Raw genomic sequence first — 124,604 nt, forward strand, 5'->3', positions numbered from 1 at the left:
GACCCATCTGGATCTCTGTGAGTTCAAGGCCAGCCTGGGCTACAAGAGAGAAACGGAACCAGGCAGTGGTGACACAGGCCTTTAGTCCCAGGAAGTAATATGGCAGAACACAGAAAGGTATCTAAGGTGTAAGGAAACAGGAACTCGCTCTCTTGAGGCTGAGGATTTCCTAGATGTAAGCTAGTGGCTGGCTGTTCTGCTTCTCTGATCTTTCAGCTTTCACCCTGATATCTGGCTCTGGGTTTTTTATTATAAGACCTTTTAAGATTCGTGGTACACACACATTCTTCCAAAAATCACTTCCATCCAGCAATGGTGACACGTGTCATTAACCCCATGACTAAAAGTTCAAGGCCACATTGGCTACGGAGTGAGACTATCTCTGAGAATGTCTATTGAGTAGCCTGTGATGTCTAGGAAGAGGCTTCAATAAGGTTGAACTGTGATATTATCCTGCCATCTTGTGGTAATCACATAATCAGGATATTTATTATTTGTTTGTTGTTTGTTTATTTGGACTGGAACCTGGACAGTCACTTCTTTTTCTGAAAAGAACAAACATTCAGTCTTCCAGGATTCTTTACTAATAACCATTGTACTCTATGAAGAACAGATTATTCAAACAGCAATTTATAGCAGAATGTGGCAGCACATACCCATAATCAGTGGTGGTATTGTGTTCCCCAAAATATTGTGCACCCTAATAAACTTATCTGGGATCAGAGACAGAACAGCCACAATATTAAACATAGAGGATAGGCAGTGGTAGCACATGCCTTTAATCCTAGCATTCCAGAGGCAGAAATCCATGTGTTCAAGGATATAGCCAAGCATGGTGACTCATCACGCCTTTAATCCCAGAAAGTGAGCCTTTAATCCCAGGGAGTGGTGGTAGAAAGCAGAAGGGTATATAAGATGTGAGGACCAGAAACTAGCAGCATTTGGCTGGTTAAGCATTTGCCTGGTTAAGCTTTCAGGCTTTTGAGCAGCAGTTCAGCTGAGATTCATTCTGGATGAAGACTCAGGCTTCCAGTCTGAGGAAACAGGATCAGCTGAGGAATTGGCAAGGTGAGGTAGCTGTGGCTTGTTCTGCTTCTCTGATCTTCCAGCATTCACCCCAATGCCTGGCTCTGGATTTGTTTTAATAAGACCTGCTAAGATTCATGCTACAGTAATCCCAGCACTCAGGAGACAGTGGCTTGTCTGAGGCCAGCCTGGTCTCCATAAGTGAGACTTTGTTTCAAAACAAACAAACAAAAAAACAAGCCTAGTGGTGGTGGTGTACACCTTTAGTCCTGGCACCCGGGAGGCAGAGGCATGCAGATCTCCGAGTTCAAGGCCAGTCTGTTCTACATAGTGAATTCCAGGAGAGCCAAAGCTACACAGAGAAACCCTGTCTCTAAAAAATCAAAACAAACAAACAGCAAGTTATACTAGGATCAATTTTTTAGTACATATATTTTTCTTTTATTTGCATGGGTGTTTTGCCTGCCTGTATGTACCGTGTGTGTGTGTGTGTGTGTGTGTGTGTGTGTGTGTGTGTGTGTGTGTGTGTGTGACCAGTGGAGGCCAGGAGAGGGCATCAAATTCCCTGGGACTGGAGTTATAGACAGTTGTGAGCTGCCAAGCAGATGCTGGGAACTGAACCCAGGTCCTCTTGAAGAGCAGCCAGAGCCCTTAACAACTGAGCCATCTCTCCAGCCTCTTAGGCCAATCTTAAAGCCGTGAATGGGGCTGCACACTTAGAGATGGAGGCAAGAGGCTCATGGTTTAAGGCTAGCCTGGGCTACACAGCATGACCTTGTCTCAAAACCACAAAGGTCAGTCTTGGTGCTGTGTGCGTGATGACCTCAAATATTCAATAACTGTCCATTTGCTGTGTGTAGCAATGTTAGGCTTCCAGAGGAAATAAATACAATCCCTGCTCTCAGTGAGCTTAAACTAAGCTGAAATAAGGACAATTTGTACACACAGTTACACCTACTATGGTGGCCTGGCACACTCCTATAACCCCAGCAATAGGAAGATGGAGATAGGAGCTGTTCAGTGGTGGCGCACGCCTTTAATCCCAGCACTTGGGAGGCAGAGGCAGGCGGATCTCTGTGAGTTCGAGGCCAGCCTGGGCTACAGAGTGAGTTCTAGGAAAGGCTCCAAAGCTACACAGAGAAACCCTGTCTCTAAAAAAAAAAAAATCTAAATTGCAAGACCAAAAGCATGTGTATGCTATATAAAGAGATACTTTGAAAATAGGGCGGTACCGAGGAATACGGCATTGGGTTCTAAGGGAATCACCACGGCCTCCTTTGAGAACAGGGGCATGGTGGTACTTGCTTGAAACCCCAGACTTAAGAGGTTGAGGCAGGAGGGTCAGAAGTTCAAGGCCAGTCTGTGCACATAGTGAGTTGGAGGCTAGCCTAGAGTACATGAGACCCTGTCATAGAAACAAAACAAAGTCTCACATAGGAGGGTCCTGCGGCAGAAAACCTCTGGGTTGGCACAGAAGCTTTTGATTAGGGAACCACTGTCCCTGTTAAAATAGTTTATTTGTAAAACACAGCGCGTGTAATTTAAGACACGGATGGAAAGGAAGATATTATGACGACATAGTGAGAGCAGTAGCCCTGGGGTTTTATTTCTGCATCCCATAGGGTTGTCAGTGTTCTACACACACACATACACACATAAACACACATAAACACACACATACATACACACACACATAAACACACACATACATACATACACACACACACATAAACACACACACACATAAACACACACACAAATACACACATACACACACATACACACACACATAAATACACACATACACACATAAACACACACACATAAATACACACACATACATACACATACACATAAACACACACATACATACATACACATAAACACACACACACATAAACACACATACATACATACATACATACATACACACATACACACACATACATACACACATATACACACACACATAAACACACACATACACACATATACACACACACATACACATACACACACATACACACATACAAACATACACACCTAAAGGCACACATACACACATATAAGCACACACACACACACATAAACACACATATACACACACATAAACACACACATACATACACACACACATAAATGCACATATACACACACAGAGTAAGATAAACGAATATAAACATGGTGAAACGTACACTGAAAGTGAACACAGGAAAGGCGGGCTTCTGAAGAAGAGCAGGAGTTTGCTCTGTATAAACTGGGCTCTCAACCTCAGCAGGTCCTGTTTGTCTGTCCTTGGGAATCTGAAAATTTAACTATGGACTCCAGGAAAACATCCCAGTAGAGCCGAGTGTCTGAGTGAGAGGTGACATCAAACTGGAGATCCGTGACAGGGTCCAGGATACGCAAGGGAAAGAGAACAGGCCTCTGGACATGCTGCTGCCTCGGGGAGATTGCAGCCTGAGGGTGAGCTCTGAGGCCTTCCATCAGGAAGTGTCTTGACCGGGAGAGCCCACCTGAGAACACCTTAGCTGTTTCACCCAACTATGGTGGCACATGCTTGGGATCCCAGCACTTAGGAAATGAAATCAGGAAAATCAAGAGTTCAAGGCCATTCTCAACTCCATTAGGGAGTTTGAAGCCAGCTTGGGAAACTTACAGCTGCTGGGATTACAGATACACGCTACCACGGCCCGTTTACACAGTCCTGGGGCTCGAGCCCTGGGTTCCATGAACACTAGGAAAACGGTCTGCCACCTGAGCCACACCCCCAGCTCTAAGTGGACCAGACTCCCTAAAACATCTCTAGCAGCTGTAGGTGGGCTAGTCTGGAGGCCAAGACCAACAGTGGCTGTCCTGATGCTACTTTGCTCTGCCTGTGTGGACCCCACTGTTCTAGAGACACCTCTAAATCAGGGACTTCATCCATTGCTCTACCTGTGTGGACCCCACTGTTCAATAGGCACCTCTAGATCAGGGACTTTATCCATTCCTCTGCCTGTGTGGACCCCACTGTTCAATAGACACCTCTAAATCAGGGACTTCATCCATTGCTCTGCCTGTGTGGACCCCACTGTTCAATAGGCACCTCTAAATCAGGGACTTCATCCATTGCTCTGCCTGTGTGGACCCCACTGTTCAATAGGCACCTCTAAATCAGGGACTTCATTCCTCTGCCTGTGTGGACCCCACTGTTCAATAGGCACCTCTAAATCAGGGACTTCATTCCTCTGCCTGTGTGGACTCCACTGTTCAATAGACACCTCTAAATCAGGGACTTCATCCATTGCTCTGCCTGTGTGGACCCCACTGTTCAATAGACACCTCTAAATCAGGGACTTCATCCATTGCTTCTGGGCCTCACTGGGACCAGTTCTACATATTTGTGCAAGTGATTAACTCCATGCCAGCCCCATGAGTCTTCCCAATACTTTAGGGTCATCTTGCTTCTGTTTTTCATCTGTCAAGCACTGTTCATTCCATAGAAATCTTAGTTAACTTGATAGGATCTTGCCAGAGAAATCGAATGCCTTCAGTAAACACACCCGGATTAGCTGGTCTCCTGTGTGGCTATGAGCCTCCAGGAAGGGGGACTCCCTTGTCAATGATTAAACGGCATCAAAGCCGGTTTGTTCCAGTTGATAAGATGTGTCTGCTTTCTTTCTTTCACCCTAAGTTCCAGTGCTGGGAAGGCCTGAGTCCCATCAATCTTGACAGTCTGCTTAAGATGCCTTCCTTATTCAGTAGGGGGGAATGGTTGGCTGGAGGCCAAGGTCACTAGGAGACTCTCCCCTGGCGCTCAAGTGTCTCCTGCCAAGATTTCCTGTCCCTTTGGTGGCAGATCTGCTATGGGAACAACTTCACCATCTGCATGGAATGTGCGGACAGAAAAGACTCAGGACACAGGGGTCATCAGCTTCCCCGCCCCAGCCCTGCGGGAGCTGAAGCCGTTGCCCCTACCGCATGCTCTTGGGAAACAGGAACTCTGAAGGACTGCTGGGTGCTTACCCTGGAGTGTTTCACCAGCCCTAGGACGGGACTGCTTGACGGCAGAGCGCAGCTCCCAGGTGCAGCAAGAGGCAATGGGCAAATAGGGTGCTTGCAGGGACCATTTTGTGGTGCATACGTTCAGATGCAAGAAAAGTCCTGGCGGTGGAGAGAGAGCCTGGCATTAAGAGCACTCACTGCTCTTCCAGAGAGCTTCCCTTAGGTTTCCAGCACCCAGGTTGGTGGCTCTCAGTGGCCCGCAGCTCCAGTTCCAGGGGTTCTGAAGCCCTCTTCTAGTCTCCATGGGCACTGCATGAAGGTGGTGCACACAAACTCACATGGACTCACACACATATATGTATACACGAGAAATAGTTCTTTAAAAAAAATTAAATAGAACATCGTTTTCCCATGAAAGTGTCTGTAGGTCTGTCCTGGTGGAAATCCTCTAGCCTGGCTTAACAAATAATTTCAGGAGGACTGCAGACAGGTCTGACTCACCTAGACTCACCACAAGAACGCATTATACGGGCTATGGGTGAAGCGCCATTGGTAGAGCCAACTGGGCATGCGCAAGGTTCTGGCTTTGCTCCCAGTACCACACACACCAGGAGTGGTGCACATGCCTATGATGTCAGTACTTGGGAGGCAGAGACAGGAGGGTCAGAAGTTCAAGGTTATTCTCACTACATAGTGAGTTTGAGGCCAGTTTGAGCTACTTGAGACTCTATTTTTTTAAAAAAATAATTTTCCTTTTTTATTAAGAAATTTTCTATTCATTTTACATACCAACCACAGATCTCCCTCTCCTCCTGCCCTCCAGCTTTTCTCCCCAACCTACCCCCCATCCCCACCTCCTCCAAGGCAAGGCCTCCCATGGGGAGTCAGCAGAGCCTGGTACATTCCGTTGAGGCAGGTCCAAGCCCCTCCCGCCTCCTCAAGGCTGTGTGAGGTGTCCCACCACAGGCAGTGGGCTCCAAAAAGCCCACATATGCACTAGGGACGGATCTTGATCCCACTGCCAGGGGCCCCTTAAGCAGGTCAAGCTACACAACTGTCTGGCTTATGCGGAGGGCCCAGTCCAGTCCCACGGAGGCTCCACAGCTGTTGGTGCAGTTCATGAGTTCCCACTAGCTTGGTTCAGCTGTCTCTGTAGGTTTCCCCATCATGATCTTCACCCCTCCCCCCCCTTGCTCATACAATTCCTCTTCTCTCTCTTCAGCTGGACTCCTGGAGCTCGGCCTGGTGCTTGGCTGTGGGTCTCTGCATCTGCTTCCATCAGTTACTGCATGAAGGCTCTGTGATTAGTTAGGGTAGTCACCAGGCTGATTACCGGAGTAGGCCAGTTCAGGCGCCCTCTCCACTATTGCTAGTAGTCTAAGGTGGAGACTCTAAAAAAAAGAAGAAAGAAAGAAATCCAAAGGTGAGATCGTGAACAATACAGAAAAGAAGCGAATTTCTGTTCACATCGGTTAAACAAGTCCCCAGATTCTCAGAACACAAGGTTAACACCAAGTTGTGCTGTCCAGGTTTTGTTGCTGTGGAAAAGTACCGGGGTTAAATCAATCCAGAGGAGGAAAGGTTTATTTTTGCACCCTGGTTAGAAACCCTGCTCTCCTGCACTCCCGTCGGGTGCCCGGGTGATTTATTTGAACTCGCTGACCCTGGTGTGGCCAGTGTGGGTGACAGGTGATGGAAGTGAGTGCTTTGGGCTTACACGGGTAAGATGGAGGAGGAGCATTCGGTGCTGGGCTTGAAGGGAGAGAGTGAGCTTGTGGAAAAGAAGAAATTGAGTCAGAAAGCAGGATTCCAATGGTTAATTCTGTTGTTAATCAGACATGGGTGAACTGGAGCTTGGCACCACCCTCCTCTGGGGACCAAGGCAGGTGGCCCGAGTCCTATGCCCTGATGCCAGCTCTTTCTGCAGGCTCACTGGCTGGATGGCTTGTCACTGCTCAAGGGTCAGAGCTGCCTCTCTAGGTTCCCACACCCTGCCCAACCCTTGAACTGAGTTCTGCAGCTGACGGAGCTCTGTAACCAGGCTGGGCTGGCAGGCTCCCCACTCCTCAGAGTTTCTGCTCTGAGATGAGCTTTCTGAAATGCCTTTGAAGTCTCACGGTCCTGGATACGACTCCAGACCCCTCCACCTCCTTATTCTACATCCTCACACAAGTGGCTCAATCTTGTGGGAAACGTCATGGATAAAGGTCACAATTCCTGGCAGGTATCCTGACTGTCAACCACCCATGCGCCCAGGTTGCTGTTACCTTGAAGAGTTTGACAAACTGAATTGGAGTTGTGATTTGTTTTCCACCCCTGGTTATAGGACCTGTCCAACATAGTTATAAGCAATGCAAGTTATGACATATTATGCTGGATTTATTTCCTTGCTTCAAATTTTAAAGCACCATAGATCTAGGTCATCATGGAAAGATTTAAACGAGATGGGGAAAAAAAACCCACTTTTTTTCCCCCTGCTAAACCTCTGGGGTGGGGCTATGTATTTTGATTTTATACTTAGCACATTTTATTGTTTTTTTTTTCCCTTTAAAGAAAAATAAGACAGGGTTCTAGTCTCAGTTAGCTTGGTACTTGCTGTGTAACCCGGACTGGCTTCAAACCTGAAACCATTCTCCTGCCTCAGCCTTGCAAGTAGCGTGGTTACAGGCGACTGCCACCAGCCCTGGCTTACCTAACCTTTTTAGTTCAATAAGCAACCTCAGTCTCTTGTGGTTTGGATTTGATTTGTCCCTGGAGGTCTCACATGGTAGGAGTTTGGTCCTTAGTGTGGTGATTTTTTTTTTTTTTTTTTTTTTGGTAAAACAAAGTTTTATTGGGGTTCTTACAAGAGTAGAAATGACTCAAAGACAGCTATAGCACCAAGCCCACACCATCATGAGTGACAATTCACAGAATCTGGAGCCTGGAGCTAGTGTGGTGATTTTTAAGATGTGGTGGGATCTATATATTACCATGGGGGCCGGTGCTCAAGGAAGGAATTTATGTAGGGTTCACGATACTCTGCTTGGCTCTTGAGAGAGTGTAATTATAAAGGTACATGCCTGGGCCTGTCTCCCTCCCAGGCTTCCTGTCTGGCCAGATCTTACACACTTTTGCCATGATGTCATCCACAATGGCATCCAGCGAAAAAAACTCCTTAAAAGAGCTGACATTATGCTGGACTATTCAGAAGCAGAAATCTGATAGTCGGACTTGGATGCAGTGGTTCATGCCTGTAACCCCAGAGCGCAGGAGGCAGAGATCTGAAACTCTCTGTGAGCTAGAGGCCAATCTGGAGGTGGGGGAGGGAAGGGAGAGGGAGAGAGGGAGAAAAAGACCTGTGGTGGCCCTTAGGTCAACGCTGTTTCCTCACAGTAATAATCACTGTTTTCTTCCCACTACGTTATTTCTTATGTGGCTTGGGAATTTCAAGCAAAGAGAACCAAGAATTTGCAATTAAAGAAAAATTATGGAAGAGAGATGAAAGGCTTCCATTTCAATGGGATACGTGTGTTAGAGGCACGTGCATACGGCCTCAGTGGTGAGGTGCCTGCTGATTATTTCAGTGGCAGCCTTTTTAATTAGCATGCCACAGTCACACACTTTCCCATCGGCTCTCATAACTGCTCTTCCAACGAGGTTTCCACCAGGGATGCTGTTAGCTGAAATAACAGATGACCCATTTCCGAGTTAATGAAGAGACGGTGAAGGCTCTGGAGCTCACATTAAAAGAGGTCCAGGGAGATTCCCCTCTGCTAGTCCTGTGATCAAAGCATCCCAAGGCGGATGGAAGTGCCAGTCCCTTCTAGCTCTGTCAGCTTCTTGCCCATGCCTGTCATGGGAGAGGTCAGCTTCCCATGGCAGCTCGGATTCTATCTTCCCAGAAGATAATCCTCTCCCCACATCTCTCACACACAGGCTTAAGTGTGCTCAAGGGTTGGAACATCTTCATTTGGCTTAGGCTATCAGCTTGAGTGTGACGGACATTGAACAGTCAACCATAATGTCCTCCACATTCTTCCGTGGGGGTGGAGGGCGTCATCTGATCTGAGGTTGGCAAGCTACAGACATGGGACTGTATCTGGCAGGCTGGCTGTTTTCAAAAGTGAAGTTTTCTTGGCCCACAGCCACGCACATATGCTCACACATTGCTGATGGCAGCTCTCATGCCACAGGGGCAGAGCTGAGGATGACAAAAAACGGTACGCCCCATACAGCCTAAACAATTTATGGTCTGACCAACCCTTTGATGAGTTTGCTCGCCTTTGCTCTGGATGAAGCAAAGGAATTAAGTTAAACAACCAGTCCAAAGTCAAAGGGCTGATAGGAAGCAGAGAAGGGAGTCCAGATACCCCAACCCCAGGTCTGCCAGGGCAGAGACAGGAGCCCAGATACCCACTGTCCCCAGGTCTGCCAGGAGACTTTCTTTGACTGAGCTGGCATTTTTTGCCATGTCTACCGATAGTGCCTAACAAATAGAATACTGCTGACTTAAACTTGTGGGAAAAAAATGGCCGCAACAACTGATCCAGCACTTAGAAACAACTATTTCAGGGGCTGGAGAGACGGCTCAGTAGTTCAGAGTACTTGTTGCTCCTCTGGAGGGCCAGGGCTCTATTTCCAGCACTCACATGGCAGCTGCAGCTCTAATTCCAGGGGCATCTTCAGGCCTCTTCTGGCACCAGTCCTGCACACAGTACAGAGACATACACGCAGGCCAAACATCCAGACACCCACAAGAAAAAGACTCATGTGAGTATGAAAAGGGACTGGAGAGACGGCTCAGTGGTTAAGAGCACACTCTTGCAGAGGACCCAGGTTCAGTTCCCAGCAACCACAGGGCAGCTCACAACCATCCATAACTATGCCAGTTTCAGGGGATCTGATGCCTTCCGACCTTCTTAAGCACCAGGCATGTACACGATGTACAATTATACATGCAGGTAAAACACTCAAACACATAAAATAAAATAAATGAATCTGAAAAGCAGGGAGGCTGAGAGAGGGCAAGAGAAAAGGAAAAGATGTCTACCATGACCCACGGCCTCCACTAATGTTCTTCCTCATTTCATACACGCAGGCTTACATGTGCCTGGTTCTAAGAGCATGGCCCAGAGGTAGGACATCACTGTTTAACTCAGTGACTGGGGCACGGGGGGTACTGACACCCAGTTTTCAAAAGATACAAACACCAACTGGAATGTCGGAGCATTTCAGTAACCAGTGCGATAAAAAGAGAGATAGAAAAAATGACTTTATCTAGGGGTGGTGGCATGCGCCTTTAATCCTGGCAGAGGCAGGAGGACAAATCCAAGTTTGAGGCCAGCATGATATGTAGAGAGTTCTAGACCAGCCAGGGCTACTACATGAAGACACTGACACACACATGTAACATTTTCATGTAGACGAAATGTTGACCCATATTTATTTTGATAGTATTAAAACAATATATAGTCAGTATTAACCACACTTCCAAAAAATTCTTTTGAGATAGGATCTCATGATGTAGACCAGGCTGGCCTTGAAGTCACTGAATTCCATCTGCTTCTGCCTCCTAAGTGTTGAGATTAGGTGTGACTTCCAATTTTGTTTTTAGTGTGTGCGCGCGCGCCCATGAGTGTATGCTCATACATACAGAGGTCAGAGGAGGAGATCTAGTATTTTCCTCAATAAATAATTGAGATAAAATATACACTTATCTCTGTCTGTCTCTGTCTGTCTAACTCTCTCTCTGTCTGGGTGTGTATATGTGTGTAAATATCTGAAGCCTGCCTATGCTGGACAGCCATCAAGCTCCCAAGATCTGCTGTTCTCTATCTCCCAACACTTAGGTTATAGGCACACGTGGCTGTATTAGGCTCTTACATGCATGTTGGGGACTTGAACTTGGGTCCTGTTGCTTTCACAACAAGGACTCTTACCTACTGAGACATCTCTCGAGCCCCTGTGTATTTGTTTTTTAAGACAGGGTCTGGCTACTTAGGCTGGTTCCAAACCCTAATCTCCCTGCCTCAGCCTCCTCAGTGCTGGGTTCACAGATAGGGGCCGCCAAACCCAGCCATACTTTGAATTGGGTTTGGATCTTTTCTCATGCTAGTGAACGTTTCCAAATAAGGTCATAGTGCCGGTTACTTGTTTTTTGTTTTTGTTTTTTTTTTTTCCTCTGTTTTTTTTTAGACAGGGTCTCTCTGTGTAACTTTGAGCCTTTCCTGGGACTCATTCTGTAGATCAGCCTGGCCTTGAACTCACAAAGATCCTCCTGCCTCTGCCTCCCAAGTGCTGGGATTAAAGACATGTGCCACCACTGCCCGGCTAAAAGATATTTTTTGTTTTGTTTTGTTTTTTTTTGTTTTTTTTCTTCGAGATAGGGTTTCTCTGTGTCGCTTTGCGCCTTTCCTGGAACTCGCTCTGTAGCCCAGGCTGGCCTTGAACTCACAAAGACCTTCCTGCTTCTGCCTCCTGAGTGCTGGGATTAAGGGAGTGCACCACCACTGCCTGGCTGCTGGTTAGTTTTTCAAGAATTACTATTATTATTACTTGTCAACTTAATACAAGCTAAAATCATCTAGTAAAAGGGAACCTCAATTAAAATGTCTCCATCAGATTGGCCTTTTAGCATGTATGTGGGATATTTTTCCTTATTATGGATTGATGTGTGTGTGGGGGGTCCAGCCCACCACCCCTGGGCAAGTGGTCCTGAGTTTTATTCATGCACCCCTTTAGTCCCAGCACTTGGGAGGCAGAGGCAGGCAGATCTCTGAGTTCAAGGCCAGCCTGGTCTACAGAGTAAATTCCAGGGCAGCCAGGGCTACAAAGAGAAACCCTGTCTCAAAAAAAAAAAAAATAAATAAAATAAAATAAAAAATAAAAAAAATAAATAAAATAAAATATAATAAAAACAAAAAACCCAAAACAAACAACAATAACAAAGAACCATTAAAAAGGCAGGCTGACAAGCCCTGGGGAGCAAGCCGGTAAGCAGCGTTCCTCCACAGCTTCTGCTTCAGTTCCTGCCTCCAGGTTCCTGCCAACTCCCCTCAGCGATGGAGCGTGACTTACATGAGCTTTACTTTAATAAGCCCCTTCCCTCCCAGCTGCTTTTGGTCAGAATATGTGTAACAGCCACAGCAAGCAACTGATAGTCACCTGACATCCTGGGGCTTGGAACTCAGTGTCACTTGAAGGTCAGTGGAACTTATATATAACATCTGGTTAGGGGGCAAGACTCGAGGAAAAAAGCACCGGAGAATAAGTGAGCTAGTAGGCTGAGGAAAGAGACCTCAAAGCCACTGTGACCTACTTACGATGAAAACTGGATTATGTGGTGACTTGACTCTAAGTCTCCAGGGTTTCACTTCCTGTAACAAAACTCCAAGTTCCTGTCGGGCGGTGGTGGCGCACGTCTTTAATCCCAACACTCGGGAGGCAGAGGCAGGCGGATCTCTGTGAGTTCGAGGCCAGCCTGGTCTACAGAGAGAGTTCCAGGACAGGCGCAAAGCTACACAGAGAAACCCTGTCTCGAAAAACCAAAACAAAACAAAACCAACCAAACAAACAACAAATAAACAAAAGCCCTCCAAGTTCCTAAACACTCTACCGTGCCCCAACTCTTGTCTGTACCCAGTACATTTCCTAGGTCTGTCACAGGCATTAGTCCAAGGCAAGCTGTCCTCCATCTTCAGAATCCTGTGTGTGTGTCTAAGTGTACAGTGTGCATGCCACAGCATGTGGAAGTCAGAGGACAATCTCTCATGTTAGTCCCTGCCTTCCACCCTGTTTGAGGCAGTATCTTGTTAGCTGCTGCATACATCAGGGTAGCTAGCCCACATGCTTCCCAGTAGGAGCATTGGGTTTATAGGTGTGTGCTACTTGGGCCAACTTGACGTGGGTTCTCGAAATTCTAACTCAGTTACTTAACCCAGGGAGGAAAGTGTTCTATCCACTGGGCCATCCTACCATCTCCATTCATAAACTTTAAACGATTTATTACATTTGTTTTGCGCGCGCACACACACGCGCACACACACACTACCAACATTTGTCAGGCTTGGTGGCTAGTGTGATTACCTACCAAGCCATCTCCCTTTCCCTTATTCATGAAGTTTTAAAGATTAAGTTTCCAGTCTTTCTCCTCCAGATAAAAACACTTCCTCTGGGAATCCCTCTGCTTCCTGCAGAAAGAGTTAGAATTATAGGTGGCTGTCTCCCTGCCTTCCCAGTGGGTAATTATTCAAGCGACCTGCCTGGCACACTCGTTCCCTTGTCTGTCTCAAAGCTGTGAGTTTCTCGGGGGGCGTGGCTTCCTGTCTTTGCCACCCCGCAGGCACAGAAACAACATGCTTAGGTCTTCGGCTTGTGGTCGCTCAGGGAGCCCCACGGGCTTCTCTGGCCGAACGACTTCTGCTGTAAATAAAGGAGATGGTGGTGGTCAGTATGGAGGTCTAATGCACTTCTAACTCTAAAGTTTGTGAGCAAGTTTTCTCAGGAGATATCTTCCCCAGATCTGCCCTTGGGAACTCCTGGGTTCCACGATGGGGAGTTTTACAAACTGAGGAACCACAAAAACACAAAACAAACAAAAAACATGCCCAGTACTGATAAGGATGTGAAAAACTGAATATGTCATACACTGCTCCTCAAGATAAATGTCAGAACTGCTACTCTGAGAAACAAGATTTTTCTAGAAACTATAGCTACGCTGTCAACTTCGGGGGGGGGGGCGGGGGGGGGGTTCCTAATTTACCATGTTGATTTGGTATTGTACCATAATTTTATTGGCCTAGAAGTGTTAAACTTATTTTTCCATTTGTACAGGGATAACAGTGTATTAGATATATAAGGTCTTAATTTACATGTATTTGATTATAGATTTACAATTAATTTTCTCTTTTCTGAGACAGGTCTCTCTACATAGCCCTGGCTGTCCTGGCACTCACTCTGTAGACCAGGCTAGCCTCTTGGCCTTGAATCACAGAGATCCACCTGCCTCTCCTCTCAAGTGCTTGGATTAAAGGCATATACCACCATGCAGATTTGCAATTTCTTTTGTGGGAAGTGGTTTGAGACAGGATCTCAGGTACTTCAGGCTAGCTTTAAACAGGTTATAATATAGCTGAGGGTGACCTTGAACTTCCAATTCTCCTATTTCTACCTCCTGAGTGCTGGGTTTATAGGACCGCACCACAATGAACGGCATACATTTTAAAAAAGTGCAATTTCTTATAAAACAACACTCATTTCAGATGTGGGCATGCATGCCTGTAGTCCCAGCCTGAGGTCAAACAGGAGGATCATGGGTTCGAGGCTAGCTTGGGCTACATAGTAAGTTGCAGCTTAGCCTTGGCTGTGCAAAGGTGTTCTCTCAAATATAAACAAACAAATAAGTAAATAAAAAATGTGTGTGCCATGTGGCTCTTGGGTGCCCCAGGTCAATGAAATCTTATGTACCTACAAAAACTTGCATGTAAATATTCACGGAGCTCTATTTGTAATGGCAGGATAGAAGACGATGAATAAACCACAGTGTATCCGCACCATGAGACACCTGCTCAGCAATAAACGAGAATGAGTTACTGACACCTGTGAAAACCTGTGTGAATCTTAATTCTCCTGAGTGGGAAAAGCAAGTCTAGAAAGGCATATTGAAAATGCTATGATTCTACTGGTACATACGTATTTCTACAGAATCGCACTGTGTGTTGCTCAGGCTCGACTCAAGCTTATGGGATGGAGCGATTCCCCTCATCTGCCACTCCTGAGTAGCCGGGACTGCGTGTATGCGCTGCTCATCCTGCATAATGGTTTTCAGAAAACCGAGCCTTAGATATGGAAAGCAGATAGTGGTGAGCAGAGGTTAGAGATGTGGAAGGAGATTGGGGGAAGTGGTCATAAAGGGAGCCTTGAAGGGTTTCAACTGTTTTTTGTGTTGCTTTGTTTGGGACAGAGTCTCAGATATCCCTGCTGGCCTCAGATTCACTATATAGTCAAGGATGGCCTTGAATAAACTCTTGATCTTCTTGCCTAAGTCTCCCAAGTTCTGGGAGTCCAGGAGTGTATCTATCAGAAACACACACACAAACAAAACTGGGGGGGGGGTTGAAAAAGATCTGTAGATATTATTACCACCTATGCCCCAAACTGTGGTTATGATGTAATTTTGTGAGTTGGCACCATTGGGGGAAGCTAGGTAAAGGGTATATGAAAACTTCCTGAGGAAAGGTTTTTGTTGTTTCTTTTTTTTTGGGGGGGGGGCAGGGTTTCTCTATAGCTTTGGAGCCTGTTCTGGACTAGCTCTGTAGACCAGGCTGGCCTTGAACTCACAGAGATCCACTTGCCTCTGCCTCCCTGAGTGCTGGGATTACAGGAGTGCGCCACCACTGCCCGGCCTTTAAAAAAAAAAAAAAAAAAAAAAAATCAATTTTTTTTTTTTTTTTTTTTGGGTTTTTCGAGACAGGTTTCTCTGTGTAGCTTTGGAGCCTTTCCTGGAACTCTCTCTGTAGCCCAGGCTGGCCTTGAACTCAGATCCGCCTGCCTCTGTGTTGTTGTTTTGTTTCATTTTTCAAGACAGGGTTTCCCTGTGTAGCTTTGGAGCCTGTTCTGGAACTCACTCTGGACCAGGCTGGCCTCGAACTCACAGAGATCTGCCTGCCTCTGCCACCATCCCAGGCATGTGCCACCATCCCAGGCTGAGGAAAGTTTAATAACAAATTATTAACTATTTACATAGCACATTTTCAGATATGATGAAGATGCAAACTGTCTCCTTAAACATCAGAGAGCTTGAGTGAGAATTTTCTGCCCTATGACCCAACTGAAACCTGAGTAGAAAACTGAATTCAAGTTGTGTTTCATTTGAAATTTAAAGTCCCCAAAGACAGAATTATTAACAGAAGAGGGCTAGAGAGGTGGCTCAATGCTTAAGAGTACTGGCTGCTCTTCCAAAGGACCCAGGTTCAATTCCCAGCACTCACATAGCAGCTCACATAGTAACTCCAGTTTCAGGGGATCTGATACCTTCACACAGATACACGTGCAGGCAAAACACCAGTGTACATAAAATAAAAATAAATAAATCACTATGAAAGGAACTAGTAGGGGAGTATGTATGAAGATACAGAGGAACTTGATGTGGGTCCCCTGACACAGTGCAGAGAGGTGGCCCAGAAATGGACAGCGTAGAAGGGGCTCACATCTCACAGGAAGCTGTAGTTCAGCCTAATATGGAACAGAAGTGCCTTGTATCAACTGTGCTGGAGCTGGTCTGTGGTTGCAGTAGACGCTGTTGTTAGCTATTTCCTTCCATTGACAAACTCCCTCCTGGAGGAAGGATGGGGCCTCCTAAGATCCAGGAAGCTCTGGTCCTTGCAAGGTTCATAAGGTCCCCACCCCAGGGTCCTCCAATCAGTAAACAGACTCGGGGAGAGGGTTGTCCCGTGGGGCTGCCTGCGTGTTTTTCAGGAAGATCCAGGGATGCAGCTTTCATGGTGGAGTGTGCTTTGTGACGCAGGTCCTTTAGGTAACGCCACTGTAAGTCACCGGCTCTCCAAGATGCACTCAGGTAATTTCTTTGGTTTGTCCTTCAGTGCACTATCTGGGGTGAGTAGACATTTGTTCACATCTCGCCAGGAAAAGTCACACAACAGCCACTGTGTGTAGCATCAAGTCCAGAAGAGATGACCAGCACACACGGGTACGGATGGATGTACCCAGCACTGCAGGAGACCCTCTTCTACGATGCCCTTGGAAAGCTAGAAAGCTTAACATCATATTCCTTTAGGTAAACTAAAAGCAAGTTTACTATCTGCCATGAGGGGTGTATTTGCAGCTGATTACTGGCACATGTGGCTTCAGCAAATGTACTGATTCTCCTGCAAGGCAAAAACTGCTTATTGGTTTCAAGTTCCGAGGTTCCAAGGTTTGAGGGAAGTGGTCAGCAGTGTGGGCCAGGACTTTGATGTTTTCCATTTTGTTACCACTTGGTTGGCTGGTGTTCTAGTTCTGGTTTTGTTACTGTGATAAACCATGACCAAAAGCAATCTGGGGAGAAAGGGGTTGTCTTAGACTTCCAGGTCACAGTCCTTCATGGAGGGAAATCAGGGCAGGAGCTCAAGGCCAGGAGCCTGGAGCAGAAGCCAGGGTTGAACACTGTTTACTGGCTCGCACCTTTGTCTTGCATACTGCAGGCCATCTCCTTGGGGATGGTGCTGCCTACATCCAACGAGCAATCAAGAAAAGGCCCACGGGGCCACAGGCCAATCTGATCAAGAAAGTTCTTTAGTATATATAACACTCTCTCTTGTGTCTTATCCTATTGGAGAAAAAAAAATTGACAGAAGGACCTAGGTCACTGCTACCAAGTCACACTGTCAAGATGGGGCAGCAACCTTGGCTCTGGTTGTATGCATGGCTGTGAAGCAAGGACCTCACACTGTCCATCTGGAGGTGCCGTTTGCGAAGGGGATAAGGGGTTCTGCAGGAAGGCAGCAAGCTGTGCCTGCCCGTTCTCCTCCCCGCTCCATGCTATAGACCAAGATTCTAGTCCTAGCCAGAGGTTTACCAACTAGGAAATAGATGCTGTTGGAGAAGGAAAGGCTGTTGACTCTATTCTCACATTTTCATCCTTTGAGAAAGGGTCTTAATTTGTATCCTTGGGTGGCCTAGTACTAGGTAGTTCAGGTTAGCATGGGAACCTGATGAAATCCTCCTGCCTCAGCTTCCCAAATGTTGGTATTGCAAGCGTAAACCACCATGTCTGGTGACTTAGGTCAGAATTTTTATTGCTGTGATGAAACGGAACACCATGACCAAAAAGCAAGCTGGGGAGGAAAGGGTTTATATGGTTTACACCTCCATATCACTGTTCATCACTGAAGGAAGTCAGGACAGGAACTCAAACAGAGCAGGAACTTGGAGGCAGGGGCTGATGCAGACAGAAGCCATGGAGGGGTGCTGCTTACTGGCTTGCTCCCCATGGCTTGCTCAGGCACCACCTGCCCAGGGATGGAACCACCCACAATAAGCTGGGCCCTCCCACACCAATAACTAATAAGAAAATGCCCAGCAGCCAGCTCTTATGGAGGCATTTCCTCAGTTGGGGTCTCCTTTCAGCTAACTCTAGCTTGTGTCAAGTTGACATAAAACTGTCAGCACACCTGGCTTCCATTTCTCATATTGATTCTGATAGTTTTGGGCTGACAACAGGCATTAGCCAGTATGACCACTTGTTCTGAAAGCCTGATAACTTGAATTTGATCTGAGGAACCCACAGCGGAGGGAGAGAACTGACTCCTGAGAGTTGTTCTTTGACCTCTATGTGTGTGCCATGGCATATTTGTACGCACGCACATGCGTGCACACGCGCATGCGCACACACACTTAAAGGAATCTTATACTTTTTTTTTTTGACAGTATCTCACTGTGTAGCCCCAACTGACCTGGAACTTTTTGTGTACTTCAGGCTAGTCTCACAGAGATCCGCCTGCCTTCGCCTCCCATGTGCTGGGATTAAAGGCGTGCAGCACACCCAGCAAGTTTGTTTTTTGTTCTCAAAGACAGGGTCTCATGTAGCCCAGGCTGGCTTCAAACTCACTGTGTACCCAAGGATAATCTTGAACTTCTGCTGCTCTGGTTCCCGCCTCCCTCCCGAGGTTAGAGGTGTAGGCTACCACACCTGTTTATTGTTTTGAGCCGGGTTTTATACTGTAGCCTAGTCTTGTCTGGAATTCACTGTGTAGCACAAGGTGATCTTGAACTCAAGGCAGTCCTCCTGCCTCCACCCTGGGTGTACTGGGACTCAGATGATAAGAATGCCCACCATACCTTGCTAATCCTGATCCTTTTAATGAAGCAGCTTTCAGCCAATCCTGCAACAAGATGGCTCTTCATCCCAGTGGCCATTTCGCTCTTTGCTCTGAGTCTCTCTCAACTTCCTTTTTCTTTTTCCTTTCCTTTTCTTTTTTCTGGCAGGTTCTGACTTTGCTGCCCTGGCTAACCTGGACTGTAGACCAGGTTGGCCTTGATCTCTCAGAGACCGACTGCCTCTGCCTTCTGAGTGCTGAGATTAAAGAGAGTAGGCCTCTAGATTAGAGGCAAAACTCAGATTAGAATTAAAGGTGTGTCCAAAGACCCAGCAAACGAACTTCGGGTCTCTCTCGGAAGACGAAATTGGTGAGCTGAAGAAAACTGTCATTTCCTGACTGTACAGCCTTGGCCAGGTGGTCAGCTTCTTCAAGACTCACACCAACCGAAGTTAAATGAAGAGAATGAAAGGACCCATGGCACTGGATCACTGTCATCTGCAATGATGGTATCAGAGTGGTTCTGACAGTGAGCCTTCAGTATGGATCGCTGTCATCTGCCAGTGTTTCCACTTTAAGGCTAATTAAATGCACTCTTTTTTTTTGTTTCTGTTTTTTTTTTTTTTTTGTGTGTGTGTGTGTGTGTGTGTTTGTTTTTGTTTTTCGAGCTCTGTGTAGCTTTGTGCCTCTCCTGGAACTCACTCGGTAGCCCAAGCTGGCCTCGAACTCACAGAGATCTGCCTGGCTCTGACTCTCGAGTGCTGGGATTAAAGGCGTGCGCCACCACCGCCCAGTTAAATGTACTCTATTAAAGAGCTAGAGCCTCTAGGAATAGCTAGAATACATTTCCCCCCAAATTTATATTAAATGGACTATCATCTGAACCTGATCGGCTTGAGGAAAGGATTATATTTTATAAGCTCAGGATTTAGCACTGTTTTTGGCCAAAAATAGTTTCCCTCTATTCCCATGTGACTTCTCTCAAGTTAAAGGCCTTGTCTGAAAGACAAGTCTTTCATTTTTTTTTCCTGTGACTTTGCACTCATCTGCCATGTCCTTTCTCTATATTTTCAACCTGCTCTCCTGGGCTCATCTCCAAAGCTATCTCTTCTACACTAAGATTTTTTTTCTTCTTCTCAACTTCTCATTTGGAAAAATAAAAAGTCAAACCTTCAGAAAAGGCGACATGACAGTACAAGGTCACCAATAAGTTTCTCCTACATTGAACTCTAAGCATTTCTTAAGATCCGCTTTCTGTCTATGTGTGTTTCCTAAAGCATTCAAAAGTTGCCAATATTGCGATCCCTCACACTTGGTGTGTATCACCTAAGAACATGGCCACTCTTCTGCACAGCTAAATACAATACCTCACCCCAGACACTAACATTGATGAAATATTACCTACCATATAATTTTCACGGCAAAGCTGGGTACTGAACCCAGAGTCTTACACATGCTAGGCAAGTTTTGTACCACTGAACTACGCCATCCGCCCTCAAATATTTTGAAAAAAATGGTTCACTTATCACCATAGGCAAGGAACGACACATGGAATGGAAAAGTGCTTTGAGAATCTTGGCGGAATCAGCTTCTTCCTCGGTGTTCTGGAATTTTCTTTAAGCTTCTGCTTGAGATTCCGGGTCTTCTGGACACTGTCAGCTTGACAACTTGGGGCGATAGTGTTCCACAGGGGCAACTGTTAGCTTTGTCTGCCCCTGCTACTGCCGCCCCCCCCCCCTTCCCATGAAACTGGGGTGATCTGCCATTTGAGCTGTGTTCCTAGAGTCAGGCCAAAATGGCAGGGGCAAAGGATTGAGCCAGCATAATGATACAGTGGTGGGGTCACCTGGATCCTGAGCCTGCCTGTTTGAGCTGGAGGGACTATTTGTGTCCCAGAGCTGTAACAGCAGAGAGCATTGGGGGAGGGGAGACTTAACAAGACATTTGTTTTCTGGTTTTGGAGGCCAGAAGTCCAAAATGACGGTGCTGGCCGGCCCTGGTTCTCTCTGAAGGTTCAGGAGATATTGGTTCCAGGCTGTTCTCTGAGTTCCTTGGGTTACCAGTGACCTGAGGCATCACCCCTCCCCTGAGTGACATCCTCAGTTTGTTCTCATTGTGTCTGTCTTTTCCCCACTTGTACAAATCATTGGCCATATTGCCTGAAGAGCCCAGCCTATTCTAGTACATTATCTCGGATAATCCAACACAATGCCCTACTTACACACACACACACACACACACACACACACACACACACACACACGCCGCAGTAGAAGGCTTAGGCTCTAATAGCTAGTGGGGGACATAATTCAACTCACAAAAGAGGGTTTTGTGTGCTAACCTCTTCCGGACTTCCCAGTGACAGCATTTTTCTTTTTTGGTTTTGAGACAGGCTTCCTCTGGGTAGCCCTGTCTATCCTGTTCTGGAATTCACTCTGTAGCCCAGGCTAACCTCAAACTCAAATCTTCAAATCTGCCTGCCTCTGCCTCCCAAGTGTTGGGATTAAAGGCATGGACCATCATGCCTGGCATTTCTAATGACTTTTGTCTTACTTTTTTTTTTTTTTTTTTTTAATATTGGGTTTCATATAGCCCAGGCTGGCCTGAAACTTGCTATGTAGCCAAGGATGACCTTGAATGTCAGATTCTCCTGCTTGCACCAGGGCTGGGATTACTATGCCCAACAAATTGCACTAAAATGTTTCCATTTTGGTTCTAGGCTCCAAGTGAGGATGCTGAACTGTTTTTTATTGTCCTACATCTTCAGTCTCCTTTAATTTAGGACAGCTGTTTTAAAATTTTCCTGTGTGTAAGAATTTCCTGGAGCCAGGAGTGATGGCACCTGTAATCCTAGCACATGGAAGGTGAAAACAGGAAACAGATTTCAAGGCCAAAGCTATGCTTGGCTACACAGTCGAGTTCCAGGTGAATTTGGGCTACATGAGAATCTAGCAGTTGAAGTCAATGAAAGTTTGTGAGTCCAGAACCATTTCTGGACTCACATCTGGAGTTTTTAGACAGGGTCTTGGTATGTATTCCAGACTGGCCTTGAACTTTTGATTCTACTTCCCCAGCCTCTTGGAGTGCTGGAATTACAAGTGTGTGCTACCAAAATTGGGCTTAAAATAATGTTTCTATTTTTTTTGTTTGTTTGGTTTTTTCGAGACAGGGTTTCTCTGTGTAGCTTTGCCCCTTTCCTGGAACTCACTCTGTAGCGCAGGCTGGCCTCGAACTCACGGAGATCTGCCTGGCTCTGCCTCCTGAGTGCTGGGATTAAAGGCGTGTGCCACCACTGCCCAGCTTGTTTCTGTCTTTTTAAAAACAATATTTAGGTTTGGGCTAGGCATGGTGGGTGCAAACCTTTAATCCCAGCACTCGGGAGGAAGAGGGAGGAGATCTATGTGAGTTCGAGGCCAGCCTGGGCTACAGAGCAAGTTCCAGGACAGCTAAGACTGTTATACAGAGAAACCTTTTCTCGGAACCCGTGCCCCCCCACCAGAAAAAAAGACTTGATTGTGAACCACCTGCTATGGGTACTGGGAACTGAACCTGGGTCCTCTGCAAGAGCAGGTGCTCTTAACCACTAGCCACCTCTCCAGCCCAAGTTTATTTTATAAAACAGGTACAATAAAAGCAAAGCATACCCATAACTAAAACAACTATAACAGTATATTAATGTTAATGAAATTTGATGAATTATTAATTCTGGAACTTTCAATTTAATTTTTTTTTTTTTTTTTGATTTTTCGAGACGGGGTTTCTCTGTGTAGCTTTGCGCCTTTCCTGGAATTCGCTTTGGAGACCAGGCTGGCCTCGAACTCACAGAGATCCGCCTGGCTCTGCCTCCTAAGTGCTGGGATTAAAGGCATATGCCACCACCACCCGGATCAATTTAATATTTTTAATCTGAAACTGGTAAGGCAAGATTACTCCATTGATTAGGTTACAGTCTTCATGGCCCAATCACCTCTTAGAGTGCCATCACCTGTGGAGCAAGCCTTCACCACCAGAGCCTTTTTGGGGTGCTCCATTAGCTATCCAAAGAAAATGTACTTTGGAGTGATACTTTGAGAGGAAGCAAACTGGTCCACGGTAACTTTTACCATTTTCAGTGATCACCCTTGTTTGCATCAATTGTTAACACTGGAGATGCAGACCCCGAACTTCAGCTTCTAGCAGGGGAGTGCACCTACGCCTCTACCCTCGACTCAAGATGGGTCCTTCTTGATCAGGGACAGGTCATTCTCTTCCATCAGCAGGTAGCTCCAGGAGGGATGCACATGGAGTGGAGAAGGAAAGGGGAATATCTGCCTAGTGAGGTAGATCAGCTGATCAATCAGGTGGTCAATGCAGGTGATATGTCACAGCCAGAAAGTCTTTCCACCCAGGGACCACTTGATAGTCACAGTAGACGTCTGGAGAGATCTGGGCCATACAGTATAGCTTATCTTTTCTTCCCCCTTTTGAGACAGGGTCTCACTATGTAGCCGTGACTAGTCTTGATCTTACAGAGATATGCCTGCCTTTGAACTGTTGGGATTAAATTAAAGGCATATGCCACCACAGCCAGCAGATTTATCTTATTTTCTGTGTGTATGTTTGCATGCTCCCATGCAGGTCAGAGGACTATGTTCTGTCTGTCTGCCTTCCCATCTTATCAGGACAGTCTGTACCTGGACCTCGCCAGGTTCATCAAGACTGGCTGGCCAGCAAACTCCAGGGATCCTTTTGTCTGTCTCTGTCTCTCCACCGGGGTTATGTGTGTTTGCATTCAGCCGCAGACTTTACTGTATGGGTGCTGGGGCTGGAGCTCAGGGCCTCATTCTAACGCAACACTTTACAGTCTGAGCCATTTCCTAGGCCCCACGTTTATTTTACTTTCACTAGGTCACTGGCGTACACAATATGGGCAGATTTATCTGAACATAATAATAAACCTTTAGAGACTGAACTGGTGGTATACGCTTGTAAACCCAGCACTCAGGAGGCTTTAAGCAGAAGGATCTGAATTCCAGCCCTGCCTGAGTCACATAGTGAAGCAGTCTCTGAAAGTTCTGAGTGTCACTTGCTACCCTTTGGTTTACTGTACACGGCATACTGATGCATCGCTGTCGCCTAACTTGATGCAGAGAGCCCTGCTTGGGAAATCACATTTCCACAGAGTTCTTGTGAGGCCCTCCAGGGCGTGAGCCGGAAGCTCCCGTGCAGGATGCTAGCAAAACTGACCTGTTACCCCGCATCGACTTGCAATGCTAAGCAGCAACCTGGGCCTTGCCACCTAACTCCATCTCGGCCACCGTACTGGTCCAGAAGGAAGAAGGGATAGTTAGGAAGCGCCTACGCGCCGACGCAACCAGGGTGCAAGACGGGGGAAACTGAGGTCTGGGCGCTGGGGCGACGCCCCGTACGCCGCCCTGGCCTTGAGCAGGTACCTGGCGCTCGCGCCGGGCCCGCAGCACTTCCTGTCCCGCGCGGGTTCGGTGCTCACGTGACCCGGGGCTGGGCGGAGAGTACCTGAATCAGGACGTCACGTGGGAGGAGGCGGGGCAGGGGCGGGCCGTCCCCGTTCACGTGACGGCCGCGACCGCGGAGCGCCTCCTCGCCGCACTCCCCCTGGGCTTCACTCTCGCTCTCCCGCTCTGCTTGCAGCTTCGCCTCCGCTCCCTGCGGCGCGACCGTGTCCCAGACGCGGCCTGGAACGGCCAGCCGCCGTGAGCCCCACGCCACGAGCGATGCGGGCCGTTCAGCCGGGACCCGTGCCCTCCGGGCCGCGCGTCGCGCTCCTGCCGCCGCCGCTGCCGGTGCTGCTGCTGCTGCTGCTCGTGGTGGCCCCGGCCTCCGCGCAGGCCCAGGCCCCGGCCCCGGACTTGGCCGCTCTGTGCAGGTGGGTGTCCCGCGTGGCGGGTGCGGGCCAGGGGGACACGCAGACGCCCGCCCCTCCCCGCCCCCGCGGGAAAGTTGCCCGCGTGGTGGCTGCGGCGCCGCAGGGCGACGCGCGGGGACCCGCGGCTGTGGCGCTAACCCACGGAGCCCCGTGCCTGGCCACTTGTGGCTGTCATAAGTCGGGCGGCTTTGTGCGACTCCCGCGGCCGGGTCTTCCCCCCCCCTCGGGAAGTTGCAGGGAGCGGAGCATCGGCTGGGCTTTTGTCCCACTGCACGCACGTTTTCATTGAAGTTCCAGCCGCGGGGCTTCGGAGATGTCCCCTCCGGTGTGCACTCTCCAGGGAGTGCGAGCCCACGCGATGGCTTTGGAGTTGGGTTGTGGTGGTTTCAGATTGATCCCGTCTATGGCACTTCTCCTTTTTCCCTTTTTAAAGTCGCTGTTTGTCAGTGGGTGATGCTTTTTCTTCTTTTGATGGGGGTTGAGGGGTGGTCATCTGGGTTGGCTTTCAAGACTTTACCCTTCAGTTCTCCCAAGTCAGCTTCCTGTCTGGTTGCTCGCTCACATGATGTCATTGTCTCCAGAGTGGATTATTCTAGTAGTCTTCTGCTCTGGGAATCAAGGTTGTATAATCTCCAGTCTCCTTGAAGTTTGTTGGTGTTGGACACAGACTTGTGGGCCTAGGGAACTTCCAATACCAGGAGTTAGGGAAGGGCCTCCTTTGTACTCTTTAGGGTGATGGGAAGTCAAACCTTTTCTTGTTTTTAAAACTTGGCTAAGAAGGAAGCGGGCTGGAAATCTTGAAGCCAGCTTCTACCCTTGACTTTCATAAGCCAGTCAGATATTTCTGAGCCAAACTTCAAGTTTTTGATGTTAGTTACAGGCTCCTCTTTCCCCCTTGTATCAGAGAGTTTTGTTCTCACCCGGAGTTCACAACTTGTAGGAATCATTAATGTAGAGCCAACGAGGCAGACCAGACTTCTTTTTCCGTTTTGGAGAGTATTTGGAGGGAGCGCCCGCTGCACTGCGGTTTATAGACCAATTAGCTGCCCGAAGAGAAATTGCTGTCCCTGTAACTTCATAATATGGAGGAAGGTTGCCCCTTAGACAATAGGGGGGCATTTAGAACAGGAAATTTTGGATTAAGGACTGCTGTGACTAAGAATTAACACAGCTGGGCTAGTGCTGTGGAAGTCTTACTAGTTAATTGGAATTTGTTTCTTTTGAGGGGGGTGGTACTGAGGATCGAACCTGGGTCAGGCATGCTAAGCAAGTAATCTACCACTGACCTACAGCCTTTCCTTAGGATTCTATTTTTACATCATTATTTTTAAAGAGAGAGAGAGAGGGAGATGTATCTGCCATGCAGAGGCCCGAACAGGATCTCAGATCCATTGGAGCTGGAGTTACAGGTTGACGTGAGCGGCTTGTCTGGGTGCAGAGAACTGAACTTGGGTCCCCCGTCTCCAGACCACTCTGCGGCTATAGGAGAATTCATTTCTTTAAAAAAAAAATTAAAAATTAAAAATTATTTTGACTTTATTCTGTGTGCATTCGTATTTTGTTTGTGTGTATGTCTGTTGACCACATGCTTTCATGGAGGCGATCAGGTTCCCTGGAACTGGAGTTAAAAATGGCTGTGAGGCGCCATGTGGGTTCTGGGCATTGAACCTGGGTCCTCTGCAAGAGCAGCAAGGGATTTTAACTGCTGAGCCGTCTCTCCTCCAGCACCCTCGAGTTTGTTTCTTTCTTTTCTTTCTTTCCTCCCCTCCCTCAAGACAGGGTTTCCCTGTGTAGCCCTGGCTGTCTTGGAATTCACTCTGTAGCTGGTCCTGAACTCAGAAATCCAACTACCTCTGCCTCCCGAGTGTTGGGATTAAAGGCGTGCACCACCACCTGGCCTAGAGTTTATTTCTTAATAGGTTAAACGTTGTCCAGGAGAACTGATAAGACAGGCACTGGTGTCTCGGGCCACTCTTGTGCACGCCATCTCACCAGCTTGAGCTTTTGGCATTCATCTCGTGGGGGTGGGGGTGGGGGTCCTGGTACTTAACCTGGTAGAATGGCCTTTGTGGCCCCATACCGGGGCCACTATCACTGTGGTATGGCTTTGCCAGTGCTAGCCAGGGTCTAAGGCTTTGTTAGAGGTGCCCGCCATAGTCTTAGACTATCTCTAAGGTGGTTCCTCTAGATTTCCTCAGGGAGGGTGATCTTCCCAGTCCTTCACATCTGTCCCTGCCTGTCACCATGCTCCATTTGTATGTAGAAACTTGCTTGGAACCAATTTTAGTGTCTCTTCCAAACTTAGTATGTACTTTGTCATGTGTGTTCCTGTTTAGTTTTGTGTTCTGGGAGATCAGATCAGGCCTGGGATAAGCTGGGCAGCTGTTTTCTTACTGAGCTATACCCACAGCCCTTTAGAATTTCTTCATGCTTTTAACCACTTCCTGGGAATGTGGGCAGTTACCTGAGTACTGTGAGATAAAGTCGCCTTCAAGTCCCCTAAGGTGATCACATGTGTAAGGAAGGAGGTTAGCAATTCTTTCTAAACCCAGTGTTAAGTCACATCAGTATCAAGGGAGCATGGTGTGTTCGGCCACTGTTTATTCTCTTCCCAGGCTCCATGGCTGAGATGTAAATAGCCCACACGGCTCTCCTGAGTGAACAGTAGAGTCCTGTAGTTGGTCCTCTTTGTGTTTGTTTCTGTCACATGGAGGCGAGGACTATTCCAGGTGTTTGTAAACCAACTGAAACAGACTACCTTTTCCTTGCTAAAATAAATAAATAAATAAATAAATGGACGTGGTATGGTTTGGTGCCCAGGGCAATTCCTGAAGTTGTTATTTCTGTAAAGGTATTGGCGTGCCCAGGCATCACGGGGCTTTCCTAAACTCGAGCCATAGGTTCTCAGCCTCTCCCAAGAGAGGCTAATTTTCAAAGCACAGTAGGGAATCCTGGCCTATTTCTGGGGTGTCAGGTTCTGAGCTTTGAAATGAGCTTGTGCTCTGACCACTGGGATAGGGGTGCAGTTCCTACTGCATTTTAGCCTTGGGGAGGAGCGAAGGGGGACCCAAGTGGAGGGAACATTTAAGCAGCAGGTCTTGGATATTTGCACAGTGGACAGGCCTGCTCTGAGATGTGTGTGTACAGCAGACATGGCAGAGGCACACAACTGCTTTCTCTCTGAAGAGACTGTACGTACACACACTGGTACTGGGCCCTAACTGAACCTTGGGCCTCATGCCTGATAGGGATGTCCTTTATCTGCCAGCTGCGGCCCTTTGCCTTTACCTTTTGAGACAAAGGCTTTCTAAGTTGCCCAGGCTGGTCTTGAACTTGCCATCCTCCTGCCCCGGTAGCCAGGATTACAGGCACTACTTGGCTTGGTTGATAATACATACTTGTCAAATGTCTGGGGGACAATGTGCTGTGGAAGAAGTTACTCAGGGGTCTCTCAGGGTGTGGTGTGCTAGTAGAGAGCTCGTGTATAAAGAACTCCCTTCGTGAGGCCTGTTGGTGGCACTGACCTGGATAGTCTGGTGTAGGGAACATGTGAAGGTCAGTGGGGCAGGACAAGTGAGAACAGGAGAGGGACAGCAGCCAGGCAGTGCAGAACCACCAGACGGGACTGAGGGACGCTCTTGAATATACTTTAAACTTTGCAGGATGCCATGTTACACATGTTCAACGCACGTTTCCACCCTTGATTTAGGTGTTTACAGTATTCTTCATGGGGGAAAGCTTCACAGTTGGAACTGATTATAAAATATGCTTGGTCTAGTGGGTACCTACTTTGAAAAATTTATACAGGATGTGTTTTCTCCAAATTGTTTGGGTATGAATGCTGGAGAGTTTTTATTATATTGAGGACAAGAGAATAATGAAGCCAGCTGGGAGTTGCAGTCAGTTTAGTTGCTATCTCTAGGGAGATTTTTTTTTTCCCCTCCTGCAATTTTTCCAAAAGAACAATGCTTATATGCCTAATTTGGGCCACATGTTAGCCTGGATCACATCCATTTGTGTGCATGCATTTCTTTTAACCATAAGTGTGTGTTAGCTAGGATTGTTAATTATGGTGACATGTTTTTTTTTTTTTTTTCTTTTTGACAGGGTCTCATATGCCCTCACTACAGCTCACTATAGTGTAGTTGGGGGTGACCTTGAACTCCTGGTCCTTTTGCCTCTACCTTCTATCAGATCTTAAAACCCCTTAGCAGTTTGTGTTTATCACATACTTGCAGAAATTTAGGAGTTTCTAAGGTGTTCAGAGTCAAGTCCTTTCTTGGATATGTGTACTGTGTTCCCCCCTTCCTCTCTCCCTCCCCTCCCTTTCTGTTGCTGTGATAAAACACCACGGCAAGACAGTTTATAGCTAAAAGAGTTTATCTTGGCTTGAACTGTAGCGTAAAGGAAAGCCAGCCTTGCTTCCTCCAGCAAGGCCATACCTCCTAAGCCTCCCAAATGTCACCAACTAAGGACCAAGCAGTCACTATGAGAGCCTACGGGGGCCCTTCTCATTCTAATCACAAGACCTGAGAAATCGTGGCTCGTGGCAGAACACTTCACTGTTGGAAGGCCTTCCTGTTAGGCAGCCCTCCTGGCCTGGACCCAGCACGCGCCAAGGCTTTTTACCCTCACCTGTGACATAGAGGAAAATGTCTCCAGATATTTCAGATGAACCCCCTAACTAGGAAAATTTCTCCTTTTGGGAATCACTGGGTACCCCAAGGTCACAGAGATTTTTCTCTAGTGTTTAATTCTAGAATCTTGGTTAAATTTTTTGTGTATTGTGAGGAGAAAGTGAGGGTTCATTTCCCCCTGAACGTGTTGTTGCTGTCCTGATGTGGTATGCTGGCGGAGTCATGCCCACCCCCCCCCCAAGGTTCCTTTGTGTAATGGAAATGGAACTCGATTTGTAGACCAGGTTGGCCTTGAACCCACAGAGATCTGCCATCCAGGTGCTGGGATTAAAGGTATGCTGTAATTTTTCTTTACTGTGTTCTCAACTCATTTTTGTTATCAGGAATATGACAGTTTTATGGAATCAGTCAACTTTTTTTTTTTTTTAAATGCATTGGGATCAGTTTTATGAACTAGACATTTTCTATTCCATACATTTTTTGGTAGAACTTAGCAGTAATGTTCTAATAATCTGGTACTTTGGGGAAGGAGGGGTAGAATATGGGGAGGAGCTTGAATATGGTGTCAGTTATTTATTTATGTGGAGGCAGAGTCTCCTGTGTAAAGTAGCAAGCCTTGAACTTGGGATCCTCCTGCCTCAGCCTCTGGAGTCACAAGCATTTGTTACCTTACCCAACATTTCAGGTTTACATTCTTGTCTATTTAGATTTCCAGTCTTTTCTTGAGCTAGTTTTGATAATCTGTGTTTTCCTGGGGGGTTGGGGGGAGATGGGGAGAGATGAAGAGAGAGGGAGGGAAAGGGCATGTGCAAGTGTGTGCATGTGTATGTATGTGCGTGTGTCTCTATGGTGTATGTGATGTGTCTGACGTGTGTGTGTGTGTGTGTGTGTGTGTGTGTGTGTGTGTGTGTGTGTGTGTGTGCCTGCCTCTATGGTGTTATATGTGTGTGGTCAGAGGACAACCTCATGTACCTTTTATCTTTTCTTTGAGACAAAGTCTCTCACTGAGTGCTACTCTACCCAGGCTAGCTGGCCTCTGAGCTTCCAGAGACCTTCCTGCCTCCTCTACTCCGATCCCCTTCATCTATGGATTATCAGTATGCTGCTGGCTTTTAAAGGTGGGTTCTGGGGCTCTAATTTACCTTCTCACACTTGTAAGGTAAGTACTCTGCTGACAAAGACATCTTCCCACCCTCAGAATTTCTCTAAAAATTAATTAAAGACAGGGTCTTGCTGTCTATCCTAGGCTGTCCAACTTGGAATCCACATCTTTAGTCTTCAAGTGCTAGCAGTCAGTGGTTTTTGTCATCACACCTGGCTTTTTTTAGATGGTTTCAAAATTTGTATGTGTATGAGGTGTCTGTTCTACATATATGTCTGTGCCCCGTGTGTGTTTCATGTCTTTAGAGTGCCTGGAAGAGGGCGTTGGATCCCCTGGGACTGGAGTTATAAACAGTGGTGAGCCATCATGTGGGTGCTGGCAATAGAACCTGGGTCCTCTGGAAGAACAGCCAGTGCTCTTAACTTCTGAGCCATCTCTCCAGCTCCTAAGACATTCTTGACATTAACTTGTGCACATCTTCCTTCACTATATTTACCAAAGGCTTGTTTACATTTTAGTCAATTCAGAAGAACTAGTATCTTAGTTAGGATTACTACTGCTGTGAAGAGACACCATGACCATGACAACTCTTATAAAGAGAAATTATCAAATTGAGGTGGCTTACATTTTCAGAGGTTCAGTCCATTATCATCATGATGCGTACAACATGGTGGCATGCACGAAGACATGGTGCTGGAGAAGTAGCTCAGAGTCCAACATCTTGACTTGCAGGATGTGATCTGTCTTTCTGGGCATAGTTTGAGCATATATTAAGACCTCAAAGCCCACCTCCACGATGACACACTTTCTCCAATAAAGCCATACCTACTCCAACAAAGCCACACTTCCTAATAATGCCATTCCCTTTGGGGGACATTTTCTTTCAGACCACCACATTCCACTCCCTGGCCCCCAAAGGCTTATAGCCATATTATAATGCAAAAAAGTTTAACTTCAAAAGTCTCCATAGTCTATCATAGTATCAAATTTGATTTAAGAGTCCAAAGTTCAAAGTCTCTTCTGAGATTCATGCAATCTCTTTACTGTAATCCTCTATAAAATCAAAATAAAAAGAAGATCACACACTTCCAACATATAATGGCACAGGATATACATTACCATTCCAAAACACAGGGAAGGGAACATAGTGATGGAATACTGGACCAAAGCAAGACTGAAAACCAGCTGAGCAAACTCCAAACTCTGCATCTCCATGTCTGATGTCAAAGTGCTCTTCAGATCTCCAATTCCTTTCATCTTTGTGACCGCAACACACTTCTTTATCTTGGGCTGGTCCCACTCCCTGTTAGCAGCTTTCCTTGGCAGGTATCCCACGACTCTGGGATTTTTAATATCTTGGGGTCTCCAAGGCAATCTAGGGTTCTTCTTCACAGTTGCATGCAATGACCTCTCTGGGCCTCCATTCAGCGACACACCCCTGACACATGCCTGGCCTCAGTGGCTTTCCAAAGTCTCAGAAGCAAATTCCATAGACCCTTTCTTCTATCTTTAATTCTAAAGCCAGAACCACGTGGCTGAAGCTGCCAAGTTCTGCTGCTTCCTATAGGGAGCTGGAACATGGTCCCCTTGTTCAGTTACATCTTCACTAGCTTTCTGTTTTCCATGGTTTCCTTCACTGCCTAAGCTTGGCTGGCCTTGAACTTGCTCTATAGAACAGGCTGGCCTCAAACTCTGCAGCCTCTGCCTTTGTTGAGTGTTGGGATTAAAGGTGTGCACCACCATACCTAGCTGTAAGCTTTTCATTAATTCCTTTTCACAAGTTGGAAATACAGGTGAGTGGGATCTTGCCCTGAGGTCACTACTTCCTTTATTCAATTTCTTTATCTGTTATCTCCTTGAACACAGGATTTAGCTGTTACACTTCCTGGTTCTCCTTTTCTCAATCTGTAGGTTTTCTATTTTTATTTGTTTAGCTTGCTCCTTTTCATTCTATCTTTATCAGAGTTAACACTAATAACCACACGACAGAGTTTATACTAGGCTGTTTTGAGATTTCCTCTGCCAATGGAATTAATCCAAAACTCTTCACTTTAGCCTCAGGCAGACTTTTTGGACAAGGACAAAAAGCAGCCACTTTCTTCACCAAATATCACAAGAATGATCTCTAAGCAACATACTAAGATTCTCCCCTAAAACCTTTTGAACCAGCCCCCCCCACAGTTCAAATCACTCATAGCACCACAGTCTTCCATGTTCCTACTAGGATGGTTCATTAAGCAGCACTTAAATCATTAAACTGCTTTTCTAATTCGTAGTCCCAAGGTCCATATTCCTTCAAACAAAAGCATGGTCAGGCCCATCACAGCAATACCCCACTCCTGGTACCAACTTCTATCTCAGGGTTTCTATTGCTGTGAAGAGACACCATGACCATGGCAACTCTTATAAAGAAAAATTTAATTAGGGCTGGCTTAATACTTTCAGAGGCTTTGGTCGATTATCATCATGGTTCAACATGGTGGCATGCAGGCAGATATAGTGCTGGAGAAGTAGCTGAGAATCCAACATCTTGACTCACAGGAAGTGGTCTTACTGGGCGTGGTTTGAGCATATATAAGACCTCAAAGCCCACCTCCACAATGACACACTTTTTCCAACAAGGCCACACCTACTCTAACAAAGCCACACCCACTCTAACAAAGCCACACCTACTTTAACAAAGCCACACCTCCTAATAAAACCACTCCCTTTGGGGGCCATTTTTTTTTTCAAACCACAACTAGTATTCTGTTTCATGCACTATTATCACCTTTTTTCTGTTTTATTGATGCCCACTCACTAACTTTCTAACTAATATGTTTAATCGAAAACTTAAATCTTTTTTTTTTTTTTTTTTTTTTTTTTGGTTTTTCGAGACAGGGTTTCTCTGTGTAGCTTTGCACCCTTCCTGGAACTCACTCTGTAGCCCAGGCTGGCCTCGAACTCACAGAGATCCACCTGTCTCTGCCTCCCAAGTGCTGGATTAAAGGTGTGCACCACTACAACCTGGCTTGGAATGTCTTTAGGCTTTTAAGAGTGCTTGCTGCTCTTGCAGAGGATGTGGTTTGATACCCAGTAATCACATCAGGCAAACTCACAACCATCTATATAACTCCAACTCCAGGGGATCCAGCGTGGTACCTGTATATACATACACACCTAGGCATGCATACATACACCTAAAATAATAAAATGTAAGAAATGTTAGAAAAAGATCTGTCTTTGTGTTTTTCCCTGAGGCTCACAGCACTCTTAGAGGTTTTAAACTTCATGATTCCATTTTCTAGTATTTAACCCTATACAGAATTCCAAGGGCTGTGCTTTAGATGTAGGTCTAGGTCTCCAAAGCTTCACTGTTGAAATGTAAATACCCATCGTGAGGTGTTAGGAGGGTGGTGTTCAGAGACGCAGCCTCTGGGAGGTGATTAGGGTTAGATGAGATCATTAGTGTGGAGCCTGTGACTGAGGACAGGTGCATGTGTACCCCCATACTTGATGAGTGCGACACTGCATGTACTGGAAACTGGTGCTCTGGCTCAGATCTTCAGAACTAGGAGCCAGAACCTGGCCTGCCTCAGTCACTTCTTTATGGTCAAGTGTGCTGACCAGTCAGTAAATGAATCTTAGGGTTTATTAATCTTTTTCACTGTGGCCAGTGAATGCAGGTCAGAGTTACTAGTTGTGCTGCCCAGCTTCCTCCGCCCTCAGTTATGCCTGCTCTACTTGATCCTTGTTTACACCTTGTTCATGGCTCTGGTGTTTGCCAGTCTCCTAGGGGCTCTGCAACTGCCTGTCATGTAGACAGACTCACAACTTCATATCTTTGATGAGGTCTTGGGTACCAAATCTAGCTTTAAACTTGATATGTAGCTGAGGATGACCTTAAATCTTCTAATCCTCTTGTCTCTACCTACAGGCATTTACCACTACACCTAGTTTATGGTTTTATGCTGGGCTGGGGTCCACGCCTGGGGTTTTGTGCACACTAGGGGAGCACTTTACCAGCCAAACTGCATCCCCAGCCCTTTGCCCTCACCTCATTCTCCTTCCTCCCCCCGCCCCCCCATGCCCTTTTTGAGACAGGATCACTCTACATAGCTTTGGCAGTCCTGGGATTCACTGTATAGACCAGGCTGGCCTCGAACCTACAGAGATCCACCTGCTTCTGCCTCCTGAACATCCCATTTATTTATTTATCATTTGTTGCTTTTTTTTTTTTTTTTTTTTTGAGACAGGGTTTCACGTGTAACCCTTGGCTGTCCTGGAACTCACTCTGTAGAACAGACTGACTCACAGAAATCTGCCTGCCTCTGCCTCTATGTACTGGGATTAAAGGTGTGTGCCACTATCACCCAGTAATTTTTTTATTTTTTATTTTTGAGACCTGGTTTCACTATGTAGCCCATACTGGCCTTGAACTTAGGATCCTACCTCAGCCCCTGAATGTTGGGGTTACAAGCAACTAGTACCATGCCAAGTTTGCCTGGCTCTATCTTTTCCCCTTGGGCCTTTTCTTTGGTTATTATCTTATGCTCATGTTGCCCTGACTCTGGGTGGCTCCTGGTTGTGTTGTTTACTAAAGATCTCATCTTGGACATCTGTTGTCCCGTGCAGCTGTTCAAGGCAGGGCTGGAGCATTTGTTGGAACTTGGCTATAAATTGTTTTGGGGGAGGTGGGAGATGGGTAGAACAAGCCAGGGGCTGGTCCGTCTTTGAGCCCGAGGAGGTCTTTTCTTATTCTCCTGTGGGACACCCACCCAGTAGGGCTGTTCCTGCCAGGAGGCAGCTGCTGGCCCCTGCTGACAGTTGGTAGAGCAACTGGGGCTGCTATTGGCAGTCTGTGTAGGCTCTGCCTCAGACAGTTCTGGATGATGGACCTGGTGCCAGGCCATCTCTGGGTCTTTTTTCCTCCTCCACACACAGTTAGTTAGTTACCTTACTTATGTTTTGAGACTGGCTCTCTTTGTAGTCCCAGACTTGTGATCCTCCTGCCTCTGCATCCTGAGTGCTGGGATTATAGGCAGGAGCTGCCATGCTTGGCTGAAACCACTTTTAGAAGTCACTGTCTCTGTGGTACCCCTTAGTGGCCCAGGAGTTTCTGCCTCAGTTAGTGAGTGCCTGCTTGTCAAAATTTCCTTTTTCGGAAGAAAAGGGTCCTTTCTGAAAAGGTTTTAAACTGTGGGTTTGTGGTTCTGCAGTCCCACCTCACACTCAAGAGTTTGAGATCTGAGTTAGCAGATTGCAAGGCTATTTCCCAGCACAAAACTCCCTGGCACACTAGGTGTGGGGTTGGGGCAGGTGCCAGATCCAGGTGTCCCATGTTGGGCTGGGCCCTGTGTCTTTTTTTTTGCTTTATCCCACTTTCTGGAAGCAGAAGGAGGTGGTGGTTTTTTGTTTTAATTTTTAATTAGTGTCTCTGTGTAGATCAGGGTAGCCTGCCTCTGCCTCCCAAGTGCTGGGATTAAAGGCATAAAGCCCTGTGGTTGTTTATCTATAGTGGGAAGCGGGAAGGCCTGGCTGACTTAGGTACCCACCAGTTGGCCTCTGCCATCAGCTGGACTTCCTGGCTCCCTGGGGGTTGGGATTGCCTGCTTTAGGTAGTGCCCCAGAAGTTAGTTTGAAAATGTTTGTCACTTCACCTAGCCTACAACTGCAAGCCAGCTGTTGCTGGGGAGGTTTGGAGGCCAAAGACGGTGTCATGTTCTATTTTGGTCTCTGATAGCGTGGGGGAAAATGTCACTGTCCTGTCCCCATGCATGTGAAACCTGCCTTCCAGGTCAGCCGCTGGCCTTTGGCAGGAGTTTCCCCTTGCTCAGTCAGTGCTGGAGGGCAAGTTCCTCAGGGCCTGATTGACATGCAGGTGTTGGAGCTGCTGGCCTAGCTGTGATCTAGGGTAGGGGACACCAGGTAAAGTTAGGCGGTGTGCAGCCAGTCAACAGGGGCCTCCAGCTTGCTTCACCTCCAGTGGCCAGAGGTAAGTGCAGAGGTGGGAGGTAAGTCCAAGGTAAGTGCAGAGGTGGCCTTTTCTGCTGAACCTTTGGGTGTGTGCTGTCACAGAGCTTCCATGGGGCTACTGAGTGGGTTTGACTCCATGTAAGATTGTTCTAATTCCAGCTGACTCCAAAACCAGTCTTCACTTTTTTGGGCAATACTGGGGTTTGAAGTCAGGGCCTGGATTACAAGGTGGCAAGCACTCTGCCCTTGAGCTGTATTGCCAACCCCCCCACCCTTTTCTCAAACAGAAACTTTGAGGCAGGGGTCTCACTGAGTTGCCTGAGACAACCCCAAGCCTGTGCTCTCCCTACCTCAGCCTCCACTGCGGTGGTTTTACAAGTCTGTGCTGACAGGCCTGGCTATCAGCCACACATTTTAAAGCAGATGTTTTGTGTGGAAAAACTCCCTACTCCTCCGCCTGGCCTGCAGATAGCACACCAAGCCACCAGACCAGAACTGACACAGAAGAGGGTTTCTCAGAAGTGACAAGGGCAGTACCCACTGAGTCATCGCCATTGTTCCCTGGGCTCCCTCCTCTCACCTGACCAGCGTGGATGTGCTACTTTCCATTCTGAAGCGAAAGCCAACATCTCTTCCTGTTGACTCTTAGAGGAGGCAGTGTGAGCCAGTGGTGGTGTCATGGGCCTTGGCGTTCTTAATAATGTGAGAGAGGATTGAGGGGCCCACAGGGGAGCGGGATCGGCGGGGGGGGGGGGATGGGTGGGTCTGAAAGGGCTCGGAGACAAGGGTCCACTGTGCCTAAGCTCTTTGGAAAGGTGATGATGTAAAGGGAGCGTGGAAGGAAGTGAGGGGGTAACCCGCATCTAACAGGGAAGGAAGAGCCTTGCAGGACTCTGCCTGTTTGACACCAAAGGGGTCAAGTGTGGTGGGAGCAGCCTGCTCAATCCCGTGTAGGTGGGTGCAGGAGAGATGGCATTAGCCTGAGGCTAGGTCCCAGAGGTGACTCTAATGACTGTGGAGCTATTGGGGGATCAAGATGATGTGGAAATTACGAAGCTGGGCACAGTGGCACTTGGCAAGCTCAGGCAGGAGGATTGCCCTGAGTTCCAGGTCAGCCTGAACTGAAAGGAGTGAGTCTCAGAAACAAACCCAAACCCCAAAAGTCTAATGGGTTTGCTTTTGTGCAGAGTGGCTTGTCTTTCAGGTCCCTAAAGCTGGTGACAGTTTGGCTGCCAGGATGCAGTGGGAAGTGGCTATGCTTGGGGCAGAGAGCATGGCAATTCCTTGCTGTGGTTGGTCACTTTCTGATCTGAGACTGCAGGCCAAGTTACATCCAGGCTCTGTAGTTTCACGTCTCTAAGAATGGGGGAGATTGTGTGCTCCTTGAGAAACAATGAGGATTAAGTGATTATGTTCACAAGTCTCGAAGGGCGTGCCCCAGGTGTGTCATTTTGAGATAGTCTCCTGTCACCCAGGCTGGCACTGAACTTGCTATATAGCCAAGGTTGACCCTGAACATCTGACCCTCTTGTTTCCATTTGCCCAGTTCTAGAATTACAGTTGTATGTCACTACTCTTGTTTATACTGTGCTGGGCATTACTGAAACCAGGGCTTTGAGCATGGTAGTTAAGCACTCTACAACTGAGCAACATCCCTAGATTCCTTCTTTTCTAACTAGGATCCTGTGTACCATTTCCCATCACAGATCTTTTTTTTTTTTTTTTGGGGGGGGGGACGCGGGTACTGAGGACAAATCTAGGCTATCACACATTGAGGGAAATGCTCTACCACTGAGCTTTAGTCCAGCTCCATTGCACCCAGATCTTTACTGTCTGGGATGAGAGCATAATCCTAGTTACAGGTGAATGCATTGATTTACACAGACACAGGAAACCAACATGGAGTAGGGCTGAGGACTCAACCCTATCCTGCAGCCTGTATGGTGGAGTTGAGCTGGGCAAACCCATGTTCTGGGCAGTTCCTGGTGGCTTTGTGTCTTGGGGGGCTGGTGTCATTTGTTATAGTGAAAATTGTGAGAATCAGCGTCCTAGCTCCTGTGCTGCTGGGCGGTTCAGGTCTACTTGGCCACTCGGTGGTGGCGGCTGCTAGTGCCTGGATTTCGATAGTTGAGGATTGAGGAGGCCCAGCTGCTGCCCCTGTCCTGAGGAGAAAAACAGGAAGAAGCTGTCTGTCTGTCTCTGTGGTCTGGTGTCTTTGAGAGTGTGTGTGTGTGTGTGTGTGTGTGTTTGGGTATGAAGTGTGTCCCTTCTCCCTTCCCCCCAACAGCTTATGTTTTTGAAGCCTTGGTCTCTAGTGGTAGATGAAGTCACTGAGAGGTGGTTGGTTTATCAGGATGCTGTGGAACAATCTTTGTACACTGTAAATATGTATTGCTCTCATTGTTAATAAAAAGCTGATTGGCCAATGGCTAGGCAGGATTTTCAGGGCAAAGAGAATGTTGGGAAGAAGGGCGGAGTCAGAGAAGTTTCCATCCAGATGGAGAGAAAGCAGGACATGCAGAAGAGGTAAAAGCCATGAGTCTCAGGGTAGCACATTGATTAATGGAAACGGATTAATTTGAGTTATAAGAGCTAGTTAGTAATAAGCCTGAGCTATTGGCTGAACATTTATAATTCATATTAAGTTTCTAAGTGGTAACTTGGGAACAGCTGCTGGGACATAGAAACTCTGCCTACATCAGGGCTTTGACTTCATCAAGGGATTAATTCACAGATACATTCACAATTTCATAGAATGATTGGGAGAGCATAGGAACTTTCAGAGGTGGTGCCTAGTTGGAGGAAGTATACCATTAGGGACACATCTTTAGAGGCCATCTTGTCCCATGCCTGTGTGTCCTGCTATCCCCACTTCCCTCCCTCTGTTTTGTGGATGCCATGAGGTGAGTGAGTAGTTTCTCCCATCACATATTCCTGTTGCTGTGATGTTTGGTCTCAGCTTAGGCCATAGCAGTGGGACAGCTGACCATGTACTGAGACCTTAGAAACCAAGAGCCAAAGTAGATCTTCCCTCTAAAATTATCTCTCCCATGTATGTTACAGTCATGCACAGGCTGACTAGCACTGTATGTGCATGTATGTGCCATGTCTCAGCGCCCCTGGAGTTCTAACTGGAGGCTTAGATTCTTCAGCATACTGGTGGGTGTGGCCCAGGACAAGGGTCTGCCCTTCCTTCCCTCCTCAGCCCCTTGCCGGTGTCATGTGGCAGTTGTCTTTGTGTGTGTGTGTGTGTGTGAGAGAGAGAGAGAGAGAGAGAGTGTGTGTGTGTGTGTGTGAGAGAGAGAGAACTCGGTTCTTAAGCAATCTGAAGCCTTTTGTTACATCACAACTCTCAAGTGCTGTTCCTCATCTAGGTTCCTCCCTATTCGTGACCTTTTGGGTTTGCTTGGTTTGTGGACAAGGAAGTTGGGGTTCAGAGAGTATATGAATTCTACTCCGCCTGCAGGCTGGAGTGCAGGGGCAGGATTCGAGCCCAGGTTTGTGTGGTCTTCATTGTGATTATGGTTCTTTTTCAGAGGTTCCTCTCTCTCACCCTGCCTCTGCTATAACTCACTATGACATGGTTCAAAGACATTATTGGGCCCTGGTTGCCTGCCAGCCCTGGTCCCTTAGCCTCTGAAATGGACTTAGGTGTCATGGTTTATTTAGGGGTTGAGTCTGGATCCTTCCTTACCCTATTGATTTCTGCTTCTAGATCCTGTGTAGCTCTAAAGCAAACTAATGTCTGACACTCCCATGATCACCCTCTTTTTTTTGAGCAGGCTTCCTATCTTGATCCACAGTCTTGTGGTTGGTTAGAATAGGAAGTGAAGTACTTCCTATATGATCCTGAGCCCTGCTGTGTCAAACTCATGTGTTTCCCAGTGTCACCGTCTGGTCAGGGGTGAATCACCCTGCCAGGCCAGATTTTGTCTTTTCAGGTACACAGCCCACAAGGTCCACTTGGGACCATGTCTCTTCCTGATCTCTCAGAAGAGACTTGGTCTGGCTTTTGGGGCCAGTGTGCTGCATGTGTGAGCTGAGACGTGATAAGGTATGGTAAACAGGTGACAGCCTTCACACGCTATTGGAGGATTCGGGTACATACCTCCAAAGCAGAATCACATTTGGAAGTCGAGGTTGGAAAGTTTCCATGAGTCAGACCTGTGCTCACTGTGGATTAAGAAAAGCACCCTAGCTAGCACTGTATGTGTGTCTTGCTGTGTGGATCACCAACTTTTTTTTTTTTTAAATTACAGTTTCATTATGTGCTTGTTAATTTTAGGATCGATTCTGTCATACCTGCTTTGTGTGCTGATAATTATAAGCCAGTGATTAAATATTGACCAGCTACATGACTGTCAAGTGTCATCTCAAGATGCATGGGAGCTGGGAGCTAGGATGATACCCAAATGTGAACGAGGAAGAGACCAAGTGCACAGGAGATGGTACCCGTGAGAAGGCAGAAAGAGACCCACTAAGTCTCTAAGGGATTTTTCACTAAGGGATTGGCGTGCAAACAGCTTGACTATAGAAGTATTAGTGTGCACACACACTAGTTACCCTGTTGTGTTTGTGTGTGTGCAGGTATGCAGATGGAAAGGCCAAGAGAGACACTCGGGTGTTCTTGCCTTCCCTCTTTTTTTTCTTTTTGTTCACTTTGTAGATCAGGATGGCCTCAAACTCACAGAGATCCACCTGCTTCTGCCTCTCAAGTACTGGAATTAAAGGTGTGCGCCACCACGGCCCAGCTTCCCTCTAGTTTTCACAAGGTTCTTGTGTTTCTCTGTTGTGTATACTAGGCCTCTATCTCCTGGAGAGGTGTTGACACTTGCACTAGGTGCTTCTGGGACTTTTTGTCCTAAGAGTCTATCTGTGTGGGGTCGTCCTGCAACGATCCTACAATCAGAGTTTCAGAGCATACTCAGGCCTTGTCTTTGGATCCTTCTTGCTCCTGGGCAGGCATGTGGAATTGGCTCAAGTGCCACCGGGGTAGATTTGCTGCCCTTAGCTGCCTGGCCACCATTGGGTGGGTTTGGTGGGTGGCACTTGCCAGGGTAGTAGGAGCATTTTCCTGTCTTTGCCTTGCCAGTCTGTAGATTGCCAACATCTTTGAGGATATTCTGGAATTTAAACCAAATGAAGTTAAAGTGGAACCTCATAGCCACTTGAGACACAGGTGGCTTGAGACTGCGAGGCAAGTTCAGGAGAGTACTGTTGCTCTCAGACTGAACTGTGCTCAGTTTTTCTAGGGAAGTATGCACTCCGCCCATGTACTTGTTAACCACTCCTGTGGAAGGTGTTTCCAACAGCACATGCACTTTTAAATCAGAGATAGCTCATCAAAGTCGTGTGTGTGCTGTCTGCCCTTCTCCAAGTCCCTGATGGCTGTGTGTATATAGTCCCTCTAAAGGAAGGGGGGCCTGGTGAGTCTGAGGGCGGGAGAGAGGATGCAATCTCTGCTCAGAGTTCCACTAGCGTAGACCCCAGTGACCAGGCCAGAGGGCAGGAACTCTGCTGGGGCGTGGAGTCTGTTGTGTAGTTTGGCAGCTCTAGGCCAGGACCCATCGAGCCTGCTGTTGGCACCATGTGCTCTGGGCTTAGTGTTGCTCCCAGGGTTTCCTCCAGGTCCACATGAGTTTTGACATACACAGGAAAGGGAGTTATATTGGGTGTGCCTATAAAAGGATGACTTTAATGTTGTGTTATTGAATAAAATGGTAGTGTGCATGGTTGGCTATGAGGTAAAACAGGAACTTGGAAGTATCTGTGTCACATCTGTGATCTTAATGGCTTGTGTGTGTGTGCGCACACACATGGGTGTGTGTATATATGTGAGACAAAGTTGAACTCAAAGTTTTAGAGAGCTTTTCAGTGTTGTCATTGAAACTAAATATTTTCTGGAAAATTTAAAATACATTAAAAATTTAGACTAAATGAGGCGGTTGACCCTAGTGACTCAGCTCTCATTCTTGGGGCTCAGCTCCTGGGGTTGCTCCTGGCTTAGCCACTGCATAGCTAGGTGGCACTGGAGGAGGTCAGGCTTTACCCGAGTCTTGTGCTTTGCTTCCTAAGCTGAGGAACTGAAGGGAGTTGAAGATGGAGTCAGTGCTGGGGTGGGTGTCCCTTAGGGTTGGTGCTGTGAGGAGGACGAGCCTTGTACTGACACACAGCCCAGTGGCCTGGTGTCCTCCTCTACCTCCTGTTCCCTGGTACTGAGGACTGGAGGGAGGGCCTCATGGATGCTAGTATGGAACAGGCTCTATCCTTAACGGTCTCCTCAGCCCCCGTTTCCTTCCTAATGTTTCTGTAAGTAGTAGCTCCCTGGAACTGAAGTGCAGGTGACCTTCAGGTGCTTGTGGCAGAACTTAACTGAAGAGAGCAGTTTTTGTATCCCAGAATCAACCTGTTTGTAATGGAGCTATTTGTGTTGAGTTCCTGACTTTATCTCCCACGTGCTGGGTTAATGGGCATGTACTCCCATTCCTGGTTTATATATGGTACTTGGGATGTAACTCAGGGCTTTTGGATTAGTTACTTTTTGTTGCTGTGACCAAGGCAACTTACAGAAGAGTTTATTTCCACTTGGGTTCTAGAGGGATACTCTGTAATGGTGGAAGAAGATGGCAGTAGATGGCTTGAGCAAGAGACATTCCATCTACAGGCATTCCATCTACAGACATTCCATCTACAGGCATTCCATCTACAGGCAGGGAGCTCAGAGAACAAACTGGAAGCTGGGTGTGGCTGTGAACTCTGAAAGCCTGTCCCCCAGTGACATGTTTCCTTCAGACGGCTCCACCTCCTAATGTTTCATTACCCACCCAAGAGCACCACTAACTAGGATCGTATCTTCAAGTGTGTGTGCCTGTGGGGCACATTTTTCATTCAAACCACTGCAGCACACCACACAGTATGCTAGGTAGGCACTGTACCAGCTGAGTGATGGCCTTAGCCGAGTCTGTCCTTTTTCTCTGAACAAGAAATAAATACCAACTATGTTGGAAAAAGGGGTTGTGGATTATTTGTGTCCCTGCCGGCTAGGGTTGCGGAGGCAGGAGTTATAGTCTAGAGAACATGTGTCAGGTCACAGATACTGCAAAGCCATGCTAAGGACCCCACTCACATGCCATTGCCTAACAGTGCATGGGGTTTCTAGGGTTGGGGCTTTCCAGAGGCGAGGGAGCCTATAAACTAGTTTTTACAGTGAGATGGGGAATTGGGGTTTGGCTTGCTTTTCTTAAACTTTTCTTCCTTTTCTTTTTGAACTGATATCTTGCTCTTTAGCCCTGACTAGCCTCAAAATTGTGGCGATACCCTTGCTTCCACTTCCCGACCACTGAGATTGTAGGTGTGCACTGCCCACTTCAGGCACTGTTGCTGATTTTCAAAACCAAGGTTTCTCTAGGTAGTTCAGTGCGCAGAGGGCAGGCAGTTCTCCTTACAGTGGGGTGGGGCAGCGGGCAGATTCCGGGCTGTGTTTTCAGTGGACTGTCTGTATCCCTGGCCTGTCTGTCCCTCCCTGCCCCACCTTCTCACTGCCCATTGAAGTCCCTCGGGTGAGATGGAACTCAGCGAGGAGCCCGTGACTGTGAGTGAACAGTAGAGGAGTTGTGAGCATGGCCCCTGGACTTCACTCCTGTCTGGATGCACGCACTGCGGAGGCGTCTCTGCACTACTCAGGTGTGATGAGACCTCCGGTGAACAGAGCTGATGGCCGTGTCCTCAGAACCTGGACTTCAGCCTAATGGACTGTCCGGCCTGCCTGCCTTTTCTTAGTCTTCACTTGTGTGAACTTGGTAAAGGGTGGACTTCTGGGGGCCTCTCAGCTTACAGTGCCTTTCTTGTTTAGCAGTGAACTGTTGCTGTGGGGTGGAATTCTAATTTTGGCTATCCATATTTGTTTCAAATAGATTTTTTTTCTAAAAGATAAATTTTCACCCCAGTTTGTCCCCCAGAGGTGTAACTGCACACTTAGTCTCCAGTGCCCGCATTCCCAGGTACCTTTGATAACAACCATGCTGATTTCTCAGCTTTTCACAGATTCCACTGTAAGAATGGTTGCAGCCTCAGATACTGGGATAAAAACCTGAAAGAGCAAAGACCCAGGGGAGCAGGCACAGTCACTTCCTACTTCTACCTTTCCTCAGTCTCTCTGGCCTGCCTTGCTATTTTCTGTCTCCACTCCTCCAAATCTCTATGGTTAATTTAGGTCAGCTAGTGGCTGGCTCTGCCCTCTGACTGCAAGCAAGCTTTATTTGTCAGAACACAATCAAAATATCACACAATAATTTATATTCATTTAAGTTTAAAATTTTAAATGTGACTTGGACTGTTTGTTTTCTGCTTTCTTTTTCTTTTTGTTCTTGAGGCAAGGACTCACTGTATAGCCCTAACTGTCCTGGAACTCTTACTGTTCCAGGCTGGCTTCAAACTCAACAGAGATCTGCCTCCCGAGCACTGGGATTAAAGGCATGGACCACTATTCATGGTCTGAAACGGACTCTTAGCTAGTCCAGGCTAGACCAGGCTTCACTCTGTAGCCGATTTTGTCCTTAACTATTGCTTCTCCTTCCTTGGCTGCCTGGGTGTGCATCACTGCACCATCACACTTGTCTTCAAACATGCAGCCCCTCCTTATTAAACACAGCACTGCTTGAAAAGCACTGTCATGTATTCCTACTAGTCTTGGGCTAACTATAAAGTAGTTTTTTTTTTTCTTTTTTCTTTTTTTTTTAAGGGAATAAGAGTTTATTCTGGAGCCAAAAATGAATGACCATGGCCCAGGAACATAGATTTGGATCTCCCCAAATAGCATGGTCCACCATGGAAGCAGTTTCATGAGGTTTTTATAACAAAGAAAGTAACATCAAGGCATTTAAAAATACATTGGTGGAAACATGAGAAAGCTATAGGTCTCTAATAGCATATTTAGCCCCTTGGTGGAGATAAGGTTCTGTCAAGTAGATACATTCCAAAGGTTTTTATCTGCTTATCTCAGGATGTTAGTTCTGACACAGTGGTGTGCAAGGAATGGCTCCTTAGGGGTGCTAAAGATAGCCCAAGATAAGTTTTAATTAGGTTCCGGGCACTGAGGTTTCAGTCAGTCAGTAAGACTTTGCAGACATAGCTTCTTTTCACAAATTCTCCTTCACAGTAGACAGACTATTTTCTGAATCTACACAATCCCCCAGTTGACAGAGATGAACTGGTAAACTCTGTACTTAGGAAATCATTGCTTTGTATTCCTTTCTTCTCCATCTTGAGATAACATCTAATTTTTCTGTCTCTATGAACTATAAAGTAGTTTTAAAGTAATAGTACCAGGTCACATTATCTGTGTGTTAGCTCACTGTCACTCTACTGCAGAACTAGTCTCCTGTGAGCTTCATGGAATGTTATTTCCGTTGAGCGACAGTGCACAGGTGCCAGGCCTGTTGGATTGTTTTAAGCAGCTGTAATGTTCACTGAATTAGACCTTCTCAAGTGCTAACAGCCTGCAGATCGTTTGGTTTCAGTTTAGAAGACACTGTGACCGTTTCTGTGCTCTTAAGTAGTGTGACTAAGCTGAGCTAGCACATGTTCCCAGGAGCTGTGGGTTGAGTTTGATGGCTGAGGACATCTGCTTGGGGAGGGCTGCCGCCTGTGAGCCCTTCAATCAACTCCAAAGAAACTGTTCAAAGACTTGAGTAGGTAATAGGATCTGCCCTCCCTATTTACATCACCACTTCCATTTTGATCAATTTGTATGAAATACAAAAAAGTATGCCTTTCAGAAAGCAGCCTTTTCTCTGACTTGTGTGCAGTTCACTTCCCCCTTTTTATTTCTGTCTGGATTTCTTTAGATTTGATTCTCACTGCTGACTTCTTTTCTGTGGTACTGGTAGGTACTTCAGTCACTGGGCTGTGAGGAGCAGCAATGGTGTCAGGCTAAGGTTTTCCATGAACTGCCTGCCAGCTTGGAAAAACTAATCACAGCTCCCAAATGAGAGATTAGCATTTTCTCTGCAACTCACCATAATAAAAATGTACTAATATCTTGCAAATTACTAGCTAAAAGTTTTAAGGAAAGTTTGTGTGCCGTGGCCTTTGCTCACTTCAGGGCAGGCGTGGCTGTCCCCGCCTGTGGCCTCCCCACCTGCTGCTGACCTCTCAGTCTCCAGCTTTGGCTAAGATGCTCTCTCCTTTTCTTCCCCTTCCATCCCTGAAGCCGCTACTGCTTGTCTGTCAGGGCTCAGAGTAATTTCTCAGCCTGATGGACCTGTGCCATATTCTTAGTGGTCCACTGGCTTTCCTCACCGACTGTTTCCATTAGAGCTTGTCTTGTGCATATGTTCACTTATTTTCCTTCCTTCCTGCCGGAATGGGCCCTCCATGGGGCCCGGGACTCTTGTCATTCCATACCTTGTTGCTTTTCTTATTGAACACTTAGGAAACCCCCTGTGGCTGGGCCTCTGTAACTCCAGCACTGGGGTATAGGGGATACTTAGACAGAAGGATACACTATGAAACAATTTACCACTACCACCCCCCACCCCTAGCCAGAGGAAGAAGGAACAGGCTTTATTGATGATTTTCTCTGGGCCAGCCAGTGTGCTGGAGTGATTTTCTCAAGCATGATCCTCATGTCTATGGAGGTAACTAATCTGTTTGTTGAGTAATCACTGCTTTAAACCCTGACGTCACCCCAAAGGCCTGGCACTTAAGTAACCAGTTTTTCAGGTTTGTAGTAGCTTAGTGGCCACAAATTCCCAGGACACTCTGTCACCTGCCAGATGTTCACACACCCCTGCTTTTGGGCAGGGGGCTCTGACTGGACTCCAGGCCCAAGGTTAAGTGAGTTGCTTGCCCATGATGCTAGGAGTGCTACCTAGCAGTAAATTCTAGTCAGGGAAGGGCACGGACAGTACCAGGTGGCTTTGGGGTAGCCTTTGCCCTGGTGCCTGGGAATGGGAAACCCTAGGCATGTCTCTGGGTACTTCTGTGCGGCACTATTCACAGGGTCACATGGTCAACTGGAAATGAGTGGGAGCTGCCTCACACCTGAACCTCTGCTCTACCTCTGGGTAGGCTTATCCCGGCAAGTCTGATTAGTCTTTCTTCCCCTCTCTCATCAGAACTGTTGAAAGTTAACCAGGGTTTTCTTTGTGTGTGGTCCCCCCGCCCCCCAACAGGGGTACTCTGTGTAACAGTCCTGGCTGTCCTAGATCTCATTCTGTACACGAGATTGGTCTCGAACTCACTGAGATCCGCCTGCCTCTGCCTCCCAAGTGCTGGGATTAAAGGTGTGCACCACCACTGCCCTACGTGTTGAAGCCCCTTCTCAAGAAACTTCTTACCCACTCTCTCCCTTTTCTCTTTTTACCCTTGCTGAGGAAATGAACCCCAGTTTATAAAATGGGCAAAGCATTCTCCTAGGAAAGAGTAGAGGATTAGCATAATTACTTGGGGCAGAACCAAAAAACCCCAATGATTTTGTTGCAGGTGTTGAGGTTGATGATAGCAGACAGTCAGAGTGGGTTCTGCAGAGCTCTCTAGCGTAGTAGCTCATCAGCCTGCAAGTAGACCTTGTCTGCGAGTCAGCTCAGGTCCAGACTGTAATGTCAGAAGCAGGCCTGCTTTACACATTATAGCCAGTTTTAATAATAATAAAAAACTTGAGGTGGGGGTGGAGCTCAGTTGGTGGTGTGCTTGCCTAATATGCAACGAGGGCCTGGATTTGGCCCCTGACCACGTTAAGTCTAGGTGTGGTGGTGCAAGTCAGTGATCTCAGCACTCAGGAGATAGAGACAGGGGCATCAGAAGTTCCACAAAAATAAATAAATAAATAAATAAATAAATAAATAAATAAATAAATAAATAAATAAATAAATAGCTTCAGAGTTAAAGATAATCCCTTGGAAGAACCGGAGAGAAAGCGTAGCAGTTCAGAGCCCTGGCTGCTGTTCTAGGGGATGACCTAGCTAGGTTTGATTCCTGCACCCCATAGTGGCTCCCCAAAGCTTCTAACTCCAGTTCCAGAGGAACTGACGTCCTCTTCTGGCCTCCTTGGACACTGCACATATGTGATACACAGATATGCATGTTGGCAAAACACCCATACATATAAAGTAATAATTCAAAACAAAACACAACAGTCTTTGAGTCTTCAGCACTCTGGGGTGACTGGACTGGCCCCATCTCACATAGTGTGACTCAAGTAGTTGCTCTAATGAATTAATGTTCTTAGAATAAGGATGGGTTTGAGCATTCTGAGGTTTTCCTAGCCAGGTGGCACTTGGTGGATTCTATCCTGGCCACTTTTCAGAATGTTTGCCACATTTGACTTGGTATTTTTAGTTAATGAAAGTGCCTTCTTATGTGTAGTAGTTGAAGCAAATACGGCTAGAATGTCCAACTGGAGAGAAATTGTCAGATCAATGACATTGACAAATTGTCTTTCTTCCTTTCCAGCTACACATGGGAAGCTGTTGATTCCAAAAATAATGCTGTTTATAAAATCAGTGTTTGTGGAAATGTGGATCTTCCCGGGTGTGGGCCGACAAGTGCTGTTTGTATGTGTGACTTGAAGACAAAAACTTTTCGATCAGTGGGTAAGTAAAGCTCCATTACGTAAACATACTACATGGCTACAGCAGTGCACACAACTGTATGGTTTATATATAATATAGACTGTTAATATAGTGTCAAATAGTAGACATTTTCTAAAAGATTATTTTGTCTGTGTTTGCCTGCGGGTCCAGGTTCCTGCTGGGCCAGAAGAGACCTAAGATCCCCTGGAGCTGGAGTTAAGGTGGTTGTGAGTCCCCAGGCATGCATGGGTGCTGGGAATTGAACTTAGTCCTCTGGAAGAGGGCTACGTGCTGGTGCCCGAGCCACTTCTCCAGTCCATAGGTGTGTTTCTGTTGTTTTTCTTTTTTTGGTTTTGGATTTTCAAGACGGGGATTCTCTGTGTTGCCCAGGTTGTCCTGGAACTCTCTTTGTAGACCAGCCTGGCCTCAAAGTTACAGAGATCCACCTTTCTGGGATTAAAAGCATGCGCCATCCATCACTACCCAGATTGTTTTTTTTTCTTTTTAAATTAAAGACAGGTGTTCTCAGGCTGGAGAGATGGTTCAGAGATTAAGAGCACTGGCTACTGGCTGCTCTTCCAGAGGTTCTGATTCAATTCCTGGTAACCACATGGTGACTCATAGCCATCTAGAGTGAGATCTGGTGCCTTCACACCCACACATATATACACACACATACATATACATATATAACGCGCTATATACACACACACACATATATATAAAATGAATAAATACATTTTTTAAAAAAGTGTTCTCCCTGTGTAGGCTTTAACTTTGTGTAACCTGCTGGACATGCTTTCATAGAAAGCCTCCATCTCTTCCACACCCAGGTGAATTTTATAATAGTTAAAAATGGTAAATTTAATTTAGGGTTGGAGAGATGCTCAGTGGTTAAGAACACAATTGTTCCAGAGGACCTGTGTTGTTTGTTTTTTCCCCCAGCATCCATGTTGGATAGCTCACAACCGTATCAGCTTCAGGGGTTGTGAAACCCTGTCTTCCACTGGCTACCACATACAGGAGATACACACAGAATGAAGGTTAACTGCCTTTAGAGGGACTGAGGGATGGGGACACACTCACGTGTGTGGTGCATCTTTTCGGTCCACCAGTCTACGCGCTAGTCTTTTCAAAAAGGTCTGCCGGTCCTCGTGGCGTGGCTGGTGTCTTTAGTCCACCGGTCCGCGGAAAGCAGCTAGTCTCTTTAGTCCACCAGACGGTGCAGCGCGGCTGGTCTTTTCAAAAAGGTCTGCCGGTCCGTGCGGCGCGGCTAGTCTCTTTAGTTCACAGGTCCGCGGCGCAGCTTGTCTTTTCGGTCTGCCGGTCCGCGCAGCGCGGCTGGTCTCTTTAGTCCACCGGTCCGCGCAGCGCGGCTAGTCTCTCTAGTCCACCGGTCCTCGGAACGCGGCTGGTCTTTTTAGTCCACCGGTCCGCGCAGCGCGGCTGGTCTCTTTAGTCCACCGGTCCTCGGAACGCGGCTGGTGTCTCTAGTCCACCGGTCCTCAGAACGCGGCTGATTTCTAGTCCACCGGTCCTCGGAACGCGAGCTGATTTCTAGTCCACTGGTCCTCGGAACCCGGCTGGTCTCTAGTCCACCGGTCCGCGCAGCGCGGCTGGTCTTTTTAGTCCACCGGTCCGCGCAGCGTGGCTGGTCTCTAGTTCATCAGTCCGCGGAACGCGGCTGGTGTCTCTAGTCCACTGGTCCTCAGAACGCGGCTGATTTCTGGTCCACCGGTCCCTGGAACCCGGCTGATCTCTTTAGTCCACCGGTCCGCGCAGCGCGGCTGATCTCTAGTCCACCGGTCCTCGGAACGCGGCTGGTCTCTTTAGTCCACCGGTCCTCGGAACGCGGCTGGTCTCTAGTCCACCGGTCCGCGCAGTGCGGCTAATATTTTTGGTCCGTTGGTCCGCGCAGCGCAGCTAATATTTTTGGTCCGTTGGTCCGCGCAGCGCGGCTAGTCTTTTCAGTCTGCCGGTCTGCGCGCGGCACGTCTTGTCTCGCCAGTCCGCAGCGTGGCTAGCCTCTTATGTCCAGCCTGGTCCCTCGCGGCTCGGCTCTGCCCAGTTCCCTCTCCGCGCTGCTGGCTGCGGCTCAGTTCGTCCCCTTCTTGGAGTCGGCAGAACCCCCCAGAAAACAAAGACTGCTGAAGTACGCAGTCAGCAGAAGAACGTCGTTTAGTCCAGCATTCAGGGGTCTGCCAGGAAGCCCGCAGCCCCTTTTATAGGCCGCCAGGAGGGGTGGGGGGAATGAGGTCATCCTGGACGTGATTGGCTAAGCAAGCAACACTTAAATTTGGTTGGCTCTGCCATCTTTGGACACGTCAGAGCTAGTCGGGGCAAGCTTGGGTATGTCTTAAGAGGGGGTGGGATTGGGGGATATACCCTTTCCTGATTGGCCCAAGCGCTGGACACTGGGAGGCTGGTATTGGACGGTGAGGCCTTCCTGGGACCCATCCCAGAGCCAGGACCGGGCGGGCTGCGGGGCTTAGGAGTGGCCGCGGCTGTTGGTGCTGCCACTAGGCGTCTCACTCACTCGGGACCGGAGAGGCCCGAGACACCCGGGAACAAGTCAGGAAGGGCGCGAATCTAGTGGCGCCAGCAGGGCGGGCTGGGCGGCCATGGAGCGCAGCCGGCTGGGGCAGGCAAGGGTTGGCCGCCGCGTGGTGCTGGGGGAGCCTCCCTGCCCTACGCCTCTCTGCCCTACACAACGCAGCCAGTGCCGAAGGGTGCCAAAGAACAACGTGTCAATTCCGGTCAGGTCCCGACAGCTGCCCGGCCTCGCGGGGGAGCGGGTGGCAGGCCTGGCTCGGGGCAGCACAGCTCGCCCAGTGTGGCTGCTCGGCGAGACCCCTCGCCCGACGGTGGCTCTAGGCCCTATGCCCCTGTCTTAGGATTTCTTTTTCTTTTTCTTTGCATCATGATACTTTTTGAATATTTGAATTTTCATTTTCCATATATATACATCATTTTGAATTTCATAAAATTCCAACCTCATAAATCATGGGTATGAAAGTTCCAGTTTTTTTTAATTTAATTTTTTCTTTCATTTTATATACCAACCACCGTTCCCCCTCCCTCCCCTTCTTCCGGTTCCCCCACCCCCATCCACTCCTCAAATAGGGTAGGGCCTCCCTTGGGGAGTCAACAAAGTGTGGCATACCAAGTTTAGGCAGGTCCAAACCCTTTACCCCCTGCATCAAGGATGAGCAAGGTATCTCACCATAAGGAATGGGTTCCAAAAAAAGCCAGTTCATTCACCAAGGATAAACCCTGGTCTCACTGCCAGGGTACCAACAAACAGATCAAGCCACACATAAATGTCACCCACATTCAGAGGGCCTAGTTTGGTCCCATGCAGGTTCCCCAACGATCAGTCTAGAGTCCGTGAGCTCCCACTAAGTCGCATCTGTTCTCGCTGGTTTTTCCGACCCACCCTTGCTTCTATAATCCCTCCTCCCTTTCTCACCTGGACTCGGAGCTTGGCCCAGTGCTTGGCTGTGGATCTCTGCATCTGCTTCCATCAGTGACTGGATGAAATTCTATGATGACAATTGGGGTAGTCACCAATCAGAGTACAGGGGAAGGCTAGCTCAGGCACCCTCTCCACTATTGCTAAGAGTCTTAGCTGGGGTTAGCCCTGTGGATCGCTGGGGATTTCCCTAGTACCAGGTTTCTCCCTAACCCCATAATGGCTCCCTCTATCAAAATACCTCTTTCTAAGCTGGGCAGTGGTGGTGCACACCTTTAATCCCAGCACTCAGGAGGCAGAGGCAGGCGGATCTCTGTGAGTTGTAGGCTGTCATTTTGTCTTAATGACCATGACCTTTGCCTTACAGAAACGTTTTAGTTTCAGGAGGTCCCTAGTGTGAGATTTCTCTAAATTCTAAATTAGTGCTATGAACTTTCTTTCCTCTTAGCACTACTTTCATAGTGTCCCATAAGTTTGGGTATGTTGTGCACTCATTTTCATTGAATTCTAGAAGTCTTTAATATCTTTATTTCTTCCTTGAACCCGTGGTGATTCAGAAAGCCAAAATCTCCTAATGTTGCCACCCCCTATGAGTTCATGGGGGCCGGTTACATTCAAACCACCACAGTCCCTCTGTGCTGCGAGCTCCGAGGGGTACTTGCTTGGTGATAGATAGGCAGTCCTGTCTGTCCTGTTCCACATTAAGAGTGAGGAGGGATAGATAAATGTTGGAGCCTTAGCAGGTGGGTGGAGAGTATTAAATTCTACCCCAACTGTGCCACTTACTTAATACCCCTCTGCTCTGCCCCACCTCACCTCTCAGAGATTGGCTGGATTTTGTGCTCAATGGATTGGTTGGTTTTTGTGCTGAGTTGGTCAGAGGCAGAGTGTGTTTCTTTCACTCTGTTCTCAGGGTCAGGGTGTGTTTCTTTGGCTGGCCCTTTTACCCTACACCTCTTGACCTGGAGCCTGATGATGCTGGTGGTCTTCCAAGGCTCTTCCACAAAATTGAAAGTGTTTATGTAAATTGCCCACTGAGCTGGTCAGGAAAGATTTGGGGAAAGACCAGAAAATTTTAGAGGCAGAAACTGGTGTTGGGTCAAACTTTGAAGGTCTTACAATTTTAGGCACATTTAAGCAAAACACAATTTAAAAAAAAAAAAGCTTTTTGGTGATAATTAATTCAATCTTGTGTGTACAACAAAGCTTAAGCCATGACTGCATTGAAACCCTTGTAAAGCACAAGTGACCTCTCCATAAAGATGGGTTAATCTATATATTAAGGAAGCAGTCTCAAGGTAAATAATGCTGAGGATAAGGGTCTGGGGGAGCTGGTGTGGCCTAGCCATACAGATAGTACAGAAGTCATCAGACTATTAACCACCTCTGTTCCCAGCCTTCTGGGCCGGAAGCCAGGGTATCTCTCCATTTGAAGAGAGAACCCTGCATGTTTAACACTCGTGATTTGCCTAGTGCTTATCTGTAAGTAGAAGACCCTATGTATGTGCCATATGTGTGTTCACTGTATGTTCATCCTCACCCTCTCCAAATAGGTGATTCACTTTTGAAAAGTTCATCCAGATCCCTCCTGGAATTCAACACCACTGCGGACTGCCGGCCTTCAGATTCACACCACAAAACCCAGACCAGTATTACATTTCTGTGCGGGAAGACCCTGGTGAGTGGGCCCCTCTGCGAGCTTCTTGTTACGAATATTCTCCCTTTCTGGCATGCTTGTTAGAGAAGTCCTGATACTGGAGGAGTAGATGGCCAAAATTAACGCCTAGACACCAGTTCACATTCCCATCACACCACCATCCAGAGCAACACACAGACACCAGTTCACATTCCCATCACACCACCATCCAGAGCAACACACAGACTCCAGTTCACATTCCCATCACACCACCATCCAGAGCAACACACAGACACCAGTTCACATTCCCATCACACCACCATCCAGAGCAACACACAGACTCCAGTTCACATTCCCATCACACCACCATCCAGAGCAACACACAGACACCAGTTCACATTCCCATCACACCACCATCCAGAGCAACACACAGACTCCAGTTCACATTCCCATCACACCACCATCCAGAGCAACACACAGACTCCAGTTCACATTCCCGTCACACCACCATCCAGAGCAACACACAGACTCCAGTTCACATTCCCATCACACCACCATCCAGAGCAACATACAGACACCAGTTCACATTCCCGTCACACCACCATCCAGAGCAACACACAGACTCCAGTTCACATTCCCATCACACCACCATCCAGAGCAACACACAGACTCCAGTTCACATTCCCATCACACCACCATCCAGAGCAACACACAGACTCCAGTTCACATTCCCATCACACCACCATCCAGAGCAACACACAGACTCCAGTTCACATTCCCATCACACCACCATCCAGAGCAACACACAGACTCCAGTTCACATTCCCATCACACCACCATCCAGAGCAACACACAGACTCCAGTTCACATTCCCATCACACCACCATCCAGAGCAACACACAGACTCCAGTTCACATTCCCATCACACCACCATCCAGAGCAACACACAGACTCCAGTTCACATTCCCATCACACCACCATCCAGAGCAACACACAGACTCCAGTTCACATTCCCGTCACACCACCATCCAGAGCAACACACAGACTCCAGTTCACATTCCCATCACACCACCATCCAGAGCAACACACAGACACCAGTTCACATTCCCGTCACACCACCATCCAGAGCAACACACAGACTCCAGTTCACATTCCCATCACACCACCATCCAGAGCAACACACAGACTCCAGTTCACATTCCCATCACACCACCATCCAGAGCCACTAAGTAAGCAGATCTTAAACATGGCTAGAACTGAAGTGAGACTTGAGGCAGAATGAATATTAATTTTGGATCAGCCCATGACTGCTCACTGTACACGCTGAGATCTTAAAATCTCTGTGGCAGCATAAACAGTGGAGGTAATGTTGCAGAGTAAGCTAGCTGCTGACTTACCTCTGTTTATTGCTCTTAAGGGTTTGATATTCACTGTATGAAAAACAGGGTTTGAAGGTGAACCTAGGGCTTTGCACATGGCTTGGGGAGGTAGAAGTTAATTATTGATGTGCAGGGTTACATAGGGTAAACTGATCTGAGTCATCCCTGGCTGCCAGAAGGGGCTGCCTGGGGCAGGGTCTGTGAGTCTACACAGGCTCAGATGCTATGGGCTCCTTAGGGGCCTCCTCACAGGATGTATGAGATCATACTTTCTGGCTTTGATTTTGCTGATTTTTGGTTAGAGAACATTGGGCTCTTGAGAGGAAGCCGGATAACTTCCCATGAGTTTACTCTGCTTGGGAAAGTGGGGCAGCTGGGCAGTCAGTAGACAGGATGTCTGGAGACTCTCCTCTCCCAACTTTTCCATTTGGGGGGAGGTTCTTGGTAACCTTGTTGATGTAAAGCAGTTACACGTCTTCATGTTACACCCTTAGTTTCACTAGGTTTTACAGTATTCCAAGTTTAAAAATAAGCTTGTATTATCAAGTGGTATGGTGACTCTTTTTTTTTTTTTTTTTTTTTTAAATAGGGAACTCCTGAATTTGTAACTGCCACACGCTGTGTGCATTACTTTGAGTGGAGGACTACTGCAGCCTGCAAGAAAGACATATTTAAAGCTGATAAGGAGGTAATGGGTTCAAGACTATTTGGTTATGAAATCTATTCTGGAGACCTTGAGAGACAGAAAGGGTGTGGATTCGAATGGGAGAGTAGGTGGGGAAGATTTTGGAGAGTTGGGGGAGAGGAACCATGATCCGAACATTCCATGAAAAAAATTCTTTTTCAGTAAAAGAAAAAAAACTTCATAGAAGGTTGTGACCGAGGGCAGTGGGAGATTTCAAATATTACTGCAGTCTCTTGGGGGGAAAGCCTATTTTTGTGGATGTTGGGGTCCATTTGCACAGAGATGCTCTGAGATTTAATTGTTAAAGCCGTCTGCCAGGCTGGCTTCTGGTGGTGCACACTCCGCATGTAGTCAGGCCCGCGCTGAGGTTTTGCCCTGCACCTCTGGGGTCCTGGGGGTCTGACTGCTTCATCTTCCCCTGTGCCTGTTCCCTACCCATGGTGATCTCACTTTGATGATTCTTTTCCTGCCAATTTTTATTGCCAGAGTCTTATGTAGCCCAGGCTGGCCCCAGACTTGGTATGTGGCTGAGGAGAACCTTAAACTTGTAAACCTTCTGCCTTCATGGAGTGGTTAAACATGACTGTCTGCTTGACATACTTAGAATTCCCATGGAAATGAGCCTGCTGGCTATGTTTTGGGGGTGTCTAGATTGAATTAATTGAGGTGGGGAAGCAGATCCTAAATGTGGGTGGGGGCATGTGTTTCTTGAGCTTAGTGGTCTGAGCACCAGCACCTGTCTTTCTTTATCTCCTTGCTGTGGATGGGATGCGAAAGTGGCTGCACACTCCTGTTCTCGACAGCCACGAGCTGAGAGCCACATGAACCCCTCCCTCCTCAGGCTGTCTCAACGATGAGGAAAGTCACTAAACCGCTGTACCCCTGAGTGCTGGGACTGCAGATGGGAGCCCCTGCTCCTGGCTGTGTTCCCATTGTTGGAGCTATCTCCTCAGCCAGCGGGTGGCCGGCCCAAATGGTGCCTTTTAGACTAATGCTTCATCCAGTAGGTTCTGGTAGAGGTTTTAAGACAGTTTTCAAGCATTCTGTCTCCGAATCCCCTATCCTAGCACCTTGGGAGACATAAAAATCGCAGAGCCTGGCTAGAGTTTCAGAAAGGGAGGTGAATAGACACAAAACAACACCTACGTGTTAACTCAGTGGGAAGCCTGAAAACTATCTCCTCCCAGGCTGCATGGTGACTGATGGTGTGCATTAGCATGCCTCTATCACTCTGCACAGTGTGGTAATAGGTAGGGTAATAGTTAGGGATGATCCCCAGGAGACCCCTCCGATGTTCTGGCCACGCTCCAGTTCTGGGGAGCACTGCTAGGGTGTCTTCTCTGCCTTGATGGAGTGATGGCTGGCGTCCCTGATGGGAACCTACAGAGCCTCTTGGACAGAACTCCCCTAGGGCTTCTGGGGACAGGTTTCCCCCCAGCCTGACCCCTGCCTGCCTCCCATTCCACTCATTGCTACCTTGTCCCTTTGCCACGGGTTTGTTCCTTTCACCTGGCTGGAGGGCTGCTGCTGGTTTCCCATCCTCACAGCCAATAGCTCGTGGCCCTCCGAGGGACTATTTCTGTGTTCCCTTGCTCGTGTGGTGACACTGGTCTGTGGGTGTAGCTTTGCTGTCCTTTCTGCCTCTTTAGAGCGGTCTGGAATTCATTCTGTAGCCTTCTGAGCACGGGATGTCAGCACCTTGGTTGCTTTCGACTGCAACCCAATTAGGCAACCTTCCTGCTATTTCTTCTAGGGGAATGTGGCGTTCAGCTGCAGTTCCCCTCTGCCTGATCCTCCACCCCCACCCCTTTATCAGAGAGTCCTGGGTCAGAGAAGCAGGGCGGGTATGATAGACTGCTTAAGGTTATCTTTGGCTGGAGTTTGCCACTCTGAAGTGAAGTAGAAGAGTGTGGGGTTTGATATGATCTCTTAGCTCTTTCTGAAATCTCTGAAGTCAAGTCTACAGAAAAGATCAGTGGACAGAACTTTCCTGCAGGTCTGAGAGCTGGGTGTTATGCAGTTAACTGCCGTACATCCCCTGCCATCTAAGAGATACAATTTTAGAAAGTTTTCTTACAGGGAATGTACTTTGAAATGACTGTAGAGAATGTGAATTTTGAGAACATTCCATTGGGCAGTGCATTAGTCTGCTGTCTGTTGCTGTGATAAAGACCATGACTAGTAGCAGCTTGGGGAGGAAAGAGTTACTATTTTGGGATACATTCTTTTCGTGCAATTTCCAATAAAATCTTATCAGTAGATACTCCCTTGGCCTTTTCACTCTTGGGTACATCTCTAGACTTGCATGTTTTTGTTTATGCAAGAGTCAAACTCCGAAGGACAGGATTTTGCTGACAAAAGTGGACCCCTTGATATTTGATTATAAAATTTAGTCATTAGCTCCCAGAGATGAGAGAATGGTGGTCAATGAGACTGGAATAAGGATACCTCAAGCCTCTCTGTCTGAGGGTTTCTGTTGCTGTGAACAGACACCTTCCACCTTTATGTGGGTTCCGGGGATTAAAGGCAGGTCTCCAGCCAGGCTTGTGTGGTAAGCGCCTTCCCCTGACTGAGCGTTCACACTAGAACCACCTCTGCATTTAGAGTCAGAAGATGGTGAGGTTTCCAGGATGCCCCCGGGGTTGGGGATGGAGAGGTGGGGGTGGGGGGCGGTGGCAGGGGGAGGAGCACAGGAAACAGGTTCCTCTGGACAGGCATCAAAGGGAAAGGGAAATGAAGGGCTTCGGGCTATGGTCATTTATCACAGGCCTAAGAAAGGAGCTTCAGATCTGGCAATAGGCAAACTCACCTGGCAGGTATGGCTTTGGTGGGGTGAGGGGCAGGCACTGGATACAACAGTGCTAGGAAGAGGAGACAAAGGACAGGGCAGTTGAGGAATTTTTCTCTTAAGTTGCAGAGATGGGAAGGTAGCTGAGGGGGATTCAGGAATGAGGAAAGACACTTGTAAGGCTGTGGACTCTGTAGCACACTGAAGGAAGTGGTCCAGGACTGGTGAAGATGAGTGATGGTAGGTGAGAGGAGGTAGTTACGGACACACAGCCGAAGAAGGGACAAAGTCTCAACTATGTAGCCCTGGCTGGCCTGGGAACTTACTGTGTAGGCCAGGTGGGCCTGGAACTCAGAGTTCCTCCTGCCTCTGCCTCCTGAGTGCTGGGATTAAAGGGGTGCGCCACCACACCTGACAGAACCATGTTTATTTTGTACTTAAGGGATAGAAATCACTGTTGTGTGGTGTCCATCACAAGTGTGTGATCTTCGAGCCCCACGCTGTGGGGTGCAAGAAGGCTGACCTCCTGTCCTCTGCTCCTCAGGTGCCCTGCTATGCGTTTGATGACAAGTTAAAGAAGCATGATTTAAACCCACTGATCAGGCTGAGCGGTGCCTACCTGGTAGACGATTCTGATGCTGACACATCTCTGTTCATCAACGTGTGCAGAGACATAGGTAAGAGTCTCTTCAGGAGGAAGGGAGGGATTGGTCACTACACGCCCTGGCCCCTTTGACATGCACATCGCCATCCGTTCTCTAAGAAAGCTGTTGTCCTGAAGGTGTCCTCTGGACAGCTGCATTCACCTCCCTCGGCAAGGCCGACCCTACCCTCTTCCAACCCTGCAAATTCCACCCAAGCTGCTGCTTCTGTGGAGGTTTTCTCTGCCAGATACTTGGGGGTCTGGGGCTCCACGGTGAGGTTTGTTTCAGTTTGCTGTGTTTGCTCAAGCCCTGCGGCTTTGAGTGGAGGCTGGGTGAAAGGACTGCGGGATAGCACAGGCTTTGAGAATGTGTCTGTGATGTGTGCTTGGCATGGGAAGGACTTCTGGGTTTCTTTGTAGAACTGCGAGAGGCCAGCATATCTTTCCGTGATAACCAAAGGCTGTAAATGAAGGCCTTTATCTCAGAGGGCTGTACAGTTGTACTGTGTATTTATTTATTACTTGCTACGCCTCCGAACTCGTGTGCTTCCCTCATGGTCTCAGCACTGGGAGCCCTGTAGACCAGGACTGGTCTTTCTGCTGTGCTGGCTGCAACTGTGCCATAAAGAAATTGTACTGCCAGGGAAGAGAAGTTAAAAAAGAAGGAAAGAAGGAAAGAGGCCAGATTTTTCTGTTTTCCTTACGTTTCTTTTCCAATATTTATGAGATGTTGGTCTTAGAAAAATTTTGGGGAAAAAACCAAGTTCAGTACACGACACTTAGTGGGTGGTGGTATATAACTGATCTACAGTTCCTTATATTGTATAAGGACACATTCCCTCTTACTTGTATGCTCTGATTAACAGTTTACAGTAATAATTAGACTCCACCCAGGACTGCCAGTGACCAGTGGCGATCTCAAGTTTTCCATGCGAGGTTACAGTAATTTAAGTTTGGTTGTAAATTTCTGCAACAATGTGATGTTTCAGTTTTGAAAACATTGAAGTTTCTAGTTCTTAAATCCTATTTGGAAAACAAAATTGTGTTCCTTAAAAACAACCCCCTTTGAGTATTATTTTAATTCAATAAATACTTTAGTTTTTCTTTCCAATTTTCTGGCACTTTGGGAGAAAACAGCCTTTATGGTCTTTAAAGGTGGTCTTGTGTCCTCCGCTGCTCCTTCTTCAGCCCCAGGAAATGCCCCACACCAACTTTGAAGGTCCCTAAAGCCTCACGTCCACCACGTTAGCCCCGTGGCTGCTGTTGACTGCCTTGCCGTTCCTTGGCCTTGGGAAGCAGGCAGTCTGCCTGCCATCAAGGCTCTCTGAAGCAGGTTGCCCCTCATGGCAGTTGCTGTGTGTGGAAGCAAGCGGCTGTTTTGATTCCAGCTGGGTTTGGGGAGCAGCCAGGAGGCATGGGATCCAACATCGAGCCCCTGTGATGCAGTAGCCCAGCACAGCGGTTGCTGTGTGTGGAAGTACGTGGCGGCTAGTCGGCTGGGTTTCTGGAGGGCTGGCAGGAGGCAGGGTGTCCCTCCCACTGTGACTGAGGTAGTTGTTGGAGTCCTGGGGAGGTGCTGCTGGCTCCTAACTTGTGCAGTAAGTAGTGTTCAAAACTTCCTATGGCCGGGCAGCAGTGGCACAAGCCTTTAATCCCAGCACTGGGGAGGCAGAGCCTGGCGGACCTCTGTGAGTTCAAGGCCAGCCTGGTCTACAGAGCGAGATCCAGGACAGGCTCCAAAACTACACAGAGAAGCCCTGTCTTGAAAAACCAAAACCAAAACCAACAACAAAAAAAAACAACAAAATTTCCTATGGCTTGGCTACTTGAGTGGTTCGATCAGAGCCTTTATCATCCTAAAGTTTCTGCCTTCTGGAGCTTAGGGCTGGGGAGGAGGAAGTACCTAGTGCAGGAGCAAACACAGTGTGGTCCAAGGTCTGATGGGGAAGGGGAACCGGAGAAGGAGGGAGTGAGGGAGGAATGGAAGGAGGGAGTCACCCTTTAGGATGTGAGCCCAGACCTGCCTGTGGCTTCTTTCTTTCCATTACAGAGTCTTTTAACTTGTCCCTAGAATGCCTCATTTTCTAGCATCTCAAACTTAAAAAAAGGACAATGCTAAAGTTAGACTTAAGGGCACATGTGAACATTCGTAACCACAGGTGACAAAGGAATGTCTGTCATGCGGGCCCCTTGTGTGCCAGGCAGAATAGTGCCTGGTGCTTCTTGGCCCACATACTATGGTGGGAAGGTGACTGGCTCATGCAGAATCTCAGAACATGATGGGTGGATGTGACGGTCCCTTTGTTTGTTTAAAAGCCTGGACCTAAGGATCCCCCTGCGTTCTAGCTTTGTGGCTGTAAAGTGGCCTGTGATGTTTTGCAGACGCCCTTCGAGACCCGAGCACGCAGCTGAGAGCCTGTCCTGCGGGTGCTGCCGCCTGCCTGCTGAAGGGAGACCAGGCGTTTGATGTTGGCCGGCCCAAGGAGGGGCTGAAGCTAGTGAGCCAGGACAGGTCAGTCTGTAGCCACCGTGGCTTATTTTAGGTCCTCAGCAAGAGTCTGCCTTCTAGGGGGACTAATGGAGAAGGGAAGGGGATGGAAGCCTGGTAGTGGGGGTGCTGGCAAGATCAAAGTGTCTGCTGTGTGTATGTGTGAAAATGCCATTGTGAGACCTGTCGTTATGAACAATTAGTAACTGGTAAGTTAATACTGAGAACAGATGAGAAACAGAAAGAACCTGGCCTGTGGGAGCCAGGGAAGCACACCCTCTTTCCAGCAGGCTGGTTGCTCGCTGTCCTGTCTCAAGCTGGTTTCCATGGTGCTCACTTGCTTTATTTACTAGGTGACATCCATTTGGCTTTGTGAGACAGTCTTGCCGTGTAGCTGAAAGTAGCGTGGAATTCTTGATCCTGCTCAGTTTCTGTCACTCGTCAGGTTATCTGTAGCCTTTCTTTTGGAGAAGTAGGTGGGGCAGTTTGCTGCTATCTGGGACGGCGCGCGCCCTCCCCCACCACTCTCTTATGTATACAGGCTCCTTCCTGTGTTGCCCGTGGCCTCACCTTCAGGAGCATGACTCTTTTCTCTGGCCTGTTGGAAGAACTAACTGATGCAGTACTAGACTGCAGACTTGTACTCCTAAAGCAGGACCTGAATTGGAAAAAAGCTGAGAGTTTTCTGTGTCTGTATCAACTTGCTCACATTGCCATAAGCAAATACCACAGAGTGGGGCATTTGAACAGCAGGAATTTATTTCCTCAGCTGCAATTTCAGAGACTAAGAGTTCCAGACAGGTTCCCTCCAACCCCCCCCCCCCTTTTTTTTTCTTTTTTCCCTCCGAGACAGGGTTTCTCTGTGTAAGAGCTCTGGCTGTCCTCAAACTCAGGTTGGTTTCTTATGTGGCCTATCCCCTTGTTCTGTTCGAGGCCATCTTTCCCCGGAGCTTCACAGAGTCCTCTGGTCTGTGTTCTCATATCCTCTCAACAACAGAACTGCAGCATGAGGATCCCATTTGTCAACTTCTCTAATGCCCCTGTGGTCTAGTGATCACCTGTTGGGGCACGTCTGTCAGGGCTGCACTATTTGGAGTTGGGAGGGATTGTCCAGAGTGACAGGGCGGTGATTGAGGGCCCCAGGTGGCGGCTGAGGGCTCAGGGCATGTAGGATTCCACACAGAGCGCGACTTGTCTATAGTCAGCGCTTGTGTGGTGGTGCGTGGCCCACAGGTGAGGCAGGGGCTTGCTGACTACTGCGAGTGCTTGCTTGGTAGAGACGTGGGCTGGGCTTTGGGTGCAGCAGCCCGAGCCTGTGGCTGCTGTGCCCGCCATCTTGACCAGCCGCAGGCTGACAGGGTGACATACAGCTCTTTGTTGGGGAAAGATCATGTGACCTTGTGGGGAAAATGTGTTAGGCCTCTCAGCTGTGTTGATCTTGCTTTATTAGGTCCCTTACAAAAGTGGTCTTTATTATGTAGACAGCTTCCTCTAGGATGTTTAGTTTGCATACGGATCATCATATTCATTTGACTTTCAACAGGAAGAGACTCTGAAGTTTATACTTTCCTGCTTTTTCAAAATGGAACTAGAACAATGCCGTTTTATTATTTTCCTCTGTACGCCATCCCTCAGCTGTACTGACTGCTCAGGGCACTGCAGAGGTTTGAATGTAATCCGCACTTCTGTAATACGATTTCTCCACATGGCTTCTGCAGGCTTGTTCTGAGTTATGTGAAGGAAGGGGCAGAAAAGCCAGACTTCTGTAATGGTCACAGCCCTGCAGTGACGATAACATTTGTGTGCCCATCTGAGCGGAGAGAGGTGAGTGACTTGTCTCTAAGTGACTTTAAAGATGTGATCCTCAGCCAGACTTGCCCAAAGGGTCGTGGGTCTGTGTTTGAGACATGGGGGTGGGTGCCGGGAAGGGAGGCACACTGGAGGACCTTGGATTCTCGGTAGGGAACAGCTTCTAAGAGCTTCAGCTGCCTGTGGCGGCCAGTGTTTTCTTCCTTGTTTGTGTTAGTTTAGAGACAGGGTCTTGTGTGGACCCTCGGCTTCCCAAGAGCTGGGATTACAGCGGTGCACCACAGCGCCTGCCCCCCTGGTCCTGGGATTACAGGGGTGCACCACAGTGCCTGCCCCCCTGGTCCTGGGATTACAGGTGTGCACCACAGCGCCTGCCCCTTTAAAAAGTGGGTTCTGGAGGTGAAAATGGCACGGGGATAACTTTACATGCTGAGCTATTTTCCTAGCTCGGAAGCCTGAGAATCTTGTCGGGAGAGTCGTTGTCACGCCGCAGTCTCTCTGCTCCCATTTCCTCTCCTGCCTGCCATCCCTCCCACTCACAGCCATAAATCTGTCTCTTGGCTGCTTTTAATTTTCATTTTATTTATTTACTTGCTTGTGGCTGGGGTTAAGAGTCAGGGCTTTGGGCATGCCCGCAGCTATTTTACTGGAGAGCTGTTTTTAAATCTTGGAGAGAGGCAGAGAGTCAGGTGTCCTTTTCAGATGCATAGTTTATTGTCCATACATCATAAAAGAGGGGGAGCAACTCAGGTGAAATAAATCTAACAACCTGACAATCCAGCTCTAAGTGAAGACACCGAGACCCAGAGGCAGAGTTCACTCGGGGACAGTTGGGAGAGGTGGTGGCACCAAGCAGGTTGCAAGTCTGAAGGCCCAGTGCCCACAAACCCCCACGGCCACACCCACGGGTGGGCAGGACAGTGAGTGGACGCTGGCTCCACTGCAGATGTCCCTTGAAGGTGTCGGTGGCCAGCTGACACTCAGTTGTGCTTAGTCAGGTCAGCCGGGGTGCTAGACACTCAGCCCCCACAGGGTCAGAGCCAGCCCATCGGCAAGAGATCTGGGGAGACTGGTCACCCGAAGGGTCTCTTGTTGCTAGAGGATGTGTATGGCTCCCGTGTGCTGAGGTGCATTGGAGACCAGCATCCACTGAGCCTTTTGAATGAAACCTGGGTTTTTATGACCCTTCTGAGGCTTGTCTTATCTTTGCAGACCTAATTGGTGTGGGTCACCTGATCCCAGGATGTTGCTGTCAGCACATCCTAATGTCAGGACACTGAACAGGAGGGCCTCCATTTTGTCTTTGTTTTGACCTAAGTGTGTAGTCACTACAACTTGGAATGCCGTGAGTCACTTGTCGGTCTCCACAGGTGTCTGTCTGTCCAGGTTGGTCTGCCAATTGAGTGAGAAAGGAAGGGCTTTCTTTTGAATTTTTTTCTTCCCTTTTGTAGTAGAAATAAGAGGGCTGAATTTTACTGCTGAACACACCTGGAGTTTGCTCTGATTTTCGGCCAGTCGCTGGCCTGCTTGGCACATGCGTGGAGGTCACGGGGCTACAAGCCAGTCGAGGCTCAGCTTACCCTTGAGCACCTCTGTCTGGTTTTCCTGTTGCTCTCAGCTCAGTGCATACCTTTCTGGCCTTCTGAGTGTATGTTGAGGAGGGCTCATGTGCACTTTGCGGTTGTATTGTAGACATGGCATCTTAATCCTGGTGAGATGCTCTGGGCAGCAATGTTGCTAGATTCTGGAAAGAAAGCTTCCACCAGAATGGTCAACTACCAGAAGTCTGCTCGCCTCCATATTCCAAGAGATCCAAGGCATTTCTTGGTGCTGTTTGTGGGCCTGGAGGTGGTTCTTCAAGCTGTTGTTTGGACAGAATGTGTGCTTGTGTTGCCCTTGAGAAGTTTGTTTATGCATTTTTTGTTGGCTTGTTGAATGCTTTGGCAACTGGTATCTAATAGACATTCATCTTAAGTTATTTTTTTTTTAAAAAAAAAATTCACCTGTTTGGTTACACAATTCAATGGATCCTAGTATTTTACATAATTGCGTGTCCTTTATCACAATCTAATTGTAGAAATGCCCCCCCCCCTTGCTTTTGCCTATTAGCAATTGATTATTTTCTCCCTTCTTCTCACAATGTGCATACCACATGAGTCTGCTTTCTGTCTGTGGGTCTACCCTTTTTGGATAGTTCATATGAATGAAACTGTGTAGCATGTAGGTCTCGGGTGTTGACGCTCAGCTTTCAGCTCTGCAGCTCCTTGGCAGGCTGTACGGAGCCTAACGGTGGGGAGAAGCATCAGGTTTTAGTCAAGCCGAGGAGGGTTGGGGCTGCAGTTCTTCCAACTCACGATGTGATCAGTGTGAACCATGACTGGCCTCCCTGAGGTGTGCAAAGGACACTCGAGGGGTTAATGTGCCTGGAGCAGCCGGCACTGGGACCAGTGTTTCCAAGGAAGGAGGTGTATGATCATGAGCTGGGAACCTGCTAGCATCCTCCATGGTTCCCACCAAAGATGAAAGCACAAGATGGCAGAGTACATTTCCTGTGGCTGGGGAAACCTGAGCTTCATCCAGAGCAGCTTCTTAAAAGAATTTTAAAATTGCATTTGGTTAATTGCACATGCCTGTGTAAGGGTCACATGTGGAGGTCAGAGGACAACTTGGGTTTCTTTCCACCATGTGTGTCCTAGAGGTGGAACTCAGGGCATCCGCCAAGCTTAGCAGCAGGCACCTTTACCCGCTGAGCCATCCCACCTGCCCCAGAAGAACTTCTTATTTAAGTGTACATTTTGAGGTATGTGTGTGTCAGCGACAGAGGCATGCATGTGATGTGCGCAGACTGTTGTGTATGATGGACAGAGGACCTGGGTATTGTTCTTCAGGAGCTGTTCACACTGTTATTTTGAGAAAGGATCTTTTACTGGGACCTGAGGCTTGCCAGATTCATCCAGGTTAGCCAACCATTGGGCCTCAGGTCAGGGATGCTTCCTCCTCGGCACTGTGATTACAGAGTGCACATTGTCACACACGGCGTGGTCCATGGTCTGGGCGTTCAGTTCGGGGCTTCTTTCTTCTACAGCAAACACTTTACTGACTGAGCTGTTTCCCAGCCCAGGTTTTGTTCTTTTGAGAGAGTCTTGTCATGTATGTAGGTCAGCTCAGGCAGACCTTAAATGTGCAATGCCTCTGCTTCAGCCTTTCGAGTGCTGGCGTGCGTAACAGGTATGCAGGACCACAGCAGGTCAGAGAAGTTCTGAGGGCAGTGGATAATGGTGCTCTTGCATGGCAGTATTCCCTCAGTTCTACGGTTTGGAACCACCCATAATGCTTACCAGGGTTGTACTGATTCTCCAATGATAGAGTTTCGAGTGGACTTGCTAACCAAAGCTTGTGTGTCCCTCAACGGTCATCAGAAAGAAAGGATGTAGGGTTATAAGTGAGTACAGTTGTTCCAAGTCAAATAGAGAAAAAAGATTAAAAAAACAAGTTTTAGATTATGCTGAGATGGCCCAGTGGGCAGAGTGCTTTCTGTGCATGCAGATCTTAGTTTGAATCCCAAATAGCCACTTCTGTAACCTCAGTGCTGGGTGTGTTAGGAGACAGGTAAGTCCCTGGGTCTCATTGACCAACCAGTCTAGCAGAGCAGCACTCTCCAGGTTGATCTGATATTCTGCCTGCAAAACCCCACAAAAAACAAGGTGTGAATTGATAGAGGAAGACATCTGAAGTTGACCTGTGACTTCCCAATGTGCACACAGGTGAGTGCACCTGCACACATACACACCTCCCTCCCGCCAACCTGAGTTTTAGTAAAAGTAAATGGAATTAGACGTTCAAAATGTGCCAGAGACAAGGAACAGAAAAATACCAAGTTCTAGCAGCCTGTCTTTGGGCTTTCCTAGAACATGGAAGGTGTGATTGTGAACTGCCTCTAACACTCTCTGGTTGCTCCCTGTAGGGCACCATTCCCAAACTCACTGCCAAGTCCAACTGTCGCTATGAGGTTGAGTGGGTCACCGAGTACGCCTGCCACAGGGACTACTTGGAGAGTGAAACCTGCTCCCTGAGCAGCGAGCAGCATGACATCAACATTGACCTCAGTCCCTTGGCCCACCAGGAAGGTATGTGTGTGGCTACCTCGGTTCTGTCTTGTGCCTCACAGGAGGAGCCCGGCTGTGAGAGGGTGGGGAGAGATGGGCTTGGGCTACTTAAAAGAAATGCCACGCTTTCTGACGGGTGTGAACAAACATTCCCTTGTTTGTCCTTTCTCTAGGGTCCCTCTATGTTTCTGATGGGAGAGAGTATACGTTTTACATGAATGTCTGTGGGAACACAAAGGTCCCACACTGCAATAACAAAGATGCTGTTGTTTGTCAAGTGAAGAAGACAGATTCCACTCAAGTCAAAATAGCAGGAAGACACCAGAACCAGACCCTCCGGTGGGTGATTCTCAAGTGCATTGTGTGCACTCGTGGCCCATGGCCCTCCCCTCCCTCTTCCTCTTCCCATTTCCCAGAGCACAAGAAAGTCAGAGCCTAGCATGCCTTCCTGTGAGACGTGGGCAAGTTGCCATTGGTCCCTGAGCAGTTGGGCAGCTTCCTGCCTTTGATAAGGGTACATCTGTTAGAACTATTGGTTTGTAGATGTATTGTTTCTAAGAACTGTATTGTAGGGAATTTAGGTAGTTAACAGTTTGTATGGCTATTGTTTTTGAAATTTTTTTTTTTTTTTTTCGATAAGTCTTCTTTTTTCTTGTTCTTTTTAAAATCTCCTCTGGCAGTTTGAGAACCTGAAATACCATTAGCAGTATAGACAAGTTTTAAGGAGCTAAAACCCTCACTTAATGTAATTCTCAGGACCTTAACTTGGCAGTTGGCTCCCCAAAAGCAGCACGGAGAGGCAGTTTGCTGAAACTGAGTCTTACACCAGGTCTTGTCGAGATGGCGCCTCTGGAAGCTGCTAGCGAGGCTGTTTAACGTGTGGACATTATTCATGTTGCATAAAGTCCCCGAGTGACAGCCAAGGCAGTCTTCTGCTGCCAGCAAAGTGGCCTCCCTCCCTCTGGTCCCTGACTACTTTACAGCAAGAGGCCGACAGCCCGAGCATTTGGAACTCATTTCCGCAGGACGCTTGCCCAGCTGGCTGGGGAACCTGCTGTTTTATGTCAGGAGTGATTTGTGAGTGGTGTGCAAAAGGCCTAACAAAGCAGTTTTTGAAACCTCAGGTTTCTTGGTTCAGTAAAGCACTGTGTGTTCACGAAAATCTAGGTACTCAGATGGAGACCTCACCTTGATCTACTCTGGAGGTGATGAGTGCAGTTCCGGCTTCCAGCGAATGAGTGTCATCAACTTTGGGTGCAACAAAACCGCAGGTGAGTGAGTGTGCACGCCCCCCCCCCCTTGTGTTAAGGGGCTTGCGTGTGTACGTGTGTGCCTTTTCTTGGAAGTCGATTCTGAACAGGGGAGTGAGTTGGCTGCCTTTGGGCCTGGCGGCCCCCAGTCCCCAGGCTTCTCTTGTTACAGGAATGTCCTCCCTGCCCCCACTCCCCTCCAGGATGCATACATACATCCTGTTTCCATCGTCCTCTGCTCTCCGTGTTTGTTTTGGGAATCTGCCCAGTGCTGGGCTTGCTGAAGAGAGTCTGTGTCTTGAATTCTGCTGTAGGCACGTTCGTTCAGCAGAGCAGAGGGGCCTTCATTTAGCAGCTTCAAGTGTGAGCCACTTCTTTCACGTCATAAGAATTTTTACAGAGCGGTAGATTGGTAGAGTTTGGACTTGGGAATTTTGGGGTGCTGCTGGATGAGTCCCAGCTGAAGGCGTGACTCCCTTTGGGTGACTAGAGGGCTCCCCGAGTCACTGGCTTGGGTGCTCATCCTATCCTGATTTCAGACATTCCTAGCACCGGTAGAGAGATAAGGTTCTGTTTTCAGAGGTCTGTCTTGTTCAAGCACCTCTGGCTGTGCCCCAGGCACCCCTGGCTGACCTGCTTCCGTACTTGGGCTCTCTTCCTGAAACTGGGCCTGGTTTCCATTCTCATCTGTGTGCGACTGGCCCAAGCTCTCAGGGCTGCTCCTTGAGGGTGTTTGTTTTGTGTGTTTCTATGGTCAGTCTCCGGTGGTTTGATCGGGCCTGGTTCCTGCATGATTCATAGTAGGATCTGGGAGCAAGCGCTGTGCCTGGAGTTAAGTCCTCATAAACCTGCTAGTTTCCAAGCAAAGGGCCCTGAGGGCTGTGGGTCACTGGGGCCCTCTTCTTCCACTGGAGTCTTTGATTGGCTCTTTCTTATCACTCACAGTGCTTGCATGTTTCCATGCCTGTTTGCTAAGGCCCTCTCCACAGGGGCCTGAGGGTGACAGATGGTTCTCAGGGAGTAAACAGACTGAAAACAGAGATAAGGGTTTTTATGGCTGAGTATGGGGTAAAGTACTAAAGTTAAAGTCTATTGTTATCTGCCCTTACCCAGGAAGGCTGTAGGTCATCTAGGTCAGTGGGGTAGGAGAGCAGCCAGAGGAGAGGTTGCCGGATGGGGACAGTGAGCCTGGTGCCGGAATGGCTACAGGGCCCAGGATGTGGGGTCCTCAAAGGCATGGACTCGGGATCTGTGATCAGGCCTGTGGCTATTTGCCTAGACAGGCTAAGTAGGAGCCTGAAAAGGCTGCTAAAGTTCATGTGTTGCAGAGAGGCTGACCATCTCATATAGGGTGAAGTCACGGGGAATCTCAGTAGGGCTGTGTGATGTGCCTGTGTCTGAGGAAGAGAAATAGAGTGGTTGTTGGGTGCCCCCCCACCCACACACACACCCACATCCCTTCTCCTGCTCTCCGTCCTTACCGGGATGGGCCTCAGGCAGCTTTCTCCTAGTTCTGGATCCTGTTCTGTCCCTGATCCCTGGGCCGCGAAGCCTGCTGTTACTTCTGTGTCCTCAGCCAGCAGACACCAGGCCGGTGCCAGCTCCTCTGGTCTCTCCTCTGGCTTCAATTACATTGTCGGGTGCTCCTGTAGTTCTGCTCAGGCCTTTACTGCAGCTGAGCTGAGAGATCTTAGAGCTCAGGCTGCCCTCACTGTGGATGCTGGGGAGGTGGAGTGATGAGTCAGCAGAGGACCTAGGAGGATGGAGGAGTCCTGGGTGACTGAAGGCTCTGACCATGTAGAGCTAAGGTTGAGTGAGTTAAGATTGGAATTCATTGCCAAAGGCCTTTTCAGAACATAAAACTGCCCAGACACCACACCTCAGGGATGCAGGCAGACACGTGGGAGGTGCAGCTAGCTGGGATTATGAAACTAAAGGTAGAAAAAAGGGCAGCTTTGTGCCAGTGGCCCACCAGCTGGGAAAGGCCAAGGGATAGGGTTTCCAGAGGGAGGGGCAGTGCTCTGCCCAATCCTAGGCTCAGAAGAAGTGGCCTCTGAAGAGTAGAGCTGTGCTGTTCTGGGCAATGGATGGGGCCTCTGTGTGTGGAGGACGGGGTGGTGTTGACTCCAGTGGGACCTTACAGACACGTGTCCCGATAGGTCGCAAGTGTGGGTGCCGACAGCATGGGAGGTGCCTTGAACTTGTGGGGTCATGTGAGATGCTGCCATGCTTTAGCTGAAGTAACTGCACAGGATGTCTGTGCCTTGCCTCCATTTGCCTCCATGGTGCGGGTGTTGGGGATCCTCAGGTCTTGCTCATCATTAGTCTGTACTCTTGGAACTGGGGCTCTGGTCTCTGTCCTCTTTTCTTTGTACATGTTACCCCACAAAGTTCTCTTCCCATCTCTTCGCTGAGATACTATGAGCAGCTTTCCGCAAAGCCTGTGGGCGAGGTGGCCTGCCAGCTTTAATGAAGTCAGTCTAATCCCTGGACAACCAGCTAGACAGCTGCCATTCATCCTGATTTCTGCTTCTTCCCTGGCTCTTCCAAAGTTCCTGTGTTTGGGGGCCCATCACTGAGTTGTATGCTTTCCTGTGGCATTGCGTGTGTAGGTAACGACGGGAGAGGAGAGCCTGTGTTCACAGGTGAAGTGGACTGCACCTACTTCTTCATGTGGGACACTAAATATGCCTGTGTGAAAGAGAAGGAGGATCTCCTCTGCGGGGCCATGGATGGCAAGAACCGTTACGACCTGTCTGTGTTGGCTCGGCACTCAGGTATTGCTTTCCTTTTTGGGGAACCACAGGATAGTTGACCCAGTGGTTTGGGGAAACCCTTTTAATTGCCAGCTGAGTCACGGCCCCCTTTCCTTTCTAGCAGTAGCACAAACAGTGAGGAGCACTGAGTGAAGAGGTGGACGACTGCCTCTGAGCCCCCCTTTCTAGTTGTGTTGTCTTGGTTCACCTCCCGGTTCATTTAGAACTCCCGGGACCGCCTGTGCCAGGCCTCGGGCTCTGGGTCAGAGACAGTTAGTTCACGCTCGCAGCCTTTTGAGGCGGGGATTGCATTTAGCACAGGGACGGAGGAGGCTGGTGGAGCTGGTCTCCATAATGTCTACACCCAGTGCTTCTGCCCTTTTATTTGACTGCCTCTTTGCTTTCACTGAAAAGGGGTCAGCATGTTTCTGGTCCCTAGATCTGGGAGGGTTGTCCAGCATGGGTGGCACTGTGCACCAGAGCGTGTGCCAGGGTGAGGGTGTCCATCCTGGACACTGGTGGAGCATTTGTCATGTGGAAAGCACTAGGACGGGCCTAGTGACTGGCAGCTACCTTCATGGGTGGCCTCCCGCTGAGAATAGATGAGGTAGGAATGAGAGAGAGCTGATGCCCAGAAATGCCCGGCCCTCTTCGGGGATTTCTAGAGTAGCTTTGTAGGGCCTTGTAGCTCCTAAGATAGAAGTAACTTGCACCAGTGCCAGCTGTAGCTACCTATCCCCGTTGTCTTTGGAGGCCCATCTGTTTGAAAAGTGCTGTTGGAGGAATTCAGGGTCCACAGTAAATGATCTGTGTCAGCTAATGCTTCAGCAGTTAGTCATCTTCGTGGTTCAGTCGTTAAGTGTCCTGGAAGCTGTAGGAACACAGGAAATTTCTACAGGAGTTAAAATAGCCTCAGGAAGCCGTGGTTGAATCCCATATATGTGTGCTAATGAAAGGGTGGGTTTCTGCAATGTGGAAAGCGTTGTCATCTCTGGAATAGAACCCTGCTAAGACTTCTGTAGTTCTAGCCAACAATGTGGGCTTCAGAGAGATTGCCAGGCTCCAGAATCTTAAAGAAAGCAGGAGTGTGGTGGGAGGAGGTCTCTAGTCGACACCCCCTCCCCTTCCTCCACCTCATGCCTTGTACTTCTGAGCTGCGCATAGCCCCATGAAGTTTTCTGGTTGGTCTTTGTTTTTTCAAGGGAAGAGGGCATATTGGCTTATAGTTGAAGAAGGGATGCAGTCCGTCATGGCGACAGGAGCATGGGTGACTGGTCACGTCACACCTGCAGTCAGGAACACTTTTTTTTTTTTTTTTTTTTTTTTTTTAAAGTTTTAAGTATCAGTGTGGTTACAAGACAACTTGGGATCTTGAGGGATGATGCAGAGATGCATTAATTCACTTAGCAGACTTTGTGCCACAGCCTGGCTTTTGAAGAATCTGGAGTGTTTTTGTAGCATTTGCAACCAGATAGACCAGAGGATGCTGTGAGCTGAGAGTTGAAATCTTCCATGCTGCTTCAGAAAGTCCCACCCTGGAGACTGTAGCCCACTCCCCCCTCCAGCCAATGCCCTGTGCTTTCGGGGAAACTTGGGCACACACACTCTTTCAAGGTTATGGACTTGGGAACCTAGCTTTCCAGAAGCACTGTGTTGTCGCTGGCAAGCTGTGGCTTTTTACTTCTGAGTGTTGGCTGCCAACTTGCCAAGGGGATATTCCAGATAAGAATATCTGAATATTCCTACCATCCCATACACTGGCATTGTGTATCTATCCTGCAGTGCCAGTGTATGGGATGGTAGGCACAGTCGCATGACTGCTCTTCTTTGCCTAGTGTCCTTAACACCCAGCACTGCCCGTCCCCTACCCCCCCGTTTCCCATCAGCATCTGCTCACTTGGTTTTTGGAGTCAGTGGAATCTTCCTCACCTTCTGTGAGCCAGACCTTCTGTCCTTCTCCAGTCAGCCTGTGCATAAGAAAAGGCAGTAGCTTTCTTAGCTGCACAGGCCCTAGTGGGACCGGAAGCTCAGCGTGGGACCAGTCAGTTCCCTTCCACCAGGCTCCAGACAGCCACTGGCCTCGTGGTGTGGTTCAGTCTTTGATTCTGTGCTGTAGGGTGTGGGAGAAGCTTGTGGTTTCATTCTCCAGAAAGCATACTGGGAATGGCCTGTCCCTGACACACGCAGTGAGAAAGTGAGGCGGACGCCACGACTTTCTAGGGAGTGCTAGGCTCGCCTGACCTTGGCCTAGTTTCTGTTTTAAGATGTGACCACAAGGAAAAAGTCACCGAGGACTAAAGGACTCTGGGTTTGGTTGCAGAATCAGAGAAGAATTGGGAAGCAGTGGGTGGCGGCCAGGCTGAATCAGAAAAGAAGTATTTCTTCATCAACGTCTGTCACCGAGTGCTGCAGGAGGGCAAGGCCAGGCGCTGTCCTGAAGATGCTGCTGTGTGTGCTGTGGGTGAGTCACGGCAGAGGGGAACCCTCTTTCTAAGGGTGTGTGGACTCTAGCTGCTTCCTTGGGAGAGACTTAGAATGTGGCTTGCTTAAGCCTCCTGCCTTTGGATGTAAATACTGAGGACAATAAAGCATTCTACAATTTCAGTGTCAGAACCAGTGCGCCCTGAAGTCCTGTGGTCAGCAGAGGTGTAGCTAAGCAGGAGTAGCCATGTCGGAAAATGCTCGACCATCTGTCTTCATTTTGTAACCTGAAGAATAATATATCACCAGTACTTGTAGAACTAATTTTGAATTTTTAGCAGCCCTTGGTCACACACTTGGGGAAACCAAATATCCACAGGAGCCTTTGGCTGAGCAACATGTCTTGAAGTTCTTTCTTGCTGTCACTGTTGATCTTGTGTATCACACAGAAGGGTTTGTCTGAAAGACATTGAAGTTTGGTGTGTGTCCGTTAAGGCACAATTTGAAAATGCCAGGAGGAGGGTATGAAGAGTCTGTTGTACGAAGGACATAGACGAGGGCTTAGTGAGGCTTGTTGGATTTGGGGGATTACCCTTGGCATTCAGAACCAGGGATGTGTCTCAAAGTGAGTGGAGTCTGTTCTTGTCTTACTAAGGACTCAGGCATAAACATGTTTGAAAAGCATCTGGACCAGTAATTCAGTGTGGATGCCACATGTGTGCGTTTCTGCTTGGTTGTGAATAAAGTCTGCGGTTTGACTGTGCTCCCGATCAGCTTGTGTCTCAGGGTAGCTGAGGCCTTGAGCGTGGAAAAGTGTTTCTTACAGATGGTAGTGGTACCCATACCAGCCTGACCATAAGGTGCCTTTGGGGGATCCCGCATGTCAGTCCCCACCTGTCCCTGCTAAGGCAGGAGGTAGCCTTAGATGACTGTGTTTATTTCTCTCTTTCAAGAAAACCCGTTTCTGTCCCAGTCGGTCAGGTGGGCTGAGAAGAGAGTGTGGTGACCTAATGGCATTTGGCTAAGTTTTGGTATAATTTTTAATGTCTGCGTGATGATACTTTTCCCAGCACATCTTCTGTTCCCTTCTCTCTTTCTTCCAGATAAGAATGGAAGTAAAAACCTTGGAAAATTTGTCTCTCCTCCTACAAAAGAGAAAGGACACATACAGCTCTCTTATTCTGATGGTGATGACTGTGGTAATAATAAGAAAATAACAACTAACATCACACTCGTGTGCAAACCAGGTACTGTCACAGAAGAAGAGGCCTGCGCACATTCTCCATCATCTCTGCAGTGGGGTGGGAGGGAAGGGGGGTGTAGTGCTGAGCACCCCCAGTTCTGGTCTCTGCTGATGGGAATCAAGTCGATCAGATTTCAGCCTAGAAATGGAGAAACCATATGTTCTCCTCAGGGAATTGTGTTGAAATTTTCCAGAGGAGTCGTGAGTCTCTGCATGACATCCTGTTCTTTAGGTCTGAGAGAGGATAAGGGTGTGGAATGCTGAACTTCCTCCAGAGGGTCATAAATGCCTTCAAATGTTTCCTGTATCTCACCATCTCAAATGTGCTTATCTCTCACTGAACTGATAAGTTTCTGCCCTCTTTGCTAAGATCTGCATCTGTGCATGTATTTTAGTGTTCTCAGAATGCCCTTATTTGTGTATTCTATGCTTCCCAGTTGTATTTATAATTTCTAGGGATTTCCTATTGACGTGGCACATTCTTACTATTTTAAAGCATTTCACCGCTGGGAGTTCGGCTGCTTCACATCCTCTCTATATCCATCTTGTAAAGTTTCCTCTGCATAAATTCCCAGCCATGGGAGAAGGTCACATACTAGGACTGTTTTGTTTCTTGTTTTATTTTGTTAGGACATATTTCCACCTTCTGAGTACTGGCATTATAGATAGGTGTGTGCTACGAGGCCTGCTCTGTGCAGGGCTGGGGACTGAACACAGGGTTGTGTGCACGCTGGACAAACGCTCCACTCAGTGAACCACATGCCTGGCTCCATAGGACCATTCTGTGACCTTGTCTTTCCCGGGGTTTTTACAACAGCTAGCCCAGGGGAAATTCTTAGAACTAACAGATTGGTGTTGATCTCTTCCCGCCTCCCTTTTCTGTATTGACAGGTGATCTCGAAAGTGCCCCAGTGTTGAGAACTACTGGACCTGATGGTTGCTTCTATGAATTTGAATGGCACACAGCTGCTGCCTGTGTGTTGTCGAAGACAGAGGGAGAGAACTGCACAGTCCTTGATGCCCAGGCAGGTGTGTACCTCAGCAGTGCCGCCTCTGTTGTCTCGTGTAACTTGGGACCACAGATAGCTAAACACTTTCTATGACTGTTAGAGGTAACCTGCTTTAGAACTCTGTTAATGCCACTTGATTAGAATTCCAAGCATCTTTTGTCTGCTTGAGCTGTGGCAGAGCCCATCTTGAATTTGTGGCTGGGCTGGATTTACTTGAGCCAAAGGGGATCCACACATAACATTTGAAAGACTTGTGTGAGTCCTAGGCCAGACTCCCTTGTTAGGGGACCCTACAAGAAGGCCTTCGTAGTCTGGTCATCTAGCTTGGCTGTGCTGTTTGTGAGCCCTGGAGTTCCAGGTTTGAATGAGGTTGCAGCTCAGTGAAAAGGGCGGCGGTGAGGCCAGTGTCCGAGGGGGTAGATGCAGTCGCTGCAGGAATGCAGGCTGGGGGGGGGGTCCCTTCTTCTTCTCTAGTGTCTTCTCGCTCTGTCGTCACCTGTCTCCTGTGTGCTGACTGACCTGATGTGCATCCCTTGGCTTGTTTTAGGGTTTTCATTTGATTTGACGCCCCTCACAAAGAAGAATGGTGCTTATAAAGTTGGGACAGAGAAGTATGACTTCTACATAAATGTTTGTGGCCCTGTATCTGTGCAGCCCTGTCAGCCAAACTCAGGGGCCTGCCAGGTAGCAAAAAGGCAAGTGATCTCTCGCTCTGGCTTTGTTCTCTGGTATTTTGTGTTAGTGAGTGTTTGATTAAGGAATAGCTAGGTTTCCCATGAATATTACTGCTTGACAAGCATTTAAATACTGAGAAGGAGACCTCATCAGAAAAATCTGAACTTCCCAGAGAAGGGGCAAGCCTTACCCGAGGGGGTGGAGAGAGGTCTGGGCTTATTTGATGCCCTCTTCTGTGAACTTAGAGCTTTGCAGTTCTTGCATATTTATGTATGTATTTCTCCTTACTGAATAGTGCTAGTTGTAATGAATTGAGTTGCGCGCGCGCGCGCGCGCGCGTGTGTGTGTGTGTGTGTGTGTGTGTGTGTGTGTGTGTGTGTTGCTTTTCTCCGCCTACAGTCAAGAGAGCTCTGTATGTGTGTATGTTGTTTTTCTCGTATAGTCAAGAGAGCTGTGTGTGTGGCTCCCCCCCCCCCCGTGTGTGTGTGTGTGTGTGTGTGTGTGTGTGTGTGTGTGTGTGTGTGTGTTACCTTTTTTTCTCTACAGTCAAGAGAGCTGCATATGAGATCCCCAGGGATTGCAGTATCTTGGTCCTGAGCGTGCATTTGCCCCGATTTGTGCAGCCTTGGAGAGCTCCTGCTCCTTGACACTTTCCAAGTGACATTTCTTTATTCATTTTAGAGATAAGAAGGCTTGGAGCTTGGGGCTGAGTAACGCTAAGCTTTCCTACTATGATGGGATGATCAAGCTGAGCTACAAGGACGGCACGCCCTATAACAATGAAAAGCGCACACCGAGAGCCACGCTCATCACCTTTCTATGTGACCGAGACGCTGGAGTAGGCTTCCCAGAATATCAGGTGGGAAAGGTCTTGGGTCCTCAGCCTGGGCAGACCTGGGTCAGCAGAAACTGAGCTATTACTGCTAGTCTGGTCTTCTGGCCAAAGCGTCAAGTCATTAGTCCTTTTGCAGTGTCAGGGTGCCCAGGTGGTGTTTCGTCACTGGTTAAGCTGCTTATTCACAGGCCCATGTATCTTAACACTAGCCCCAGCCCGTTTGTTCTGTTAGAAAACACGCAGAGGCTTAAAAAATTACCCTCCTATCCCCTTACCCACGGCCAGACTCCATTATAGTTTGACAAGGCCGTCTTCTTAGCTCCGTGAAAGGAGATGGAGAAAGCGAACTTTCTTTCATGTAGCTTTTACTTAAAATCTTTTTTTTTTAAAGAGCTGTTTGCATACTATCTCCTTTTATTTTTCCATTCTCAGCTTTCTGTTACGAGTGCAAACACATGAGGTATTTCGTTTAGGAAAGGGTTATTTTGCCACCCAGTTTCAGTCCGTGGTTGGTTGACTCATTGCTGTGGGCCTGACAGCGAGAGAGAGGTGGGGCACGACCATTTACTTCACAGCCAGGAAGCACCAGAGAGCAAGGAAGGAACAAAGATCTACCCTGCGCTGAGCCGTGTCTCCAGTGAGGGTTGTGCACATGCGTGAGGGTTGTGTCACTCACCTTAGCGTTCAGCTGGGCACCAGGGTTCCCTGTGTGGTCTTTGAGATGTTCCCGATGGAGACGTCCGTGCTGTCCTTTCATGTTTCTTTCCTGTTCTGGGATTAGGAAGAGGACAACTCGACCTACAACTTCCGGTGGTACACCAGTTATGCTTGCCCAGAAGAACCCCTGGAGTGCATGGTGACAGACTCCTCCATGATGGAACAGTATGACCTCTCCAGGTGAGCAGAGCCAGCAGCTGGCCTTGGCCCTTCCTCAAGTGCGGTCGCTGGTGAGCACGTGGTTGAGCTGATGGTGATAGGTACTGAGTTGACCTCAGGGTGCAGGACCAGGAGAGAGCAGAAAGGAGACGGGTGTGGTCTGACCTCGGCACCTTTGTGACAGCAATTGATCTTTGTCATAGCAAAGGTTCAGTGTGCAGCTTCATGTTTAAAACAGTAGCTCAGTGAAGGGTCCTCTGTGTGCAGGGCTGGCTTCAGAATGTCAATGTTATGACATGTCCTGTGGGTCAGTCACTGTCCATAGCTTGATTCAAGTGTGTCTCTGTTGAGAATGTCTTTAATTCTCTAATGACTAAGCATTAACAGCCCAGCCTCAGCTGGTTCCGATTTTTAAAAGCATACCTTTGTGTTGAAACTTTTTAGTCTAGTGAAATTTGAAGGAGGCCGTGGAGGAAACTGGTACGCCATGGAAAACTCCCGGGACTATACCACACGGAGGAAATACTACATCAATGTGTGTCGGCCTCTGAATCCTGTGCCAGGCTGTGATCGATACGCATCTGTTTGCCAGATGAAATATGAAAAGAATGAGGTGTGTCTGACGTTCTCACTTTCTCTCTCTCTTTTTCCCTCGGAGCTGAAGACCGAACCCAGGGCCTTGCGCTCGCTAAGCAAATGTTTTCTCTCTTGATTCTGAGGTTTAATGTATGGAGACAGTTGTTCTGTGGCTCTTGATGAGGGCAGTCCTTGCTGCGCAGCTGAAGCCTCTGAGGAGAGTGGCCGCAGAAAATGAGCCTCCTGCACAGGCTTTGAGTCTTTGTTCAGTCTTAAATTGTCCACTGGTCACCTTTGATCCAGTACATGGCAGAGGAAGCTCTTGGTGGTTATGTCTGGCCTGAATGAAGGTGCCCGAGTCATTCTGTAGACACCCATAGCCTCAGCACCCAAGGGTCTCCAGGATTACTTGTGTAAAAAATGGATTTGAAAGAGTTGCTTGGGAGTGAACAGATGCATGGTTAACGTCACTCTGGCTGTTGAATACTGCATCTGTGGTTGATTGCCCTCACTGGTGGGACTTTTATATATTTCCTTGTGGTCCTCATAGGTGGTGGGCCATGAGAGTTGTACATGGACTCCAGAAGTTGACATCTGCAGAAACAGTGTGAGGGTTTGCTTTTGTTAGCACATGCTAGTGATGTGCTCTGGCACTTGAGAGGCATTTGAGGCTGTATCTGCATGGGTGTGTGTTCTTTACCAGAGCAGCAGCCTCGGAGTAGAGCTGCCCCTCCTGCTCAGGTCTTCCTCGGTTTCGTTTGCCCGCTGACACAGTTGTTAGTGGTGACTTCATAGGCTCTAATTACTGTGAGGAGCAAGTTGATTTCCTGAGGAATAAAGCCAGCTGTTTCCAGGAGAAGCCTAAGGCACACTGTATTGCAGGGCTCCTTGGCTGAGACTGTATCCATCAGTAACTTGGGAGTTGCAAAGAGCGGCCCTGTGGTGGAGGAGAGTGGCAGCCTCGTCTTAGAATATGTGAACGGCTCTGCCTGCACCACCAGCGATGGCCAGCTGACCACCTATAGCTCCAGGATCCATCTTGTCTGCGGCCGGGGAATCGTGGTGAGTGCTGTGCAGGGTGTGGTAAGACCTGCAGAAAAACACCGGGGCCAGTGTGCGCAGTTTTATACTTGTAAAACAATTTTGCAGAAAAATATTAAGGCATAAAATTCTTTTTTAGACACTTTTGAGTTACCAAGAACATTTTGTCCATCATTAGTGTTGTTCACTTGTCATCAAGTGTTTAGAACTTTTTTTGGTCAGTCTTTGTTTGAGACGAGTCTGACTGTGTGGCTCTGGCTGGTCAGCCTGGCCTTGAACTCCTGCAGCTGCCTCTTGAGTGCTGGGGTTAAAGGTGTGGCCTGTCTTACATCTAGAAGTTTTATTTCCAAAACTTTTTATTGTTAGTTTTCTTCCCTCCTCCCTCCTTCCCTCCCTCCTTCCCTCCCTCCCTCCCTTCCTCCCTCCCTCCCTCCCTCCCCTGTTCTTTTTTTTTTGGGGGGGGGGTGTGTTGTCAGGGTCGCAGGCTGTCCTGAAACTCGCTATGAGTCTTGAGTTTGACTTGCTGACAGGAATTGGATGTTCCTGTTTTCTGCTGGAGCCCAGCCCAGTGGATGTGAGGCCTGGTGTCCAGGTATCCCACAGATGGGAAGTTTGTCCTCCTTTGTTCAGATCTCTGAGGGTATGAAACGACTGGCTGGCTGAGCCTGGGCCTGTGGTCCCTCAGGACAGTGTCGATCCGTGGGCTGCAGACACACCCCCTTAATCTAATGAGCCTCATCACTTCGGTGGACAGCTGCGGGTTTCATCTGCAGCTGCTCTTGGCAGCCCTTGCTCCGGATGTGTGGGAATCCTATCATCCACTACTCATTTCTTTTTTTGCTGTCATTTAGATAATGCCATTTAGTTCCAGAAAATTCTTTCAGATCCTTCTTAGTTTTCCAAGTACTTTTCCCACAGTGGCTGGGCTGGTCATGCCTGTGGGCCTGGTGTACAGTATGGGCCCCGGCAAGACTAGTGAAGGAAATAAGAGGTCAGGTTCACAGCGTGTACCACATGCTAAAGCCTGGAACTTTCTTAACCGTGGGGAACCAGGCTACTTCTGCTTTGCTCTTAGGGCTGATGAGGAGAGTGGGGGTGGGTGGGGCCCACAGGTAGAGATAGTTGGTATGTGGGCTGTGGGCTGCGATCAGTTACAGAATACCAGTGGAGTTCTCCAGGTAGTCCCGGTGTGCTGTCCCACTAACAGTGAGCCCTTGCCGCCTGTGACGGAGGTGGCGCTCTAGGAAGGGGACACGGCTCTGGGCTCGCCTCGTGGAGGAGATTTCTCACTGAAACCCACAAATTAGAAGCCAGTAATAACCACAGATTAGCGCATCTGTGTAATCAGGACCCGAGTCACAAACACTGTGTGTGCCCCACCTAGAAGCTCTCCTTGTGGACCTTCCTGTTGCTTCTCAGCCCTTTCCCTGATGCACAAGCCTAAATACGGCTGCTGTCTACAACTGTGCACAGGAGCTTTCTGGTTGCTTCGACTCTGGGTATACAAGCTTGGATTCAAGCTGTCTGGACCCCAGTTACCCCGTTTACTGCTGGGAGAGCTCGGATGTGCTAAGGCCCCGGCGTGTGAGATGACCGCTCTCTCCTACGGGATAGTGAGAACGCTGTGCTGCAGGGAGGAAGTGCACATTAGGTGCCCACCCACTGCAGACAGTCAGTGCTCGGCTGCTGTGGGGCTGTCCTGCTGATTTCTCTCTGTCCTGTGACCTTTCAGAACACCCACCCCATATTCACATACAGCTGGGAATGTGTGATCAGTTTCCTGTGGAACACAGAGGCTGCTTGCCCTATCCAGACGATCACAGATGCAGACCAGGTATGTGGGTCGTCACCTTGCTCCTGCTGAGGCTGGCTTTGCGTTGCCTCCTACGCTGCTTTCTGATTCACACGTCACCACCCTCTGCCTCCTCCCTACCCTTGGCACTGAGATCTCCAGGACCTCCAGCTTTACTCTTTGCTCCCTACAGCCCTCTCCTTTGGGGGGTTGTCCGAGACAAGGTTTCTCTGTGTCACAGTCCTGGCTGGCCTGGAACTCACTCTGTAGATCAGTCTGACTTTGGACTCACTGCCTCTGCCTCCTGAGTGCTGGGATTAAAGGTGTGCACCACCACCACCGCCTGGCTCACTACAACCCTCTTGTCCCTTTCCTGTGCCAGTGCATCCCAGTGGGCTCTCCATTCAGAACGTTTCAGTATCTGATACAGTGAAACCCATGAAGTCCATAACCTTGTCCAGGGGATGGAGCCCTGTGCTTCATGTGATGTCACTGACAGAGTAAAGCCCATGTGTCTGCTGGGACCTCGCCTTCCTAGAGTTAGCACATGTGTTAGCACACGTGTTCTGCTGGGACCTCGGCCACAGAATAAAGCGTGTGTGTCTGCTGTGTCCTCCCTCACCTGCAGTGGGTAGCCCAGTGCCTCAGGCTGATGTCTCTATGGTAGATGACTTATCTTTTGCTGACGGCCCTAGCTCTTTTCTGTCAGCATCTTTCCACTGCTGGCTGCTCTTGTCTGGGCTGCTTCTCCTGGCTTCATGTTGTCCTGTGCAGTGTAGCAGTACACTGCTCTCGGAGCTTTTTGCTGCCTTCCTGGGCTACTGCAGTGAGTTGTTGTTACGGTAGTGTGTGTGCGTGTGCATTCTTTACGGTGGGACATGTTTCACTCCCCATCCTTCTGTTTTCTTACTGGACTACAGAGTCTGGCAGCAGACACCTGGACTGATACCCACAGTGATAACCTCAGGTCAGGGCCAATAGGCATCTCACGCACCCTGTCCATGGTTAGGGCTCTGACTGCTAGCCTGTACTTTATGGACACTGGAGCCTGAGGGTACACTTAGAAGAAGGGAGGAAATTGTCCATGGGTTGACCCAATCATATCCCATAGGTGTTTTCATTGCAATGAGAGAGAATTCTTAAGTTTTATTTATTTTTTGAATATAAAAATGACAGCTAGGTCGCTGTAGCTTCACCTGCCGTAGGATTAACAGTGGTCTCTTTTGGGTAAATTAGTAGCTTAGCATTCGTGAGGTGAGTCCCATTCTTCTGCACACACACCCCACATTGGTACAGTACATGAACACACTGTTGCTCCTGTAGAGATTTGAATGAGTGGCAAGTACAGCTCGCCAAGTGTAGCTGTGGGTTTCTGGAGCCTGCGTGTTTCTTCTGCTCCTGTAGAACTGGTTTGAATGTGTTTCTTTCCCTTTCTCGTTTCTAATAGGCTTGCTCCATCAGGGACCCCAACACGGGATTTGTATTTAATCTTAACCCACTCAACAACTCTGACGGATACGTGGTCTCTGCCATCGGAAAGACTTTTTTGGTAAGAGTGATACAGTCAACCTGTAGCTTGCTTTAAATAAGACTAAATGTACTCAAGGCACCTCAGCTGGGGTTTCGGCATCCTTAGTGCTTGTCCAGGTTGGGGGTAAGCAGTGAAGTGGCATCTTCACCATGGTCCTGATACAGTTAGATGGGAACGGTTACCCATCCTCACTTGCTGCTGTGTGTCCAGAAGTTTGTTTCCAGGAACAGCAGCAGAGTGACAATTAATTAGGACCTGGTTAAAGCTTAGCTTCCTGGCCCTGTTGTAGGCCTCCTGACTCAGTTCTGTGGTGGCCTCGGAGTCGGCTTCAGGAAGCCCATCAGATGATTTTGGTGCCCACTGAAGTTTGAGAGGCACTGGTCAAGAAGAGATGTGATTAGACTGTAAACGGGAGGCTACCTGGAGGGCTGTGTTCTAGACTCTTCCCTTACAGATTGTTTCTGAGTGTGCCCAGAGCCGTAAGATGGAAAGTCTGCCCATGGATAGCATTTAAACTGATGCAGGGAGAAAGCTCCTAAAACATCTGCGTGAACTACGCTGTTAGGAGCACGTACGTGTCTCGTTGTGGCTCTTGGTTGCAGGTAGAAGGCCAGTGGGTAACAAGTAGAAGTGAGCTGCCTGGAAGAGCGCCTGTCTGCTGGGCCGCCACTGCCCACCGCCAGTTACTCGGCATCCCAGCCAGGGCTGCAGACTCCTGCCCCTTACTGTCCAACCCTGTCCCCCATCCTGCTGGGTTCAGCTGCCCTGCACATTTGGTGGCCTCTCTCCCAGAGCTGCTTTCTTTGCATAACTACATAGCTGCTTCTTAAATAGAATCAGCATCTTTAAAAAATCAGGGCACCGCTTTGTTTTCAGTTATGACTCAGCTGTATACACTTTCCCCACGTGATTAAAGACACTGTGAAGTGGTTTGTGTCACTCTCTAGTATATGGTTCATAATTACTTGCAGTGTTTACATTTACAGATAGAGTGCTGTATAAATAAGAGCACAGAACACCATGCACTAAACTTTAAATTTGCATAGGTATTGCTATTTGGACTTGGGTTTTATTGCCTTTCTTAGTGTAGGACCTAGCTGCCCCAAAGTTGATAAACTTTGTGATAACCAGACATGTAGCCCAGTGGTACTTTGGGTTCTAGGGTTCTTGTGTGTGGTAAGTCTTGGACTCTAAGTGGGTGATTTTTTTTTTCCCTGTCTGGCTTCCAGTTCAATATCTGTGGTGCAATGCCTGCCTGCGGGATGATGGCAGGAAAGCCAGCCTTTGGCTGTGAGGCAGGAACTAAGACGGAAGAATTGAAGAACTTGAAACCAGAAAGGCTTGTTGGAATGGAGAAGAGCCTCCAGTTGTCTACCGAGGGATTCCTCACCCTGACCTACAAAGGGGCTGGTTCCTCAGACAAAGGTGAGCTGTGAGGCCTGTGGCTTTGTCATGAACAGATTCATGTCCTACAAGTCTGTGCCTGAATCCTCTGTTGGCATTCTCTCTCATAGAGTGCTTACCAGCTTCTTCCTTTGGGGGCACTTGCACACGCACACATTGCCCATCTCTTCTTTTTATCTTGCACACCAGTTCTTCAGAGGTGGGGTGTTCAATTGCATTTCTTCAGGTACTAAAGAAGCAATGGGTGACAATCATGGCGGTCTGGTTTCTTGTTTAACAGTCTGCACACGTTACGCTTGTTAGTACTTAATCGTCATCGTCTTTTGTTAGTTAAGTGCAAGGTCTGTGGAGCCCCGGCAGGCGAAGTGTACCAACGTGGTTAAGATGCTATATGTATGTTTATGGTGGGGAATGGAAAAGCTGAAATAGTTGGCTGTAAAATCGGTGACCACTACTCAGTATTGGCACTCAGTTCCAGGTGTCAGATGTGAGGTCACATGTGCAGTGGGTGATTTTACATAGGGAAAACCTGCAGCTCTCTCAGAAAACTGTTGGAATTGATGAGTGGACCCAGGACCTGGGGAGGCTGCATCACTGGAGATGCTATACACCTTACAGGAAGCTTTTCAGGAGAACCTTCTGCCTCAACTGCTACTTCTCTGTAGCCTCAGCTAGGGGCTCTGTGAAGCTTGTCACTTACTGGTGAGTTTCAAGAGCCTCTACCCTTTCCAGGAGAAAAACGTTTCCTGTTGGAAGAAATGGCCGGACAGTAGGAAGCAGGAAGCAGTTTTATTCATAAGCAGCATAAAAATTAAATAACAGAACCAAACCTGGGAATAAATTTAGTCAAGGAAGTACATGCCCTCTACAGTGAAAGTCTCGAACACCGAGGAAAGAGATTAAAGACATACACAAGAGAGAAGACACCCCATATTCATGGATCCCAATGACCCACAGATTCAGTAAAATTGTTTTTAAATGAAAATTCCAATGTTTTTAACAAAGGAAAAGGGGCTGGAGAGAGAGCCCAGTGGGGTTAAGAGCAATCCCTGTTCTTGAAAGAGACCTGGGTTTAGTTTCTAATATCAATGGGCATCTCACAACTACTTGTAATTCTAGTTCCAAGGGATCTGATGTCCTCTTGGCCTCTATGGGCACTGGCATTCATGTGGTACAAGATATAACCAGTCAGGTGGGTACATACACATTCAAAGAAGGATGGGTCGGATCACAAAAGACCCTGCATACCCGAAGCTGTCGAGCAGGAGGAACAATGCAGGAGGCATGGCAGTTCCTGCGTCAGCATAGTGTGGGGCTGGCAAACATTCAGGCATGCAGAGTAGCGGTGCAGCGGGAACCCAGAGGTAAAGCCCCGCGCTTATTTATGGTCAGCTGACTTTCCACCAGGACAGCATGAGCATATACATAGAGAAACCAGACAGTCCCTATTAATTTGTGTACAAAGAAGGAATCTGAGCCTCAGTCTTAACTATATACAAAAAATAAATGAGTGAAAAACTTCAGTGTCAAATTGGAAACAAAACTAACAGAGGAAAATATGAGGGAGACACTTCAGAACACAGGCCTGGGCAAAGGGTTTTTTGGGGGGGGGCAATAAAATCCTAAAATTTAGGCAACAAAGGAAAAGTCTACAAATCCATTGCATCAGACTTAAGAATTTTTATGCAACAAAGATAGTTAAGAGGGGGGAGAATCAATTGGGTGGGGTGGGACACTTGGAATTGCTTCCGACAAAGGAGTCTTCAGAACATGTAAGTAACTCAGCAGCAAAAATCAATCTGATTAAAAATGGGCAGGGATCAGAATAGGACATTGAAATGTTAATAAGTATATGGGGGAAATGCAGAGCAAAAGGTCGGTCCTATCTCCTCTCCTCAGCCAGAGCTGCTACTCTGACAGAACAGCAGCTGATGCAGGGGAAGGAAGGGTAGGGGGGTCGGGCTCTGGGGGAACAGTGTGGACATTCCTAAAAAGCTACAAATGGAGCGCCAGGTGTGGTTGCAGTGCCCAGCGTTTGGGAGGTGGAGAGGAGGACTGCAGGGTTGAGGCCAGCCTGGAATAGACATGAGGTCTTGTTTCGGAAACCCCAGTACCTGAGCCAGTGAGATAATGAACTGTCAGCTGCTGTCAATCTGATGACTTGAGTTTGGCCCCTAGAGCCTACATACAGGTGGAAGGAGAAAACTGATGCCATCAAGTCATTCTCTGCCCTCCCCACGTGTGCCGTCATACACAAATAATAAACACTCAAGTCCAAAAACCAAGACAGATAGTTATGCAGAAGCAGTGTCTGTATTATCTAGCAGTCCCACTGTGGTACATGTATCCAGGGGTATTGAACCCAGGCATCATATGGCAGTACTGCATTTATTGCAGCCTCTTCATAACAGCCCATGTATGGAATCAACTTAGGTTTTCCTCGAAAGATGGGTGTATATACATAAATATATAATGTGTACACAGTGGCTGATACTAAAAATGAGTGAAAATCTCTCATTTGAAGCAGTTTGCATGGCACTAGAAATCTTGTGAAGTAAGTTAGACCCAGACAAATGCTGCTGTTCATACCTGCGTGTGGGAGCTGTGGTGAACACTCGATCTTGAAGCAGTGTAGAGTTACACCTGAAGAGGAGTGTAGTTAGCAGAGTCTGGGTAGGGAGGTGTGGGCAGAGTTTGGTTAGCGGGTGTAGGAGTGTGTTGGTGAGGAGGAATGATGTTCTGTACAGCACAGAGGGATAGTTAGGTTGACAGCACCATTGTATTTCTAAGTAGCTAGTAGAGAGGGATGTTGGTGTTTCTAACAGAGAGGAATTGGTTGAGGAGATGATGAAGTACTCCAGTTGCTCTGATCTAATGACTGCCTGTCATATACTTGGATTGAAATGTGACTGCATATCCAGTGAATGCGAGGTTACTGTGTGGCAGTCAGAAATAAAAATAAATTTAAAACTAATTGAAAATGTTTCGAATAAACTTGGAGAGTAATTGCAGGGTTGAGAGCGCCTGTTCTGGAAGGGGTTCTACCAGAGAAGGAGGTGGGCTGTGGACGGCATGGACTGATGGGCTGGAGTTGGAAGGAAGAGAATTAGACAAAGTGTGAGGATGTGTTTGCTGCCTGGGGGGCGCGGTGACCAGGCCAGCCTTCAGTGTCCTCCACATGGGTGTTTTGAAGGGCCATGTGAGCACATGATCATCCAGCGAGCACTGCTTCAGTGTGCCTTGCAAGAAGAGACCTCACAATCCTTTTACTGAGAGGAAGGGGCTAGTTTTCTGGGAGGGAAGCTCAGTTTGGAGGGATCATGGCTCTTCTCTGGAGTGGGCAGTCTCTGAAGGCTGTTAGGATGTGGGCATCTGTTTTGCCTCAGTGGCCACAAGGCCACGGTGTGGCTCATCTTGTAGCTACTTCGCTCTCTGATTGCAGACCACTGGTTTAAAATAATATTGGGTAATCATTTTCCTATCATATTCTCTCCAGGCTTGAATTTCCAAGCTGTTCCTGGCCCAGCTGTATTAACACTGGGGGACATCTAAGGACTGCTGTGAGAGAGTCTAGGCCTGGGCTAATGCTGTGGGTTCAGTCTGCTTGCTTGTGCTCCTTCCTTGGTTTTCTTCTTACTCTTTAACCACGGAAAGTAGAGGTGGAGCTGCTCCCAGACACTGAAGCCAATTTTGTGGGAACTGAGCACTGATTGCTCTGAGCACAGAGCTCTGGAATGCTGGGGTGAGCGCCCCACCCACCTTGCCACAGCGGCTGCCTTGGTTTTCCCTCTGCGGGCCTCACATAAGAGTCTGCATTCAGTGCAGCCGTGATGTGTTTAAAATGTTTGAGTAGAGGAGTTCCTTCCCAGCTAGAGTATTCCTGTGGCTCCCTGTTGTGCCCGGAGTAGAAGCCAGCACACTCACAGTGGTTTTTGATGGTCTCCTCGCTTTACCTATCTGGTCTTGTTGTCCTGTATGATTTTGCAAAATGAAGGTCTGCTGTGCTGTCTCCCTACCCCAGCCCTGGTTTCTGTACTCACTCAGGGTACTCTGTACTCAACTTCTCTTCCTTTTAGCCTTGCAGGGGGAGCAGTAGGTTAGGTGTATAGGATTTGTTAGGAAAAAAAATCAGGAAATAAAAGTTACCCTGTCTCCTGATGGACTGACAATGCTGATGAGAGATGTGAATGCTTTCTGATCCCTGATCAGGCCCCTCAGCAGCTAGCTACCCTGCTGTGTGGTCCTGGGATGGCTGTGAAGCCTCTTGCGGCCCTTGCTGTCCCGAGTCTGAGATGCCTGCTGAATAGTGCCTTTCTTCTCCCACAGGCACAGCATTCATCATCCGTTTCATTTGCAACGATGACATTTACCCAGGAACCGCCAAATTTCTGCACCAGGATATCGACTCCACACGAGGGATCCGGAACACTTACTTTGAGTTTGAAACTGCATTGGCATGTGTTCCTTCTCGAGTAGATTGCCAAGTGACTGGTGAGGCCTAGGAGTTAGCAGGCTGGGTTTGAGTGAGAGGGTGTGTGTGTGTGTGTGTGTCTATATTTATTTGTCTGTGAGTGTCTACATGCTTGAGTGCAAGATAACCGTTTGTCAATGGGGCCTGTATGCTTTGCTTCATAGGTAATATGGCCATTGTTGTGTGTTTTTAAGTGTTGCTTAGTGATGTAAATGCTTCTCTTGAAGAGACTCCCCTCCCCCATACAGTTAAGGTTTAAATTATGGTTTGGGGGTCAGGTGCTCATAGGAATTGAGAAGAAAACTCAAGTACAAAAGAAAATCAAATACAGATGTGTATGTCAGAGATTCATACAAGGAAGAAAAAAAGACCCAAGGAGTTGCTTAGTTGTGCCCTGACCTGGCTGTGTCCCCTGACCCCTCAGTATCTGTACTGCCCTGTGATGGCTTTTCCAGCAGAGACAATGGTATGTTTCTGTAGGGCATGCTTCCTGTGCATTTCCTTATGTCTTGAAAGGCGCTCCATCTGCATCCTGGCAGTCTTTACGTGGTGGGGAAAGTGGTACCAGAACAAACAGGAAACAGGTTTTCCATGGTGTTTCCTTCTATTCCAGACCCAGCTGGGAACGAGTATGACCTGAGTGCCTTGAGCACAGTCAGGAAGCCATGGACTGCCGTGGACACCTCGTTGGACGGGAAGAAGAGAAATTTCTACCTGAGTGTCTGCACTCCTCTCCCTTACATCCCCCGATGCCATGGTGAGCTGGAGTCCTCTTTCTGTCACATTCCCGGCGCCTGATGGAATCAGGGTCAGCCCTACTTAAGTTAACCGCTCTTGTTCTCTCAGGCAGTGCAGTGGGGTCCTGCTTGTTGTCAGAGGAGCAGAGTTTGAGCTTGGGTGTGGTGCAGATCAGTCCTCAAGCTACTGAGAACGGATCCCTCAGCATCCTGTACGTCAATGGCGACAGGTGTGGAGACCAGCGCTTCTCCACCAGGATCATATTCGAGTGTGCCCAGATGTCGGTGAGTGTGCGTGCAGCAGCTCTTCTCTCTCCATTTCCCCGTGATCTCGAGTCTTCTCTTCCATAAATACCGAGTACTTGGCTTAAGCAAGAGAAAGATTGACTATTAACCAAGGCTCGCTCTTGATTTTTGTTAAATAAGTAGAAAAGAAAGCAAACTGTTGGCTTCTGTTGCAGGGGTCGCCCGTGTTCCAGTTCGTGAAAGACTGTGAATACGTGTTTGTGTGGAGAACAGTGGAGGCCTGTCCTGTGGTCAGAGAGGAAGGTGAGCCCCGGGCTCCTGCCCCAGGCTGCTATGAACGTGTGGTGTGGTAGACGCTAGCATGTGGGTCTCAGATAGGAAGCCCTGTAATGGTGGCTCCCAGTGGGCCAGGAGGTGCCGGTGGTGGGCCAGGAGGTGCCGGTGGGTGGATAACGGCTTCTCCTTGAGTTCTTTTCTAAGTCATTTGTTAATTTTTACCACTTGGTTTTCTCCTGTACTTGGATTGGGTTTTTGGTCTTTCTTGAAACCAGTAAAGCAGTCAGGGTGGGTTTGGCGTCTTGAGTTTTGGTAATGTCTGTAGGCTTCCTTCCAGTTGTCATCTGTCTTATATAGAAACAAAGCAGCACGAGGCAGTCCACTCTTTGATACTTGCCAGGTCTGGTGGTGCAGGCCGATAATCTCAGCTTCACGGGAGGTTGAAGTAGGAGGAACATAGATTCAAGGCCTGCCTCCCTGGGCTGTAAGTGAGTTTGAGGCCAGTGTAGGTAACTTAACGAGACACAATCTCAACTCAGTAAATAGAGCTAAGAATGTAGCACAGTGAGAGAAAGTTTGCACAGGGTGTGCTGGGTCCTGGGTTCAATCCTCAGTGCTGCAAAGTAAGTAAGAGATTTATCTACAAAGGAAATTCTTTCCCCCTGGAAATAGGAGTGCATGTGTGATAGCATTTTCTCTTGGCTTCCTGTGTGTTCTTGAAGGAGACAACTGCCAGGTGAAAGACCCCAGGCATGGCAATGTGTATGACCTGAGGCCCCTGGCCCTCAATGACACCATCATCACTGCTGGCGAGTACACCTACTACTTCCGGGTCTGTGGGAAGCTGTCCTCAGATGTCTGTCCTGTCCATGATGGATCCATGGCAGTCTCATCATGCCAGGAAAAGAAAGGACCACAGGGATTTCAGAAAGTGACAGGTACTATTGTTTTTTCTTCTTGAGTTGTAAAATATCAAGATGTAATACCAGAGATCACATTTCTCTAACACGGGAGGAACTAATGGGCCAACTCCAACCAGAACACAACCAAGCAAACTCCCTCCCTCCCTCCCTCCCTCCCTCCCTCCCTCCCTCCCTCCCTCCCTCCCTCCCTCCCTCCCTCCCTCCCTTCTTCCCTCCCTCGCTCCCTCCCTCCCGGGCAGTTTATGTGGAGGAAGGATGGGTATCACTGAACACAAGTGGGTGTCAGAGGATAGTTTGCAGGAGTCGGTAAAAACCGTGTAGCTCCTGGGGATTGAACTTAGGTCATCAGATTTGACGGTAAGTGCCCTTAACCACTGAGCCACCTTGTCAGCTTACTGAAGACAATTTGATTAGAGTTTGGAAGAAAAAGCAGGTCAAGGCAAGCTGAAAATCGTGGCTACCACATGGTATTTCTGACCCTAAGCCCATAGTCCCCACCCCCACCCCCCCACCCTTTTTTTTTTTTTTTTTTTTTTTTTTTTTGGTGTTCTTGGTTTTTTGAGACAGGGCTTCTCTGTGTAGCCCTGGCTGTCCTGGAACTCACTCTGTAGACCAGGCTGGCCTTGAACTCACAAAGATCTCCCTGTTTCTGCCTCCTGAGTGCTGGGATTAAAGGTGTGTGCCACCACCGCCCAGCTTAAGTCCATAATTTTTTCTTTATGCCAGTTTATGGGAGACATTGAAGTAGACAGTGATGTGTATCTGCAAGCAGCATATCTTGGGGTCACCAAAGGGGTCATATAGAAGGCTTAGCTATAAAACTGACAAGATTGGCTTAGTAGTTAAGAGTACTGACTGCTTTTGCAGAGGACCAGGGTTCGATTCCCAGCACCCTCCAGGTGACTGACAACCATCTGTAACACAGTCCTGGGTGATCTGACCCCCTCTTCTGACCTTTGAGGGCGTCAGATATGCATATGCACAGACACACATGCAGGCAAAACACTGATAAAATAATAAGTAAATCTAAAACTGATTAGAATGATTTGGCATGGTGGTGCCTGCCTGCCATTGTCATTCCAACACTCAGAGTTGACATGTGAGGATCTTGAGTTGGAAGCCAGCTTAGGACCCATTGTGAGACCCTGTCTCAGTTAGCCAACAATCCCCCCGCCCCTTGTTTGACAGCGGGTAAGTCACTTAAGCCATCTCAGCAGATAGATGAGATTTAAATCAGCTCAACGATGTTTAAAAGAGGCAGAAACGGCTGCTGTGAGCAACAGGAGCACTTTGATGGGAGCCATCGTGAAGCGGCGTCTCTCAGGTTGTAGAGGACAACATACCACCTTATCCGTGGTTACTCTGAGACTGTGGGCAGCCATCTTCCATCCTCCTGCATGTAATGTGGGCAGGATGAGTAGTCCAGCACCATGAGTGTGTGATGTGACAGTCCGGGGGCTCTTGTCACCAATCCCACGGATGTGCTTCTCCTGGAACAGGGCTCCTTTCTCAGAAGCTGACTTACGAAAATGGACTGTTGAAAATTAACTACACTGGGGGGGACACCTGCCACCAGGTGTATCAGCGCTCCACCACCATCTACTTCTACTGTGACCGGACTACTCAGAAGGTGAGCCCGTGTGGCTGCACACAGGGAGTCTCCTGTCTCCCATTCCCACCCCCATCCCCACTCCAGCTGCTATTCTTTGAGGGCTGGTCTACTCCCAGAGCCTAAGATGCATTATTTACAGAATTCTCGTTTGCATAACCACCCTTCCTTTGTGCTCCCATGCTTATGTATGTTCACCTTAACCTTTGCAGCCAGTGTTTCTGAAGGAGACTTTCGACTGCTCCTATTTGTTTGAGTGGAGAACACAGTATGCCTGCCCACCTTTCAGCGTGACGGAGTGTTCTGTCCAGTAAGTTCATGTGTCTGTTGGCTCTTTGTGTCAGCCTACCTCGGTAAAATTCGGCTTCACAGCTGCTGTGTAGGCTAGTCCATTCACTTCTTTTCCTGCTGGGGAGGTTGGTTCCAGATGGCCACATTTGGGTCCGATTGCACCAGATACACATAGAGAGGCGACAGGGACAGAAGCAGAGCCTCAAAGCCTTCCTGGTTCTTGGGGCTGTAAGGAACGGAGTGGTCCCCTGCCCTTTGTCTACCCGTTCCTCTAGACAGTGCTCACGGCAGGAGCCAGGGCCAAGGTGACAGTGGGCCCTTTCTCGACCCTTACAGTGTTTGATGGGGGGAACCACACGCATTGGTGCAGGGTGGGTGAGGGAGCTCTATCCTGCTGGCTCTTGGTGCCCCTCCTGGTCTCTGTCAATTGGTTTCTTGTGACTCCAGCATGCTGCCAAGATTAGGGAGAGGTTTCCCCTCACAACTGGATTTCTGTAGGCTCACTTAGGAACACATTGGGTCCTTCCCATTCTGCATAATCCCCACATGCTGGGGACAGGCTGATTCTCTCTATTTACCTCACGTGCCCTGGCTATCAATCTGTTTTATGTAGCTAGAGTGATTTGCTTTAGAGTATGTAAATGCACACATTCATTAATTTTGTGTATGACTCAAAATCATTGTTTTGGCAATGCTACCTTTTCTGGTTCAGATGGCAAAATGTTTTCATGGGAACCGAATCGGAACACTCTGTATTCTGACAGATGTGAACTGTTCTTTTGTGCAGACACCAGGATGCTTGTACTGACATTGTTCTCTTACTGACATTTGAAGTTGACTTTAGTTTTCCAGGAGTAAAATTTTGATTTTTTTTTTCTGAGCATATAAAGCTCTTCCTAAAGGTATTTCTGCAGAAATGAAACCAGAAGAAATTCCATTATTAATTAAAATTATATTCCACTGTTAGCAGTTCATATACAGAGTAGTCAATTCGTCCAGCACAGAAACGGCTAAGGTGAGATCTGTGCCCGCAGCCTTACTCTGTTCTTCAGGAGCCTTTTCTGTGAACTGTTTATAACTCTGAACGGCATGTGTGCCCTGTTGTCAGCCTCCAAGGCTGTGGACACTCGAAAGGTGAAAATGCACACTCACCCATTGATCTGTCTGTGGTGGGCAGGGGCTGGTTCCCAAACCCCCGTGGGTTCTGGGGACGTGTAAGTTTCAGATGAGTATTGTGGTCTGTATTTGACTTGAGCACGTCCCCTGTATACATGCAGCCATTTCTAGATGACTTAGGATACTCTATACGGTGTAGTGCTGGCTAAATAATTGTTACACTCTAAAGAGTGATGTGGTGTGGTGCACATAAGTAATCTCGGCAGGAGAATCCTATGTTGAAGGCTAGCCTGGGCTGTGTAGAGCCTCTCAGAAAAACATTCCTCCTCCTAACAGTTGCACTTGCACCGTGGAGGGGTCGGTGACAAGAGAAACAGTCTGTTAAGCACAGGGTTGCCTTCTGGATGTCTTGACTTCACAGCGAGTCGAGCTCATGGATCTCCAGGGCTGACCGTAACCCACTGACCTGACCCTGCCGCCTCTGCTGTTACTTCTCAAGTTCCGTATTGTTTGGCCGTTAGACTGTGCACTGAGGTCTGCTTCCGGCTGTTTTCCTTGGCCGTCCCTTCACTTCCTGGCTGGCTCTTGCTCTCTTCCACTGTCTGTAGCTCTGCATAGCCACTCAGTGTCCCTACTGCTTCGGTACTTGCCACCCAGCACTTTTCAAGCCCTGGATAGAACAGGAGAGAGTCCCTTGACATTGTCAGCCAGACTGGTGGCCGGGGCTGCCTTGCAGTGCGGTCATCTCCTAGGAGCTGCTGGCTGAAGTTCCTCCCGGGACGCAAGAACCAACACGATGGTGCTCCTTTGGTGGTGACATCAGCTCCTGCTGTTTGCCTTCTCACCCTCGCTCAGCTCAACCACAATGCTTACTTTTTCCCATCTTCAGACACGACGGGCGGTCAGTGCCACGGGGCCTCTGCTCTGGCTTCATCTCTGCTGTGATGTGTGTTTTCAGGGTGCTGCTTGCTCTGAGTGCTTCAGGTTCATTCAGGGATCACCCTCCCAGAGCTAGTGTTCTCTGGGTACAACGCACTTACCAGGCAAGCCTGCGGACCTGAGTTAGAATCCTCAGTGCCTTTCTACATGTCAAGTGGGTATGGCACATGAGGCAGAGGCATGATCCCCAGAGCAAGCTGGCTAACTATATATCCAAATCGGTGAGCTCTGGGTTCAGCAAGAGACCCTGCTTCAAGAAAATATGGAGAACAGTCAAGCAAGATATCCACTGTCAACCTATGGTCTCCATACACACACAAACATTTATATGAACACAAACATAGGTGAACAGGTATACTTCCCCTACCCCCAAGGAAAGGGCTTTGCCTGGCTGCCCTGTCTAAACTTTCAGCCAACTCCAAACTTACATCCCTTCTCCTTGCTCTTCTTCCCTCCCCACCCCCATTCAGCTCGTTTAGTCATTTACTATTTAAAATATAGATCTTATCTGCAGCCTTGTTCTCCAATAACCTGGGTCACGCTGTAAGAGTGGCCCCTTTACGTCTGTTTTGTTTTGCTCACCTCTGCTGGCTTAGCCTTTACTTTTGGATGACCAGGCCCTTTTCATTCTCCTTTGAATATAGAGATCCCCTGATCTAGTGCTCACCTGTCCTCACCTGGACCTAGACCTGGTGTCTTGTGGCCCCTGTGCCCTATCTTGCTTACATTGGTATTGCATGTGACACACAGCCAGTTTTCCATAGCTTCCTGTGTCTAGGTGTGTAGTGCTGGACCATCATCCAGGCAGAAGGTCCATACAAACTCATCCTCATCTCCAGCCATTGGTAGCCTCAGGTCTAGCTCCCAGCTGACTTGGTGGGGCGGTTCCCGGGAACGGCTGGGATTGCAGATGCTCTGAGCACCAATTGGTGGTTTCTGCTGACCAGTGTGTCCACTTCCCACTGGCCTGTGTGTGGACGCATTCTCCAGACTTGGCTTTTCAGATAGTTTTTTTTGTTGAAGGGAACCTTGACTCGTCAGAGCTCAAGGCTGCGTTCTGCTCACTCTGTATAAATACGGAGAGAAAGTTCTGTCCTTCACTCAGTAAAGTCTGACTCACAGGACATCAGGGATAGACTGATGCTGGAGCCTTTCTGAGTAAAGTGCCAAACATGTCCTTGGAGCTAACTGGACCCTAACCATGGTGTTCTGTTCCCTGCAGGGATGGGGCTGGCAACTCCATTGACCTCTCCTCACTGTCGAGATACAGTGACAACTGGGAGGCTGTGACCAGGACAGGGGCCACTGAACACTACCTCATCAATGTATGCAAGTCTCTGTCTCCGCAGCCTGGCAGTGGTGAGCAATAAGAGAACCCTTGTGAGGTGGTGGTCCAGGATGAACCTTCTGGGACAGAAGACAGAGCAGGAGAGGCCTCAGTGGGAGGAGTTTGTTTGGCCTAGAAGCAGCAGGGAGAGGAGCTGAGGGCCTTGGTGACTGATCTCCGTGTGGCCCAGGCTCGGCTGATGCCAAGGACTTTGCAGGGAACATAGTAACCTCTCTGATCATGAGGACATGGCTGTGGGTAGAAAGAAAGCAGGGTTGGAGATGGGAGGGGACTAGAGATCCTTAGGCGGCCACTGTTTATCTACAGGGTACTTGTATCATCTAGGGTGAGCTCCCCCAGGTCTGGGACGAGAGTGGAGACCAGAGGGCACTGTGTGACCAACAGTTTCCCAGGGAGTTCCTTGGAATGCTGAAGGTGAAGGCCACCGATATGGGGGAGTGAGGTACAGCCTCACCCGCAGCACAAACGCTGTTACCCCAGGTGCTGCTGCGTGAACTTCACCCTCAGCATGCTAGAGGCCATGGCCCACTTTCCTTGCTGTGTTGTTCTGGTGCAGGGCTCGCCCTTCCTCAGGGCATAGGGCCCGGGTGCTTGGAGAATAGGAAGTCAGTAGAGTTCTTCGTAAGATCTTGACTAAGGAGTGAGAATGTGGGCCCTGGTGTTGAGGACTCCTAGCATTATCATACACGGTGCTTAGAGATGATGGGGAGGGGACTTGGTTTTACATACAGCACACCTCACATTGGCCCCAGCCCATTTATGGTTAATGCTGCATTTAAATGAGCAAAAAATGAATGTCAAGTCTGTGTGACTGGTGGAGGACACAGCTTCGCTTTCCACTGCACTCACCCCCCGAGACACTGATTGTGTCTTTGGTTGCAGAGCCGTGCCCTCCAGAGGCGGCTGTGTGTTTGCTGCTGGATGGCTCCAAGCCTGTGAACCTTGGCAAGGTGAAGGACGGTCCTCAGTGGACAGCTGGTGTGACTGTCCTGAAGTATGTGGACGGCGACTTGTGTCCAGACAAGATTCGGAGAAGGTCCACCATTATCCGCTTCACCTGCAGTGACAGCCAAGTGGTGAGTTAGTGGCTTCCAGAAGAACGTGGGGTCATGGGCCAGTGACACTACCAGGCTTCCTTTGGGCGCAAGCTGAAGAGCTCAGGGTGGCATGGTTATGGTGTCTGCTGTGTGAGAAGGCCTGTGATTTGGGAATGTGTGGCTCCCCATTGACTCCGTAGGCAATCAACTAGATACTTCCAGGCACAGGGTTAGTTGATTCTTTTGAGTCTTGTCTGGTTCCTTAAAGATCAGAAGGGCAGCTGACACTTGGCTACCTGTCCTCTGTTTGTCAACAAGATGTAGAAAGGAGACCAGAAGTGCCTGTGTCACGTGGTAGGCATGCCTCGCTGGGCTGGTCTTCTTCTGAGTTGCCTCCTTCCCTGGTTGCCTGGCGTTGGTATCCAGCAGATATGGATGCCATGGGGAGCTTATCTCTGACAGGGAGGCGCTCCCTGTGCTCCTGTGTGTGATGGGGCACATCTGTGTCGGGGAAGTAGGATCTGTGTGTGCAGGCAAAGGGAGGGAGGGGTGGAGGGGGGCGGGGCTTTAGGCCTCCTGCCCGGTTCCTTCTCATCTCTGAGGGAGCAGTGGGGCCTCTGTGTGTCAGTGCTGAGAGATGTACAGGAAAGAGGGGTACAGTCGAGTGAGTGGTCTCAGTTCCATAATGGTGGGAAATGCCTGAGGCCAGGAGTGGACTGTAGCCAGTGCCTCAGAAGCATTAGCGTTAGTGGCCCACTCTGTTGGTGGATCCTTTTATTCTGACTGGAACAGGCATTAGTTCTCTAGCTAAACATTAGGTCAGTGTTTGCTCAGAGTCCCTTTGCCTGGGTTCCCTGGGGCTATCCTTAGGAAATGTCGGCTCTCTCAGCTGGCTTCTGCCCCTGGTATTTTGCTGACTTGTTGAGGCCCCTGGTTACTTTACCTTTACTTTTCCTGACTTGTGCTTACCCATAGAGACACCCCAAGACTTACTGTGCTTGACATTGCCAAGCAACCTTCCTGGGGCATGGGCAGGCACCCCTGCTGCACCAGCTACTCTAATGGGGTCTCTCTGCTTACCCTAGAGCTCCAGGCCTCTGTTCATCAGCGCAGTGCAGGACTGTGAGTACACCTTCTCCTGGCCCACACCCGCTGCCTGTCCTGTGAAGAGCAACGTACATGATGACTGCCAGGTCACCAACCCCAGCACAGGTGAGGGGCGGGCATCACCAGCCCTGCCCAGGGAGGGACCTAGGAGATGCATTTGATGATATGCAGGCATCTTTGGCCTTTTCCCAGAGCCTTGTGCTCATTCTAGAAGAAAGCTACCTCGTGCCCCTTGCTCCTCCGGAAGCCAGTCTCCATCTTGTTCTGTGCTGTGCTCCTGGCTGACCTTGCTGGTACTGCTGGCTCCACTGGTGCCAGGGTCTGCAGAGCTGGGCACCTTTCAGCCAATGGGGCAGCTACTAGAAGGCTTCTGCCCTTCCTTCTGCTGAGTGACAAGAGGAACATGGGTGGCAGGCTGTTGATGGTCAGAGAGATACATCAGGCCCTCGGGAACCCGAGTGGTTGCTCTGGTTCCTCTCATGGCCCTCTCATGGCTCTGGAGACTGGTAGTCAGGTGACCGGTGCTGCTGGTTGGAATGTTTTGGGGTACTCTTGGTGTGCGGGAGTGGTATTGAAGAGTGAGGGTGACCCTCGCTGATGGGGTTTGAGCTCGCAGGCAGCACCCTCCTGGGTCTCAGCTCCCCTCTCCCTCTGCTCCGCAGGCCATCTGTTTGACCTGACTTCCTTAAGCGGCAGGACCGGAGTCACGGCCGCCTACAGTGAGAGGGGCCTGGTCTACATGAGCATCTGTGACGAGAATGAGAACTGTGGCTCTGGTGTGGGTGAGTGCCCTCGCTTCCTTTGCCCGCCCGATTGCTGTCCCGAGGGCTAGCCTCAGCCCTCTCACCACTCCCGAGACCCACACCACCACCCCCTGCACTGGTTAGGAGATACAGGGCTGCATGCCAAGTGACGCCAGCCTGGGATGCCAGTGCTGAGCTCTAACTGGATCTGCAGGAAGCCTTCCTAGGAAATGAGCCCCGGCCCCTCACCGGTGCCTTCCCCGTCCCTCTCTGTGGTGCAGGGGCCTGCTTTGGACAGACCAGGATCAGCGTGGGCAAGGCCAGCAAGAGGCTGACCTACGTGGATCAGGTCTTGCAGCTGGTGTATGAGGAAGGGTCCCGGTGTCCCTCCAAGTCAGGCCTGAGGTACAAGAGTGTCATCAGCTTCGTGTGCCGGCCTGAGGCCGGCCCTACCAACAGGCCCATGCTCATCTCTTTGGACAAGCAGACATGCACACTCTTCTTCTCCTGGCACACGCCCCTGGCCTGTGAGCAAATGGTGAGTGGGGGCGGAGCGTGCCTGTGTCACGCAGCTGTGCCGAGTCCTCAGTTCCCTGCTCCCTCACAGTCCAAGGCTGGGCAGCCTCAGCTAATCTTACTTCCTTTTTTCTTCTCTTGGGGGTGGAAGTCTCATACTATATCCTGTGCTGGCCTTCAACTCACTGTGTAGCCCAGGCTAGCCCTGAACTTGTGGCAATCCTCCTGTCTCAGCCCCTTGAGTGCTGGGACTGTAGACATGTTCCATCATACCTGGCTTTAGCTTTTTAAGTTCTTCATGGACCCCGGAGAAAAATTATTTGCAGACTTAAATGTAATCTTTTCTTTTTTCTTTTTCTTTTCTTTTCTTTCTTTCTTTTTTTTTTTAACAGACGGAATGTACTGTGCGGAATGGAAGCTCAATGATTGACCTGTCCCCTCTCATCCATCGCACTGGTGGCTATGAAGCATATGATGAAAGTGAGGACGGCACCTCGGATACCAGTCCTGATTTCTACATCAACATCTGCCAGCCACTGAATCCCATGCATGGCGTGCCCTGCCCTGCGGGTTCCGCAGTGTGCAAAGTTCCTGTGGACGGGCCCCCTATAGTAAGTGTCTGAGGTGAAGCGTTGGGGATCTTTGCACATTTCTAGTTGTAGCCTGTGTGCTGGGTGTTGCAGACGTGTGCGTGGTTTGCCAAGCACTCTCAGTGGTGTCAGCGCTAACGTCACTTGAGGTGTGAGCTCTGTGTGGGACATCAGATGGCCTTTGAAAGTGATGTGAAGTGTAGTATTGTGCAGAGGAGGACCAAGGCAGGAACCACGTTTTACTAGGAAATTCTTCAGTAGCACCCCGACAGGTCATTCTGATTGTGAATCATTTCCTGAGGTCCAGTCTGATGAGTTTTTCTGCTTGGCCCTTCTTTGTAAGATTAACATTTTGCCTCAAGTTCTTTCATTGGTGAAGGTATTGTATTGTGTGGTCTCAACGTGCCCCATAGTGGTGATTTAAGACCTTCGTAGCTGAGAATAAAACCCTGAGAAAAAGCACGTTCTTACCATATACATGCTCATATGCACACACTCACACACAACACTTATCACACACACACCCCCACACACACACCCACACACACACACTAATAATACACATACATATAGGCATGTTTCCAGTCCATCTGTCTTTCATTCATTTACTTACTTAAAAGTACTTACTGAAGAGCCACTGTGTGTCAGCCACTGTCCTGAGCAATGACATATGGTAAACAAGAGTTGTCCCCTATGTGGTATACTCAGTAGGCACCATTGAGCTGAGTAAGGAGCAATCTCAGGGCAGTGTGGTTATCAGGACACCAGCAGGGACATCATCAAGGCTCCTACCTTTCTCCCTCTGGGGTTGGGGACTGTGGCATTCTTGCTATGAATGAGGGGAGAAATCCCTAGTGCTTAGAATCCGGAAGCTGAACATGAGTGGAGACAGCCTTGGTGCCCATCCAAGCTTCTCTGGTGTCTGCACGCTGGTGACCTGCTTACTTGACAGCCACAGAGAGAGAGAGAGTAGAAAGTGCTGCTTTAAAGGCAGATGATGTACTGCAGTGCCATGTGAGTTCCTAATCTGCCCCCTTGGGATGGTTGTAAAGCACTGTTTGCTTCCTTCTGTTCCAGGACATTGGCCGAGTCACAGGTCCTCCGATATTCAATCCTGTGGCCAATGAAGTGTACTTGAACTTTGAGAGCACTACTCCTTGCTTAGCGGACAAGTATATGAACTACACCTCGCTCATTGCCTTTCACTGCAAGAGAGGGGTCAGCATGGTGAGTGTGCCTGCCACCTGTTACCTTTACCCACAGCACCGCTGTGGGGCCTGCCTCAGTGATAGATCGAAACCACTTACAACCTTACTTGGGGCGTGAGTAAGTATGAGTTAACACAAATGCTTTCTGTTACTCAAAACATGGCAGCTTTGCGGATAGAAGCCACATTTAGTTAGCACTAATTCTGAATGCAGTACAAGGTTGAAATACCTTTTTTTAAAACTATAAGGTGATTGGTTTTCTGACTAGGAGGTTAGACTTAAGGGTACCTACCTTCACTCATTATATAGCCTTATTATTTGTCAGGACCAGATGAGCAAATGCAACTGTTCTCAGCTCTGAACTACTGACGTCTGGGAGGCACTGAGGGGCCTCATGCCATTCCCAGTACCCTAGGTGGTTTTGAGGGATTGTCCTTCCCAGCGTCTGCTATCTGTAGTAGAAGCTCCTTCCTCACAGGACTCAGAAAAGATCTCATCAGCAAGTGTCCATGGAGTTCCCAAACAACTGGCTGCTCTCTGCTGCTGAGTGAGGGAGACAGAGATGCTCCGATTCAAAGTTCGTTAGCCTGTGTAGTACATGGCTGCACTGTATCTCCCCCTCATAAGGATCCCGGTGTCCAGATGTGGCAGAATGCAGACCTGCTTTGGTTTGGTGTGCTTGCTTGTGCAGTGTGTGGCAGGGCTGTGTGTGCTCACTGCTCCCAGGCAAGAGTCTGGTGGATCTTGTACTCACACTCTGGTTTTTAAGACTCATGCTCTTCTTGGCCACAGGGAACTCCGAAGCTGATAAGGACCAATGACTGTGACTTTGTGTTTGAATGGGAGACTCCGATCGTCTGTCCTGACGAAGTCAAGGCCCAGGGCTGTGCCGTGACGGATGAGCAGCTGCTCTACAGCTTCAACCTGACCAGCCTCTCCACGAGCACATTCAAGGCAAGGCTGCCTTCCGTAGCCAAGGGCTCTGGCTAGTGAGGCGGGCAGTGACATTCTGTGGGACAGGTGGATGACAGGCATGGGGGCTTGGGGACATGCATTGGACCACATACCCCTAGGCCAGGACAGGGTTAGTAGGATGACAGAAATCCACAGAGAATTGCCAGCCTGAGCTCAAGGTAAAGAGACTGCAGTTTGCCGTTCACAGAGAGAGTGAGTGACTTGGTGTTGTGCGAAGCTCCTCAGCCGTGTGTCTGGGAGGGTGGGGTGCAGTTACTGGCAAGCCAGGTCAGTGTATGGACGGGGCTACAGCACCGTAGGACCTGCTTGTGCCTGACAGCTGGCGAGTTCTGAACTTTCCTCAGGAGCTGGTACCTGGGGCACAGGGATGGTTGTCTGCATGGGCACAGGGCCCTCGCACATGGCCACCGTGAGGGAGGAAGGCAAGGCCCATGTTTACACGTGGAATCATTTGTGTAGACGATTTCTGAACAGTCTTATTAAATAAGAATCACAGAGCCAAACACAGGGGTGAAAGCCATAGAGATCAGAGAAATAGTGAGAGCCACCAGCTGACCTTTCCACAGAGAGAGCTTCTTCCTGTCTAACCTGCGCCTTTATTGCCTTGCTGTTCTGTTCTCTCATTGGCTCTCAGCCCAGCCACCTCACTTCCTTGTCACTGTCTGTCTGTACAGACCTCCAGGTCTCTATGGTTGGTACTGGGATTAAAGGCCTGTGTCACCACGCTTGGTTGTTCCTTAGTGTGTCCTTGAACACACAGAGACCCTGCCTGCCACATGATCAGATTAAGGGCGTGTGCTACCACTGCCTGACTTCTGTTTATGGCGGGCTATGTTCTCTGATATCCAGGCAGACTTTATTTATTAACATACAAATAAAATATCCCCACACGTCTGCTCAGCTACTTGACTCATATCTTACCCTGCCCTATTTCCCAGCTGAAGAAATACTAGTTTCAAGACTAGGGGGAGCCTGAAAGTCAGAGCAGCAGGATCCAGCCAGAGAGGACAGCAGGGCAGCACCCATTGGCTGCCTGGGCCCAGGGGAGAGACCATGTCGGGGATGGAGACTAGCCTGGGGTGAGGGAATTGTGACCTCTTCTAGTGGCCAGAGGAACTGCCTAGAGTGCCAGCAGGCATTCCTGGTTGCCCCTGGAGGTGGCCTTGGGCCCAGGAAGACGGCAGGGGAGCCAGGTACAGGACCGTGAACTGAAGTAACGTTTCTTTCTTTACTTGGAGCCACACATGCTGTCTGTCTGTGCAGGTTACTCGGGACTCTCGCACATACAGCATAGGGGTGTGCACCACCGCAGCGGGCTTAGACCAGGGAGGCTGCAAGGATGGCGGGGTCTGCCTGCTCTCTGGGAACAAAGGGACATCTTTTGGACGCCTAGCATCGATGCAGCTGGATTACAGGCACCAGGACGAAGCAGTCATCCTGAGTTATATGAATGGTGATCCTTGCCCTGCAGGTAAATCTCACATTAGGGTACATTTCAAAGACTTGAGGGGTGAAGCTTCAAATCTGTGAGCACTACATCCTGCCATAGTCCCCTCCCTGGTAGGAATGCCCGTTCCTGGAGCATGCGTGTTGTCTGCCGCTTGCTTGTTTGGTGCATCCTGGCTGTCAGGCTGGGAGACAGCTTCTTAGACTCCTTGTTGGGTGACTGTGGGCAATGGCGTCTAGTAAGGTGTTGATACATCTAAATGATCTTGCTTCTTTCCTTCCAGAAACGGAAGACGGTGACCCCTGCGTCTTCCCCTTCACGTACGAAGGGAAGAGATATGATGACTGTGCTTTGGAGGGACGGGCAAAGCTGTGGTGCAGCAAAACTGCAGACTATGAACGTGACCACGAATGGGGCTTCTGCAGACAGTGTAAGTGGGGAGCTAAGTTTGTGGGTCGGGGGCGGCAGCTGTTCTTGGGATGGCCAAGTTAATTAAGGGCCTGATTCTATTGTGCAAGCTTTGTTCTTGTTAGTTACAGAAAGCATTTTAGTTGCTCCATGGAATGACAAGGCAAATGTGTATGCAAACCACAGTGGAGGTGTACTGAGAATGGGCATGCTGAGTGGCCAGCTTGGCCCACTGAGTAGCTGGAGTGACTGTGCTCCCATCCCGGCATTCAGCTCTGGTTCAGATTCACTCCTCAGCTAGACTATTTCTCTGTTGGGTCTGCAGTGTGGCTAGTGAGTGTCAAGTCACTGAACACACCATTTGTGGGGTGGTGGTGTTCATGGAGAGCCAAACTTAGCACCTTGGCTGCTTTACAATTTAGGGATGGAAGAAGAGTTACACCAGAGCCTGAACATCTGTGTCATTCCCTAAGTGATCAAGGGCAGTGGTTTGACTGATGGGAGATGACTAGCTCCGAGGCTTGTGTTACAGAGAATACTGTGGCCCATGGGTGGCACTGGAGTTTTAAATTCTTGTCATCGCCGTCAGTATGTGATCAAACGTCGAATGCTTTCCCAGGAAGAATCTTAAGGTGTTGTGGGGTGTGAGGGAACTGAGACTCTGGACAGATCTGCAGGAGTGAGACAAACCGTGGCCGGGAGATAGGAGAGAGGCGGGAGAGGTCCGGGTATGAGCCCCTCCCTAGTCTGACCATTACCACTGCTCTCCAGCCGACAGCCACCGGATGTCTGCCATCATATTTACCTGTGACGAAAATGAGGATATTGGGAAGCCAGAAGTCTTCAGTGAAGTTCGTGGGTGTGAAGTGACATTTGAGTGGAAGACAAAACTCGCCTGCCCTCCGAAGAAGATGGAGTGCAAGTTCATTCAGAAGCATAAAACCTATGACTTGCGGTTGCTCTCATCCCTTACAGGGTCCTGGGACTTAGTCCATGAAGGAACCTCGTGAGTACACCACTGCTCATGGTCCCCCCAGTTTGCAGATAGGACTATCACAAGCCTGAGACGTGGTCTAGAGTGTCACTGAGTGCTCTGACATAGTGTGGGGAGTTCTGGTGAACTCACTGACAGTGGGGAAGGACTTCCTGATGCGCAGTTTGAGGGCAGTTTGAGGTTTCTAAGATTTTTGCCAGGTCTTTAGGTCTGCCTTTGCCCTTTGAGCTAATTACCCGACTGCTCCATGTGGGAGTTGCTCTGCCAGGCACCCTGAGCCCTGCAGGGCCTGCTGCAGATCAGGACTGTGAATTGGAGGACCTGGGTGAGTGTCTCCACAGCCTTCTCTCCTCTCTGCACTGGGCCAGGGCTACATGGGGACATGTCTCTGCATGCCAGCCTGCCCAGGCAGCTACCTTCTGTGACTGCTCTCGGCTCCTTCTCCTCTGCCAAGGCAGCATGGAGCATCTCAGGGTAGGGGTTTCACTTCCCTTTCTTCCCACCCCTTTGTGTCGTCCGTAGGTACTTCATCAATCTCTGTCAGAGTGTATACAAAGGGCCCCTGGACTGCTCTGAAAGGGCCAGCGTTTGCAAGAAGAGCCCATCCGGTGAAGTCCAGGTTCTTGGGCTTGTTCACACACAGAAGCTGGATGTCATAGGTAAGGCTCTGGGGTCCTCGGCCTTGGTTCATTTCCTGCATCAAGATTGACAAGGCGAGGCTGTCCCTGGTGTAATGGGGAAAGTATGTGAGCTTTGGTGGAGATTTCAGACTGTTCTCTACGACAATTGAAGCATTTATACCCACTTTGGAACATGAAAGCACACGCCATTCTGTATGCTCTGAGGCATGGCCTGCCTGTCTGTTTAAAGCACCTCTGGTGATCATGTTCTGGTTTCTAAATCCATGTCTGCATACATCTAAGAAATCCACAGTTGCACAGGACATGGTACAGGTTAGCGTGTTTTTCCTCAAGCACTTGGAGAGTACTCATGACTCTTTAGTAGTTTGAATACAAGCTAACCTTCCATTGGTCACTGTGAATGCAAGCTCACCTTCAATTGGTCACTGAAAGGAAGATGTATCTGCTTGTTAAAGGGCACTCATACACCCTTAGCTAAGAATGACTAGACTATGTGAGGTGTTTGGACATTTTGCCCTGCCTGTCAGGTTAGAGTGGGGTTCTGAGTTGTGCTGACCGAGCTACAAGGTGTCATGGATATTGAAATGGAGAGAGAATTCGGAGGGAATCACCATGAGCTAATCACAAACCCAGGTTCTAACAATTGGCAGGGTCCCCAGACAGGTGGCCTGAGTCTCAGAAGTGGCCTGAGAGGTGCCTCTCTCTGGGAATTAAATCCCCAATATATGAACCCTGGTGGGCACACTTACATCTTAGGAATCGTCCTGTGGGGTTGGATTAGCCCTGCAGGTGTAGCTGTGCAGGTTTAGCATTGCTGAGGAACCAGGAAGCTCATGGTCTTGCTGTCGCCGTGGCCCTGGTGGTGTGGGCCCGTGCTGTCTGCGCGTGGCGGACACCTTTAGACGGCCAGCACCTGTCTTCACAGTAAATTTAAACTCCTGATGCTCTCGTGATACCCTAGAAATAACCCCAGTTCATTGTTTTATATTTCAGACGACAAAGTCATTGTCACTTACTCAAAAGGCTCTCCTTGCGATGGGAATAAGACCGCCTCCTCTGTAATCGAGTTGACCTGTGCAAAGACTGTGGGCAAGCCCACATTCGAGAGGTGAGACAGTGCCCAGGGCAAGCACGCCGTGGCTCCTTGATGCCTTCCCCCGTTTCCACAGTGGAGTTGGTAAACACGCACACGGATGGCAGGGTGTTTGGGGGCGGAGGCCGGAGCTGCAGGTGGTCTTGTCTGTGCGGGTGTTTCTCCCCGCAGGAGGCACCCCACCCGCACCCGAATGCCAAGATATACCATAACCAGGCCGCCTCAGCTTCGTAGCCTGGTTTGCCTTAAGAAACATGCTCCCGAACCGGCTTTGGAGCTGCCTGGGCTAGCCTGGCAGTATAGGGCTGGCTGTTGCCCTTGGATGCCATGGTAGAATTAAGGGCCACCACCAGCAGCCCGTCTAGAACCCACAAGCAGGTTCTGGGGTGTTCTTGAAGGATTACAAAGTGTGTTCCAGGCAGTGTTGGGTGTCTAGGGGGAGTGTGGCCAGCAGGGGGAGCATGTGAGCTGCTGCTTTGGAAGCTGTACTTGGAAAAGGCAACCATAAAACTATGAAAGGACTTTTTAACTTCTGAGACTTGTAAAAGTGAGATTTTAAAGTCTAGGTCCAGAATCTCCAGCTTTATTTGTTAAGACTTTTTTATGGAGCTTGTTTTTGTTTTTTTGTTTTTTTTTTTTTTGTATACAGAGGCTTGAACCCAGGGCCTCATGCAAGTGTTCTGCTCTCATATAGCATTTCCAGCTCCCTTTTGTTATTTTTGAGACAAGATGTCACTAAGGTGCCCAGGCTGGCCTTGGATATTTGTTCTGTAGTTATGACAGACACTTAGCACCTTCTGCCTCTGCCTCCTGAGTGGCTGGAATCACAGGCTTATGTTCCCAGGGTCAGCAGGCACCAAATCCATGCTACTTTCCCATACTCCTGATGGAAAATGTTATCTTTATTACTGTGCTGGAGCATGGTGACCAAGATAACTGTCCTGGCCCAGAGCTGTCACTCACTGTGTGCTGTGGGGACCTATAGCTGAGGCTGCAAGGACCCTTCAGAACCCAGCCTGGGCTCCTTCAGGCTCCTCCAGCTGTGTGTCTCGCAGCCTTTCTGTGTGTAGCCCGGCGGTGACCGAGTCTGCTCCTCCCTTCCAGGGTGGATACCGACAGTTGTACCTACTACTTCCACTGGGACTCACGGGCTGCCTGTGCCGTGAGGCCTCAGGAGGTGAGCATGGTGAACGGAACTCTCACCAACCCTGTGACCGGCAAGAGCTTCAGCCTCGGGGATATTTACTTCAAGTAAGTGCAAGATTGCCTCTTTGGCATTTACATGTAGTCAAAGTGAACAAAAATGTGAGACTTTCCCTAGCAGGAATGCTACAAGGTAAGTCATGTGTGTGTTTCCGTTCCTGTTACTGGAGTAACCAAGTACTGCTTAGAACAAAGCAAAGTATTGCTGTTTCTCATGGTTTAACACCACAGATGGCGAGTCTTTATAACGAGCAGCTCCCTCTGCCTTCACCGCTGGGAAGCCCAGGGATCTCAGGAAGTGTAGGGAAGAAGGAGTCTTCTGGGCTGAGCCGCGGGCGGGGTGAAAGTGAAGGCCCGTCTCTTGGCAGCCGGCTTGGAGTCCTTTGGCCATGTGGGGGCAGAGTGCATACGGGTGCTGTCTACAGTGTGTAAGAAGGTGTAGTCTCTCCAGGAGGTGACACTGTGGGGGCCAGAAGATGACGGAAGCCTTCCTGGCTGGAGTATGCAGGAGAAAAGAACTGTCAGGAAGGTTTGTAAGTCACTGTGCTCTCCTCTGCCTCAGGCTGTTCAGAGCCTCTGGGGACATGCGAGCCAACGGAGACAACTACCTGTATGAAATCCAGCTCTCCTCCATCTCCAGCTCTACTAACCCTGCATGCGCTGGTGCCAGCATCTGCCAGGTGAAGGCCAACGACCAGCACTTCAGCAGGAAAGTGGGCACCTCTGACATGACCAAGTACTACATCCAAGGTGACTTGCTGCTTCCTGGTAATGGTTCATGTGCAGCTCTTCAGAGGGAGAGCTTTGCATGCTCATCCACAAACCCACTGCGTGGGCATCTCAGACAGATTCCAGAACCAAAGCCCCTTGTGAGATGGTGCTGCCCTGCTGGGCAGAGACAGGGAGACAGGGAGACGTAGTATGACTGTGACCTGGCATTATGCATGCTGCTTCCTTATTTAGAAACTTCTCAGTAGTTAGAGAAGAAGAAGTTTCATGGGAGAGCTGGCTCAGTGGGTAAGGGTGCCTGCTGCTGCCAAGCTTGAGGACCTGAGTTTGATTTCTGGGACTCAAAGGGTGGAAGGAGAGAACCAACTCCCATAAGTTGTCCTCTGACCTCCAGGCATTCTCCATGATAGGTGTATGGATGGACGGACACACACACACACACACACACACACACACACACACACACACACACACACACACACAAATTGCTGGTCTCTGGTGGTTAATCTCACTTTCCAAGTAGAACGAGACCTCCTGGTCAGCCCACCGTAAATCTTATCACTAGCCAAGGACAAGGGCCAGACCTCATGTTAGATGAGGTCAAAATCTTTACTCTACTTGCTTGGGATGCCAGGTCGTTTTTAAAACTGTGCACATGGGACATTGGAAGTATCCACTTGGTGGGTGGTAATGGAGCTGTGGTTGTCTCCTTTCCAGATGGTGATCTGGATGTGGTGTTTACCTCACCCTCCAAGTGCGGGAAAGATAAGACCAAGTCTGTCTCATCCACCATCTTCTTCCACTGTGACCCTCTGGTGGAGGAAGGGATCCCCGAGTTCAGCCACGAGACTGCTGACTGCCAGTACCTGTTCTCCTGGTACACTGCGGCTGTCTGTCCTCTCAGGTGAGTGTGGCAGCCCGTGGCCCTTTCCCACCTCTGTTGAAGACCAGAGAGCTCTGAAGTGTCGAGTCCTTGTGCTAAGTCCTCCTGAGCAGAAGGGAAAGCCAGCCTGTGTCCATGTACAGCTGCTGCTTCCCTTGTGTGTTGAGCATCCTGGACATCCTGCTTCCTCCTCCTCCTCTGGGACTGGCACCATTGAGTGGGCGTGGCGGAATTACTCCATTCCATAGTAGTGTTCTTGGGCCAGCCGGGCTAGAGCCAGTAGGCGCTACAGTGTTCATACCTAACCAGTCTGTCTTAGATATTCCCTCTACCCAGAAGCCCTAGGACTAGATCCTAAGATGGCCCGGTATGGGAGAAGCCTTGCCTTTGCTTGGCCTGCAGGGTTCTGCAGCGACAGGCAGACCCACAGGAGATGATGTCCATGGCTGGTCTTCAACTCCTAGTATTTCCTGATGTCTGAAGCAGTGCTTTCTGTCAGTAGGCCTGGCCCAGCCTTAAATGCATTCTCAGAGCACTCTAGATGCTGTTTTCTAAGCCTAGTGGATCGCGGGTCCTGGGCTGGGTTCAGTAGGGGCTGGTTCCCTGGGCCCTGGGTTCCTTGAAGTGTTGCTATACTTAGCTCCTGACATGGCTTCCTTTCTTTGTGATGTCTTTCTAGTTTTGCCTTGGATGGGGAGAATCCTGAGCCAGAGTACAAGGGACTCTCAGAGCGGAGTCAGGCGGTCGGGGCAGTCCTCAGCCTTCTCCTGGTGGCGCTGATCGGCTGTTTGCTTGCTGTGCTGCTTTATAAGAAGGAGAGAAGGTAAAGGGGGTAGGAGGGGCTGGACTGGGCTAGCAGCTCATAACTCTTGGATATGGGCTTGGGTTTTGAGCCTGGCAGCAGCAAACATCTAGGTTCAAAATTCTAAGCAGTGGGTACCACTGCCTTTAAAGGTCTTCATTTCCATGACATGGCATGAGATTACCTAGAACTTTGGCACTGTTCGTTGGTGCCGATGTGGTTCAAGTTCACACTGGGTATGCACATCACAGACTGGTGCTGGTGAGTCTTAAGACACATGGACCTTGTGTGAAGTCCAAAGACTGATAAGAAATTACAAAAATATGCTCATCAAAGATTCTTACTGATCAGCTGACCCTCCTTCCCCACATCACGCCAAGTGAACATTAAGCACCCGCTGAGTGTTAGGTGCACTCTCCTGTTGGCCTTGCTTTGCTAGGTGAAGGGCTTGTCATATATATGACTGTATTTTTTTTTTCAGTCAGAATTTTTATGTCACCCATTAGAGAGGTCCTGGGCAGGTGGATGAGTGTACAGAGTGGAGCCAGCCATGCTCAGAAATGAACTCAGAGGGAGGGATGGGGCTCAGGGAGAGCCTTCCTCGCATCTGTGGGGGCCACCGTCAGAGTAGTCTGGGCACACAGAAGGTGTGTTCCTGCTGCTGCTGACATTGGGAGTCTCAGGTGGAGCAAGACTGGCATTTCTGTGCTGATGCTGAGCCCAGTGGTTCCAGCTGTGCTGTCACAGTTGGTTGTTAGTCATTCCAAATGCCCTGCCCTGGTGTGTATGTGGGACACAGCCCTTAGGAGCTGCACAGACTGGACTTGGGGCCAGCCAGCTGGGTCCCTTGTCTCTGCTTATTCTTCTGTCTATTTACTGTGGTTTCCATTTTGACAGGGAAATTGTGATAAACAAGCTGACCAGTTGCTGCCGAAGAAGCTCGGGCGTGTCCTACAAGTACTCAAAGGTATTGTCCACTGGGTGGGGCAGCTGTTCCCTGCAGCACTGCCCAGTGCTGCCTGAGCCTCCCTGCATGCTGGGAGAGTGGCTTAACACCGTGGCATTGGGAGGGAAACCTCACTCGAACACCAGTGTTGTGGCCTTCCTGCCTTTGAGTTTCTCTCAGTATGGTTGTGGCTCATTTCCTTCACATCGTTTGCTAGTCTGTTTCCAAATTTTTGGGAACTCTTAGAAGAAGCCCCGATGATGAAGTCTCTGTGCACCGAGCATCTGGGTAATTTTTCTGAGACAGACTTTCAAAAGAGGCCAAAGGACACAGATGTGTTTATAGCCCTCAGACATATGTAGGCAGAGTTTTCCTGTCTCACCAGCCACTCCCAGAACATTTTATTTATTTTATTTTGGTTTTTCAAGACAGGGTTTCTCTGTGTAGTTTTGGTGCCTGTCCTAGATCTCACTCTGTAGATCAGGCTGGCCTCGAACTCACAGAGATCCACCTGATCCCGAGTGCTGGGATTAAAGGTGTGTACCGCTGCTGCCATTGCCACCCGGCAGAGACTTATTATTATAAATGACTGGCCCCTAGCTTAGACTTGTTGCTCACTAGCTCTTACAACTTAAGTCAACTCACATTTCTTACCTGCCCTCTGCCATGTGTACCTTCTTTTAGCACGGCACATCCATCTAGCTTCTCTGTGTCTCCTCCCAACTCCTCAGACTCCACCCTTCTTCCCTGTATTCTCTCTGCCCCCACAATCCTGCCTAGCTGCAGTGACCTATATTCACACAGTGTAAAGGAATATTCCACAGACGTACTGCCAAATCACTTTTTAAAATAAACTGAGGCCGGGAAGACGGCTCTGTTGGCACAGTGCTCTGTTGCAAACACGATGACCACAGTCCAGCTCTCTAGAACCCGGGTTTTTTGTTTTTTAAAAACCGAACCCTGGGCATGGTGATCCACACTAGAATGCCAGCACAGGGGCAATTCAAAAGTGGTGGCGCTCTGGGCCTTGCTGGCCAGCCAGCCCAGTCTACTTGGTGATGAGCCTTAGGCCAATGTGAGATGTTGTCACAAAACAAAAAAGCCAAGGTGGATAGCTTCTGAGGAATGACACCCAAGATTTTCCTATGTGTGCACACATATGTGCATACATGTGCACCTGTGCACATTTGAACATACACAGAAATAAAATTTAAAAATTCGACTTTCTGATACAAACCCTTCCTGTGGCTTCTCTTGCACATCGGATGCCCTCTCCCTGTTATACAGGCGAGCCCCCTCTGCCAGCACTGCTTCCCAGTCACGGGCCATGTCAAGTGCTCTTGCCAGTGGCTCTTTGCAAGCTTTCATCTCACACCAGCACAGAGAGGCCCTGGGGTGGGCGGCTGTGCAGGAGAGCTGGTCAGCAGCAGACGGGTGTCTTGCCTGGGTCTCACGGTCTCTGCTCTTGTTCCCTGACAGGTCTGCAAGGAAGAGGAGGCCGATGAGAACGAAACGGAATGGCTGATGGAAGAGATCCAGCAGCCAAACCCAAGACTAGTGAAAGATGGCCAAGAGAACGGGCACATCACCACCAAGACCATGAAAGCAGAAGCTATCACTTCCCTGCGCGGGGATGACCAGGACAGTGAAGATGAGGTCCTGACCATCCCAGAGGTGAAGATTCACTCAGGTAGAGCAGCCGAGGGAGAGAGCCCACAGCCCCTGAGAAACCCCCAGCTCAAGGTCCTTAAGGAAAGGGAAGACGGAAGGATGGGCCTGGTCCAAGGAGAGATGATCAGAAGAGTGAAGCCTCGCCCCGGACAGCACAAGTCACCAACCTCGGCCAAGCTCGTGTCCTTCCATGATGACAGCGATGAGGATCTCTTGCACATCTAACTCCGCGGTGTCTACAGGAGAATGCAGAGCCACGGGACAGCCAAACACCTCCAACCAAATAAGACTTCAACTTGATGATGCTTCTATCATTTTGCCTTTAACAAAAACTGCTTCAAAGGGAAGAGTTTTTGTAATGGGGGAGAGGATGAGGGAGGTGGGCACCACTCCTTTACAACCGTTTACAGTCAATGGAACAAGTGTTGCTTGAATTGGCCAAAGGGCGGCACTTTGTGCCAGGGTTTTGCCCCAGGTCCTCACTTTACAAGCATAGCTGCAGTGTGCTTCCAACAGGTGCCAAGGCCACATGCATCTCATAACAGAGGGCTGTGTTTAAAAAACCCTTGCTGCTTTAGACTCTGGGGTGTTCAACCATTTCTATTTAGCATTGTAATTCTCTCCTCCTATTTATTGACTTTGACAATTACTACTCAGGTTTGCAAAGAAAAAACACAAAAAAAATACAAAAAACAAAAACAACAAAAAAAAAAAAAAAAAAGAGAAAAGCCAGTTTTTTCTGCCAGCAGGGATGTAAGGTGATGCTGGCAGTGTGCTGGGGCGGTTGTGTGTGGCTCCTGAACTGGTCCTTGATACACACACTAGCGTAGTGTTCCTCTCCGCCTTCCAGTTTGTAAGGGCACACATGTTCACAGGTCCCCGAGTGCCTAGGTTTGGGAAGGCCCGCCTGCTCCGTGCCTCGAATTGTAGCCGCAGCTCTTTGCAAGCATCCTCCTGGGTGTGGCTTTTGCCAGCTGGTGAGTCCCAGCAGCTCACCCAGAGAAGGACCCGGTCCAAGTGACGGGAGTTGAGGCACGGAGACCAGCTGCACCTAGGTTGGGTGGTCGGCCTCATCTCTTCAGGGTCTCACGACACCACCTTTACTGTGCTTTTTCGTTTTTTAAGGGGACAGAGTGTTTATCACCCACTTGACCTATAAGAAGCCTTAATTAGTACAGGGTGACTTACAGACATCATGTGAACCCCAGTGGGCCAGTGTTATGTGTGGACCTGTGCCCGGGCAGAGTCCCAGGATGGAAGGGCGGCCCGGTGTGGGCTTTTCTTGACGTATTCAGTGACTTCTCACGTTGTAGACTGTACATAGGTGGTATCTATATACTGAAAAGCAAACCGCCCTGCAGATTGCTTGGTTTGTGCCGATTTGGCTGGCTTTTTTTTTTTGATTTAAACATGAGTGTATTTTTAAAATTTGATTTTTCTTTTCATTTTTTTTCAATCAACTTTACTGTATTATGAAGTATTCAATTTCAATAAAAAAAAATAATAAATTACTAGGTAGGTGTAAGTGATTTCCCCCTCACCCCCCAGAGTGAAAACTCGCTGAGCTGGTGACCACTCTGATTGCCTGTTTCTTCTTTTGGTCTAAATTGCAAAAGGCATTTGCATTTGGGTTTTGCCTGAGTGTCCTGCCAAGTGGCTACCCACCTTTCCCTGGAGCTGGCCCACTTGTATGTTAAGTCTGTGTCCTTCAGCTTTACCTGGATCTGAGGGCTCTGCTCTCTAATGTAAACCTCTGCACCTCCATCTACCAAAGCGAAACTGCCACTCATTTCCCGTGCCCAGTGAAGCCTTTATGTGCGGTCCAGTCCAGCCCTGAGTAAATTCATCAGTCTTTGTCCTAACTGAGAGTTGACTTGGAAGCAGAAAGCTGACCTTAGTTGTTCCTTCATAGTCATTGTTTTGCTGTCTGAAGTTTCTGTTGACCAGGTGAAGATACTAGACATTATTCATGTGTTTTGAGTAGTACATTTGTGATGGGAAGAAACCTTGTGTGTCCCACTCGACTGTCTAGGATGTGAATCGTCTGTGTCCAGTGTGTGTGTTCTCTGTACACTACTCACACACCTCGTAGTCACCGGCCATGCCATTTATCAGACCAACCCTTCAGTGCTGTGGCACACATATACAAACTGCCCCCCACACCCTTTTTGAGACAGCAGCCCATCTAGTGGAGGCTAGAACTTGCTCTGTAGCCACAGATGACCTTGAACCTCTGATTCTTTAGGATCCTACCTCCACCGGAGTGCTGGGATTATAGATGTGTGCTACCATGCTCGTGTCTTGTGGTATTAGGGATCAACCCAGGGCTTTGTGGTATGAGGCAAGATCTGCCACTGAGCTATATCTCTAGCCCATTCCTCGTGCGTTCCATCTGGGCGGTGTTCTAGCTATTCTCCCCTCCGCTCCATACACGGGCATTTGCAGAGGCCCGTTGGTAAGCTCGGTAGCAGAGAAGGATACTGGCTTTCCTGGCTCCTGCCTTGTGGGCTTAACTCTGGCCCTCAGGAGGGAAAAGGGGTGCTAAGAGGTATGGATGCTTTTGCCCCGCCTCCTCCCTCCAGCCTTGGAGGATATAGATTAATGATCCTTGCCCACTGCTGGTACAGGATCTTTTTAACAAAACCCGAATGACAGCAAATAGGAGGCATTCAAATCTTTTCAGAGAAAGGATTTTATTGGCCAGAATACTGCCTGTTGAGAGATGGAAGTCTGGGATCAAGTCGGGTTTATTAACAGGTGAAATCAATACAATACACTCACAGTCGGGAACAAAGCTGTGAAGATGACACTGACTTCTGACGCTCCTCGAGTCCCTAAAGGGCAATGGGAAAGGTCCGGGGAAGGTCACGAAGCTGTGTTTTATTTTTGCTTTTAGCATGGTTTTCTGTGCTTCTTTTTTTGAGTGTTGGACGCTGATGGGATGAGTGGGGATTTAAGGAATATGCAGGCAAACCCCTGCTGAGGAAATCATGGAGGAGCGGAAATGAGTTATTAGGGACATTGTAAACCCTGGTTTCAGCCACTAAACAGCATTATACAGCCAGACCCTTGGGAAGGGCTGTGGTCACCTTGTTAGAACACCTGCAGATGAAGTTCAAAAACCCAGAGCCCATTGGTCCCTTCTGCGCCATCTTGGGAATCGTGGCCCTCAGACTAGGTTGGGAACATGACTTTCTAGAAGCCCCATTTCAGCCCCTGAGGAGCCCTAGGTCTTAGGCTGCCCACATCCTGTTGGGTACCCGTCTGGCCAGGGCTCCTCTGCTGACCTCTCACCCTGGACCTGAGCTTCCTGTGGGTGCTGGCCATAGTTACGCCAGATCAGGACCATGTAGTCACATGGCTCGAGGGAGCAGGCGAGGTGTTCATCAGAGGCACCGTGCTCACACTGGTTTGTGTAGAACGGAGCTGCCTTTGCATTGACCTTGACCTGGGAGGGTCAAGCAGCTGCTGGGGTGGCCTCAGTCGTAGTTTCAGAAGCTGCCTGGTACAGATGGGGAAGATGATGGTGGAGCCAGTGATGCACACACTACACAGAAGGGAGGAAGGCCCTCGCCTTGGGCAGCTGACGACTTTTTTTTTTTAACGGCACACATGCAATCTGATCACACGAGATAAAGAGGGCCTTCTCTCGGTCCTTTGAGATGAAGTTGTGTCCCTGTCACCTGAACCTATCATTCCTAGAGTGAGTGTGAGCGTGTTACACTGTGCAAGCACTAAGGCTGGAGTTGTGTGTGTGTGTGTGTGTGTGTGTGTGTGGTGGTGGGGTGTTTGAGGGAGAGGTTTGGCCTTTGCCACAGCGAGGGGGCGGAGACGGTGCTCACGGCTGTGACCAGAGTTCTTAAACTCTTACAACCTGCCCAGGAGTTCTGCTTCTCGCCCTGCTCCGACTCCATCTGCTACAGCACATAAACCTTAAAAGCCACGTGTGTGTGTTTGCATCCGCGTGTAATCCTGTTGCTGGGAAGGTGCAGACAGAGATGCTTGCGGCTGGCTGGGTGAGCCAGCCGAAGTTCACTAGACACCCTGTCTATAAATAAACAAAATTAGTAAGGTGGAGTGTGATAGAGAAAGACACCCACGGTTGAGCTCTGGTCGCCGGGTGCACACGTGAAAGAACACACTTAGACACATGGGTTCAACAAACAAAAACTGAAGAAACTGGGTGTGGAGGTGCTTGTCTGTCATCCAGCACTCAGGGCTAAGGAACTAGTTTCACAAGTTCTAGGTCAACCTCAGTTACATGCACAGCAAGTCTGAGGAGCGCCCTGGTTACATTAGACTATTTCAGAACAGCGGCAACAGCAGAAACGTGGGGGAAAATGACAGGACAAAGGGAGAGTGCTCACCCCAGGGATCGCTGGGCAGGCTGGAAGCCTGTTTGCCACTTTCTGCTGAGTCATTGCTGACTCTTCCCAGCACAGGTGTCTTCCAAATCCTACCACTAGTCCTCCTTTTTCAGGAGTAGGTCATGCTCATTTTACTAGGGGCTGACCTAGGAAGCTCGCCTGGATTCCCTAGGTCATATCTAGAACACCCTAGGAAGCCAGTACTTCATAGGACCCAGGCTTGTCCTCAAACCTGGCTTCTCCCTTTCCGGGTGAACCCAGCCTCTGTTCTTTGTGGGAGTCCACAGAAGTTTCCCTGTGAGATCTGAGTTTGCCTGACACAGCAGAGCTGCCTAAGGGGATGATTTGACCACGGGCAAGGTCACCAGGTGGTTTGCAGGGTCTGCACTTGGCTGTGCCTGGGGGGAGGTCTTTTGCTCCGCCCCTTGGCATTCCTTTAAAAGCCCAGTTGCCAGAGACACTCAGGGCCTGATGGATAAGGATCCAGGCCCTCCCGAGGCTCTTCTATGTTTTTGTCTCTCTCTAGCAGTATTTTTATCTAATATTCCCTGCTGCTCCTGCTCTAGAGTACCCGGGGGAGGGGGGGAGTAGGGGTGGGATGCCCCCCACGGCCCTTGTTCCTGTAGCTGCTTCAACTCCTGTCCCTTCCTTGGCTCCAGGGGTACAAGCACCTGGGGTCCGCTTTCCTACAGGCGGAAAGCACCCACATGGAATTTGTGTCTAGTTGGACATTAGGTTGAGTTGAGCTGATGCATAGACTGTTTTGGAAAATGGGTCACTGGTGAATTGATTTATTGAGACATGACGTGATTCCTCAGGGCAGGTGACCTGTGGTCTTAGTCTGTTTGCATATAACCAAACACTAGAGACTAGTAGTTTCTAAAGGAAACAAGTTAATTTGGGCTCACAGTAGAGGCTGAAAAAGTTCAAGAATATCGAGCTGGTGTGGCCTCATGCTGCTCACTCATGCCAGAAAGAAGAGCCAGCGGGCACGTGAAAGAGAGGGGGCAAAGGGTACTGGATGCCGTGTGGTGGCTTGTTCTTGGAGTAACTAAGCCTGTTCCTTGGGGATGACCTCAATCCAACAGTTCTCGACGTGTGATTGAGATTCCCTGGTGTGTGTGTGTGTGTGTGAAATGACCCTATGATTGTTGGAAAACACAGATATTTTACATTACAATTCATAAGAGCAAAATTACAGTTATGAAGTAGCAACAACAATTTTGTGGTTGGCGGTTGCCACGGCATGAGGATCTGTGAGGGGAGGAAGCATTAGGAAGGTCGGGGACCACTGCCTTAATCCCTTCATGGAGGTGGAGAACCAATACCCACTATGTCTTAAAGGTCCTGCCACACCTCAACACCATCAACAGTTAAAATTCTATCTGAACTTTGGCAGAAGAACACATCCAAACCACAGCGTCTGCCCTTCTGGCTTTGGGGTCTCATCTACAACATGGGGTTAACCTGGGAATTCATCAGAGCATGGGTCCCTCTCAGGAAGGAGTCTTGCAATTTAAACTGCCTGGGCTATCTGGACATTTGCATGTGGACTGGAACCACGGACCTAGGTAAAGATAAAGAGAACCACATAGGCTAAGAAAGAACCCCCTGGTCCCTGGTCCAAATGGAAGAAAGGCCTGAGCCAGCAGAATGAATGGGAAGCACAGCTCCCCTTCCGACCGGGGCTGAGAATATGCATGGATAAGTGGAAGGTGGTTATGGGGCCCAGGGTGGTGGGAGGGGGTGTGGGGATGGTGAGGGATGCTGGTTTCTGTTCTAGTGTGTTCCAAGTGGGACCTTTGTACCTTGGCAAGTCCACAGACATATGAGGGCACCTCTCGGGGAAGTGAACATCTTGGGGGCTCAGAGAAGACAAGTGCCCTGCTCGGAGCTGATCGCTTGACCTGTCTTTGGGGTGGGACTTGCATGTGTGTGGCTAGAGTTTTTCCCAGTCCTGCTTGGCCCACAGTCAGGACAAATCTCTCTCACCTGCCAGGCCTGCAGCTGCTCAGACCCAACCAAGTAAACACACAGACTTATATTGCTTACAAACTGTATGGCCGCAGCAGGCTGCTGCGGGCCGCAGGAATATAAGAACTCAGCTGGTTATGGCAAAGTCACTACCTGGAGGGATCAGGGAATTCCTCCAGAGGAAGCCAAATCCCAAGGAGTTTTTGGTGTTACTTGGCTTGTTATATATCAGCTGTATTCTGTTATGAAAATCATGTGTGCCTTCATAGTTTTCCCAATTGATTTTTCCCTAAGAAGGGCTAACAATGTGGACTGGTCACTCTCTAGACATACACATTCCAGGCATTTGGAGAACAGCCTCAGGAAAGGCTTCCTCTGGAATCAGATATCTCCCCTAGCCACTTTCAAGGACTAAAGGAGACATCACCCAGGTGGTCACCCAATTTCCGAGGACTAACAGTGATAACAACCCACAGGCGAGTCTCCTGACTCAAGGTAAATTCCACAAGGAGACACCGCCTAGGTCAGGTGGACGTTAAGTAATAGCTTTACACAATTCAGCTTGGACCCTCCTTTCTTACAGCCCTACTAACTTTATAGACCGCTAACTCCTCACTAACCACTTCTAGGAATATTTAGATAACCTTCTGCGCTGACAGCTATGCTCAGCCAGAACTCCCAGTTCAAGCCTCCCTGTAATTATCATTAGCAGCATCCGGCCAGGTCCATTCCCAGATGGAGGAAAGTACCTTATCGGAGATACCTCCATACTTTCTAAGAATAGACTTAAGCATCCAGCCTACCTGTCTGAGAAGGCCTGGCAGATGTGCCAATTAAGCCTTACTTCCTCCTTTCCCAAACCTTACCTCCAGTTCCAGATCTCCCTTTAACTATCATTAGAGGCATCTAGCTGTACACAGGTTGCCTAGCAACTGAGCACACTTTCCCCCACCCTGCGGAAAAACGGCAGGTAGCTTGGACAGATAGCAGCCACAGGAAAAAAGAAGACAGTTTTATTTTCTCCCATTGACCTAGCAACTTACAGATTCTTAACATTTTCTACTAATCATGTTTAAGATTATAGTTGAGCACATAAGAGCCCTCTTCTTAGATATTACCTGAATTCAGCCTTTAGTTAATTCATTTCCCCATTGGTCACTTCCCTTTGGGGTTGCAAATGATAATTAACAGCTATTGCCTCTCAATGTGATTCTTATCACCCCTCTGTTTGACCCTGGAAGCCTGGCTTTATATACCAGGACTTCCAGGGCACAGGGGGACTGAGAAGAGAGAAGAGAATGGAAGAATTAGATGTGTAAGAACTTGAGAGGAAGGAACTGAGATGGAGAAGAACTAGATTGAAGGGCTAAAAGAGAGGACTAGAGGAACGAGATGGAAGATGAGGAAGAGCCAGATGGGGAAGAACAAGATGAGGAAGAGCCAGATGAGAGAGAAGGAGACGAGAGAGGAGCTGATAGGGGGAAAGAACTAGATAGATGAGAACCTAGAAGGGACAGAACTAGATGAAGGAATTGAGATAGAACCTAGAGGGGACAGTAGACAAATATAGAGAAATCAGGCAAGGAAGGAGCTAGGCATGAGAGCAGAAAGGAAGCTGTGTAGAGAGAGAACTATCACAGAATAATAAAGTGTATGAACTAAGGAGTTTTGTGTACATAGCTTCCTTAGAGTTTATTTTGGCTTATGGTTGCAAAGGGATAGAGTCCTTCATGATAGGAAAGGCATGGTGGCGGGAGCTGGGAGCTGGCTGGTCACATTTTTATCTACATGGGATGGGGATGGGGGCGGGGGGGGGGGGGGGGGGGAGAACACAGAGTGAGCACATGTGCAAAACCATGGGAAGTGAGGTGAGAGTATAGACCCTCAGACCCCACCCCCAGTGACATACTCTGCCCAGCAATGCTCCACCTCCTAAAGGTTCCATCACCTCCCCAAATTGCACCACCAGCAGGGAACCAAGGGTTCACATGCACGCCCCTATGGGAGATAGTTCTCATTTAAGCCACCACCACATTTAGCCTCTGACATCCATGAGTTCATGGTCATATCATAATGCAAAATACTTGTAAACTTCAAAAGTCCCCCTAGTCATTAACAATCTGAACACTTCAAAAGTTCAGTCTCTTCTGAGACTTAAGGCAATTTCTTAGTAGTGAACACCTAGAAAAGAAAAAAAAAAAAACCCGATCTTATACTTCCCACAGACAATGGCATGGGTATACATTCCCATTAGGGAGAAGTAAAGTAAGGAAAGATTGGACCAAGGCCAAACAAACAAACAGAAAAAAAAAAAAAACCAAATCCTGTACATCTTCGTTTACTATCCGGGGCTTCAGTTTCAAAGGGTTCAGATGGCTCCTTTCCAAGGCTGCCTGTGACATACATCTCTCTTGGGCTGGTTCCACTCCTTGTACCAAGCTCTGATTGGCAGATGTTTCATGCCTCTGGCATCTCCAACATCTCGGGGTGTCCACCACAACCCAGGCTTCACCTTCACAGCTTCAGGCAATGGTTTCTCCCTGAAGATTCAGGCCCAGGCACAAGCTGCCTTGGCTACCTGAAACATGGAGGAAGAACTTATGGCTCCCTTAATCTGGCATTTTTTTTTAAACCTCCAAAACTGTTGCCATGTGGACAACTAACTGCTGGGTGTGGCTGCCAGCTTGGTGTTGGGCCATGGTTGTGTCAGCTTTTGTATGTAGTTGCTTTCTAGTTGGGGTGTGGAAGGCATTAGGGCAGGCAATGGAGGCCCAGCTCATGCGGTTTCAGAGAGGAACAAGGACTCTGTTAGCAACTGATCTGTAGACCATTCCTGTGATACTTTGGTGAAGAACTGGCTGCATTCTACCCACGGTCTGAGAAGCTGCTGTGGGATATCTTTCTATATGTTGTGAATATGTGTTGCTCCCATTGGCTAATAAATAAAGCTGTTCTGGCCTATGGCAAGGCAGCTTAAGGCAGGCGGGAAATCCAGGCAGAGATACAGAGAGAAGAAAGGAGAGGAGGGAGAGATACCTGGCCAAGGCCCAAGGAGCAGCAAGATGCCAGCAGACCGGTAATGCCACGAGCCATGTAGCAAAACATAGATTAATAGAAACAGGTTAATTTAAGATGAAAGAGCTAGATAGCAAGAAGCCTGCTATAGGCCATACAATTGGTAGTTAATATTAAGCCTCTGAGTGATTATTTTATAAGTGGCCGTGGACCGCGGGGCTGGGCGGGACCAGAGAAAACTCTGGCTACATAAAGCTGAACTAGAGAGTAATGGACTAACTTCTTTGGTGGAGGAAATGTCAAGCTAGCATAGCCCTGGCTGAGTCTACAGCTTGGCTCCCGCTGCTGATCTTTTTGTAGCTCCACAAATAATTAAGAGCAACACGTTTGGGGGAAAAGTGCCTTTTGGAGGAGAAAAGAGCAATTGGGAAGTTGAAGGCTGCAGTGAAGTCCAAGGCTGAGAGAGAGACTGTGACCTTAACCCTGAGGAAAAAGGTGCCTTGGGGCAAGAACCTGTCCAGCTAAAGTTCTGGGACAAAGTGTCCAAATGCGTGGACCTTTGGTGGTGTTTCTCATTTCAACCATCACAGCGACCTGCTCCTACTGTTATATGCTCCCCTAGAGCCCAAAATACATGTGTATGTATGTTGTGTATGTACGACTGTACATACATTCACACACTTAATTTTTAAAGCTCGCTTACATTTTAAGCTTTAACATTTTTTCTCTTTCTGAGACAAGGTCTTATGTATCCCAGGTTGGCCTCAAATACACTATGAGTGGTGATGACCTTGAATTTCTGATCATCCTTCCTCCACCTCCTCAGTTACAGGCATGAGTCCCCACTCTTGGTTTGTGAGGTACTGGGGATTGAACCCAGGACTCCATGCATGCTTGGCAAACTCTCTGCTAGCTGGGGTATGT

At 48.7% G+C, this 124,604-nt stretch overlaps 1 protein-coding gene and 1 long non-coding RNA gene across 2 annotated transcripts; one reads left to right on the forward strand and one right to left on the reverse strand.

The window, feature by feature from the left end:
• Positions 1 to 5,741: 5,741 nt before the first annotated feature.
• Positions 5,742 to 51,157, reverse strand: LOC143268923 (uncharacterized). The gene is made up of 2 exons (XR_013045146.1): positions 50,046 to 51,157; positions 5,742 to 6,404 (listed from the first exon to the last, which is right to left on the reverse strand). It is a non-coding gene; the product is annotated as an uncharacterized LOC143268923 (long non-coding RNA).
• Positions 24,445 to 115,835, forward strand: Igf2r (insulin like growth factor 2 receptor). The gene is made up of 48 exons (XM_076552879.1): positions 24,445 to 24,693; positions 48,841 to 48,980; positions 53,985 to 54,109; positions 56,036 to 56,134; positions 59,464 to 59,596; positions 61,945 to 62,074; positions 63,769 to 63,874; positions 67,824 to 67,986; positions 68,139 to 68,304; positions 69,133 to 69,236; positions 71,828 to 71,992; positions 74,292 to 74,432; positions 75,496 to 75,639; positions 76,527 to 76,664; positions 77,193 to 77,340; positions 78,002 to 78,179; positions 78,937 to 79,052; positions 79,476 to 79,644; positions 80,490 to 80,669; positions 82,381 to 82,482; positions 83,888 to 83,989; positions 85,201 to 85,396; positions 89,702 to 89,866; positions 90,460 to 90,603; positions 90,693 to 90,868; positions 91,045 to 91,132; positions 91,828 to 92,043; positions 93,528 to 93,658; positions 93,850 to 93,947; positions 97,206 to 97,342; positions 98,214 to 98,407; positions 99,454 to 99,580; positions 100,138 to 100,257; positions 100,500 to 100,756; positions 101,127 to 101,345; positions 102,402 to 102,551; positions 103,325 to 103,486; positions 104,771 to 104,978; positions 105,238 to 105,384; positions 106,134 to 106,368; positions 106,879 to 107,015; positions 107,991 to 108,105; positions 109,195 to 109,341; positions 109,856 to 110,043; positions 110,740 to 110,926; positions 111,585 to 111,728; positions 112,605 to 112,674; positions 114,133 to 115,835. The coding sequence occupies exons 1-48, from the start codon at positions 24,542 to 24,544 to the stop codon at positions 114,547 to 114,549; spliced, it is 7,476 nt and encodes a 2,491-aa protein (XP_076408994.1). The 5' UTR covers positions 24,445 to 24,541; the 3' UTR covers positions 114,550 to 115,835.
• Positions 115,836 to 124,604: the final 8,769 nt, after the last annotated feature.

Source organism: Peromyscus maniculatus, chromosome 16, assembly GCF_049852395.1.
Source record: "Peromyscus maniculatus bairdii isolate BWxNUB_F1_BW_parent chromosome 16, HU_Pman_BW_mat_3.1, whole genome shotgun sequence".
NCBI lineage: Eukaryota > Metazoa > Chordata > Mammalia > Rodentia > Cricetidae > Peromyscus > Peromyscus maniculatus.

What these genes read in the sequence shown, in the direction of transcription:
- Igf2r (XM_076552879.1), top strand. Translation starts at nt 24,542, where the DNA reads ATGCGGGCCGTTCAGCCGGGACCCGTGCCCTCCGGGCCGCGCGTCGCG. An exon ending in AGTAGATTGCCAAGTGACTG is followed by an intron (nt 89,867 to 90,459) that starts GTGAGGCCTAGG and finishes CTTCTATTCCAG; the next exon opens with ACCCAGCTGGGAACGAGTAT. An exon ending in GACCAAGTACTACATCCAAG is followed by an intron (nt 110,044 to 110,739) that starts GTGACTTGCTGC and finishes TCTCCTTTCCAG; the next exon opens with ATGGTGATCTGGATGTGGTG.